General features: G+C 39.3%; 4 protein-coding genes across 6 annotated transcripts in view; 2 read left to right on the forward strand and 2 right to left on the reverse strand.

Moving 5' to 3' along the window:
* The window catches only part of FRY (FRY microtubule binding protein), a gene marked incomplete at both ends in the record, with an annotated part of 292,951 nt that extends 259,452 nt beyond the window's left edge, over nt 1-33,499 (forward strand). Inside the window, 5 exons of one of the 2 annotated variants that reach the window (XM_080719965.1) lie at nt 2,363-2,446; nt 8,546-8,563; nt 10,293-10,403; nt 32,215-32,417; nt 33,241-33,499. In XM_080719965.1, the coding sequence (XP_080576091.1) occupies nt 2,363-2,446; nt 8,546-8,563; nt 10,293-10,403; nt 32,215-32,417; nt 33,241-33,499 (675 nt within the window). The remainder of the gene's footprint in view (nt 1-2,362; nt 2,447-8,545; nt 8,564-10,292; nt 10,404-32,214; nt 32,418-33,240) is intronic. The other variant, XM_080719966.1, reaches the window with a different exon arrangement.
* A 10,600-nt stretch (nt 33,500-44,099) lies between these two features.
* On the reverse strand, nt 44,100-51,192 carry ZAR1L (zygote arrest 1 like; the record flags this gene model as incomplete). Its single annotated transcript, XM_080690165.1, is given in 5 exon segments — nt 44,100-44,243; nt 47,549-47,623; nt 49,832-49,924; nt 50,428-51,099; nt 51,103-51,192. Coding segments are annotated over 5 exon segments (1,074 nt in total).
* A 4,655-nt stretch (nt 51,193-55,847) lies between these two features.
* On the forward strand, nt 55,848-121,616 carry BRCA2 (BRCA2 DNA repair associated; the record flags this gene model as incomplete). The annotated part of the gene is made up of 26 exons (XM_080689437.1): nt 55,848-55,914; nt 59,488-59,715; nt 65,008-65,116; nt 65,574-65,623; nt 65,917-65,957; nt 66,365-66,476; nt 69,172-69,218; nt 70,110-70,221; nt 71,257-72,363; nt 74,648-79,630; nt 82,657-82,752; nt 83,379-83,445; nt 94,068-94,504; nt 96,345-96,526; nt 98,861-99,048; nt 103,576-103,746; nt 104,211-104,565; nt 105,496-105,651; nt 105,724-105,868; nt 108,119-108,240; nt 110,952-111,150; nt 111,405-111,568; nt 111,667-111,805; nt 116,933-117,177; nt 118,892-119,038; nt 121,035-121,616. The coding sequence occupies 26 exons, from the start codon at nt 55,848-55,850 to the stop codon at nt 121,614-121,616; spliced, it is 10,251 nt and encodes a 3,416-aa protein (XP_080545563.1).
* Nucleotides 121,617-126,707: 5,091 nt separating this feature from the next.
* The window catches only part of N4BP2L1 (NEDD4 binding protein 2 like 1), a gene marked incomplete at both ends in the record, with an annotated part of 28,641 nt that continues 17,634 nt past the window's right edge, over nt 126,708-137,714 (reverse strand). Inside the window, 4 exons of one of the 2 annotated variants that reach the window (XM_080689106.1) lie at nt 126,708-126,966; nt 128,530-128,606; nt 131,302-131,390; nt 131,693-131,820. In XM_080689106.1, coding sequence (XP_080545232.1) covers nt 126,708-126,966; nt 128,530-128,606; nt 131,302-131,390; nt 131,693-131,820 — 553 coding nt within the window. Of the gene's footprint in view, nt 126,967-128,429; nt 128,481-128,529; nt 128,607-131,301; nt 131,391-131,692; nt 131,821-137,714 lie in introns of those variants that run through there. The other variant, XM_080689107.1, reaches the window with a different exon arrangement.

Consider the following 137,714-nt stretch of genomic DNA (forward strand, 5'->3'; position numbering starts at 1 on the left):
CAAGCGTGAGCCACTACATCTGGCTCTACTATCTATTGATATCTATGTTTCCCATTAATTTGTCAGGCACTCCAGAAAGATGAATTATTTTTTGAATTTTTATTTTTTTATTTTTTTATAAGTGGAACATATTGAAAATGGTGTACATTTAGATTGTGCTTTGTGCCCTTCCTTCCCCCATTTCCCTTCCCCCTCCCAATAAAGAGCGTCCAGGTTAATCATGTTATATTTATACTATTACAAATATTTGTATGTAGCTCCTCCATTGAACAACCTCAGCTTTCTTCCTCTCCTATCTCTCCATTCAAGCTTTGCTGAGATTTCCCCTCCATCATCTGGAGTCCCTCTGGTATTACCACTACTCCCTAGCTTGAGCATATTAGAGAAAACATATGTCCCTTCTGATGAATTTTGAAGTTGGGTGAACTTGGGTTCAAATCCTAGCTCAGTTACTTACATTCTCTCATATTCATCCTCTGTAAGCCATTGATGGTAATAACTAACTTGCAGACTTGTAAGGAGATGAGAATGATGGTAGTCCTAACAGCTATCTTTTCCTGGGTTCTTTCTATGTGACTCATGTTCTGCTAACAGTTAAACACTCAATAGTTACAACTGCGCTACAGGAGTCACTATTATCATCATTCCACAGGCAGCAGAAGAAGGGTACTGAAACACAGATCTGTGAGATTCAAAGGTTGATGTTCTTAAGAACAACATATTTCCCTGAAAATAGAAAAATATATTTGAACTACCCAGCATACTGCCACCTACACAGAAGTTCCCTAAGTACTTACTGAGTTTGTTTATGGTTGTTATTGATCTTCTCTCCTGACCTGTCCAAGGGCAAGAGTTCTGATGTTCCACAACAACCATTCTGTCTTCCATTTCTGTGGCTCTTGTCGTTATTTTCTAGCTTCTCAGTCATTAGCAATACTTGAACTCTGGTTTGTGAACCATACTAACCTATTGATACTAGGTGTGAATTTCACTACTCATTATTTTCTACCCAAAGGTTTCTCTAAACATCTGTGTGATTTACTATCCCAGGTGCATAAGAATGGCAGATTTTCAAAATAACTATTGCTGCAATAGCCTTTCTCAAAGCGCTCTAAAGAAGCCACCATATCATAGCAGCCATAGGCGTGCCACGAGTCAGATCATGATAACTAGAATCATGTAGCCTGCTAGGAAGTAAGTGTTGATCCTAATCTCAATCCTATGAGATTTCTAACCATATATGTATACATTTTCTTTTTTTTCTTTCTTTTTTTTTTTTGTGGTACTGGGGTTCCTGGAAGCCCTTCTACCTCCGGGCTACACTCCCAGACCTATTTTTTATATTTTATTTGGAAACAGGATCTCCTAAGCTGGCGCAGCTGGCTTTGAACCTGCGCGATCCTCCTGTCTCAGCCTCCCAAGCACAAGCCTGCGCCACCATGCCCGGCTATGTATACATTTTCATTTGCATGTAAATTAGAAATGTTCTGGCAAACCCATTCCCCAGGGTGATACCACAATGTTGAAATATTTTTATTTTTATTTTTTTGTGTGGGTCTGGGGATGGAACCCAGGGGCATTCAACCTCTGAGCTACACCCTTTGCTCTATTTTTTATTCTTTATTTTGAAACAGGGTCTCATTAAGTTGTGGAGAGCCTCACTAAGTAGCTGAGGCTGTCCGTGAACTGCGATCCTCCGGTCTCAGCTTCCCAAATGCTGGGATTAATTTTTTTTTTTTTTTTTTTTTTTTTTTTTTTTTTGGTGGTACTGGGGATGGAACCCAGGGGCCTTCTAACTCCGGGCTACACTCCCAGACCTATTTTATATTTTATTTGGAAACAGGGTCTCTTAAGCCAGCTGAGGCTGGCTTCAAACCTGCGCGATCCTCCTGTCAGCCTCCCAAATGCGGGGATTACAAGCGTGTGCCACCACACCCAGCTGGGATTAAATATTTTTAAATAGACATCAGTAAACCAATAGATATTTATGTGTGTGTGTGTGTGTGTGTGTGTGTGTGTGTGTGTGTGTGTGTGTTAATGGAGATTTAATACAGAGACATTCCATCTCTGAGATATACCCTCAGCCCTATTTTATTTTGAAACAGGGTCTCACTAAGTTGCAGAGGACCTCCCTAACTTGCTGTTATTGTAAGTGTATACAAACACACCCAGCAAGACATTTTAATTTTAGTTAATATTTAGCACCCAAAAAAATGGTCCTTTCCTAAAAGTCATTATAGCAAAATCCTTCTTTTACTATTATTAGAAGCATGATAATAACTTTTTTCCTGACAGAATTCATCTTTTAAATGTTCTCAGGACATCTCTGGATTTACCTATGTCTGTCTTTTTCCAACAACAGTGGCTTGCAAATTGTAAGGCAACATTTGCAGGAGGATCAAGAGATGGAGTAATCACCTGTCAACCAGGGGACTCGGAAGAAAAGGTAATAAAAGCCTATTAGAATGTACCTCTCTGTGGTCTGACATCATACGTTGGTATTCATCTACCTAAGATGCATGAAACCTGAGAAAGGAAGAGGCGGAATGAATCGTCTCAGACATCCCATGAAAGCAAGAGTGAGACAGAATGACATCAAGCCATGCATGAGTGTGTGTTGATGGAATTTAGGGTTTTTTCCTTTTTGGAAAAGTAGAGGTATAAAAATGAACTATTTTCTTAACACTACCTAACCATACTAACCATTTCCTAATCAGTTCTTAATTCAGAATATAAAACCAAATTCTATTAGTTTTTCACTCAATCACTTATTTCCTTCAATGAAGGAAGTTTTGGTATGCGTGTGGTACTGGAGATAGAACCCAGCGGCATTCTACCTCTGAGCTACACCCCCCAGCCCTATTTTTTATTCTTTATTTTTTAAAATAGGGTCTCACAATGCCGGGCGTGGTGGCGCACGCTTATAATCCCTGTGCTTGGGAGGCAGAGATAGGAGGATCACACAGGTTTGAAACCAGCCGTGCTGGCTTAAAAGACCCTGTTTCCAAATAAAAATATTTAAAAAAAATAGGTCTGGGAGCATAGCCTGGAGGTAGAAGGGCTTCCAGGAACCCCAGTACCACAAAAAAAAAAAAAGGGTCTCACTGAGTTGAAAAAGGCCTCACTAAGTAGTGAGGCTGTCCTCCAACTGCAATCCTCCTGTCTCAGCCTCCTAAATGCTAGGATTATAAGCAGGTGCCACCACATCTGGCAATGAAGGAAGTTTCTAATGACTTTTCACCAATCACTCTAAAACAGATCATCTCATTTAGAACAATTTTAAGGACACACCTGATACCACCTGGTTGGTAAATGTATGATGTATTGTAAATAAATTGGACACAGAGTTTAAAAGAATTAAAATTACTCATTCTGGAGTTGGGCATGGTGGTACATACTTGTAATCCCAGTACTTGGGAGCTGACACAGGAGGATCATGGGTTTGCAGCCAGCCTCAGCTACTTATGTTCTCCACAACTTACTGAGACCCTGTTTCCAAATAAAAAATAAACTAAGTCTGGGAGTATAGCCTGGAGGTAGAAGGCCCTTAGGTTCTATCCCCAGTACCACAAAAATAAAATTATTTTCAACCAAATACCAATGATTTCATTGCAATTTGGTTCTCCCCTCAACAAATTTCATGAAGACTAGAGATTGAACAAGCAAACACAGAGCCGAGAAATATCTAGAGAGGTATTGAAGTTATGTTTATTATCTCACTTTATTGTTTTGCTGTAAGTCATATGATCCTCTCCGGATCCAGGAGACACTAGTTCATCCTATACTGAGAAAACCCAAATTTGATCTAAGTCTCCCTCACTGGTTAAGTGATAGACAGAACTGTAGTCTGGCACAAAGTCTGGAAACATGGGGAAATACACAAAATAGTTTGTATTATGTTATTGAAATAAGCATTTAATGATGTTACATAAGTTTCTCATAAAGGGATATATAATAAAATGTGCGGCTCAAAATCACAATGAACTCAAACATTTCTACCAGTCCTTACGTATAACGTCCTGCCTCAAATGATTTGTTCCTCTGATTTTCACTGGATAACCTATGGTATTAGAAGATCCCCGAAGTATTCTATTTTTTAAAGTACTACCTTGGTTTCAGACTTTGTGAGCACCCAAGCCTTCTGACTGCAGCTCAGTCCTCCCCCTCCTATACTCAGCTGTTCAAATTCAGTCCAGAAATCAGTTAACAGATTAAGATTTACAATTAGCACAAACCTAACGTAACTTATAGTTTCTATAGTACTTCACAAAAACAGTTATAAAAACATCTACCTTTAATTATCAAATCCTATTCTTCTGTAATTAAATCTCAATAAGGAAAGTGCATTAATACATTACAGATTTTTTTTTTTTTTAGAAACAAGGGTTGAAACAAATCTGTTATTTGTTCATAACTTCCTGGTTAACCCTAGAGCTAACTGGAAATTTTAGTTAAATTGTCCTGTTTCCCAAGCGTTCTAATTTTTAAATGATTTCCACTTGTGGGTATAGATTGCTTCCGTTAAGCTGTCTTACTTTGTCTGCTTATTCCTTATTTGTCCCCCTTGGTTCTTTATCTTCCTTGAATAAAGATTTCTCCTGTTTTCACTTATTCTTCCTACTCCTTTCCTCCTTCCCCACCTGTCTTTGTTTCTACAGTCATACAGGGCTTAACAGTGGGCTGTGTTCTGTGAAATACATGCTAGGTCATCTCATCATTACAGTAATGTTTACTTACACAAATTAAGAAGGCTACATCACTGGTGATACAGTATTATGGAACCACTAACATGTAGTCTTTTGTGGACTGAAATGCAATTATGTAGCACATGGCTATATATATTTTTTAAAGCAAACCTGACTGGTAAATGATTTAGGCTTCTTTGTAATAATGATACTGATTCTCCTAGGATACTGCACAGCATACACTAAACAGGCCCTAACACAGGGAAGGTGATTTACATGTGTCTCACAAGATAAGTTCCACTCATTCATAGATGCTGCCTTACCAGCGTTTTCTCATCCTGTTAGCATTGCACAAGGAGAAAAAGTCTTTTCACAACCTAAAACCAGCACTTTTAAGGGCTTTGGTTTCTCTAGACCTTGCCATCTCTTGTGAAACTCATTCAGGAATGGCTACTTCGAGGTGGTTTAAGTTAACACAAGCGTAAGTCAGGAAGCCAAGTCTCCTGACAGCTCTAGGTTCTTCAGGCAGTGGCTTAGTCTTGGCCCCGTGACTAATTAACCAGCTCATCTCCCCAGTTCTGCAAAGGTGGCCCCAGGTAAGCTGGAGATATTCCCACTTCTTTTGTTATACATTGTTTTAGTTGATATATTCATAATGAAAAGACATTTCTGAACAGTACTGGGACATCTGACCCTGGAATCAAGGATAATTATTTACATTTAGCCCTACTACATTCTTTTTTTTTTTTTTGGTGGTGGTACTGGGGTTCCTGGAAGCCCTTCTACCTCCGGGCTACACTCCCAGACCTATTTTTGCATTTTTATTTGGAAACAGGGTCTCCTAAGCCAGCGCGCGGGGCTAGCTTCGAACCTGCGCGATCCTCCTGTCTCTGCCTCCCAAACGCGGGGATTACAAGCGTGCGCCACCACTCCCAGCCAGCCCTACTACATTCTATCTTATTATATTCAGATCATTCCAACTATTAATGTCTTTCTGGACACTAACCTCAATTATGTGTTTGTCTTTACATGAGTTGAGCAAGACTTTTTTCTAGTTTAGCTGTTAAGTTATTAAACTTCATCCTTCAGATATAATAAGTCATTTATCTTTCCAAGCTTTTTTTTTTCTTTCTTTTTTGCAGTGCTGGGAATTGAACCCAGAGGCATTCTACTTCTGAGTTATACCCCCACCCTATTTTTTGTTCTTTATTTTGAAATAGGGTCTCACTAAGTTGCAGAGAGCCTCCCTAAGTAGCTGAGGCTGGCCACGAACCTTCGATCCTCCGGTCTCAACCTCCCAAGTACTTGGTTACAAACATGTGCCACTACACTCAGCTTCCAAGCTTTCTTTCCTTTTCTTTTTTCTTTTTAACTTTTTATTGTACCAAGAATTGAACCCAGGGTCATTCTACCTCTGTGCTACACCCCCCCGCCCTATTTTTTATTCCGTATTTCAAAACAGGGTCTCAGCCAGGCAAGGTGGTACACGCCTATAATCCTAGTACTTGGGAGGCTGAGACAGGAGGATTGCACATTTGGGACCAGCCACAGGAACTTAGTGAGGCCCTGTTTCAAAACAAAAAAAAATATAATAGGGCTGGGGATATAGCTCAGAGGTAGAATGCCCCTGAGTCCAATCCCCACTGCCAGGAAGGAAGAAAGGGAGGGAGGGAGGGAAGGAGAAAAAGAAAAAGGGTCTTTCTGAGGCTAGCCTCGAACATGGGATCTCCTATCTCACCTAGCTTTCTTTCTAAGCTTTGAAAGATATTCATGACCAAGGTCAAAAAAAATTACTCAACAAACATGACAGTTGCCAATGTGCCGAATGCCAGTGTTATTAGCGAGTAAGGATGAGTGTACGTTGTTTCTACCAGTTTAGGAGATTAGATGCATATATGTTTACTGAGCAGCAAGGCCCTTCATTAGCCTAGGTTATCTCCTACCTGGAATCTAAATTTTATCCCACTTAGTTTAAACTCATGAATTTCAGATGTTAAATATGACAAAAATAACAGCCAGTATAATACACTGTCATCCTTCAGCCATGTCAAAAGTTCTTATATTTTTACTGACCAGTTATAAGCATATAACACATCAGGGGGCAGAAAACAGATCTGGCTATGCTGTGGTTAGCAAGAATTCAATTATAATGGGCTTCTCGGTTGTTCATGATGAGTTCTTCACAGCTTGGCTCCCTGATCTTTTTTTCTTCCTTTTGAGAAAACATACCTCTAAATCTAATTTTATAAATCAAGCCATTATCAGGCAAGCAGGAACATAACTTGAAGGAAATCCTCCAAGTAAAACAACGACATTCCTACCACATAGTCAAAACTACCTTAGGTCACTGGAACACGGATACATTTATAATGACTTCTAAAGGGATTATTTTTAAAACCTAGATATGGGAAAACATTAACACAGAGAGAAAAAAAATATTTTAATGTTTTCTAATGAAATAGCCCCTTAGAAAATTTTCACTAGTTTTTTGGAATTATAGTATAAATGAGGTCCCAGCCTGTGGTCCAGGAAAGGATTCTGAGATAATAAATACCAAGGAAGTTTGAACTAGTCTTCCTAAAAAGGAGTTTAGGAAGCAGTCTGGTGTTCATCAGAGTTGGCCGTCTCCCAAGAAACATGCCGTTTTGTGCCCCGAGAGCAGAGTGGGAGGGACTCATGGGCTCTGACATGCCTCAGCGCCAAGCAGAAGGCTCGGGGTTCCACTTGCTTTTCTGAGCAGAGGAGATTTTATGTTAACTGGTTTGCTGATCTCTCTGGATGACAACCTTGTTTCAAATAAACAGTAAAAAGATGCCATGGAAGACCATGTCGTTTTTTGAGCCCTAGCTTCAATCCACACTGCTGAAAAGAAAATTCCATAGCAAAGTGTTCACTTGCTAGTGTGTATGCTAATCATTTCAGTCAGTTTATGTTTTCCAAAAATTCTTCACAGTGAAAATTCTGCGTATATTGGGACTTTAAGACTAGCTCTGTTACGGCTGATTTTTTTTTAATTCAGAACTATATATTTGTCCTGTAATTAGTAATGACGCAAATTGATGTTTTAAACATATTTTGCCAAGTTGTGGTTATTTCTTCCCAAATCCCCACACTTTCATTAAACCAATTCTATGATTATAACTTGATGTCATTTAAAAAATGGTAGCTTTTAGTTAAACATGGTCCAGTTACAAACATGTTATTTTAAGCTAACAATCATTCTAGATTACTTTTAGAAATTATCTACTGGAACATATAAAAATGCAAGAAAATTTACTTAGATCTCAGGTTTAGTCCTTTGAAATGAAAATATCTAATAGTCTTATAAAACAGTTCTGAGGAAGATAATCTTAAGAAAAATGGCACTTGAATTGTTATAGTCAGTGTTGACCATATAGTATTGGTTAGTAGATATGAAATTGGATGTACTAGAGACTCCACCTTAATTAACAAAAAGCAATACTATAATTTAGCGCTATAGTTCTTCAGATTACTTAGCTGTCCTCCAGTTTTTACTCTGTTCACATATTATTCACTAAAATCTGCAAACAGTAAAAGTTTGTACTTCTGGTCTCCAAGCCTTACTTGACAAAGTCTAAACCAACTAATCAGGAACCTAAAAGATTAAAAATCACAGTTTTCTCAGTGACACGTTTCCTATTAGAGCTTGTTTTTAACCGGAGCGCTGTGCATGTGAAACGGGTACAACATTGGCAGCCAATTATCAGGTTGGGGCCAGCATTGCTAATACTGCTGACGGTGCTGCTCTTGGAAGAGGGCCGTGCTTTCTGTTGCATGCATACACTGACCCTGTACTTTCTTTCCTTTCCTTTGTTTCCTGTGCCATGCTTGCTGTGTAGCAAATGGAATCTCTTGCAGTAAGTTAACTTTCTTTCATACTCTATGTCCATTTAGGCATGGACCCATAACAAACCTTATTTTTACTGTTACTATTATATCTCTTAGCATGTTTACCCTTTTTTATTTTATTTTATTTTATTTGGTATATTGAGATATGGCAGTTTTGTCTGGGCTGCTTTTGCCCCAAAGTAGAAACCTACATCGCTATGAACTCTCATTCTATCTATAAATTATTTTGTTAACTACCTAATTTGGCACTTAGGTAAAGTCAGAGTTTTCATAGCTAGGTTTCATCCTAAATTGTGACAGTAACATTGTTTTTAAACAATATTTTTTATTTATTTGCAAGTCCCTGGTAGTTATCTCTTATATCTAATTTTTAAAGTTTTCCATAAAGAAAAGCTTAATACCCATAAAATAAAACATTTCATTAAAAATAATCCAGTTTAGGTTAATTAGTGAACTTCTGTGAACCTAGCTGGTTCAGTGTAATTTAAACAGAATTGTTTTTCCTCTAGAAGCAGGGAAGGGGTTAGAAGAGAAGAAAGGAAGCTTCATTCTGCATAGTTCTAGCATAAACTTTAGTGATTTTTAAAAATCAGGATCAAAAGTCTGTTTGTTCATAATACCAACAGAATATTCTTCCTAAAACCTAAATGTAAATTCTTGAAATTTCTCTCCTTAAACTACCTTAGGAGAAAATGTTTAAGTCACCTCAAAACTTTCAATTTTGAGCTGATTTCTTTATAGCCCATTAGTAAAAGAAATCCCTATTCGTCCTTCTTTAACCCCATTTGAAAATTGAAAGGTGAACTGTTTAAACTTCATATTTAGCCCACTTTCCCTGGCGAATGCTGAGCCACAAAATCTTATCTAGTGAGGGCCGTTCTCCTTTCACAAAATCTCACTCACTACCAAGGAGCTCACCCACTCTTCAAATATAGCAGGCAAAGGGTAAATGATAACATCTCAAGGAGTAGTATGATCATTGGTTTGAGGATCATTTGTGATTTCTTTTCATCATAGTAAACATAATGAAAACATCTTAAATTCCTGAGCAATCTATGAGGCTCTAGGGCCATTTTGTATGACTGCTTTTTAATGTTCTTTACATGGAAAGTTTTAGATGTTTTCATCAAAAGCCTTTCTAAAAGCCTCTTCTATACTAATTCAACATTTATTGAGCAATGAATAGAAGCCTATCAGTAACATGATACAGTACCCTGGACAACTGTGGCTTGTGTTTATACAGACTTTGGGATAAATGGCCACACCCTAAATGGCAGCCAGAACTATCACACCAATTAAGCTCTCAAGCATCTACACAATTTATAAACTTAATACCTACAACTATTTAATGTTTTGCTTTTGAACTATAATTCTAATAAAAAAGAAACTTTATTCTTAAATTTATAGCTTATAAAAATTAACACAACCACTCAGCTATAACTTTTAGGTATTCAGTTGGCAAATATAGTAGCAGTGTTGGTGGTTCATGCCATCCCTTCATTGGTGCTAGCCCTCTCTAGTTAGTCCTCTTCCATTATATAGAATATAATATTCTGTATTTTACTGTGAATTCCTCAGTGATGTTTATTGACTGGAGTTTGCTCTTTTGCTTTATTTGGAATGACAACAGCTAGTTACATTTCCATAATGAAAAATGTTTGTCTCCACTGCGATTTCACTAGTTATACAAGAATGTTCTTTAATAACTATTTCTTCCCATGCACATTCTCTCTTTAGCAACTGGAACTGTGTCAGAGGTTATATAAGCTACACTTCCAGCTGCTGTTGCTTTTTCAGTCCTACTGTAAGCTCATCGGCCAGGTGCATGAAGTGAGTTCCATGCCAGAGGTGAGTCCTCACGCTTCTCAACCCATGTCTTGCCCTGAAAATCACTTTGGTTTTTGGTCTCTGCCCCCTCTACCCTGCTTATAACTGTCCATGAAATTTTATTCCCATGTAGTTATTTTGCTTAAGCACAAGTTGGAAATAAATGCCATCTATTTATTTCTGTTCTCATTTTAAAAGGTTTGCCAGAGCAGAGCCAGGACTGAGGTGAGAAAAGTAAGGTATCCCCAAATTGAGGGGCGAGTGTCTTCCTACATGAGACTACCCTAGGTGCCTCATTTGAATCACCCTCATCCTGGCTCTGGGAATCCTTTGAAAAGATTCCTCATGTTGTGGTTTTACTTCTTTACATTTAGCCTTTCATATTTGCCCTTACCTCTATGTAAGAAGGAAATGTCTATGTGATATGATTGGTTTTCCTATTTCCCTGTCCTGCTAAGAGTCAGGATGCTTTAATATTTTTAAGAGTAAACAGCAAAATAATTTAAGTATGCTACTTCCAAGGGAGCCAAAATTTTCTTAGGGATTAAAGCGAAGTACTGGTGGTGGGCACTGGATATCATAGAAACACAGAGGATGGAGACTTGCAGTTGGCCTAGAAACCAGAAAGGCTGAATTTGAAAGTTTTCCAGAGGTAGTCACACTTGAGTAGGATCTTAAAGATGAGGTAGAGTTAGAGTTGAAGTTCAGTAAGAGCAAAAGTGTGAGCGTAAGCATGGTGGTAAGAGAGAAAAAGAGAATACAAGCAGTTTCGTGTTGCTAGACTATAAAATGCAAGCAAAAGAAGAAAAAAATAAACAGTGGAAGAGAAGGAAGGGTGAGATGGTGGGAGATGCCTCACCCAGGAGTATTTTAGAAGAATCTTTACCATGTGGAGGGTGAGTTTGATGGCTTATAGACCAGAGGCGTGAAGACCAGGATGCTGAAACAATACAGTCAAGGGACAAGAGTTTGAACTGGGGCAGATATGCTAGGCATGGAAAGGTGAGAGATGTTTAGGAAGGATCAGTGAAACTGACAGGAGTCATGAGAGAGAGGACAGAGCTGAAGACGATACTCAGGTTCTATCTCAGATGAGCCAGGTGCCTGATGGTGCCACCGCTGAGACAGGAATATAAAAGCATGGAGGCAGCTGTCCATCCAGGCAGGCAGCCTTTTTCTGCCTGCTAGACGAGGACCAGATTTAACAATGACAGCTGACCAGTGGTTAGATATGAGTACCCAAGGTGGGGGGGCAGGAAGGAGAACCAGACTGAAGAAGCAAATGTGGTCATCATGAATAAACCAGGGTCCATGAAACCATCCCACTGAGAGCAGCAGATAAGAACTTTCTGTCTAACAAAGGGACAGAGGATGACAGCCACTTTACCATAGTTATGACTCAGTTTGGAAAAAGCCCTAACTTTTAAGTATACTTTCAAATGCCAATTTCAAGGAGGCATCAGTCAGAATTGTATAAGCTCTTCACAAACCTGTCTTCATCAAATTATAAGTTTTCAAAAAACAGTGGATACCTATTACTTGCCACATGGTAAAAATAACGTTCTAGGCAAGCATTAATAGGATCCTTGGGCCAACTTAGCTCAAGGAACAGAGGATACGCAAATGCAACTTGCACCAAATTTTCCATATTAAACACCAAAGGGAACAAAATGGGCTAGTGCGTGTTCCTGCCACACACACACAGAACACACCTACAACTAGAGGTGCCTAGTACTTGTTCCTGCCACACACACACAAGGACCAAAGCAGTGAACAACAGCTACATTCAGAGTGACTAAAGGAGAGCCCCAGAGTATAGTAAGGAAGGGGCAGCAACTAGAGAGAACAGAAACTCAGGAGGGCCGGGTGTGGTGGCGTACGCTAGTAATCCCAGCATTCGGGAGGCTGAGACTGGAGGATCACCGTTAACGGACAGCCTCAGCTACTTAGTGAAGCCTTCCGCAACTTGGGTGAGACCCTGTTTCAAAATAAAGAATAAAAAATAGGGCCAGGCGTGTAGCTCGGAGGTCAAATGCCTCTGGGTTACATCCCCAGAACCACACACACACACACACACACACAAAAAAAAAAAAAAAAAAAAAACCTCAGGAGGGCCTCTGCCATCATCTCCCCCTCCCCCCATTGAGATCAGCTCAGAACCAGAAGGGAATTCTCCCTATGAGGAACAGGTAACCAAGAGGCTCCCAGCAGCCTCCATAACTGCTACAGATACACAGTCTTGGCTACTGGAGACTCCTGTGGCTGTACTGAGCCCAGGTCCTTGAGCCCAGGTTAGGGAATGGCCGAGTTCACACGGCTGCAGTACTCAGAAGCCTGTACCCCCACACACACACATACACCCCATTCTGTGACCCAACTTGGTAATGCACCGCACCCTCTGAAACCTGAGCCCCTCTGGAGCGAGTCCTGCTTTGGAGACCTGTAGTCACATCATCTGTCCACCCCAGAAGTATGCCATAGTTGTACCACACTCATACACCATAGTACCTCATTCCTCAGCGAAGCTGCCTGGGAGGCTTTCCATCTCCCCATCCACTCTGTCCTGTGCCTGGCTACCCAGAGCCTAGGCCAGTGGATCAGCCATCATCCCAGCATCCAGGCCTACACATGCCTTACCCTCAGGGACCCAGGCATTCTGGGCCACTGAAGGGCCCACACCAGAGCTGGCAGAACAGCTGTGACTCCTTCAGCACCAGAACCAGCCATATCTCTTGGTTCCAGGGATGAGTTTGACAGGGGGTTGAGGGGGCAGCCATGATGCTTAGTCCCAAGCCCACAGAGTACCCTGCCCCTTAGAGAGCAGGCACTTCAGCCCAGTGGGCAAGCCATGCCCCAGCCAGCCAAGCAGCCATGTCCCTCAGCATCTGACCCGACCTGGCACATTGGCCCCAGGGAACCAGAACTCTAATCTAAGGGAGCAGCCACAACCCTGGTTCACAAACCCATGTGGTGCCCAAACACCAAAGAAAACATAGCTTTGGATAACTGTGTCACCCTGCCCCCTGTGCTGAATAGGCATAGAGTTCAACGTTCCTGGTTCTGGACTATCCCTCCAGAGGCTGTCCCTCCCCATCTCCCTGGGGAGTGAAGCTAGCATTGCACTATCCCCTTCTTCCCCACCATGTCCCACCATTCCGGGTGCTTGCTGCCACTGCACCTAGCCTAGGAGAGCCTGGGCCACTACTGTATCCCACCACTCTGAGGTCCAGAGTAACCACTGTGTGGTACCCACTCTGGAATTGCCATCTTTCCTAGAATCATGCCAGTACTGTGCCCTGGCCCTGAGGATCAGAGTTATAAAAACGTTACTGTCTCTGGATCTGAACCACAAGGGAATGCCTCAGAGGATCCACCCATGCCTAAGAAAATAAACCTGTATCCATAACACAAGTGCCATTGTAGTTCAAGACACGCCCCCCAAGACCGCCAGGACTACCAACACTCCCAGCACTTGTATTCTGGAACACAGCACGACTGTGACTGTTGTGGCTTATGTCAGACCCCACACCAAGAAGAATCTCCTCATCTAAGATTCTCCAATGCACAGAAAATGGAAATAGGAGGCTTTCTTAAAGCCATTGCTACCAAGAACCTAACAATCCACTTTGCCACCACTACTGCTACAAATTCCTGTCATCTAAGCCACTGAGACAGCACAGTCATCACTGACACTGAATATGCTGGGGGAAAAAAAAAATAACAGAGACTAAGTCACTCTACCCACCCAGAACCAGAGCCAGTGCACAGCAACTGGGACCCATTTGCAGGTAACCAGCTTTCCCTGTGAAAGTCTATAAACTGGAAGAAGGGAGCCATCCTTAATATTTGAGAGGCTGAAACAGTAAGATTGTAGGTTCAGAGCCAGCCTCAGCAACTTAACTGGCTCTCAGCAACTTAGCAAGACCCTGTTTCCAATAAAAAATAAAATAAGGCTGGAGGAGTAGCTCAGAGGTAATTAATGCCCCCGGGATCAATCTTTAGCACACACACAAACACACACATGCACACACACACACAACTGGAGGCAACTGTTCCAGAAGCAGAATTATAAACAAAGACATCAAAAACAAGAAAAAGCAAGGAAACATAACACCACCAAAGGGACAAAATATCTTTCTAACAACTGACACCAAAGAAATAGCATTTAGGAATTCCTTTTTAGGCATTCAAAGTAATCATCTTAAGCAAACTCAGTAAGCTATAAGATAATGTAGACAGAAAATCCAGTAAAATCAGAAAAACGATTCATGGTCTCAATAAGAAATTCAACGTGTGTGTGTGTGTGTGTGTGTGTGTGTGTGTGTGTGTGTCTGTCTGTCTGTCTGTCTGTCTTGTCTGTACTGGGAAATTGAACCTAGAGGCATTCTACCTCCAAGCTATGCCCCCAGCCTGATTTTACTTTTTTATTTGGAAGCAGTGTCTCACTAGATTTCTGAGAGCTTCACTACATTGCTGAGGCTGGTTTTGAACCTGTAATCCTTCTATCTCAGCTGCCCAAGTACTGGGATTATAAGTACGCATCATCATGCCCAGCTCAGAGATGAATACATAAAAACAAATCAAACAAATCAAGCAAGCCTCAAAGCTAAAGAATAAATAATTTTGAGCTTCAACAGCAAACTAGAACAAACAGAAGAATGTCTGAACTTGAAAACAAATTTTTTTTTTTTACGGGTCTGGGGATGGAACTCAGGGGCAATCAACCTCCAAGCTACAACCCCTGCCCTATTTTTTATTCTTTATTTTGAAACCAGGTCTCACTGAGTTGCAGAGGGCCTCACTAAGTAGCTGAGGCTGTCCGCGAACCGCGATCCTCCGGTCAGCCTCCCAAATGCTGGGATTACAAGCGTGTGCCACCACGCCCGGCTTGAAAACAAATCTTTTGAAATAACCCAACAAATGGTGAGAGAGGGAATGAAAAAAGAGTGAAGAAAACCTACAGGACATATGTGGTACCACAAGGCAAGCATAACTGCATCATGGGAGTTCCAGGGGCAAAGGGATGGAGAAAGGCACAAAACACTTATTTAATGAAATACTTGTGGAGATTTTCCCAATTGAGAGATGAATATCCAGATCCATGAAACTGAAAAGTTCCAAATAGATTTAGTGCAAAAAAGATCCTCGCATTATAATCAAAATATCAAAAGTCAAAGAGAAAAAAAAGCTGGGCGTGGTGGTGTACACTTGTAATCCCAGCATTTGGGAGGCTGAGACAGGAAGGACCACAGGTTCGCGGCCAGCCTCAGATACTTAGTGAGGCCCTCTGCAACTCAGGGAGACCCTGTTTCAAAATAAAGAATGAAAATAGGGCTGGGGATGTAGCTCAAAGGTAGAATGCCCCTGGGTTCCGTCCCCAGTACCGAAAAAAAAAAAAAAGAAAAAAATTTAAACAACAAAAGAAAAGCTTACATTACATATACAGAACTCTCCATTCAACTCTCAGGAGAAAACAGGATTATTTAAAGTGTTGAAAGGAAAAAGACTGCCAACAAAAATACTATATAAAATAAAACTGTACTTCAGAAATAAAGACTTTCTCAAATAAAAAAGTGCTAAAGAAATTAATCACCATTAGATCAGCCTTACAGGATACTAAGGGAGTACTTCAGACATTGGGAAAGGATGATAACTACTATCACGAAAACATGAAAGTATAAATTCACTGTCAAAGGCAAATTCAAAGTAAAATTCAGAATACTACATTACTTTAATATTGGTATGAAATCTCTCCATCTTGAATTTGAAAGTTAAAGTCAAATAGACAAAAGTAGCTAAAGCTATAAGTTGCTGAGAGGTATGTAATATAAACACATTTGGATGTGACAACAAAAATATAAGGAGGAATAAAAGTCTTGAGCCCTTGGCGTATTTGCGGGGAAGCACTGCAGTACTGGGAACTGAAGCTGGGGCCTTGCACGCTGGGCCAGCACTCAACCACTGAGCTACATCCCTAGCCCTTCCAGCATGTATATGTGACAAAAGCTATCAGCTTAACAGTCTATTGTAAATGTTTTATATAAAAACTATGGTAATCACAAAGCAAAAATTCATAGCAGATACACAAACAAGAAAGAGAAAGAAATCAACTTAGTGCTACATAAAATGACTAAACCATAAAAGTAGACAATAAACAAAGGAACAAAAAAGCTACAAAACAACCAAATGAAAAGAGTCCTTAACTATCAATAAACACTTACTATAAATGGTTTAAATTCTCTAGTCAAAACACATGGAGTGAGCCAGGTGTGGTAGCGCATGCTTGTAATTGAAGCACTTGGGAGGCTAAGACAGGAAGGATCTCAGGTTCATTAGCCAGCCTTAACTACTTAGTGAGGCCTTCACAACTTAGTAAGATCCTATTTCAAAATAAAGAATAAAAAAAAAATAGGGGCCAGGGATATTTCTCAGAGGTAGAATGCCCCTGGATTCAATCCCCAGCACACAGAGAGAGAAAGAGGAGAGAGGAGAGAGGAGAGAAGATGGGGGGGGGGGGGGCGGGTAGGGAAGAGAGAAGAGAGCGAGCACGTGCGCCAAGGAATGTAGCTCAGTGATGGAGTGACTGCCTAGAATGTACTAGATTCTGAATTTGATCTCCAGCACCACAAAGCAAACAAAACAGAGTGGCTTAATAGATTAAAAACAAGATCCAACTATGTTGCCTACAACAGACCTATTTTAGGTTTAAAGACACACATAGGCTGAAAATGAATTATACAATAACATATTCATGCAAATAATAAACAACAGTAGAGGTGGTTTTAAAAAAAGACTTCAAGTCAAAAACTGTTAGAGATAAATATATTCCTTACTTAATGATAGGAGCTCAATTCATCAAAAAGGAACTATAATAATTATAAATATAGATATGCCCAACATCAGAGCAAATATATATATACATATATATATATAGTAAATATTAATAGACATGAAGAAACAAATAGCAACACAGTAATAGTGAGGGACTTCCATACCTCACTGTCAACAATAGATATATCAACCATACAGAAAAGTAACAAGGAAATATTGGACTTAAACTGCACTTTAGACCAAATGTACCTAACAAGTGTATGCAGAACTTTCCAGCCAACAGCAACAGAATATACACGTTATTTCTATCACTCGAAGAACAATCCTCAAAATAGATCATGTCATAAAACAGGTCTTTACTAAGTCAAGAAGACTGAAATAATATCTAGTATTATTCCAAGTGCTGTGGTATGAAATGAAAAATGTATTAATGAAGAGAAAAACAATTTTTTTTTTTTTTTGCTCCAAGATACAACCCTAGCTCTTTCTATTTTTATTTTCAAGTAGGTTCTCACTGGGCTGCTGAGTCTTGCTACATTGCTGAAGCCATCCTCCAACTGGCCATCCTTTCTCAGCCTCCCAGGTACTGGGATTTCAGAACCCAGTTTAAAAATACCTTGAGATAAATAACAACAGAAACACAATATATCATGAGGGAAGTTTATAGGAAAAAAAAACCTACATTAAAAGAGAAAAACCCGCCGGGCGTAGTGGCATATACTTATAATCCCAGAATTTGGGAGGTGGAGACCTGAGGATCACCGTTCACATACAGCTTCTGCTACTTAGCTGAGGCTCTTCGCAACTCGGTGAAACCCTGTTTAAAAAAATAAAAAAGAAGCCAAGCGTGGTGGTGCATGCTTGTAATCCCAGCATCTGGGAGGCTGAGACCAGAAGATCACAGTTCATGGAAAGCCTCAGCTACTTAGGTCCTCCGCAACTTAGTGAGATCCTATTTCAAAATAAAGAATAAAAAATAGGGCTAGGGGTATAGCTCAGAGGTCAAATGTCCCTGCGTTCCATCCCCAGACCCACAAAATAATAAAATAAAAATAAAAAATGAATAAAATAAAAATAAAAAATAGGACCAGAGTAGAATGCTTCTGGGTTCCATCCCCAGTACCACAAAAAAAAAAAAAAAAAAAAGAAAAGAAAAAAAGAAAAAGAAAAAGAAAACTCCAAGCCCGGCGTAGTGGTGCACACCAGTAATCTCAGTACTTGGGAGGCTGTGATAGGAGGATCATAGGTTTTAAGCCAACTTCAACAATGTACTAAGGCCATTAACAACTTAGGCCCTGTTTCAAAATAAGATAAGGTTGAGTTATAGTACAGAGGTAGAATGTCCCTGGGTTCAATTCCCATACCAAAAAAAAAAAAAAAAAAAAAATCCAGCGGGTCATGGTAGTGTACGCCTGTAATCCACATATTTGAGAGGCCAAGACAGGACCTTAGCAATTTAGCGAGGCCCTCTGCATTTTAGTGAGACTCTTTAAAAAAAAAAGAAAAAAATAGGTCTGAGGGTATACTCAGAAGTAGAATGCCCCTGGGTTCAATCCAAGAAAGAAAGGAAGAAGTGAGGGAAGGAAGGAAGGGAGGTAGGTAGGTCTATCTAGGTGTGATGATACATGCCTATAATCCCAGCTCTTGGAAGTCTGAGATAGTAGGATCTAAGTACAGCCTACTCATGGAAGCCCCATTTCAAAAACAAAAAGTAAAAAAGGGATAAGGATGTAGCACAGAGGTATAAGGCAACAATTCCCAATACCACACAAGCAAAAAAAAAAATCCCAAACTGGGTGTGGTGGCACATGCTCATAATCCCGGTACTTGGAAGACTGAGACAAGAGGAAGTAGATTCAAGGATAGATTTAGCAAGTAGTGAGACTGTGTTTCCAAATAAAAATAAAATGAAGCTGGGGTGTAGCTTGGAGGTTGAATTCTGCTGGGTTCAATCCCCAGTACCACCAAAAAATAAAAAATAAAAAAACCAAATAAATATACCATGTATAAAAAAAAATACATGAAAGCCAGGCATGGTGGCGCATACTTGTAATCCCAGCATTCAGGAGGCTGAGACAAGAGGATCATGGTTTGTGGACAGCCTCGGTTACTTAGTGAGGCTCTCAGCAACTTAGGGAGACCTTTTCTCAAAATAAAGAATAAAAATAGGGCAGAGGGTGTAGCCTGGAGGTTGAATGTCCCTGGGTTCCATCCCAGACCCGCAAAAAAAAAAAAAAAAAAAAAAAAAAAAAAAACTAAACCCAAAGCTAGCAGAAGGAAAAAATTATATCAGAGGGGAAATGACATAAAGAACAGAAAAAGCATATAAAAATTAATAAAACTAAGAATTCTTTGAAAAAGCAAGAAAAATTTTTAAAAAAAACCACTAGCTACACTAAGAACCAGGAAGATTCAAGTAAACAAAATCATAAATGAAAGCGGTGCCATATGTGGTGGCACACCTGCAGTCTCAGTACCTGGGAGCCCAAGACAGGAGGATCACAGAAAACCTGATTCAAAATAAAAAATAAAAGAGGGCTAATGTATAGGTCGGAGGTAAAATGTCCCCAGTTCAGTCACCAGTACCAAAAAATGGGGCAGGGGGCTGGGAAGTAGCTCAGTGCTTGCTGAACATGTTCAATGCCCTGAGTTTAATCCCCAGTACTACAGGAATGAATGAATGAATGAATGAATGATTGAATGAATGAATGAATGAATAGAAGATATATTGCAATAGATGTCTCAGAAATAAAAAGGATCATAAAGAAGCCAGCATAGTGGCACATCCTTATGAATCTCAGTGTAGTACATGGGATGCTGAGATAGGAGGAGCACAGGTTTGAGGACAGCCTCAGCAAGTACTGAGACTCTCATCAACCTAGTGAAATCCTGTCTCAAAATAAAAAATAAAATAGGGCTGGTAGAATGCCCTGGGATTCAATCCCCAGTACCACACACACCAAAATGAACCATAAAGGACTATTATGCATGATTATATGCCAACAAATTGAATAACCTAGAGGAAAGACAAATTCCTACAAAACATAACCTATCAAGATGGACTCAGGAAAAAGTAGAAAGCTTGGAACAGACCAATAACAATGAAGTAATTAAAAACCATCGAACAAAGGAAAGCATAGGACCATCAGGCTTCATGGCTATTCAAAGAAAAATTATGACCAACACTCTTAAACCCATTAAAAAAAAAAAAAAGAGGGTGAAGACTTTCAAACACATTTTTTTCCTGTGTGTGTGATACTGAGGATTGAACCCAGAGGCATTCTACCTTCAAGCTACACTCACAACCCTATTTCATTTCTCATTTTTTGTTTGTTTGTCTTGTTTCTCAGTAATAGGGATTAAACCCAGGGGCATTCTACCTCGAGCTACACGCCCAGCCCAATTTTTTATTCTGTATTTTGAAACAGGATCTCACTAAGTTGGGGAGGGCCTCACTAAGTAGCTGAGGCTGGACTGAACCTGAGATCCTCCTGTCTCAGCCTCCAAACACACTGGGATTACAAGTGTGGGCAACCACACCCAGCTTTATTTCTTATTTGGAAACAGGGTCTTGTTGAGGCTGTTCTCAAATCTGCTATCTTCCTATATCAGCCTCCTAAGTACTGGGATTACAGGCATTACAGGCTTGTGACACCACATCCAACTTCCAAACACATTTTGTGTGTGTTTGTGTGGTACTAGATATGGAAACCAGATGCCATCTACCTCCAAGATACCCCCTCCCGCCCTTTTTTTTTTTTTTTGGTGGTGGTACTGGGGTTCCTGGAAGCCCTTCTACCTCTGGGCTACACTCCCAGACCTATTTTCACATTTTCAGTTTGGAAACAGGGTCTCCTAAGCCAACACGCACGGCTGGCTTCGAACCTGCGCGATCCTCCTGTCTCTGCCTCCCAAGCGCAGGGATTACAAGCGTGCACCACCACGCCCAGCTATTTTTCTTTATTTTGAAACAGGGTTTCACTGAGTTGAAAAGGGCCTCACTAAGTAGCTAAAGCTGGCTACATACCCAGATCCTCCTGTCTCAGCCTCCCAAATGCTGGGATTAAAAGCATGCATCATCATGCCCAGCCAAACACATCACACTGATAGCTAAATCAAAGACACTACAAGAAAATAAAACTACATGCCAATATCTGTGATGAAAGTTTATGAAAAAATTATTAAGCCAGGCGTGGTGGTACACACTTATAATCCTAGCATTCAGGAGGTAGAGACCAGAGGATCACAGTTCGCAGGCAGCCTCAGCTACTTAGCAAAGCCCTTGGCAACATGGTGAGACCCTGTTTCAAAAAATAAAAAAAAGACTAAAAAATAGGGCTGGGGTATAGCTCAGAGGTACGATGCCCCTGGGTTCCATCCCCAGTACCACAAAAAAAGAAAAAAAAATTCTCAATAAAATATTAGCAACCAGATTCATCAGCACATCAAAAAGATTAAACATCATGACTAAGTAGGATTTATTTCTGGCATTCAACCCTGGTTGAACATATGCAAATCAATCAATGAGATACATCACATCAACAAAATGAGAGATTTAATTTTTTATTCTTTTATTTTTGAAACAGGGTCTCACTGAGCTGCAAAAGGCCTCACTAAGTAGCTGAGGATGTCTACGAAACGCAATCCTTAGGTCTCAGCCTCCCGAATGCTGGGATTACAAGCGTATGCCACCACACCCAGCTGGAATGAGAGGATAAAAAAAAAACATGATCATTTCAATCAGAGTTCAGCATCCATGCAGTATGGTGGCACATACCTGTAATCCCAGTACTTTGAAGGCTCACACAGGAAGATCACAGGTTTGCAGCCAAACTCAGCAACTTAGTAAGGCCCTCCCAATTTAATGAGACCTTGTTTCAAAATAAAGAATAAAATAGGGCTGGGGCTGTAGCTCAGAGGAAAACTGCCCTTGGGTTTAATCTCCAGTAAAACACACACACACACACACACACACACACACACACACACACACATCTTCACGTGTTTCATTGAAAATAAATAAATACATACATACATACATACATACATACATACATACATACTGGAGATTAAGTCCAGGGCTTTCTATGTTAGAACTATACCCACCTGCCCTTTTTTTTTTTTTTTTTTTTTTCATTTTGAAACAGGGTCTCGCTAAGTTGTGGAGGTTCTTACTAAGTTGCTGAGGCTGGCCTGAAGCTTGCAATCCTTCTGTTTCAGCCTGGCAAGTACTAGGATTACAGGCCTGTGCCACCACAGTTGACTGATAAAAATTCTTTTAGCAGTTGGGTATAGAAATTTTTTTCCTCAAAATAATAAAGGCTATTTACAAGAAACCAACAACTAACATATATGAAGAACACATTGGTGAACAACTAAAAGTTTTCCCCCTAAGATCCAGTTCAGGGCAGGGTGCCCACACTTGCCACGTCCATTCAGCATAGTACAGGAACTAAGAGCAAGAACGGTTAGACAATAAAAAGAAAAGAAGGTATCCAGACCTGAAAGGAAGTAAATTATCTCCTTTTGCAAATGACATGATCCTATGTATTAGTTCTAGCAGGTGTTTTATTTTTGATCATGTGGAAGACTAGGAGTTTTCTATAAAACACCTGCTAGACCTATTATTCAGCAGAGTTGCAGGCTAGGAAATCAACAAAAATTGGTATCATTTCTATAAATAAAAATGACCTGTCTGAAAAATCAAGAAAGCAGTAACACTTATGATAGCATCAAATACGCAGTCATTTAGCCGGGCACAGTGGAACAAACCTATAATCCCAGCTACTCAGGAGACTGAGGGAGGAAGATTTCAAGTGAGAGGCCAAGCTGTGCAGCATTGAGAGAACCTATCTCAAAAATAAAAAGTGCCAAAATATAGCTCATTGGTAAAAGGTCCCTGGATTTAGCCTCAAATACCATATACACACAAATATCTATTTCTCTATATAAATACATATGTATAAACAAATGTAACTGTGAGGTAATAATTTTATACACTGAAAACTAAAAAAGTTGAAAGTGATTTAAGATGACACAAAAAATGCTCATTGGTAAAAGGTCCCTGGATTTAGCCTCCAAATACCATATACACACAAATATCTATTTCTCTATATAAATACATATGTATAAACAAATGTAACTGTGAGGTAATAATTTTATACACTGAAAACTAAAAAAGTTGAAAGTGATTTAAGATGACACAAAAAATGGAAGGATACCGTGTTCATGGATGAAAAGAATTAGTATTGTTAAAATGTCTATCCTGCCCAAGCACTTTTTAGAGTTTATTTAATCCTTATCAAAATTCTAATGGAATTCTTAATAGAAAGAGAAAAAAGCAATCTTCAGATTTGTATGGAACCACAAAACAACTGGATAGACCAAGTAATACTTAGAAAGAGTTGGAAAAATCATACTTCTTGATATATAATTATATTACAAAGCTATAGTAATCAAAACAGTATAGTACTAACAAAAACAACAGGAACCAATCAAACAGAATAGGATGCTTAGAAAAACTCCAAACATACTTCCAAAATATAGTTTGGAAAAAATCCAAACTATATTTTTATTTTTTTTTATTTTCTTATTTATTTAATTTTGGTGGTACTGGGGATGGAACCCAGGGGCCTTCTACCTCCGGGCTACACTCCCAAGACCTATTTTTTTACATTTTATTTGGAAACCGTCTCTTGTGCGATCCTCCTGTCTCCACCTCCCAAGCGTGGTGATTACAAGCATGCACCACCACGGCCCAGCTATAGGACTATATTTTTAAAAAGCAGCTTCTGTACAATAAGAGAAGCAGTCAACAAAATGAAAAGGCAGCCAGCCTATGAACTGAGAAGATTCAGACACGTATTGATAAGGAATTGATTAAAAAAAAATACATAAAGAATTCTTACAACTCAATAGCAGAAAACCAAACAACCCAATAGCAAAATGGCCAAAGGACCTGAACAGACATTTCTCCAAACACGACATAAACAAATACAGCTGGATGTGGTATCCCACACCTGTAATTCCAATATTTGCTAGGTGACACAGGAGTATCACAGTTTCAAGACCAGCCTCAGCAACTTAAAGAGACCCTCAACATCCTAGTGAGACCCTATTTTAAACCAAAAAATTAAAAGGGCTAGGGATGTAACTCAGAAATAGACTATCTCAGCTGGACGCGGTGGCAAAACTTTTAATTTCAGCACTTGGGAGGCTGAGACCAGAGGATCGCGGTTCGTGGCCAGCCTCGGCTACTTAGTGAGGCCCTCTGCAACTTAGTGAGACCCTTCTTCAAAAATAAAGAATAAAAAAAGGGCAGGGGATGTAGCCTCAGCTACTTAGTGAGACCCTATTTCAAAATAAAAAGAATAAAAAATAGGACTGGGGGGTGTAGTTCAGAGGTAGAATGGCCCTGGGTTTCATCCCCAGTACTGCAAAAAAAATTTTAATAAATAAATAAATAAATAAAATAGGGCTGGGGATATCTCTCAGGGGTAGAATGCCCCCAGGGTTCAATTCCCAGTTAAAAAAAGTAAATGTACTGAGTTCAATCCCCAGTACTAGGAAAATAAAATAATAAACAACAGGTATATGAAGAGGAGCACAACTCTAATCATAAGGGAAATACAAATATAAACCATGTCACCTCATTACCCATAAGGATGGAGATTATTCAAAAATAATATAACAAATGTTGACAAGTGTGCAGAGAAAAAAACGCTAGGACACTGTTGGCGGGTATGTCTATTAGTACAACCATTATTAGAAAACAGTATAGCTGGGCATGGTGGCGCATGCTTGTAATCCCCTTGCTTGGGAGGCGGAGACAGGAGGATCATGCTGGTTCGGAGCCAGTCTCCCTGACTTAAGAGACCCTGTTTAAAAAAAAAAATTATATATATATATAATTTATATATATATATATATATATATATATATATATATATATAAAATAGGTCTGGGAGTGTAGCCCGGAGGTAGAAGGGCTACCAGGAACACCAGTACCACCAAAAAAAAAAAAGGAAAGAAAGAAAGAAAGAAAGAAAAAAAGAAAGAAAGAAAGAAAGAAAGAAAGAAAGAAAGAAAGAAAGAAAGAAAGAAAACAGTATGGAAATTTCTAAAAAAATTAAAAATGGAATGACCAGTCCTACTCAGCAGTCCCTGCTCTAGGTATATACCCAAAGGAAATGAAATCATCACCTCAGGAAGACCTCTGCCCTCCCATGTTCAGTCACAATAGCTAAAGATACCAAAACAGCCTAAATGTCTTTTGATGGATGAATGGATAAAGAAAATGTGATAAACACACACAATATTAGCCTTGAAAAGAAGGTCCTTTCATTTGCATGGATGAATGAGGAGAACTTATGCTAAGTGAAATAAGCCAGCCGCGTGTGGTGGGGCAGGCTTGTAATCCCCGCGCTTGGGAGGCTGAGGCAGGAGGATCACACGGGTTCAAAGCCAGCCTCAGCTACTTAGTGAGGCTTTCAGCAACTCAGTGAGACCCTGTTTCCAAATAAAATATAAAAAAGGACTGGGAGTATAGCCCGGAGGTAGAAAGCTTCTGAGTTCCACCCCCAGTACCACCAAAAAAAAAAAAAAGACCCTGTTGCCAAATAAAAAAATATAAAATAGGTCTGGGAGTATAGCCCAGAGGTAGAAGGGTTTCCAGGAACCGCAGTACCACAAAAAAAAAAAAAAACCAGACCAAAAAAAATTGCATTATATCTTACTTACATGCAGATTTATGTACATGTACATATATTTTTAAGAGGCTTAGATACAGAGAATAGTGGTTGCTATAGGCAGAGCAGGGAGAAAGGAAATGAGGAACTATAGGTCAAAGGATATAAAAGAGCAGACACACAGGATGAACAAGTCTAGAGATCTAATGTTCAACATGAGCACTGAAGTTAAAGTTACAGGAGGGATTTTTAAGTAAGATTTTAGGTGTTATTGTCACAAAATAGTAACCATGAGATGATAGATGTTAATCTGCTTCACTAATTATCTGTGTATCCTAGGATGTCATTTTGTAACCCTCATATATTCATTACAAAATTTACCTTTTAAAAAGCAATTGGAGAGCCAGGCATGGTATCCAAGGTATCCATGGTATTCCAAGGCCTGGAATCCCAGTACTTGTGAGGCTAAGACGGGAGGATCACAGGTTCAAAGTCAGCCTCAGAAACTTAGTGAGACCCTGTTTCTAAATTAAAAAAAAAAAAAAATAGGGCTGGAGGTATAGCTCAGTGGTAAGATGTCCCTGGGTTCCACCCCTAGTGCCACAAAAAAAAAAAAAAAAAAAATTGGAGTGGCTAAGGGTGTAACTCAGGGGTAGAGTGCTTGCCTCACATGGGCAAGGCCTGGGGTCTAGTCCCCAGCACTACAGAAGAAAAAGCAACTGGAGTTTCACTTTCCAGTAGTAAATATATATAATTTAATGAATTCAAATGAAAATTAAGTTTTAAATATTACAAAAGAACTTAAAATTTGTCTAGGTTTAAAATACTTGAGGAGCATGTGGCACACGCTTGTAATCCCCGTGCTTAGGAGGCAGAGACAGGAGGATCGCGCAGGTTCGAAGCCAGCCGTGCGCGCTGGCTTAGGAGACCCTGTTTCCAAATAAAAATGTAAAAATAGGTCTGGGAGTATAGCCCGGAGGTAGAAGGGCTTCCAGGAACCCCAGTACCACCAAAAAAAAAAAAAAAAAAAAAAAATACTTGAGGAGAAATTTACTTGCACAGCTGGCTCAAGCCATCCTCCTGCCTCAGCCTCCTGAGTAGCTAGACTACATGTGCACACCAGTATGCCCATCTTGATGCCAATAATCTTGAAAGAAAATATCATTTACTTCTCACATCACTATGCCAAACTGTACTCAGAATCCTATATGTGTTATTCCACTTAATCTGTAAAATGACCCTGTGAGTGGGTAATATCTTCAGTCTCACAAGTGTGAAAACTGAAGTACATAAAAGTCTACTAACTTACTTGTATTCCCATACTCTATGTATTAGTCAGCTTTTTATTATTAAACAAAATAATGGAAGCAGGCTACTTTAGAGACAGAACAGATTTATTTAACTCAACTTTGAGAGCTGGAATTCCAAAAACATGGCACAGGTTCTGGCAGAATTACATCATGATGGGAAGAGTATGTATTCTCTCCTTTTCCTTATAAATCCAAGACTCAATCATGGAGTCTCTACCCTAATCACCTCCCAAGGCCTCACCTCTAGACACCATAGTCAGATTAAGTCTCCACCCTTTTGATGGCATTAATGTTAGACCTTGGGGATTAAACTCCCAATAGGTTTAGTGTTAGCATTCCACTCTAACCCTCATTCACTCCTGAGACCCACGTCCTTCTCACATATAACAGTCATTCCATCCAAATACTTCTAAAGTCTTAACTCATTTCAGCAAGAATTCAAAAGTCCAAAAGCTCATCTGAGACTCAAGGAAGAAACTTCCTGCAATTGTGAGCCTGTAAAATCAAAACAAATTCCAACTTCTGAAATACAATGGTGGGACAGGCACAGGGTAAACCTTCCCATTCCGAAAGGGAAGAGCAGGCCAGTGGGAAGGAGCCATCAGCCCAAAGCAAGACCAGAACCCAAAAGGTGAAAAACATGAAATCCCAAAGCTCCAAGTTTGGCCTCCTGGCCGCTCTGGGGCAAGGGCTGGGCCCCACGGCCTTGGGCAGCCTCACTCCTGGAGGCCTTCCCAGACTCTGCGTACTTTATTTCTCATGGGTTAGAGTCTCTCTCTGCTGCTCTCCCAGGCTGGCATCGCACACCAGTAGCTCTGCAGTTCTGGGGTCTCGGTGGCTGTCCTACCCCTGCAAATCCACTGGGCATTGCAGGCATTGCCGTGGCGGGAACTCTCCTCAGCAGCTCCAGCCCCACCTTTCTGTTCGGCATTGCCCTGAAGGAGGCACTTGGCAGTGGCTTCACCCCAGTGGTGGGTCTCTGCCGAGCTGCCCTGCTGTTTGTAGACATCCTTTGAAATCCAGGGGGAAGCCTCCTTGCTTCCGGGGCTCTGTGGGTACCTGCCAGCAGGGCTGCTTTCTGAGGCTGTGAGCTGACGTTTGCAGCTTCCGGCAGCTTGCGTGGCACTCTACTTGCAGATTTCCTAGGAAGGGGCTTCACGTTGCCAGTACCTCCACCTTCCTTGGGTTTCCACTGTCGATTCATCTCCAGAGCTCAGCTAGGCACCATCCCATCAGGCACTTTCCTTAGGGGCTCTGACACCAAGGCAAACTTCTGCCTGGTGCCCCAGTTTTTCCTTTGGAATCTTGATGGAAACCAACAGTTCCCATTTTGCCCACTTGCAAAACCAGTATTAGGAGGAGGGTGCAAAGATTTGCTGCCCAAATAAACTGCATTTGGGCACCTTAGAGCCCTGGCTGCAGCCTCAGGGTGCTCTGAGGGCAGGCCCAAATCCTCAGGGGACCCTGAGGCTCTTTTCTGAGATAATTTGGCCCTGAAAGGTTTCTGGGATGCCCTCCAGGCATGCTTCCTGTGGTCTCGATACAAAGCATTTGGTTTCTCTTCTGCTCTAAAGGCTTCAGCCAGCAGCTGCTGGGCAGAGCTATCCTTGGTTGCACCCCTACATGCTTTTCTGCTCCTTTGGCAGCCCAGCTGCAGATTTTCCAAATCTTCCTTCTCTGCTTCCCTTTTCACCATAAGTTCTGCCTTCAAACATTCCTTTGGACTCTCATTTGACTGTAAGCAGTTAAAAGTAGCCATGCAGCAGCCTGAATGCTCTCCTGTTTTGAAATCTCCTTTGCCAGATAGCTCAGGCCAGCACTTTTAAGTTCAACCTTCCACAAAGACTCGGGACAAGGACACAATGAAGCCAGATTCTTTGCCACAAGGTAACAAGGATGGTCTGTACTCCAGTTCCCAAGAGAAGTCATATTTCCATCTGAAACCTCCACAGCAAGGACTTCCCCGTCCTTAGAGCATCCCAGGCCTTCTCTAGCCTGCTCCTCCAGACTCCTCCAACCTCCTCCAGTTAACCAGTTCCAAAGTCTCCTCCACATCTTCAGGGATATAATAGTAAGAGTCCCTCCCAGTACCAATTCTTTTTACAAAGAGAAAATGTTAGCTCACAGTTTTGAAGGCTTGAAGTCCAAACAGCATGGCCCAGGTTCTGGCTACATCACTTTACTGCGGGGGAGCGTGTGTGTATCTATGGGAGTGCCTCAGAAAGTCACCAGATTTAAACATGAAAGTCCCACCCTAAAGACCTAATCTTTACACTTCTAAAGACCCCACCTGAGCTGGGTGTGGCTGAGATGGGAGGATCCTGGTTCCCAGACAACCTCAGCTACTTAGTGAGGCCCTTTGCAACTTAGTGAGACCTGTTTCAAAATAAAGAATAAGCTGGGTGTGGTGGTACACTCCTATAATCCCAGTACTTGGGAGGCTGAGCCGGGAGAATTGCAGGTTCCAGGACAGCCTCTGCAAGTAGTAAAACTCATCAAACTAGTGAGACCCTGTTTCCAAATAAGAAACAAAAAATCTGGCTGGGGAGCTGGGCGTGATGGTGCACACACTTGTAATCTCAGCATTTGAGAGGTTGAGACAGGAGGATCATGGTTTGGCGGAGAGCCTCAGCTGCTTAGATCCTTTGCAACTCAGTGAGACCCTGTTTCAAAATAAAGAATATAAAGTAGGGCTAGGAGTGTAGCTCCGAGGTAGAATGCCCCTGGGTTCCATCCCCAGTACTACAAAAACAAACAAACAAACAGGGCTAGGGGGCTAGGGGTGTAGCTCAAAGGTAGAATGCCTCTGAGTTCGATCTCCAGTACTACAATAAATAAACAAACAAATAAATAAATAAATAAGGCTGAGGGTGTAGCTCAAAGGAGGAATGCCCCTTGGTTCCATCCCTAGTACCGCAAAAAATAAAAATAAAGACCCCACCTCTAGATATCATAGTCAGATGAAATTTCCACCCTCTTAATATCATTAACATAAGAATTTGGGGATTAAATTCCTGCTAGGTTCAGGAGGACAAATCATATTAAAAGCTATTAAAAGCATAGCCCTAAACTGGGTGTGGGCATGGTGGCTTACTCCTATAATTCCAGTACTTGGGAGGCTGAGACTAGAGGATTGCAAGCTTTGAGGTGAGACTCAGCAATTTACCAAGACCCTGTTTCAAAATAAAATATAAGCTGGACATGGTGGCCCATTCCTGTAATCCTAGTACTTGGGAAGCAGAGACAGTAGGATCACAGGTTTGTGGCCAGCCTCAGCAACTTAGCAAGGCCCTCTGCAACTTAGACTGTTTCAGAATAAAAAATAAAATTGGGATAGGGATGTAACTCAGAGGCAGAATGCCCCTGGGTTCAATCCTCAGTATCACAAATACATACATACATACATACATACATTAATGGGCTGGGTTTGTGGCTTGGAAGTAGAACACATCTGGGTTCAATCCTCATATATATAGCATAGCATTGCTGGGCATGGTGGCGCATACTTGTAATCCCAGTACTTGGGAGGCTGAGACAGGAGGATCACGGTTCATGTCCAACCTCAGCTACTTAGTGAGGCCCTCCAAAACTTAGTGAGACCTGTTTCAAAATAAAGAATAAAAAGTAGGGCTGGGGGTGTAGCTCGGAGGTAGAATGCCCCTGGGTTCAGTCCCCACTACCACAAAAAATAAACAAACTTTATCAGAGGTATGTATTTATAAGAAAAAACTTAGTATATGTAAGGCTCAGTGCTATCCAAGGTTTCAGGCATCCAGTGTGTGTATATGTGGAGGTAGAGGGAGGAGTCTTAGAAAACATCCCTCTGGGACTTCAGTTAAATGGGGAGAGAGACTAGTAGAAGGGGATTAAGGGTGAGAAGTAGCAGTGGGGGTGGTGGTAAAGGAAGACTGAGGAAGGGAACAGTTCAAACAATGTTGTATTCGTATATGAAGGTATCACTACCAATCTCACTAACCTCAAGGGGAGAGAGGAGAGGGGAGTAGATTGAGATATGGAGGGAAATACTCCAAGTAACGTGTGCATGTACGAATGGTATCACTTTGAATTTCACTATGACGTGTAATTATAATGCATCAATAAAAGTATAAAAAGGAAAAAAAAACAAGAAAAGAAGCCAAGTGTGGTGGCATATGCCTGTAAATCCCAGTACTTGGGAGGCTGAGACAGGAGGATTGTAGGTTATAGACCAGTCTTAGCAATTTACTGAGACCCTTTTTTTTTTTTTTTTTTTTGGTGGTACTGGGGTTCCTGGAAACCCTTCTACCTCCGGGCTACACTCCCAGACCTATTTTATTTTATTTTTTTTAATTTGGAAACAAGGTCTCTTAAGCCAGCGAGGCTGGCTCGAACCTGCGCAATCCTCCCCACCTCCCCTGCGCAATCCTCCCCACCTCCCAAATGCAGGGATTACACGCGTGCGCCACCACGCCCGGCTGAGACCCTATTTTTTTTTTTATGGTACTGGGGTTCCTGGAAGCCTTTCTACCTCAGGGCTACACTCCCAGACCTATTTTATATTTTTATTTGGAAACAGGGTCTCTTAAGCCAGCGAGGCTGGTTTCAACCCTGCGCGATCCTCATGTCTCTGCCTCCCAAGCACGGGTGGGGATTACAAGCGTGCGCCACCATGCCCAGCATGAGACCCTATTTTAAAATAAAAAACAAAATAGGGCTGGGGATCTAGCTCAAGAGATAAACTACCCCTAAATTTAATTGCTAATACCTAGCAACAACAACAACAACAAAAACCCAAAAAGTTTACTTTTTTATATAAGAAAAGCATCCTAGAGGTTGATACAGAAAGTTACTCAATGCTTACAACCCTCTTATCCTTTACACATACTGTGTAGTACAGTGTCATCTGCCAAGATATTAAGCTTGTGCTTAACCATACCCACATGATCAGATTTCTTTCATTTGGGATGTAAAATACAGCCTGCACCTAGATACAGTGGCTTTTTTTTTTTCTTTTCATAATAACAGCTGCTGAACATGTCCAGGGAACTGAGTGATCTGAAAAGAAACCTGAAGGAGGCCACAGCAGCCATCGCCGCAGACCCCCTCTACATAGAGGGAGCGTGGTCCGAGCCCACCTTCACGTCCACGGAAGCAGCCATCCAGTCCATGCTGGAGTGCCTGAAGAACAACGAACTTGGCAAAGCTTTGCGGCAAATCAGGGAATGCAGGTCACTCTACTGTTTCTTTTAGAGATGCACACCTGACGACTTTCTCATGAGTGGGGATAAGCTCACCACAGAAATAATGTCTGTGCATTCTACTGCCCTTCTCAGATCTTCACTTGCAATGCCAGATACCTGGCTTCCAGACCTTACCCATATTGGTGTTTGTTTTCGTCATTCGTTAGCCCTAAAATGTGGAAGCACTTAAGCGTATACCCCTATGTAATTTAAAACAAATATCTGCTGGGCGCGGTGGCGCACGCTTGTTATCCCAGCATTCGGGGGGCTGAGACTGGAGGATCGCGGTTCGCAGACAGCCTCAGCTACTTAGTGAGGCCCTCCGCAGCCTAGAATAAAAAATAAGGCTGGGGGGTGTAGCTCAGAGGCAGAATGCTCCTGAGTTGCATCCCTAGACCCGCAAAAAAATAAATTATAAATAAATAAATAAATAAATAAATAAATAAATAAAACAAATATCTGAGTACACTTGGAGGGTCTTTTCAACCTATATTTTTATATTAATATTGGAATGAGAATGCTGTATAACAAATGAGATTGATGTTTTAAGAGTATCAGATTCCGTTCTAATATTTTTATACTTCTGATATTTTTATCAAAAACAATTAACATCCAACATTCAAAAACTAATTAAAACGATATTTGCCCAACCCTGAATTTACTAAAACCCACAAAATTTTGTATACTTTAGCTTTTTTCAATAAAGCTTTTTTTTTTAACAAGTAATATTCTTACACTAACAAAGCCTCAGAACTTCCCAACTTTGTAATCAATAATGCCTCTAATCTGTGCTGTTCTCTCTTGACTGCAGAAGTCTGTGGCCCAATGACATCTTTGGAAGCAGTTCTGACGATGAGGTGCAAACACTACTGAATATTTATTTCCGTCACCAGACTCTGGGACAGACGGGTACTTATGCACTGGTGGGGTCTAACCAGAGCCTGACCGAAATCTGCACCAAACTGATGGAGCTGAACATGGAGATCCGGGACATGATCCACAGAACCCAGAGTTACCGTGTCCTCACTGCTTTTCTCCCAGACTCCAGCGTTTCTGGCACTAGTCTCTGACAGGAGCCTCCCGTCCCCCAGGGTTTCCAAGCTGGCGGTGCTGCCATGCTGGGGCGACGTCCTTCAGTGTCTTCTCAGCCTTCGCAAGGCTTGGACAGACTGTTCTCCCTCTTGTTACCTGTAGGACTCTTTCTAAAGAGGATGGCAGAACTTCCAATGTGTAGCAATACTCTAAGAACCAAGGGAACATAGGACCTACTGCAACAGATCCCAGCGTCCTGCAGCGTGGCACACGTGTGTTATCCTGTGACAGCAAACAACTCATGACTGAAGAAGTGACTTCCATTGCATACCAAAGCTGAAGACATGGAACAATACCTTCCTTTCTAGGAGAAGTTTTAGATTGGCAAAAGTGCAATGTTTTCTTTACTAGAAAAAAAATTATATTCTAAAACTTGTACATCCGTGCCCTTTATTTTTCCTTGTGTGTGTGTGTGTGTGTGTGTGTGTGTGTGTGTGTGTGTGTGTGTAGGCTGAGAAAAAGACAGGCAGAATGAAGCTGGCCAGTGAACATTTTTAAGATGGTCAAAAGCTGACAGCCTGTGCATTTGAAAAGGGAATTGTAAATGGACTAAATTTTAATGTACACTGTTATTTGAATACAAATGCAATTACTGTATCTAAAAGGAGCTGCTATGGAGTACCATTCTTATGTTACTAGGCTACTGTTTCTGAAGGCCCTGGATCTCTTTGCTCCAAAAAATGATCCAGACAGACCCTTTTTAAGGATCTTGGCTGCTTTTTACTAGAAGGTTGCTTTTATGAACATATTTATACTACAGAAGGATAAGTGTTAATTTTAATTAACTTTGCCATTTTTTAGAGAAAAGTTATTCACATTATAAATTCCAAGTCTTTTCACCTGTCACGCATGCACATTTTAATATCCACTTGGATATCTAGAAGTAGAATCATAAAGTAAAATATGAGTTGTCACTCTGTTTCCTAAGAATGTCATATTTTATTTGTAATATATGTGTAAACGGCCACACTTAAGTTTTCTCCTTAAACTCAATGCTGTCAAGTTTTAGATGTGTGCATGTGAATCTGTTGCACATCAAAAACATATTCAAAGTTTATCTATGTAACTTATTCACTTTGTAAATACATTTAAAGTTTTTGTGATGTAATCTTGATTGATATTCTGTTCAGAACTTTCTTTAGACTAAAAAAAGACAAAATACATGTTGAACTTGGATTTTATTTCTGATTAATGAAAGTGTTTGCCTTTGACACACATTTATAGTTTTGCATGTGGGTACATGTGTAGTATACGAATGGCTTGTTGGGGTTGTGCAGTACATGGCCCTTGGAGCCAGAGGTAAATATAATTGGAAGTGGGTACCCCCAAAAAGGAATGTCACCTTCAACCAGTTCTCTCTGTAATCAACTGAAGAGAAAAATCAGGAAAGAAGGAGGGGCCTAGTTGTCCATAACCTATCACTAGGTTGACATCCTTAAAATTTTGAAAAAAGACTTTATAACAAGCAGGAAAAAGTAGTAGAACTTCTCATGCTATCACTGACACCTCTCTGTTCTTCACCCCACTAGAAAAACAAGGATACAGAGGCACAAAACAATCGAATTTGTACTGTCTTCCTACTCATATTTTACTTGTACAAATATACCTGGCTTGGCTAATATACAACTACTGAATTATTAGTGGTAAGGAGGGAGTCTGACCCAAGTTTAATGTTGTTGTTATCACAGATAACAACTGCTAATGTATTTTAAGAACTTTTCAGATTGTTGTAAACATATTCATTTGATAAGTTATTTTTTTAGCTCAAAGATGATTTGCTGTGATTTGTAGAAAACAAATGATCATGATCACTCTGAAAATACCTCATAAAATACAGGTTTCTGTGGGTGACAATAGCCACCTCTCAGAGTTTTGTTTAAAGCCACACAATAAAGGACTAGTCATGACTGAGTTTATACCATTCCCTCTTATCCAGCAAAGAACCACCATGATGGTTTACTCTTTTGGGGGGAGTGGGGTACTGGTGATTGAACCCAGGGGCATGCTACCTCTGAGATATGCCCTTAGACTTTTTTATGTTTTATTTTGAAACAGGGTCTCATAAAATTTCTGAGACTAGCCTCAAACCTGTGATTCTCCTGTTTTAGCCTCCAAGGTTACAGCTGTACATCACTGTGCCTGGCTGGTTTACTCATTAAAAAAAAAAGAATGTCAGCAGTTTATTGTAACATGGGACATTAGACTCTAGTCATACAAAGTAGAGACGCTTGTAATTTTACTTTAAAAAAAGAAATTTGTTAATGTGAATGAGTTTTTCTGCTTTTCCTCTATTGCTTTGTTGCCTCTCCCTTGAGTAGAAGTGGGAAAATTTGTGTAGGAAAGGAGCCCAGCTGAGCCCAGCAATAACTCAGATCTTCTTGGCTATCATGCCACGCCTACAACATGCATTTTCATTTTATTCCCCAAGGCTACAAAGAGGTTGAAGTACCTAACAGATGTTTCAGTATTAAGATTATTATTAATAATTGGGAGAGGGAAGATACCCAACAGATGTTTCAGTAATAAAAAAGCAAAAAACCTCCATGGTCTAGAGTCAAAACATATTTTTCATCCATTTGCATATAAAGCAATCAAGATAGGCTTTAACTTTGACATAACTTGATTAAAATTATAGTCTCCAAACATGGTGTTTTTGAAAGCGCACCATACAGTTTAGAGGCATGTGAATGCTCTACTTCTCTACCACAGGTGAGAAAGTGAAGACACTGTTGAAGTAGCTGTGATGTAAAGATGCTTGTAACTGTCAGCATTACACAGATGTAGAGAGTCAGGTTTTAATGCTCCTGGTGTCAAGTCTTAACAAACCTTTTCAGTGAATTACACAACTCTAGAAAGAATGCACCATTGCTTACATCCATATCTTACACATGCTTCTAGATATCTGCCTACATGACATAAAATTAGTGTCCCCAGATGAATTTTATGGTATGTTAATTATCTCAATAAAGCTCGTTTTTAAAGTTTTCAATGCATCTTCTTGGGATCAATTCATATTTGAATACATATCAGAGGCTGAGGTGTTTTCTTCACTCGGCAAATGTGTAGCTTGCTCACGCTAAGTCGAGTACTAACATAGGGAGATAGCAGTAATGAAACTGATGTGGTCCCTCTTTTTTTTTTTTTTTCTTTCTTTGCAGTACTAGAGATTGAACCCAGGGGCATTCTACCTCTGACCTGTACCCCACCCCCACCCCATTTTGTATTCTTTATTTTGAAACAGGGTTTAAGTTGCAGAGAGCTTAAGTAGCTGAGGCTGGCTATGAACTTGCAATCCTCCTGTCTCAGCCTCCCAAATACTGGGCTTACAAGTGAGTGTCACCATGCCTAGCTGTGGTCCCTCTTCTGAGTTTATGCTCTTCAGAGGTGGGGAGATGCTTGGCTATCTTATCAGATGGTGATAGGGGTCATGAAAAATGACAAAGCCAGGACAGAAAGGAACCAGAGCACAGTGCTATTTTGGGAAGGCTGCCAGAGAAGGCCCTTCAAGAAGGCAAAGCTATGCATAAATGAGGCTCCCTCCAACAAGAACATTTTGGGAAAATGGTGTTGCAGCAGGGAAAAACAAGTACAAAGATCCCATGGCAAGAGCAGGATCTTGTGTTGAAAGAAGTCAGCAGTCCAAGTGAAATGAGTGAAGAATGTTCAGAGAGGCAGAGGGCACTGTGAACCACAGGAAGGACACGGCCCCTTACTAGGCAAGATGGGAGGCTGTTAGATGTTTGGAGGCAGAGCAGTGACATGTGTGTGTTACTGGGGGAAGAACCCAGGGGCTTTTTTTTTTTTTTTTACCTCCAGGCTATACTCACAGACCTATTGTATACTTTATATGGAAAGAGGGTCTAAGTTGCCAAGAGCCTAAGTAGCTGAGGCTGGCTTCGAACCTGTGCGATCATGCTGTCTCTGCCTCCCAAACGCTGGGATTACAAGCATGTGCCACCACGCCCAGCACCAGTGACATATTTTGATCTATGATTTATAATGATCACTTTGCTTGGGATAATAAAGTCTAGAGTTGGTGGTAGTTACACATTATTAAGTATATATAATGCCACTAAATTACACACTTTAAAATTGTAAATTTCGCCGGGCGTGATGGCGCACGCTTGTAATCCCCGCACTTGGGAGGCAGAGACAGGAGGATTGCACAGGTTCAAAGCCAGCCGTGCTGGCGTAAGAGACCCTGTTTCCAAAAATAAAATAGGTCTGGGAGTATAGCCTGGAGATAGAAGGGCTTCCAGGAACCCCAGTACCACCAAAAAAAAAAAAAAAAAGTAAATTTCATATTTATTTGAAGGAGTACTGAGGATTGAACCCAGGGGCATTCTACATCCAAATTATACCTCTAGTCCTTTTTATTTTTTATATTGAAACAGCATCTTGTGAGGTTACTGAGAGTCTTGCTAATGTAACAGTTTAGGATGTTACTGTGGGTTCTTGTTCTTAGCTAGTTTAGAAAAAATAGCCAGAACTGCATGGCTACAAGCTTAAGCAAAGTTTGATAATTACAAGTAGAAAGTGGAGACAGAGCAATCAAAGTACTAGGTCAGAGGGATCCAGTTGAGTGCCTTGAAATTAAGACACTAAAGTCTTTAAACACATAACTTCTTTTTAATAAGAATTCTTTATTTTCTTTTTCTTTTTCTGCTTAGCCAAAAGTCCTATTTTCCCACCAAAAGCAGGTGTAGGCCTGCCAGTTATCTCTGCTGTGGAAGACTTTCTGTTAACCTTCTTTGTTCATCCTCACAGGGACAGACAGGTCTGACATCACTGATCAAAATGTGTTACTTGGTTAGCAAGGTCAGGGGGCTACATGGTAGAAGCCTGCTTTGTCTTTAGCTTTATTAAGTTTAAAGCATATACTGTCCACATGTGTTCTTGGTGAGTTCTCAGTTTTTCCTTAACTCTGTCTGCTAGAAGTTACTTCTGTTGAAAACTTGATTTATAATAAAAGAAAGACACAAGAATATAATCTTTTATTTATTTATTTTTGGTGGTACTGGGGTTCCTGGAAGCCCTTCTACCTCAGGGCTACACTTCCAGACCTATTTTATATTTTTATTTGGAAACAGGGTCTCTTAAGCCAGTGAGGCTGGCTTCGAACCTGCACGATCCTCCTATCTTCGCCTCTTAAGCGCGGGGATTACAAGCGTGCGCCACCATGCCCAGCAAGAATATAATCTTTTCGCTTGTAATCACCACGCTTGGGAGGCAGAGACAGGAGGATTGCGCAGGTTTGAAGCCAGCCGCGCGCGCTGGCTTAGGAGACCCTGTTTCCAAATATAAAATGTAAAAATAGGTCTGGGAGTGTAGCCCGGAGGTAGAAGGGCTTCCAGGAACCCCAGTACCACCAAAAAAAAAAAAAAAAAAAGAATATAATCTTTTAAAGTATAGAGGTTGGCTCTATCGCTTAATTGGCTAAAGCATCTGTCTCGTAAAGTATAGAGGTTTAGGGCTATATCTACTTTGTGTTATTAGTAATTAATATTGGGTTAATATAGCTTGCTTTTTCATCTTTTAACTTTAGTCTAAACTATTGTGAGAGTCTATATAATTCTTTTTCTAAGTGTAAGTGTCAGTGATTTAACATTCAGTGTTCAGGCAGGCTAAAAAGCCAACTTTTAGCTGACCAAGGTCAACCTTGGCTTCAGCTCTTGGCTGACAGTTTAGAGATGGAGAAAAGTATTTTTACTATTCTGCCTAAATATTAAAGCTCATTCTTATTAGCAATTAATACTTCTCATATTAGCAATCAATAGATTCAATCCCCATCAACTATATTGCTGAGGTTGGTCTCAGACCTATAATTTTCGTATCTCCTAAGACTCCCAAGTACTGACTGGTATAGCCACCATGCCTGGCTCATGTTATATATTTTGCCACAAAAACATATGTATACATTCATATATATACATATATTGTGTATACAAACATGTATGTGTGTGTGTGTATGTATGTACTGGGGATTTGTGTGTGTGTGTGTGTATGTGTGGGTCTGGGGATGGAATCCAGGGGCATTCGACCTCAGAGTTACAACCCCTGCCCTAAAGCCAGGCATGGTGGCATTACAAGCCGGCTTTAGGGCAGGGCTTGTAATCCCTGCGCTTGGGAGGCTGAAACAGGAGGATGGGGCAGGTTCGAAGCCAGCCTCAGCTACTTAGTGAGACCCTGTTTCCAAATAAAATATAAAATAGGTCTGGGAGTATAGCCCGGAAGTAGAAAGCCTCTGGGTTCCACCCCCAATACTACCAAAAAAAAAAAAAAAAAACCTGCCCTATTTTTTATTTTTTTTATTTTGAGACAGGTTCTCACTAAGTTGTGGAGGGCCTTACTACGTAGCTGAGGCTGTCCACGAACTGTGATCCTCCGGTCTCAGCCTCCCAAATGCTGGGATTGCAAGCATGCGCCACCACACCCAGCTTAATTTTTTATTCATTTTGAAACAGGTTCTAAGTTGCAGAGGGCTCACTAAGTAGCTAATGCTAGTCTCAAACCCAAGATCCTCCTGTCTTAGCCTCCCAAGTACTGGGATTACAAGTATTCACTACCAGGTCCAGCCTAAAAAATAATTTATTCATATGTAGTACCAAGGGCACTCTATCTCCAAGCTAGACCCATAGCCCATTTTATTTTTGTTTTGAAATAGGGTCTTACTAGGTTGTCCAGTGCCCCACTACATTGCTGAGGCTAGTCTCAAACCTGTGATCTTCAAGTACTGATATTACAAATGTGTGCCACCACACGGGGCTGGTTCAAGTGATTCTAATCCACTTATAAAACAGACACCTGCTTTCCTGGTCCTCAAACTTAAGAATCACCCCAAGGTGGTTGCCAAAAGTGCAGAGTCCCTCAGGTTGACCCCTCTAGAGACCAATTTGGTAAATCCAGAGCAGGGTTTCCCAAATTGGCATTTTGTGTGTGAGTCTGGGGATGGAACCCAGGGACATTCAATGTCCGAGCTACATCCTTTGCCCTTTTTTTATTCTTTACTTTTGAAACAAGTTCTATGTTGCAGAGAGCCTCACTTAGTAGCTGAGGCTATCCTCTAGTCAGCCTCCCGAATGCTGGGATTACAAGCGTGTACCACCATGCCCAGCCAAACTGGCACTTTAATCACTTTGAAAGACACTGAGGTGGAAGAAACTGATTACACAGCAAGCTACTGTCTTCTCCAGCAGGCCCCGAGTTATTTTCCACATCGGATGTTCTGCTATGATTCTTCCCCAACCTGTCCCTGGTGTTTTGTCTGTTTCATATTCGAGGTCACAGGAAGTGCGTGGCCAGAATCCAGTGCTTTGCACAGGCTAGGTTTCCTGGCAGATGCTTCCTTCTCTGTCACCATCTCCTCTTTGCCCAGATCCTGCTTTTAACAGCAAATTCGTATTCTGATATTGTATGCTGACTTTAGAGTCCAAGAACTGAAGCCATCAGCCATGGCTGTGAAATTCCAGGGAAAGCAGGAGGAAATTCTTCTTTGCTTCCTCCACTATTTTTTAATGTTTCTCTCCTTACTTCTATTTCAAACAACCCAGAGACTTTAAAATGCATGCCACCAGGCTGTTCTAGACATCCTCCGCTCAACACCAGCACTACTGTCCACCACAAAGTTTTTTTGTTTGTTTGGTACTGGGTTGAAATCCAGGGGCATTGAGCTCCACCTCCGGCCCTATTTTATTATCTTATTTTGAAACAGGTTCTAAATTGTGGAGGTCCTCATTAAGTAGCTGGGGCTGGCCAAGAATTTGCAATCCTCCTGTCTTGGCCTCCCAAGTACTGGGATTACAAGCATGTGTCAGCATGCCTGGCTAGGAGGCTTATTAAAAAATAAAAAAAGTCCCCAATTCTAATAATTTTCCTGCCATGGTGAATAACCTGTGGACCTCACCTGTCCTCACTCATGAAACCCTATGCCTATTTAGACATTTGCAAGAGATGCCTTCCCCTTCTCTCCTGCTCAGCTGGCTAAACGCCAAGCCTGGTTCAACCTAAGAGCTCCCCTTTCACACCTGAACCATAAGGCTGAGGTGGAGAATGCCATCAAGGCTGCTGGCAGCTCCAGCAAACATCAAATGGTCCCTAATTTCTAAATGAGCTAACACTATTGGACAACCTTAAAAACACAGTTATAGCTCCCTGATCATGTTAATTTTGCTATATCTGAGAATCATTTCACACATGATCCTCCTGCCTTAGCTTCCCACCCAGTAAGCAATTCTCATACTTATCACCAAAAGTATAAAATTGTCTATGTAGCCCTGTGCTCTAAGCATTCCATGCTTTTACAATAAAGGAGTGTCACTGCTTCCCCCAAGACCTACTCACTCCGCGCAGATCTGGGACCCCTCTTTCCAGGCTGTGCTCCTGCCTGCATCCCCCCTCCCTGCTGTGCCACCAACTTCTCTGGACTGGATGAGTCCCATCAACATGCCCACATCCTCAGCACCTCCCCTTCCTCCAAATGGCCTTCAGCAGTTTCTCTGCTTTCTAACAGCAAAAGTATTACTTGTATTCACTTTCTCAGCTTTAACTTGGCGTCTATTTCCACCATTCCACTGAAACTTCTCTTTTCAGTATCAGCAGTCGCCTCCACATTACTAAATCCAACCCCCAAGTTTGTCTGCTGTGTGATTTAACTCAATTGACTCCCGCTTTCTTGAAACACTGTTTATCTTCACTTTCATCACACCATTCTCTTCTGTGCTTCTTGACACATTTATTTATGTATATACTTTTCATATACTTTTATTGGTGCATTATAGTCTCACATTATGTAAATCATAGCAACAGTGACATCCACGTACATAGAGCATTTGGTGGGCTTTCCCAGCTTCCTCTCCACTCCCTCCCTCCCCACACAGGATATTGAGATTGGCTTTGGTATTCTCACATGTACATAATGTCAATGGAAGCTGAGCCGAGAGTGGTGGTGCATGCTTGTAATCCCAGCATTTGGGAGGCCAAGACAGGAAGAATATGGTTCGCAGCCAGTCTCAGCTACTGAGTGAGGCTCTCAGCAATTTAGTGAGACCCTGTTTCCAAATAAAGTATAAAATAGGTCTGGGAGTATAGCCCGGAGATGGAAAAGCCCCTGGGTTCCATACCCAGTACCACAAAAAAAAAAAAAAAAAAAAAAATCAAAACAACACGATCCCTCTGTGAGCTATGGTAGCACATGCCTATAATCCCAGTATTTAGGAGGCTAAGACAGAAAGACCACAGGTTTGAGACCAGCCTGGGCAGCAGGGAGAGGCCTTGTCCCAAAATAATAAAAAGGAATGAGGGAGTAGTTCAGTGGGTAAACTCACTACCACTGGGTTTGATCACCAGCGCGCGCACACACACACACACACACACACACACACGGAAAAATAAAATAAAAACCTGTGACCCAAGCCTGTTTTCTGCTCCACAGGAGCCTCAGGGAGGCCCCTGCCCTAGAACATGCTATGTAGGAGTCACATCCCCTCAGGGCCTTTGCTCTTCTTGTGTCACACCATCTCCTCCAGGCTCCCTCATCCTGCAGGTCTTAGTTCTCTGGTCACCTCTTCCCAGCCACTCAACAAGGTGTATTCTATCATTGTGTCATATTTTCTTCATACCACTTATCACCATCTGGATTTGAGAGAAAATATAAATCCAGTAGGAAGCACAGAACAAGACCTACTCTACTTGGGTTCAAATCCTGGCTCTACCCCATGACCTCTCTGTGCCTTCATCGCCACCTATGAAAAAGGTATAATAACTTCTATTTTTGGGGGGTACTGCAGATTGAATCCAGAGGTGTTTTACCTGAGCCACACCCTAGCACTATTTTTAAATTTTGAGCCAGGCGTGGTGGCGCACGCTTGTAATCCCCGCGCTTGGGAGGCAGAGATAGGAGGATCGCACAGGTTCGAAGCCAGCTCCGCGCTGGCTTAGGAGATCCTGTTTCCAAATTAAAATATAAAAATAGGTCTGGGAGTGTAGCCTGGAGGTAGAAGGGCTTCCAGGAACCCCAGTACCACCAAAAAAAAAAAAAAAAATTGAAATAATCTCGCTAAGTTGCTGAGGGCTTTGCTAAATTGCTGAGGCTAGTCTGAACCTGCAATCCTCTTATCTTAGCCTCTCAAGTACTGTGATTACAGGCATGAACCACCACCCTCAGCTCATATTCCCACTTAATATGATGCTGTGATGAGTTATAACCCTGCCAGGTACACTATAATGATTGATATTTGGGAGCAAAGACCTTACCCGCTTGATTATCTCTACATTCTCAGTGCTTAAAACACTCAGATTATAAATTTGTCAAGTAAATAACTATTTTTCCCTTTTCACTGTTCCCTTAACTGACAATCTCTACCATTTCCCAGTATTATGTTTATGTTTTTACCCTAGGATCACCAATTAATATGTCTCAATGGTCTATTTCATATGCATTTATTCTATTCACATTATATAATTGTTAAACAAGCTACAAAAAATACAAAAGCCTCGTCAATTTTTCAAATGCCAAGTCAGAGCCAAGTTGCAGAAAAGATAGTACCATGAGTTATAAGAGTTCACAAGCCACACTGCCTGTCATATGATGGATTTAAAGCTGTAAATATTGCCACAGGAGAATTTCTTGTCTTTGCAACGACCACACAGTTCCTGTCGATGAGGCCTCCTTAGATCAATGTGTCTTTTCTTTTGAGGACAGGAACAACGAGACTTTGAACAGGTCTTTAGAAAAGAAGGAATGGTTTGGTCACTAAATGATCAGTGTTTTACGTGTAACCCCCAAATCAAAATACTTTCCCCTACTACCCTAATCTTTCTTAAAAGGACAGAAAGAACTACTATCAATCGAAATTTTCAATACTCAGCAAAAATCTCAAAAATAAAACCAAAACCAGGCATGGTGGCACATATCTGTAATCTCAGCAACTGAGAGGCTGAGACAGAGGGATTACAGATTGGAGACCAGATTGGAAACTTCAGCAATATAGCAAGACAGTAAAAATAATAAAAAATAAAAATAAAAAATAGGACTAGGGCTATAGCTCAGAGAGAATGTCCTAGGTTCAATTCCCAGTGTACAAAAAAAAAAAATTCCAGACAAAATAGAATTGATCACCTTCAGACCTGTACTACAGAATATATTAAAATGTGTTCTCAATTTGTAATAGCCAAAATATGGAACCAACCCAGGTCTCCATCAACAGATGAATGGATTGCAAAAAATGGAGAACACACAATGGAATTCTACTCAGCCATAAAAAAGAACAAAATCATATCATTTGCAAGAAGATGGAAAGTCCTGTGTAAAATTATGAATATGGCATGGTTACCCTGGACAATCATTGGTGGGAGGGGGGAAGGGAAAACAGGGGCGGGGTGGGAGAGGGCACCAAGTATAATTTAAATGTATACCACTTTTGTTCGATAAAGAAAAAAACTAAAAAAATAAAATGTGTTCTACAAGTGAAATAAAAGTGATCTGAAGCCAGGCATGGTGGTGCACACTTGTAATCCCAGTGCTTGGAAGGCTGAGACAGGAGGATCGCACAGGGTCGAAGCCAGCCTCAGCTACTTAGTGAGGCTCTCAGCAACTTAGTGAGACCCTGTTTTCAAATAAAATATAAAATAAGTCTGGGACTGTAGCCTAGAAGTAGAAGGCCCCTGGGTTCCATCCCTAGTACCAAAAAGAAAAAAAAAGTTATCTGAGATATAAAAATATACCAAAGGATCCAGGGACAACTGAAAGGATAGATATATTGTTAGTTAATGAATACTGATCTTATAAAATATCTCAAATTTTTAAATATGGTTAAAATTACAGCATAGCAGCACACAGACTAGGATGAAGTGATATGGGATTAGTCTACTAGTCATTGCATTGTTAGAAGAGGTATTTAGATTTTAAGTCAAGAGGTCATGCTGTAATCTCAATGGCAACCACCAGAAGAACATTAAAGAATAACTACCAAGATAACCCATTAGAAAGTGGAATTAAAGTCGGTGTGGTGGCGCACGCTTGTAATCCCAGCATTCAGGAGGCTGAGACTGGTGGATCATAGGTTTGTGGACAGCCTCAGCTACTTAGTGAGGCCCTGTTTCAAAATAAAAAGAATAAAAAATAGGGCAGGGGGTGTAGCTCAGAGGTCGAATGCCCCTGGATTCCATCCTCAGACCCGCAAAAAAAAAAAAAAGAATTAAAAATCAACTCAAGTGATCATAGGTATAGATAAATAGGTATAGATGTATATATCTTGCTATATATATAATATACAATATAATATATATATATATATATATATATAGTGTGTGTGTGTGTGTGTGTGTGTGTGTGTGTGTGTGTGTGTGGTGGTACTGGGGTTCCTGGAAGCCCTCTACCTCCGGGCTACACTCCTAGACCTATTTTTTTATACTTTTTTATTTTTGGAAACAGGGTCTCTTAAGCCAGCACAGCTGGCTTCGAACCTGCGCGATCCTCCCGTCTCCGCCTCCCAAGCATTGGGGATTACAAGTGTGCGCCACCACGCCCGGTGTTAGTAAGAAATATATTTAAGGCCAATTTTGTGTGCGTGTGTGTGTGTGTGTGTGTGTGTGTGCGTGTGTGTGTGTGTGTGTGTGTGTGTGTGCACGCGCGCACACACATACGTGGTATTGGAAATTGAACCCAGAAGCATTCTAAATTTAAGCTACACCCCCAGCCCTATTTTATTTCTATTTTGAAACAGGGTCTCACTAGGTAAATGAGAGTCTACTTACTGAGACTATCCTTAAACCTATGCTCCTCCTGTCTCAGCCTCCCAAGTATTGGGATTTCAAGAAAGAGCAACCACACCCACCTTAAACCCAATGTAATAAGAATTTCAGACTAGAAAATCTGAGAAGTCATTTATAAACTAATTTTATAAATCATTTATTTTAAATTATAGTGAAGAATTACAAGCAAAAACTATCGAGTTTAAAAAGTTTGAGCTTGCCGGGTGTGGTGGTGCACACTTGTAATGCCCGCGCTTGAGAGACGGAGACAGGAGGATCGCGCAGGTTAAGAGACCCTGTTTCCAAATTAAAAATATGTGTGTGTGTGTGTGTGTGTGTGTGTGTGTGTGTGTGTGTGTGTGTGTCTGGGAGTGTAGCCTGGAGGTAGAAGGGTTTCCAGGAATCCCAGTGCAACCAAAAAAGTTTGAGCTGGGTATACAGCTCAGTAGTAGAGTACTTGCTTGGCATGAACAAAGCCCTGAGTTTTACCCATACCACCATAAACAAAAAAATTTCTTTGTCTGTAATCCCAGTACTTGAGAGGCTGAGATAGGAGGATCATAGGTTCTGGGACAGCCTCAGCAATGTAGTAAGACTCTCAGCAGCCTAGTGATATCCTGTTTCAAAATAAATAAAAAGGGCTATACCACCAAAACAAACAAAAACTTTTCCTGCTTACAAAAATTATATCATAGTTTTCTGAAAAGCTTAGAGACAGGTTTCTTTTTGGTTGTTTTAGATTACCCCCCCACACACACAAACTAAAAAGGACTTAATAGGAAGTCAAGATCTCATCTAATTTTGTGACTTTCTAGACATTGGAAGACACCATGGAATCCAATCACAGACCTAACACTAACACTCTGGACTTCAGCAAGTTATCTCATCTTATTGAATTTAACTTTCTGATCTACAAAATGGGAGTAACACCTATTACAAAGGTTAAATTAAAGAAAACAATGTTTCCAAAACACTTATCCCAAAGTTTATCACATAGTAAAGCTTATTACATTCAATGATTATATTCAACAACACACAGGCTCTCAGGAAAAACATACACCTTACATAAACATGCTGCATAAGGCAACTTACTAGTGAGTCTTCCCTATCCTTCTCTTCAAAACAGCAAATTAAAATGCCCAATCATACAATTTCAAAACTATAAAAACCTAACATGCTTATGCCAACATCCAATTCTATCAAACCCTAACACTGTCATACAGGCTTCATGTTGATTAGAATATTATAAACACAATGAAAGTGTTCCATGTGCTTACCTGACATTGGATGGCTTCTACTTTATACGGGTTAAAACTCTTCTGGCATTTGCAACAGAGTTGTTTGAAATAAACCTAAAAATAAATTGGTATTTTTAATACAAGCTGATACATGTATATATCTTCTAAACTTCAAGTTCCTGATTTAAGTAATTAATTTCCTTACCTGTATTTTGCTGTTATCCAACCTCTACCCTTGAGTTTTTAGTTTTTAGTTGTTATTTATGTGGTACTGGGGACTGAACCAAGAAGGGCTTCTACCTCTGAGCTTCATCCCCAGTTTTTTTTTTTTTTTTAACAAAATCTCCCTAAGTTACTGAGGGCCTTACTAAATTGCAGAGAATGACCTTAAACCTGCAATCCTCCTGTCTCGGCCTCCCAAGTTCTAGGATTACAGGCATGCATCATCACACTCAGCAACCCTTGAGGTACTAAGCTCTACTAGTGCTATCAGTTACCCATTCGTAGTCTATGAACCTGATTTTCCTTATTTGTAAAATTAGGATAATACTGTTTTTTCTGTAGCTCTAACACCCAGTAAAGTACACAAAGAACCATAACGGGTATTCAATAATGAAAAGTAGCTCTGATTATGGTTTTATTCACTGTATGGGTCAAACTCCGTCCTTTTGTCCTACACTAATCTCCCTGACACGTCATCTTTTCCAGTATTTCCCTACTTGAACTTTAAATCATTTGTGGTTACCCATTAGCGCCATGTGCTTTCTGGGCTTCGTGCATTTTCCTGTGCGTTTTCTCCCTGCTTTACTTGGTAAATTCTTCCTTATTTGTCCTTTTAGGTTCTTTTGGACATCATAACACTGTTCCTCAGACAGGTTAACCATCCCCCTCCTGTGTAATTTCTGTGCCATCTCTTTGCTATGGGTGTTACTATATGTGTATCACCAAATTTAAGGGTGAGTTCTCTGTCTTGTTCTTTGTATCCTAGCGCCTTGGAATATCTGAGGTAAATCCATCCTTTTGTTTTTCCTTTTGGAATGAGAAAGGAAGTGATTTTAACTTAGTTTTAAATCTATTCCCCTCCTGAGTCTAGTTCAGTACTAGTCTGAAAGTCTTCATTCACATCATAACACTCTTCTTTGCCCTCTCCCTTCACAGTCTTTCAGCCAGATGGCTGTATCTGAACATTCAACACAAACTCAAAAGCTTTTAGAAGTTAACAAAATAGGCCAGGAGCAGTGGTGCATGCCTATAATTCCAGGTCTTCAGGAGGCTGAAGCAGTAGGCTCACAAGTTCTAGGTCAGCCTGGGCAACTTAATGAGAAACCGTCTCAAAAAAAAGAAGGTCTGGGGATGTAGTTCAGCTGATGCCCTTGGTTCAATCCTCAGTACCACAAAAAGTAACAAATAAATAGGGCTGGAGATGCAGCTCAGAGGTAGAACACCCTGGGTTCAATCCTAGTATGAAGGAAGGAAAGATGGAAGGGAAGGAGGGAGGAAGAAGGGAGACAGATGTTAATGAAACAGTATCTATGTAGACTCTACAAAATGAAATACACAGGCCAAGCAAGAGGCAGAAGCAGCACAGCTGTAGCCTACTGTTCTCATTCTGAAGTGAAGGTCCATGATGACTGGTGTAGTTGCTCATGAGGATCTTGGAATGCGGAACTAAATGTGAAGTCTTTATCTTAATATGTGTCAATTAACTCAAATAGGGAGACACAGTTGGTCTTTGCCTAACTTAACTTTTACAAGTCATTTCTCTTATCGCGCCACCTTGTGGAAAAACAGTAGAAATTTTCTCAGGCTAAGGGCCACACCTGTTCAAAATACACCAACTAGAAAACAGAGTCCCAGTGTAGATAGAGCAAGAGTTCATTACCAAACCACATACAACACCAGAATGTGGGTCAAACTGAGGTGGAGTGGGGCGAGGCAGTGCACAACTAGAATCCGAATCCCAGTACTTGGGAGGCCTAGACAGGAGAATGGAAGGTTCAAAGCCAGTCTCAGCAACTGAGTGAGACCCTATTTCAAAATACAAAGTAAAAAGGACTGGAGATGTAGCTTAGAGGTAGAAGGCTTCTGCGTTCAATCCTCAGTACCAAAAAGTAAATAGAGAAAGAAAACCAGGGTGGGTGAACTGACCAATTCAGTGTGGTTGAAACAATCCCTGAGCACTTGGCACATGCCTGGCACTGCTGAGGCCAAGGTGAACGAGACAGGGTGGTGATGGTCATGCTCCAAAGAAAACCTTCCCTCCACTAAAAACCTAATGTGCCCACCCCATTTTCCTCTTACATCCCATTCACTTTCACGAACCTTATTAGTTCCAGGAATGCACCACACGTAAGCACTCTCCCATCTGGTCTTACACTCTTTACAGTGAAAGTAGCCATATTTTGGTTCCAAAAACTGAAAATAAAAGGGAGAGAGATCTCTTATTATCTGGGGGTGTCCACAGGTTTTTCCTGATTGCTTGATGTAAGGAATAGAAATTAACCTCACTTATATCTGCTTTCAGTTCTGTAATTTAGTTTCTCGTCTCTCTTCAGGATTTCTCTGGGGTTCCTGCAGCTGCTCATACTTTCCCAATGCCTTTCCTCAATGCCACCAGCACAATCTCCCAAAACAAAACCTGACTTCCTATTTCACAGACTGGCAGCTCCTTATCTCATTTCCTAACTGCAACGGTCCCCAGACTTTTGGTTTTCAGAGACTTAATAGGCTTGGTGGGAGTCCTGTTTTACCAAAAAAGAACTTGCATAACTTATAATTCATGGACAATAGGTTTTTTTCAGAACGCCCTCATCAAATAAATAGAGGAAGTGAGAGAAGACTTTGCTCTTACTGCCCCAGACATGGTGAGAGAACAGAGAGGGCTGAGGAGGACTCGAAAGAGGGAAGGGCAAGTCCACCTGAAAGCTGGCCTTCCAGAGCAGATGGGTAGTGTCTCTCTGTACCTGTTTGCTCTTCCTTTCCAGAGGAGCTGCGGCATCTTCATCCCTCAACTCCTCAGATTGCTGTAGCTCCTCCTGCCTGCCATGCTCTGATTTTGGCGTGGATGGCAGCTGTGGGCTGGCCTCTGAAGGACCTGAGAGTGCCTCGTTTTTCCCATCCTCCCCATTCTTCTGCAGCTGGATCAAGCCCTTGTGGCTGGCCACTGGTGAACAGCCTCCCCAGGCTGCGGTAGGTTCCCTGTGGCCAGTGCTGTTCCAGGCGGAGCAGCTGCGCAGGGTTCGAGGCCCCAGCGAGCACTGCACAGACTTGTCCACCCGCGGGCTCACCTGCACACCCACATCCCTGGTGTTGGCCTTGCACAGCCGCACGCTCAGGTTGGGGTTCATCTGGGCTAGAATGGCCTTAAGCTGTGCCCTTTTATAAGCGTTCACACAGTAGTCAGGGGCATTTGCCGGCACCAGCAGCCCTGGCCTGGCCAAGAAAGTAGGGGGACCCACGTTTTGCCTCCAGTCAGGCTGTTGGTGCCCCAAGAGTTCAGGCTGGCCCAAAGTCAGTGTGTTTCCATAGCCCTGGTGTAAGCCATAGGGGAGGCGGAAAAAGCGCTCCATCTGCTCACCAGGGGCGCAGGCTCAAATTCTCCCGGCCTCCCTCTGCCTTCCACCTTCTTCCGCCCCTTCTTTCTCCTGACCAAGTGGGTTCAGGTTCATCTCTGGCCTCTCCATTTATTTCAGAATCTAACAGAAGCTGCTGCCTATTACCCAAATTAAAGGAGGGAAGACCTACCTGCCTTCACAAACCCAATTGCCAATTCATTCCTAGTTGGTGTTCTCTACCCTCTTCAATTTGCCATTCCTGAACCTTTTTTTAAAGCTGTTTTTCATTTCTGACTTGTTCACACACATGCTTTAATGAGCAACTTCATTCATTTATTCCTCTAGTGGCCATTTTATAGATCCCTTGTGCACTACTGGTGGGAATGTAAATTAGTACAGCCACTATGGAAAAAAATATGGAGGTTCCTTTAAAATTTAAAATAGAACTACCTTGTGATCCAGAAATCCTACTGCTTTAGTATATGCCCAAAGCAAATTAAATCAATATCTTAGAGATATTTGTACCCAAGTTAATTGCAGAATTGTTCAAGCTATAGAAACCACCTAAGTGTCCATTGACAGATGACTAGAGAAATTGTCATACATATATACATACATATATATATATATATATATATATATATATATATATCACAAACCTTAAAAAAAAAGTAGGAGGGCAACAACATGGATGAATCTGGAGGACAATCTACTAATTGAAATAAACCAGGTAAAGCCAGGCTGACACAGGAGAATCATAGGTTTGCAGCCAGTCTCAGCTACTTAGTGTGGCCCTCTGCAATTTAGTTAGACTTTGTTTCAAAATAAGAATAAAAAATAAAGCTGGGGCTGTAGCTCAGGAGTAGAAAGCCCCTAGGTTCAATCCCCAGTCACACACACACACACAAAAAAAAAAAAAAAGAAAGAAAAAGAAAAAGAAAGAAATAAAATAAAAACCAGGCAAAAAGAAAAAATACTGCATCATCTCACTTATAACTGGAACCCAAAAAAGTCAAATGCATAGTTACCAGGGATAGGGATGTTGAAAGATGTTGGCCATAAAAAGTTGCAGTTATGTTTAATGACTAAGTCTAGATATCAAATGTACAGCATGATGATTATAGTAGATAATACTGTGTTGTATTCTGGAAATTTGCTAAGAGTAATTTTCAGGTGCTCCGACTACACATATAAAAAAAAACTATGGTCAGGCATGGTGGTGCACCATTATAATCCCAGTACTTGGGAGGCTGAGACAGGAAGATTGCAGGTTCTCAGCCAGCCTCAGTTACTTAGTGAGGCCCTCTGCAACTTAGTGAGACCCTGTTTCAAAATAAAGAATAAATTTATAATCTCAGCATTTGGGAGGCTGAGACAGGAGGATTGCAATTCGTGGACAGCCTCAGCTACTTCGTGAGACGATTTGCAACTAAATGAGACCCTGTTTCAAAATAAAGAATAAACAATTGGGCTGGGGGGTATAACTCAAAGGTAGAATGGCCCTGGGTTCCATACTCAGTGCTCCCCAAAACATAAAGAATAAAATATTGGGCTAGGGGGTGTAGCTTGAAGGTAGAATGCCCTGTGTTCAATCCACAGTACCACACACACGAAAAAAAAAGGAAAGAACCATGTAAGAAGATGGTTGTACTAATTGCATGACTTGCAGTAATCATCAACTATTTATATGTGTTTCAATACATAATATTGTATACATTATGTACAATTTTTGTAAAAAATAATTTTAAGCAAGGAGTGGAGGCCCATACTCATAATCTTAGTACTTGGGAGGCTGAGACAGGAGGATCCCAGGTCCTCACAAATTGCTGAAGCTGGTCATGAACTTGCAATGTCCCTTTCTCAGCCTCCCAAATACAGGGATTACAAGTTACAGGAGGACAGCCAGCCTCAGCAATTTGTGAGGCCCTCTGCAACTTAGTTTCCAAATAAAGACTAAAATAGGACTGGGAGTATATCTCAGAGGTAGAATGCCCCTGGCTTCCATCCCCAGTACCACAAAAAATAAAAATAAAAATGCTTTTAAATATAAAGCATATAGTGACCTGAATCCAAGTAGTAAATTATCGAGCAACTAACTGCACTATAAGAACATAGAAGGTAGATTATCTTAGATCTAATGAATGTAAAGTCTCTAGTACCAAGGGCAAAGAACATAGTTATAGAGGGGTATAATGAGAGAAAATATATGTCAAATGGTGGTGTGACATGCCAAGGGTTCTCATTAGTCTCTGCCAGTGAGACACCCCTTTCCATAAAAAGAGGAGGAAAAGTAAGTTGTTCTGATTTGTAGGGTAAATGCAGACTTCATTGCAAAGTAGTTAAATAAATATAGCCAAATGGATGTGGATTTCAGACCTGAGTCATGCTAACAAGAATTACTTGATTCAGCTTCTCTATATGACAAGATCAACCAATTTATAGAGTTAGTGTAAGATTAAATGTGTTATTGCTTGTAAACACAAAAACAGAATGCTGAACTCATAAGTGGTAAGCCGGATGTGGTAGCACACTCCTGTAGTCCCAGTACTGGGAAGCCTGAGACAGGAGGATCACAGGTTTATGGCCAGCCTCAGAAACCTAGAGAGGCCTTCCACAAATTAGTGAAGACTTGTTTGAAAAATAAAAAATAAAATAGGGATAGCCGGGCATGGTGGCACATGCTTGTAATACCTGTATTTGGGAGGCTGAGAAGGGGCCATTGCAAGTTCATGACCAGCTTCAGCAATTTTGTGAGGCCCTCTGCAACTTAGTGAGACTACTTCAAAATAAAGAATAAAAAATAGGACTGGGGGTATAGTTCCGAGGTAGAATGCCCCTGGGCTCAATCTCCAGTACCGTAACAAATACATGAAATAAAATAGGGTCAGGGGTATAGCTCAGAGGTAGTGCACCCTGGGTTCAAATCCCAGTACCACAAAATAAAAATCGGGCTAAAATATCTAAATAACCAAGTAGAGCTCAACATTTTTCTAATCCAAGGATGCCTCTGTTTATTACTTGAATACCTTCTGGAAGCAGCAAGGCCCTTGAGCAGCTCTTATCTGAATTCAGTTGAAGACTTTTTAGGCATAAAAACAAACACAAATTCAGCTTTCTACTATACCCTGAGAATTCAGTGGTGGCAGGTTACTGTCTTCCAGGTCTGTTTTGGGGGATGACAGGCACAAAACAGGATGATCTGTATCTTAATGTGAACGGTTCTATCAAAATCTGCAGAGGGGAGTACCTAATACTGTAGGAATGCTCTCAGGTGTGTTTCATAATTTTGCAAGCGAAGGCCCTTACTCGAAGCTTTTGAACAGCTGCTACCTAAGAGCAGCATGCCTGCTGAATTATCCTCCCTCTTCAAATATCTGCCCCTTCCACTACCACGCAGGCAGGGAGTCACACACAATTATAAGCCACTCTGAGTTTTCTAAAACCGGCCTACTTTAGCTAGACGCAGAGGCAGACGCCTGTAATCCCAGTACTTGGGAGGGTGAGACAAGAGGATCATAGGTTCAAGACCAGCCTCAGAACTTAGTAAAACTTGCAGCAACCTAGACTGTTTCAAAGTAAAAAGGGCTGAGAGTGTAGTTCCGAGGTAGAGTACCCGGGTTCGATACCCAAAAGGGAACACTGCTCAGAGGGCAGAATAAATGGCTTTTAAAAGTCCCACCCAGGTCGTATCCCGAGGGCGACCAAGCTGGAGCGGGAGGAAGGGGAGAGGGGACGTGAGTGGAGGGCGGCTTGTGACTCCAGAGGAGAAAGCACGCACTCCAGCTTCCCGCCAACCGGACGGTGTAACCAGGAACTCTCGTAGGCCCGCCCGAGGAGCCGCAGCAGCCGTCGCCGCGGCCTGACTTCCGGGTGGCGCGCACGTCGCGCGGCGCGTCCTGACGTCACGACGTCACGTGGCCAGGGCGCGCTTTTGGCGCGAGCGTCCGAAGCCGGGCGGCGGAGGCGGCGCTGCTGTAGCTGCTCTGTGGCTCTTGTCTGCCGCGTAGGGCGCGGCGGGAAGAAATCTGAGGGGTCCGGTTTGTGATCTGGGTGCGGGGCGCCTTTTGTCGGCCTACTCCCTCCCGGAGACGTCTGCACCGCTCGAGCGGGTCAGTGGAGTCGGGTGAAGATGGGCGTGTCTTCGGCGGTCCCCGCAGTCCCGGTGGCGGGAGAGTGCCTCCCAGGTCTCGGCGGGAGCAGCGGGCCGATGTCTCTGCCGACCTCCCTCTTCCTGCCAGAGGGGGAAAGACTTTCTCCCCTAGGAAAATTTCCGCAAAACACTTTTGAGCCCCGTCCCTTCCTTGGGACTTTCTTTCCCAACGCGAATCCGCGCCTCGGGGCCGCGCCAGCCTCTCGGATTTGCCCCCTAGCGCTCCCAGGTGTCACGATCTGAAATGTCTCCTGGGCACACCGGATCTGTCTTACACTACTAGAGCTAGATGCCAAAGATAATACTGATTGGGAATTATCAAATGGTGTTTGAACTGTTCTATGCGTAAAGTTAGGCAATGTTAAAAGGTCTGTTCTCGAGTCGCGCTAGCCACTTTTCAAATGTTTGATGCGGCGAGTTGGTTACCGGATTGGACAGCACAATTATATAATATTCCCATCTTCACTGTAAGTTCTGTGAAGAGTCACAAAAGTTGATACTAAGAGTGTATAATTTTAGGCAAGCTCGACGGCACTTCTGATTTTTATCTGAGACACTTAGCAAGGAATGCATCCGTTCGAAGTGTATTTTGGTCTCTTGCAGGCTTACCAAGCATTGGAGTATTGTGGAGAAAATGTCTATTGGATCCACAGAGAGGCCAACTTTTTTTGAAATTTTTAAGACGCGATGCAGCACAGCAGGTATTGGTGGGTTTTTATAAAACTTGATAAATTACATTGAGAAAATGTTTTCAGAAAAAAAAGTAAAGATAAATGTTTACTAAAAAGAATCCGGTACTTTCCAGTTTTCTGTATACTATGAAATGTTTGTTTGAAGCATTGATAATGACACTTTGTGGCATTGCTAGTACTCCTTACACACTAAAATGATTTAAGAAACCGGGCCTGGTGGTGTACGATTGTAATCCCAGCATTTGAGAGGCTGAGACAGAAGGATCGCGGTTTGTAGACAGCCTCAGCTACTACTTAGTGAGGCCCTGTGCAACTCAGTGAGACCCTGTTTCAAAATAAAGAATAAAAAATAGGGCTAAGGGTGTAGCTTGGAGGTAGAATGCCCCTGGGTTCCATCCCCGGAACAGCCAAAAAAAAAAAAAAAAGATTAAGAAAACCCAAAGAGCTTATCATGTTAGAAATTAAAGCTAAGGAAGGGTTTAAGACTATTAATTCACTTAATAAAAATAATCACATCCCATCTCTTACCATAAACCATTTTTATGAAAATAACTTTTCCAAAACAAAGGAGAAGTGTGGGTTGTACAATTTGGCAGTTTGCCTTAGTGTTTATTTTAATGCAAGATATCTGTAATCTTGTATTTATATGTACATATAATGCTGCAGTTGTTTTGGTAAAGGATATGAAGAATGTCCAACCTCATGTAGCCAGGTAGTTGGAAAAAGGAGAATTTTAATGGTTTTCAATTACTTGTGGGTATTTTTCTTTCTTTTCTTTTTTTTTTTTCTTCAGGTCTGAGGATGGAACCCAGGGGCATTCGACCCCCCAAGCTACATCCCCTGCCCTATTTTTTATTCTTTATTTTGAAACAGAGTCTCACTAAGTTGTGGAGAACCTCACTAAGTAGCTGAGGCTGTCCATGAGTCCCAATCCTCCCGTCTCAACCTCTCAAATGCTGGGATTATAAGCATGTGCTACTATGCCAGGCTGTATTTTTCTTTCTTATACTTTGGATAGATATTTCAGATATCTAATAGCTAATTCAAAAGATCTTTCCATGTTGTAAAATTGTTGCCATGATTACTTAGAACACTGTGGTATTCTGAATTAGATTTTGATACATTGTATTAAACATTATGAAAATAATCATATTTATATAACCCAGCATGCTTGTAATTCCAGTACCTGGGAGAATGAAACAGGAAGATCCTAGGTTTGCAGCCAGCCTCAGCAACTTGTGAGACCCTCTGCAACTTAGTGAGACACTGTTTCAAAATAAAGAGGGCTGAAGGGTGCAGCTCAGTAGAATGCCTCTGGATTCAATCCCCAGTACCACACACACACACACACACACACACACACACACAAATCAGTATCAGCACTAATCAGAAATGTCTTTTAAGATTGGGAAGTCATTGTGAGCCACTGCAGATTCTAATTTTTATTTGAAAGCTCACATTTGTCATTGGTAACAAACTCTTATTTTCCTTGCAATGACAAGCTTTCTTCCTTCATTTCTGAGAAAATGTCTAGCAAACTTACCAAGTTGGAATAATTTATTTTGTCTCTCAGTCCTTTCAAGTAAAAAGGATTTTTCATGAAAACAGCTCTTGTTTATTAGCTCACAATTCATTAGGAGTGCTTTTCCTTTCCAGACAACTGTTATACTTCAGTATGGAGAAGTGCTTTGTATATGCCCCCACCTTTTCTCAAGAAATATTAAAACTATATGCTAAAAGACTTCATAAAATTCATTTTCACTGCTTCATTGGGATTTTTTTTTTTTTTTTTGGTGGTACTCAGTGGCCAGTTTCAGCAATTTATGAGACCCTCTGCAACTTAGTGAGATCCTGTTTTAAAATAAAGAGGGTTGTGGGGGTACAGCTCAGTAGAATGCCTCTGGATTCAATCCCCAGTACCGCAAAAAAAAAAAAAAAAAAAAAAAAAATCATCAGCAGCAGCAGCAGCAGTATCAGCACTAACCAGAAACGTCTTTTAAGATTGGGAAGCGCAGAGATTACAAGTGTGCGCCACCACATCCGGCTCATTAGGACATTATTAAGTTAAAATATCTTTTTCTTAAGAAATTAAGCAGGGTGTGGTGGTGCACACTTGTAATTCCAGTACTTGGGAGGCTGAGACAGGAGGATCACGCAGATTCAAAGCTAGCCTCAGCTACTTAGTGAGACCCTGTTTCCAAATATAAAATAGGTCTGGGAGTATAACCCAGAGGTAGAAGGCCCCTGGGTTTCATCCCTAGTACCACACACACACACAAAAAAAAACACCTGGCTATGGTGGCATATGCTTGTAGTCCCAGCATTTGGGAGGCTGAGACAGGAAGATTCCTGTTTGCAGACAGCCTCACCTACTTAGTGAGGCCTTTGTAACTTAGTGAGACCTTGTTTCAAAATAAAGAATAAAAAAAATAGGGATGGGGATGTAGTTCAGAGGTAGAATGGCCCCTGCGTTCCACCCCCAGTAATGCAAAAAAAATTAAATTTTTGGTATTGGGATTGAACCCAGGGGTATTCTACCTTGCACTATACACTCTATCCCTTTTTATTTATTTATTTTGAAAATATTGAAACATGACCTCACTAACTTGCTGAGGCTGGCCTCAAACATGCAATTTTTCGTCTCAGCCTCCCAAGTACTGGGATTATAGGCATGTGCCACCATGGCCAGCTAAGTTATTTTTTCTATTCTTTACAGTAGTAAGAAATACAGTGACTACAGTACAGTTTGGTGTTACTGCCTTAAATCATGCAAATACACCAGCAGTTTTACCCACCATTATCTTTACACCATAGGTACAGAGGTCAACATCATGAAAAAGGCAAATGATGCTATAATATTGCTAACAATACTTTTGACCTACTGAGCCTCCTAAAAGAGTCTTAACTGCTGTGGTATAGGACGAATAGATCCTAAGAGAAGGGTCATAGAAGAAAAACCTCTCCCCCCCCCCCTTTTTTTTTTCTGGTGGTATTGGGGGTGGAACCCAGGAGCTTTCTATCTCTGGGATATACTCCCAAACCTATTTTATATTTTATCTGGAAACAGGGTCTCACTAAGTTGCTGAGAGCCTCACTAAGTAGCTGAGGCTAGCTTCAAACCTGTGTGGTCCTCCTGTCTCAGCCTCCCAAGTGCGGGGATTACAAGTGTGCACCACCACACCTGGCCCCCCTTCACTTTTTTTGAGAGTGTATTTCTTATATCCACAGATCTGCTGCATATACTTATGTAGTCTTCATAATTACTTGAATTATATCTGTGGAATGCATTCTTACTCTGAATGGTTTTCTAATCTGAATTCTGAATTAGCATAGAAAAATAAAAATTAAATTAAAAATAAAAAGCTAATATAGCTAAGTGCTATCTCATAATTTTAGTGAATTCATTATACTTTACTGCAGATTCCTGAGTGAACGGGTTAGTCTTGCTTAGGTAGTATGCCTTAGCAAAAGCAATCTACAATAAATTTCAAGTGTCCTTTTCTTTATTATGACCTTTACAGGGTCATGAGTTTTTCTGTGTTGTTGATTAAAACTAAGGTGGGCTTTTTAATTTTCTTAAAGATTTAGGACCAGTAAGCCTTAATTGGTTTGAAGAACTTTCTTCAGAAGCTCCACCCTATACTTCTGAACTTGCAGAAGAATCTGAATATAAAATCCACAGTTATGAACCAAACCTATTTAAAACACCACAAAGGAAACCCTCTTATCATCAATTGGCTTCAACTCCAATAATATTCAAAGAACAAGGTCAAACTCTTCCACTTTACCAATCTCCTTTAAAAGAATTGGGTAAGTATAGATTAGACTTGGGCAAATAGTATAATGTTGTGGAATGAGGGGGAAACAAATATGTGTTAAAATGTGTTCAGGCAAATATGTGTTAAAATTTTAGCTCCATTATTAACTGTGTTTTACAAATCAGTCTCTCAGGCCTCACTTTCCTTACCTGAAAAATGGACATGATAAAAATAATACCTGATAGGTTTGAATGAAAGAAATTATTTAGGTTCTTAATAAATGTTACATTTCTTCCCTCCTTTGATTAGTATATCCTGAGAACTGAGATTTGTGATTTGTCTTTCAAATTGGAAAAAAAAAACAACCCTAGGACTTGGTTAATTAAACTGAACTATTTTTTGCAGATTATAGCAGGACAGAGATTATTTCTATCAATTTGTTATAAATAACTTTTGATTCATATTATTCTTCCTGGCCTAGGTACTACATGTTTCCAAGCAGTTATCTGCTTGAGTATTACTCTGTAGTAAGGGGAACAAATGGTACACAGAAGTATAGTGTAAGGTTGAATGTGGTACATGTCAAAAGAAAAATATGAAAAAGTAGAGTAAGAAGAAGACAAGGTAAGAAGGTCAAAGAGGAGGTATTTAATTGTTCAGGTAATGAAGGCAAGTGCTTGATTTAGTACAATAGTACAAATAGTCCTGGAGAAAGGCTCTCTGACTTTATCCATATTGTTTCTTCTGCCCATAGTCTGTGTTTTCTCTGACTTATATCCTCATCTTTTGGGTCTTGGCCTACTTATCTCTGTTTTTGAGAAACACTCCCTGTCTGCCCTCACTGCTTCTAGTGAAGGAGCCATGTATAAGCAATTACAGAGTGATAAAGACTTTGAAAGAGAGAAGTTCATGTCACTAAGAACTAAGTATACATAGGGAGCAAGGGTAATAAGCAAAACTTTTCTTATATTTCATTGGATATCAAATGGTACAAATAGTATTAATTATTTGTAGAATGAATATTAATCTCATATTAGAAAGCCTAATAATCTGGCAGCAGTCTTTGAAGATACATTTTTTTTTAGTTTATTTATTTATTTATTTATTTATTTATTTATTTATTTATTTATTTTTGTGGTACTGGGGTTCTACCTCCGGGCTACACTCCCAGACCTATTTTTACATTTTTATTTGGAAACGGTCTCCTAAGCCAGCGCACGCGGCTGGCTTCGAACCTGCGCGATCCTCCTGTCTCCGCCTCCCAAGCGCGGGGATTACAAGCGTGCGCCACCACGCCCGGCTGAAGATATTTTTTTTAAAAAATGTGGTGCCTTGACCATCAGACTCTACTGGAGTGCTAATCAAAAGGGTAGATTCTAGGCCCTACTCTGAATCTTTTGAAGTAGACTCTCCGGGAATGATGTCCTTTTAAATTACCTGAGTGTTCCTTACGGAAACGGAAGACAAGGTAAGAAGGTCAGAGAGGAGGTGTATAATTGTTCAGGTAATGAAGGTAAATGCTTGATTTAGTACAATAGTCTCCTCTTATCCCCATGGTCACACTTTCTTTGGTTTTAGTTGCAATGTGATGAAGTCTTGTGTCATCCTCTCTGGGATATGAGTCATCACTTTGTCATTATAGCCACACTGTATAGGTTACCCCCTCATTAGTCAAGTAGTAGCTGTGTGTCACCAAATTGTGCTGTAGTGATGCTTGAGTTACATAGTAGCCTAGTGCAACATCATAGTACTTAGGTCATTTCTCCTTACTTCTTAATGCCATTATACCATCTCACATCATCACAAGAAAGATAATATAGTACAGTAAAATATTTTAAAGGAGAGAGACCACATTCATGTAACTTATTACAGTTATATTGTTTTATCACTGTTATATTGTTTTGTTTCACTTATTATGTTATTAATCTTTTACTATGCCTAACTTATAAATGGAACTTTATCCTAGGTGTATATGTGTAAGAAAAACATAATATATATAGGGCTTTATACTATCCAAGGTTTCAGGCATCCACTAGGGATCTTGGAATGTAACCCCAAAGATAAGAGGGAGGAGCTACTATAATAGCAGTAAAAGTAGATATAGAAGGTACAAACTATAGGATCCCATGGCAGCCTAGATATGAAGGAATCAAAGGAATAAATGATAGGATAGAGCATGACTAAGTTAAAAATGTAGTGGCACCATGCGTAGAAATTGGAAAAAAAGTAATCTTGGGAAGGATAGGTTGAAAGGATGAAATTGAATTTTGGACTGTAGTTTGAGGCAGTAATAGGATGTTAAGGTAGAGATGTTTTATAGTTTTGGGGGAATACAAAGCTGAAACTAGGGGAAAATACAAACAAGAGACAGTTACCACATCTGGTGAGAAAATTAATAATTACAGTGAGGTATAGAGTAGAGTTTTAGGGAATAGTCAACAGATGAAATATAGAAGATGACAATGAAAAAAGGCATATTGTCCATTCAACAAGTATTCAGTGCTTACCTGCGCCTAGCAGTTTACTAGGCATTAGCAATACAAACATGAATGAGATGTCTTTTACTTCCATGTAGTTGATTTTGTCAGGGAGAAAAGCATAAATATACTGTATGATAGTGCATGTACAAAGTGGTGTGTAAAGTGAATAGCCATCTGTCTAGCATGCTCAGGAAAAGCTCCATAAAAATAGTTTTTGCTGATCTATTCAATCTGTGAATCGGTGTTGTGGTTTTTTTTTCTTCAATTTTTATTTGTAGTACTGTGAATTGAACACGGGCATTCTAGCTCAGAGCCACACTTTTTGTTTTTTTATTTTGAGACAGTGTCCCACTAAGTTGCTGAGGCTGGCCTCGAATCTGCAATCTTCCTTTTTCAGCCTCTCAAGTACTGGAATTATGTGCACTACCACATACAGCAACTATTTTTAAAAGTTTTTTTTGCTGGATGTGGTGGTGCACGCTTGTAATCCCAGCATTTGGGAGGCTGAGATGGAAGGATCATGGTTTGCAGGCAGCCTCAGCTACTTAGGCCCTTTGCACCTCAGTGAGACTCTGTTTAAAAAATAAAAGAAGGGCCGGGCATGGTGGCGCACGCTTGTAATCCCCGCGCTTGGGAGGCAGAGACAGGAGGATCGTGCAGGTTCGAAGCCAGCTGCGCGCGCTGGCTTAGGAGACCCTGTTTCCAAATAAAAAGTATAAAAATAGGTCTGGGAGTGTAGCCCGGAGGTAGAAGGGCTTCCAGGAACCCCAGTACCACCAAAATATATATATAAAATAATAAAATAATAAAAAATAGGACTGGGGGTGTAGCTCAGAGGTAGAATGCCCCTGGGTTCCATCCCCAGTACCACACACAAAAAAGTATTTTTTCTCCCTAAGAGTTAGAAGTGTCTTAGGTGCCAAATTTGAAGTCAGTAGCAACCAGTAGAACTATATGAATACTTCATGCCCTGAAGAGCCAAGTATTATATACTCTATTCCATTATAGAAAAATAAGAATATTCAAAAACTGTAAATTGGATTTGATATTGATAGAGCTGCCGATAGCTTTACACCCTGTCTGAGCATTGTTTTCTTAGTGAGTAGATGTGTTCAGTATTGTGTATTGCTCTCTACAACTTACTTTCTGTATTTAGTTATAATTTATTCAGTTAGTATTACACAGTGGCCATGACATTATCAGGCATTTTGTAGTTGCTAAGGGTACAGTGATAAATAAGATATACTCTCTAAGGCAAGGAGCTTATAGCATTATGAAGAAAACAGGAGCAACAGCATACAGTAAACTCTCTGGGAGACATAGGAGTTGGCATGCACTTAATCTTGCTATGGACTATAGAAGTTTTGTGAAGAAGGTAGTTTCTAAATGGAAGCCTGAAAAAGGCTGTTTTAGGTCAAGAGGAAAAGAATGAACATCTTGTATGAAATCCTATAGGTTAAAAAGAGCATTCATTTAAGATATACAAATGGTTGGATACAACTAAAAAGTTAAATATGGTAAAATATCATTATAAAAATTAAGTCAGATTGGGCCAGGGTATAGATAGCTGAGTGATAGAGTACATGTTTAATTTGTTTAAGGCTCTGGTTTCAGTGTCTGGCACTAAAAACTATAAAAGACAAAAGAAAAAAAATCTAATCTTGAAGGCCTTGTTATTACAAAGTTTTGTTTCAGACTTTGAACTTGATCTTGAAAGGCTTTTAACAGAATAAGAGTGATATCAAATTTGATACCTGGGTAGGTTTTCAGTTAATGTCTTTTCCTTACTCTTACTGTCCATTGATATCAAAGTAATGTGTATAACTTAACAGTAGAAAATATCATGTTCTAATTTTTTTTTTTTTTTTTTTGGTGGTACTGGGGTTCCTGGAAGCCCTTCTACCTCCGGGCTACACTCCCAGACCTATTTTATATTTTTGAAACAGGGTCTCTTAAGCCAGCACAGCTGGCTTCGAACCTGCGCGATCCTCCTGTCTCCGCCTCCCAAGCGCAGGGATTACAAGCGTGCGCCACCACGCCCGGCATGTTCTAATTTTTTTTAACATTTATTCTTTCCTTCTTTCTTCCTTCTCTCTCTTTCTTTCTTTCTTTCTTTCTTTCTTTCTTTCTTTCTTTCTCTGTACTGGGGATGGAACCCAGGTGCATTCTACGTCCAAGCCGCACCCCCAACCCTATTTTTTATCTTTTATTTGAAACAGGGTCTTACTGAGTTGCAGAGGGTCTCATTAAGTAGCTAAGGCTGGCCGAGCACCTGCAGTCCTCCGGTCTCAGCCTAACAAATGCTGGGATTACAAGCATGCACCACCATGCCCGGCCTTCATGTTTTAATTTTTATCTCATTTCTGTATTATCTCACTTTTGTACATTTAAAAAATTCCTCTGGGCCAGGCATGGTGACACAGTTTTGTAATCCCAGTGAGTGCTTTAGGAGGCTGAGTCAGGAGGATCACGGGTTGGAGTACAGACTCAGTAAGTAGTAAGACTCTCAGCAATGTAGCAAGACCTTGTTTCTAAACAAAAAATAAAAGGACTGAGGATATTGCTCAGAAATAGAATGTCCCTGGCTTGTCTCCAATACTAAAAAAAAAAAAAAAAAAAAAAAAAAAAAATTCCTCTATTCTTAGAGATTGAAGCTAAATCTTAAATTGGATCACCAAAGAGTCCTTTGCATATTATACCCATAATATAATTGTTGAGTTGAGAAGACATCTTTTATTGGAGGGAACCCGATGTAGGTATTCTTCTTTCCCATACAGATGACTTTTTGTGTTAAGTACTTCCAGAAAATGAAAATTCAAAATTCAAAGCATTATGTGTCTTCATAGATTATTGTACTTTTTCAGGAAAGGATATTGCCAGTAGCGAACATAAAAGCTGTCACAGAGTGAAGGCTAAAGTGAACCAAGCAAATGATGTTACCAGTCCACCTCTAAATTCTTGTCTTAGTGAAAGGTATGGTGGGGCTATTACATTAAAATATTTAAGTATAACATTTTTCTGCATACATTTGCTTAATGGAAACATCTAATTTTTATCTAGTTTTTTGCACATTCTGACTTTCTAACAAAAATATTAATTATAAAAAGCATTAGTTCCTTGAAATATACACTATATTACTTGTGAATTTTGAATATTTGAAAGAAATATGATGCTATTATAGATTTATTTTACATGATTAAATTCAGATTGCACAGTTTCTAGCAGCTGAAATTTATGAGTATCTTATACATTCCTTTTAATGGGCATTTTAAATCTTAGTAGTTACTAAATTCTGTTTTTAAAGTAACAAAATATTAAAAATTACTATAATTTCAATAATTGATATGACTGAGAGTCTTTAAAATAGATTGTTTTATCTCTTGATATTTTTGTTATTTTTTAATAATATGAGGGATTTGTTTTGTTTTAGTCCTCTTGTTCTACGATGTACACATGTAACACCAAAAAGAGAAAAACCAGGTATGGTTAAAACAAAGCTTTTTATTTTCAAATCATAGAAGTTAATAAATGTAATTTAATAGTCACCCATGGTGGTGCACACCCATAATCCTAGTACTTGGTAGGCTGAAACAAGAGGATTGTTAAATTTGAAGCCAGCCTCAGCAACTTAGGATCTCACCAATTTAGCAAGAAATATGAAAAGTAAGAGGGCTGGGGGTGTAGCTTGGAGGTAAAATATCCCTGGATTCAATCCCTAACACCACTCACACAAAAAAATACAATTTAATAATTTTCTCTTTTATCACCTCCAGTGGTATGTGGAAGTTTATTTCATACACCAAAGCTTATAAAGGTAAATATTCTGCTTGGTTTATTTTTATAATATATTTATTGAAAATTTGACAATTGCCGGGCGTGGTGGCGCACGCTTGTAATCCCCGCGCTTGGGAGGCGGAGACAGGAGGATCGCACAGGTTCGAAGCCAGCTGTGCTGGCTTAAGAGACCCTGTTTCAAAAATATAAAATAGGTCTGGGAGTGTAGCCCGGAGGAAGGAGGGCTTCCAGGAACCCCAGTACCACCAAAAAAAAAAAAAAAAAAAGAAAATTTGACAATTATAACCTTGGCCCTGAGATTTACAGATCTGTACCAGTATACTGCCTCATATAGGCATTCAGTAAATAATTGAAAAAAGTATGAATGAAAAATATTCTTAATCCCCAGCATGTTTCTATGAACTAAACTGTTGTCTTTCTCTGTAGGGTCATACACCAAAACGTATTTCTGAAAGTCTAGGAGCTGAGGTGGATTCTGATATGTCTTGGTCAAGTTCTTTAGCTACACCACCAACCCTTAGTTCTACTGTGCTCATAGGTAATATGAAAGACTAGCAAATAAAAGAAAATGTAGATAAGACTGTCATCTCTAATGTTTCTTTTAAGAAAAAAACGTGAGAAGATATATATAAATTCCAGTAGATAATACTGTCTTTCAATAAGTGTGTTGATAATTCAGAATAATTTTTTCTATTTGGTTGTGGAGTAAATCACAAATGAAGTGGTATTCTGTAGGAGTCGAGCACTGTGTCAATCTGTAATAGCTTTATGAATGCTCATTTATCTATACATATAAGCAAATATTGGGTATAATTGTGAATATTTTGCAAATAATTTTGATATTTGGGGCATTAAGACAGCATTAAATAAACTTTGCTCCCTCTACTTAAATCTGTTCAACTGTTTGCCCATGGTACTGAATTGAGGTCTTAAATTTTAGGCTTATAATTGTACAATTAGCCAGGCGTGGTGATGCACACTTGTAATCCCAGCATTTGGGAGGCTAAGACCAGAGGATCACTGTTTGCTGCCAGTCTCAGCTACTTAGTGAGGCCCTCTGCAACTTAGTGAGACCTGGTTTCAAAATAAAGAATAAAAAATAGGACAGGAGATTTACTTCGGAGGTTGAATGCCCCTGGATTTTATCCCCAGACTTGCAGAAATAATAGCAATTGTACAACTATGTGATTATCAAAATGTTTTCTTTATCTGTCTGTTGGACTCTACTAAACTCTTCAAGTTCACCATCGTTTCTTGACACTATGTTAAGTAGTTGGTATTCAATAAATATTTAAGCAAGTAACTATATTTTTAAATATTGAACTAAGCTGGGCTGGTGGCTCACACTTGTAATCTCAGTATTTGGGAGGCTGAGACAGGAGAACAGCAGTTCACAGCCAGCCTCGGCTACTTAGTGAGGCCCTTTGAAATAGGGCTGGGGGTATAGCTCAGAGGTAGAATGCCTCTGGGTTCCATCCCTAGTACCGCAATAAATAAATATTGCTCGAGTACCCTTTAGACATTTAGTATGTTGAATAAATAACATTTATTTATAAAGTGAATTATTATAAAGTGAATGAATTAATAATTGCACTTACCAGAAACTAAAAATATTTTTTATTTTAAAGTAACTTAGAAATTTCCAGATAGCTAAATGTATTTCCGAAAGTATTCGAGTAGCTAGCTAATACCAACTTAATAACTTGAGAGGCTGTGACCATTTTTAATTTTATAAGATTAAACATAAGTTTAAAGAAATGTCTCTGAATGTGGTATGAACACAGTTTGAACACATCTAAAACACATCTCAGTTCCTAGGCAAGGCATAAAAAATAGATAATAGTGGAAAAAATAGTAAATATTTACCAACACTTATTTTTAGAAGATATTGGGTTAGATTATTATTTCTCAAATTGCAAAGCATGACGGATTAATAGTTCTGAAATTAAGTTTTAGAGTCACATACTTTTTTCTTTTTTCTTTGGTACTGGGGATTTAATACAGGGACATTCTACCTGCAAGCTATACCTCCAGCCTTTTTTTATTTTATGTTTTGAAATAGGGTCTCACTAAGTTTCTGAGGGTATTTATAAGTTGCTAAGGCTGGCCTTAAACCTGTGATCCTCCCAAGTACTGGAATTACAGGCACACACCACTGCACCCAGCTCACTCACTTGCTCACTCTTTCTTTCTTCCTTTTTTTTTTTTCTCTTTTTTATACTGGGGATTGAATCTGGGGGGCACTCTACCTCCCAGCTATACCTCCAGCCCTGTTTCACTTTTTTTTTTGAAACAGGGTCTTGCTAGGTTGATGAGAGCCTCACTACTTGCTGACACTGACCTCAAACCTGTGATCCTCCTATCTCAGCCTCCCCAAATAAGGGATTATAGGAACCAAGCCTGGCTTTATTTTTAATGAAATAAAAAGAATATAAAGATATACATAGTTACAGTTATCAAAGTTAGTGAGTGAAAATAGAGTACATCTGTAAGTTTTAGGTAAAGAATAATTTTTAGTAAATTATTCCATGGAACATAATACTGATACTCAAAAATTATTCATTGTTTTATGAGAGATCTAATGATTTATCTGGCTTCCTTACATATCATAGAGCTTTTTTAAAATAACTCTTACATATGTATGTGCATACATATATACAAATATATGTATATATGATTGTACATGTATATATGTGTGTGTGCATACACATATACATTACTGTTGTACTCAGAGCATGAGTTTATACCCGTACCAGATTTGGGGGTTGGTTTGTTTATTCCAGCAAAATAACATTTCATTTCCATTCCTCTTTAGCTGAGAGTGATTTTACATGTTGCTTATATGAAATTATAAAACTATTGTAATACTAAGAAGTATATAGCATACAGTATACCTTTAGTCTGTGTTATTGTCTAAATAAGTACCGAAGTCTCCAAGCTTTAGCTTTTAAGTCATGACCTCAGAGCTTCATCTGATTTTCTAAGTTACTATAGGGTTAGTGTTACTATAAAATCGGAATCACCAAATCATAGATTAACACTTTGTGAGTGGTATTAAGGTCATGTGTATGGCTAATTAATTATGCTTATTGACCTTTCTAATTATATACTTAGATCAATTAATTTTGTTTTAAATGTGTCACTTAAATAATATAAGTTGTTTTTGCTTTTTGACAAAAATATATAAGCTTTTGATTAATACAGGATATATAAATTGAATTTTCATTTTGCAGTCAGAGATGAGGAATCATCTGAAACTGTATTTCCTAATAATACTGCTGTAAGTAAATATATCAAAGTGATTATACTGTTGAAATTGCTTATAATTTTAGATGGTTTGATAAATTATTTGTCCTGCATTTTTGTTCTCTAAAATACAATTTAGTCAAGTGTAATGACACTCACTTGTAATCTCAGTACTTGGGAGGCTAAGACAGGAAAATTACAGGCTTGAGGCCTGCCTCAGCTACTTAGGCCCTACAACTTATTCAGTCCTTGTTTCCAAGTAAAGAATAGGGGTGGGGATGTAGCTCGGAGGTAGAATGTCCCTGGGTTCAATCCCTAGTACCATAAAAACTAAAATAAAATATAATTTATTTAAGTCTTTGAAAAAAAAAGTCTCATGTCAGGTGTGGTTGCACAATCTTGTAATCCCAGCATTCAGGAAATAAAGACTGGAGGATCGTGGTTTGTGGACAGCCTCAGCTACTTAGCAAGGCCCTTCACAACTCAGTGAGACCCTGTTTAAAAATAAAAAGAGTAAAGCTGGGCGTGGTGGCGCACACTTGTAATCCCCGCGCTTGGGAGGCAGAGACAGGAGGATCGCGCAGGTTCGAAGCCAGCCGCACTGGCTTAAGAGACCCTGTTTCCAAATAAAAATATAAAATAGGTCTGGGAGTGTAGCCCGGAGGTAGAAGGGTTTCCAGGAACCCCAGTACCACAAAAAATAAAAAATAAAATAAATAAATAAAAAGTAAAAATGGGGCTGGGAGTGTAGCTCGGAAGTACAGTGTCCCTGAGTTCCATCCCCAGTACCAGAAAAAAAAATTTTTTTTTCTAAACCTGATCCAATACATAATTTCTTTGACTTTCTACAGCTCTGTTGTCTAAGAATAATTTGTATGCATGTGTGTGTGTATTGACATAAGTTAAAAAAAAAAAACTTTTTTAGGTTTTGAAAAACTATTTTTCTAACCAGGATGAAAATCTGAGGAAAAATGATAGATTTATCCCATCTGTGACAGACATTGGAAACAAAAATCGAAGAGAAGCCAACAGTCATGGTAAATCTTTCCTTTTATTTGAACTAAATAGTTTAAATTGACATCATTGCTCTTCTTTTCTTAAAGAGAAAACATATTACATTTTCTTTCCTGACTTCTAAATGAAGTTAAAGTAATGAAGGCAAACTAACTTGATTTAAAAGACAGTATTTAGCCGGGCGTGGTAGCACACGCTTTTAATCCCAGAATTTGGGAGGCTGAGAGAGGAGAATCATGGTTCGTGGACAGCCTCAACTACTTAGGCTCTCTGTAACTTAGTGAGACCCTGTTTCAAAAAATAAAGAATAAAAATAGGGAAGGGGCTGTAGCTCAGAGATCTAATGCCCCTGGGTTCCATCCCCAGACACTCAAATAAATAAATAAATTAATTAATTAATTTAATTAAATAAAAAATAAAAGACAGTATTTAAACATCATTCTAAAATGGTACTGCTCAATATGTTGTAACACGAAAACAAAACTATTACAAAGTTTTTAGAGAAAAAAGATTTATAATTAACAAGCTATAAAGTTCTTTTTAAATCACTGGGTAAATATGATAGAATTATACCAGAAGCTACATAGTCAGGTTATTGGAAAATTGTGTTTTTATTAGTATGTGTATATGTCTATATAAATGTGCAAGATTGGATATCTGTGAGTGGGTTTAAAATCTAAAGGAAGTTATATATATATAAAAATCAGATTTTATTCTCAGTTATAGCACCACAAAATGGATTTGTAGTTTCTATATGATAGTTTGTAGACTATTAAGTTGAATATACAGTAATTTTAAAGGTGATCTTTAATTGTGTAGAGCTAACAAAAAAAAGATTATTAGGGATTGACATATGGATAAGAGGCTTTGGGTACATTGGCATCAGGTATTACCAGAAGAATATAGAAAGGGAGATTTGCCATCAAAAAGCTAGCACTCGGAATAACTCTTTAAATTCTGAGATATTTAATATATACTATTTCTGAGAAAGGCTGCGAGAATAATAATTTATATGGTATTTTATAAAATGTTAATAATGTTTTTTTTAATATTAACAGGATTTGAAAAAATGTTAAAGAATTCATTTGATAAAGTAAATAGCTGCAAAGACCACTTTGGAAATTCAGTGCCAAATGACCTAGAGGAGGAAGTACAAGAAACAGTTGCAGATATTTCTGAAGGAGATAGCTTTTCATTACATTTTTCTAAATGTAAAACAGGAAATATACAAAAAGTAAGGATGGTGAAGACTAGGAAAAAATTTTTTTATGAAACAAGAACTGATGAATTCAATGAAGAAGCTAAAAAACAAATGGAAAAAAATAATCATTCATTTGCATCTGAAATGGAACCAAATGATAATGATCCTTTAGGTTCAAATATAATAAATCAGAAGTCCTTTGGCAGTGGAAATAACACAGTCTCCAAGGAAGTTGGACCATCTTCAGGCTGTGAATGGTCCCAGCTAACCCTCTCGGATCTAAATGGAACCCAATTGGAGAAAATACCTCTACAATGTCTTTCTTCTTGTGACCAAAATAATTCAAAAAAAGACTTAATAGATATCGAGAAAGAATGTACCAACTGTATTACTTCAGAGAATTCTTTGCCCCGTGTTTCTAGTCTGCCTAAATCAGAAAAGGTACACAAGGAAACAGTGGTAGATAAGAGAGTTGAAGGACAGCATCCTGAATCTCAAGAAGACTCCATTCGTGCAGTACAGCAGGCAATACCTGGGACTTCCTCAGTAGCTTCTCCATTTCAGGGTATCAAAAAATCAATATTCAGGATCAAAGAACCATCCAAAAAAATTTTCAGTACAGTTTTCTCAGATAAAGTGACTGATCTAAACTTTAAAGAAGGAACTGAAATATCTGATAATAGGTTGAAAATACATGATATTTGCTCACAGAAAGATTCTTTATGTCCAAATTCAGTTGATAATGGAAACTGGCCAGCCACTATCACACATACTTCTGTAACTTTGAAGAATACAGGTTTGATATCTACTTTGAAAAAGAAAACAAAAAAGTTTATTTATGCTGTAAATGATGAAACAACTTGTCAAGGAAAAAAAATGCATAAAGACCAAAAATCAGAACCAACTAACCGTTCATCCCAATTTGAAGATAATGCACCACTTTCATTTAAAAGTGCTGATTCAGGTACTTTTTTTTTTTTAATAATGCATATGATTTCATGGATGTGGTAAATTATCTTATTTGAATATGTGAATTTATTCTAAAGAACATACCTCCTGCTTTCTACCCTGTAGTATTTTATATCTCGATATCTTATAGCCAATCTCAGGCAGTATCTGTATACGTTATTGTTGAAGGCTGTTGACTACCAATGTTCAAGATCATTTCATTCAAACCCTATTATGTCAGTTTGCATAGTCTATGTATAATGATCACTTTTCTGCTAATTTTTTTTGAGACAATCTCACTATGTTGCCAGACTGGACTCAAACTTTTGGGTTCAAGTGATGCTTCTATCTCAGCCTTAGTAGCTGGACCTACAGACTTGCACCACTGCACCCTACTCTGTAACTCTTGAGATAGCTTTTGATTCATAAACATTAAGGACTTGGCTAATTAGTTCCTGCTTTAATTTTTAAAGTGTTATATGCAAATTAGAGAACTTTGTAAATATGTGGTGCTATTTATATATTTTCTTTAAAATAGAAAGTTAATTGTGTAGCTAAGTTTAATGTAAACAAGACCTAAAATAACAATTTCTGTCATTGTTTCATAGTTATTAGCATTTCTCTGGGCCTCCAGAGTATGAACAGTGAAACTCATTTTTTGTATTAATAGCAGTTCACTTAGCAGTAACTAAAGTACATGAAAATGACTTTAAGCTGGGTGAGGTGGCACAAGCCTGTAATCCCAGTACTTGGGAGGCTGAGAAGGAAGATCACAAGTTTGAGACCAACCTTACCAATTTAGAAGAACCTGTTTAAAAAAAAAAAATTTAGGACTGGGTACTGTAACTCAAGAGATACAATGCCCCTGGGTTCAATCCCCGGTACCACAAAAAAATAGAATACATGTGTTTTAAAGGGAAGCACAGTGCCACACACTATAGTCCTAGCTAGCTAAGAGGCTGGGGCAAGAGGATTTGCTTGAGCCCAGTTGTTTGAGGCCACATGCACAGCATAGTGAGATCCTATCTCAAAAAGGGGGTTGAGGGGAAGGATGACTTTTTTCTCCTTATGAGAAAATGTTAATGGGCGGTATTAGCTCAGTTAATAGGATTTGTGGTATTGGAGGGCCGAGAAACCATTTAAGGTTTAGGTTAAATTTCCAGAAAAAAGTGTTTCATTCTATAAGTTTCAGACTAAAAGCTAATTAAGTAGTTAATATATAGTAGTAGTTATTGATTAAATGAAATTAAGAATTTTGAGTGTGTGTGTGTGTGTGTGTGTGTATGTATGTATGTATGTGTTACTGGGAATTGAACCCAGGGGCATTCTACTTCAGAGCTCCACAACCAGCCCTATTTTGTTTATTATTGTTATTATTGTTACTATTATTCATGGTACTGTGGATTTAACCTATTTAAATTTTATTTTGAAATAGACTTACTTAGTAATTGAGGCTGGCCACAAACCAAAGATCTTCTGTCTCAACTACCCATATGCTGGTATTATAAGTGTACACCATCACACCCAGCTAAGAATTTTGACTTAATAGAAAATTCAAAGCAGAGAGGAGATTAAGCAGAACAGTTGAACTCATTTGCCTTTGTAGTTGAAATTAGGTTATCTTTCAAGGCATTCAAAAGGACATGGTTACTTTTCTAATTCTGCCTTGGCTTAAATGTTTTCTACTACACCAATACTAACAAGAATTTTTTCCAATAAAATTAAAATTTTCTTTGGGAGCCAGGCATGGTAGCGCACACTTGTAATACCCGCATTCAGGAGGCTGAGACTGGAGGATTGCAGTTCGTGGACAGCCTCAGCTACTTAGTGAGGCCCTCTGCAACTTAGTGAGACCCTGTTTCAAAAATAATAAAAAATAGGGCAGGGGGTATAGCTCGAAGGTCGAAAATTTGAGTAGTATTTATGATATTTAGTTATTGGTTGAATTGATACATATTATCTTAAAAATATTTAAATTCTATTTTTCTTCAGACAGTATAATAACTTCAGAGAGAATTTAGGAGACTGAGACAGGAAAATAGCAGATTTGAGGCCAGCTTCAGCAATTTAGCAAGAATCTGTTTCAAAATAAATAAAATAGGGCTTGGGGTGTACCTCAGAGGTCAAATGCCCCTGGGTTCTATCCCTAGTCCCACAAAAAAATTATATATATATATATATATATGTATATATGTGTATATGTATATATATATGTATATATGTATATATATCTTTTAAATCTGACATTTAATTTTTGCTTTTCATGTGATTCTTGTTTGTTAGACACATTTTTAACTTAGTAAAAATATTTAGTGATATTATTGATAGTACTTTAATTTTATTGTGTCACTTTGTATTCTTGTGTTTAGGTTTATTGACATCTTCTGCTACGAGAAAGTGCTTACAGAATGATGCTGAAGAACCAACTGTGTCTTTAACCAACTCTTCTGGGACAATTCTGAGGAAATATTCCAATGATGAAAGTAGTTATGTTGATGTGGTAATACCTCAGGATCTAAATGATAAAGAAACAAAAATTAATAAAGAAAAACTGCAGTCATTTATTACCCCCAAAACAGATTTTCTATCATGCCTGAAGGAACAACAGTGTGAAGATGATCCAAAATGCCCCAAAGTTTCAGATATTAAAGAAAAGGTCTTTGTTGCAGCGTGCTACCCTACAGTACCACATTCAGAAGTGGCATGTAGCAGTATTCACTTTCAATCACAGAAAAGCCTTTTAGATGACCGTGATAATACTGATACTATTATGTTGACACCTAGCTCCAAGAATCCTCTATCAAACCCAGTAGAGACTTTTAGAAGAAAAGAATCAAACAAAATATCAGAGAAACTAAAATGTAAGAGTTGTAAAGTTGATACTGAGCTAACCAAAAATATTCCTGTGGATAAATGCCAAGAAATATGTGTTTTAAATGAAAAGTCTAAAAAAGCTGAGCTTTTACCATCTGAAAAATACAAAACAGAAGCATTACCTTCAGTGAAGTCTCAATTTAACCAAAGAGACCAAGAAGAAACTACCTTAATTTCCGAAATGACTGTGAACTCAAATTCTGAAGATCTTTTCCTAGACAATGAGAATAATTGTGTCTTTCAAATAACTAAGGAAATGAATCATCCCATTTTAGAAAATGCTAAGGAACTTCATGAAGCAGACCCCAGTTGTTTTAAAGAACCCATTCCCAGGAACTTCACTATGGTGGTAGGTACAGATATGGATGACAAACAAGCAGCCCAAGTGTTGATTACAGAAGGTATTGACTCATCAAATATAGTCCATGGTCTTGCAGAGAACAGAAATAGCATAAAACATCATCTGAAAATAACTTCAGATCAATATTTAAAACCAGACACCTCCTTGGATATGAAATCAGACAGAAATAACGACTATATGGACAGATGTCCAGAGCTCTTGGATTCAGTTTCACATCATAGTTTTGGAGGTGCCTTCAGAACAGCTTCCAATAAAGAAATAAAACTCTCTGAACATAACATTGAGAAAAGCAAAATGCTCTTCAAAGATATTGAAGAACAGTACCCTAAGAGTTTAGCTAGTATTGAAATTGTGAATACCTTATCATTAGATGATCAAAAGAAACTAAGCAAACCTCATATTTTTGATTCACAGTCAGTTAATTCTGTGTCTGCATATGTCCAGAATAGTACATTTGTTTCTTATTTTGTAAGTAATCTCACAGCCTCTCAGATGTTATCTTTAAAGCAAGATTTTAATTCAGACGATAACTTAACACCTAGCCAAAAGGCAGAAATCACAGAACTTTCTACTATATTAGAAGAATCAGGAAGTCAGTTTGAATTTACACAGTTCAGAAAACCAACGCACACAATAGAGAATAATAAGCTTAAAGTGCCTGGAAACCAGAAGATTGTCCTAAATACCACTTCTGAGGAAAGGAAAGATGTTGATGTTCATCTCACAATTGATGCCTCATCTGTTGGTCAGATAGATAACAGCAAGAAACTGGAAGGTGCAGTTGGAGTTAAACAAAAGTTTACTTGTTTGTTGAAAAACAACTGTAATAATTCTTTTGATAATTCAGATGAAAATGAAGTGGAGTATAGAGGCTTTTATTCTGCTCATGGCACAAAACTGAATGTTTCTAGTGAAGCTCTGCAAAAAGCTATGAAGATATTCAGTGACATTGAGAATAATAGTGAAGAGCCTTCAGCAGAAGTAGATCCAAGAAGTTTCTCAAGTAAATATCATGATTCTAGAGTCTCAACATTTAAAATAGAATATCAAAGCAATGATAAAAATTTAAATGAGAAAAGTAATGTATGCCAACTAATACTACAAAATAATACCCAAAGGACTACTCACATTTTAGTGGAAGAAAATACTGAAAATTATATGAGAAATACAGAGAATGATACTAGTGACAGTAGAAGTACTTGTAAATTAGAAGAATCTGATGGCAGCAATTCAAGTAAAAATGATACAGCTTCTGTTCATAAAGATGAAAATAACTTGCCATGTACTGATCAGGACAATAATACATATCTTAAATTGTCCACCCAGTTTGTGAAGGAGAGAAGCATACAAGTTAAAGACAATTTGTCAGATTTAACTTGTTTGGAAGTTGTGAAAGCTGAAGAAACATGTCATATTGACTCTCCAAATAAAGAACATTTAACTGAAAGTAAGATGGAGCAGAATATAAAAGATTTTGGTCATTTTGAGATATCCTTTCAAACTGCAAGTGGGAAAAATATCCAAGTTTCCAAAGAGTCATTAAGTAAAGTTGTAAATTTTTTTGATCAAATACCAGAAGAATATAATAACTTTTCAGATTCTTTCAATTCTAAGTTATATTCTTGTGTAAATAAGAACAAAATGAACATTTCAAGTCATGGGGAAATAGACATGGATAAAAACAAAATATTGGAAGAAAATATCCCAGTTATTACTGGAAGTCAATTACTAACTCCCCAACAACCAACTAATTATCAAGTAGAAAATGTCAAAGAACCTAACCTATTGGGTTTTCATACTGCTAGTGGGAAAAAAGTGAAAATTGCAAAGGAATCTTTGGACAAAGTGAGAAATCTTTTCGATGAAATAAAGCATGATATTAGTAAAGTCACTGATTTTAGTCATCAAAGGGCAGAGACCCAAAAGGACAAAGAAGACTATAAAGGGTTTGAATTAGCAAGAAAAACAACTAAGATAACAGCTGTCCCAAAGTATGAAGAAATGCAGAATTCTGTTGACAATAATGAGAAAAACTTTGTTTATAATGAGACCCAGGTGCTACCCAGCCTAAAGCATAATTTCTGTGGACAAACCAAAGATCTCAAAACAAATAAAATTTCTTTAAAAGATAAAGTACATGAAAATGTAGGAAAAGAAAAAGCAAACATTTCTACAACTTGTACAAATCAGTCTCCTCATATAGCATTTGGAGATTCGGCTTTAGCATTTTACACAGGAAATGGTAGAAAAATTTCTGTGAATCAGGCTTCACTATTTGAAGCAAAAAAATGGCTTAGAGAAGGAGAATTGGATGATCAACAAGAAAAATATACTGCCAGGGTTGTATGTAGAAAGCAATACCCTTCAAATGAAAGTAGTTCAAACATTATAATTGAAAGTGACAAAATTCATCTCTCTGAAAAGCAAGACTCCACTTACTTAAATAACAGTTGTGCATCTAACAGCTATTCGTACCATTCTGGCGTTTGTCATTCTGATGATGGTGATTCAGGCTATCTCTCAAAAAATAATATTGATTCAGGTATTGAGCCAGTCATGAAGAAAATTGAAGACCAAGAAAACACTAGTTTTTCTGAAATAGTATCTAATATAAAAGAAATAAGCACAAACCCACAAATGATAAATGAAGATATGTATGTACAGAAACTTGTGACTAACTCTTTACCATGCGAAAGTAAAAAGATAGATGTTAATGTGGCCATAGTTGATTCAAAAAAATTTGAGATAGAACCACTTGCATTCAGTACAGCCAGTGGTAAGACTGTCTGTGTTTCACATGATCTAATAAAACAAGTGAAAGAGAGATACACAGAAAACTACAATAAGATAAATCAGCAAAACGCTGAGAATATGTCAGGTACCTGCCAAAGAAAAATTGTGACAGATATTAATGAAGCATTGAATAATTCATATGATGTTCTTTTTCCTGACTTGCTAGATAATAAAGGATGTATGCATTCTCATACTGTTTTTGCTGATATTCAAAATGAAGAAATTTTACAACATAACCAAAATGTTTCTGGTTTGGAGGAAGCTTCTGAAATATCACCTTGTCATGTTAATTTGAAAGTTTCAGATGGATGTAAATTTAACATGAGGGAACGTCCCAAGTCAGTCTCTCCTACAAACACTTGTGGAATTTTTAGTACAGCAAGTGGAAAGTCTGTGCAAGTTTCAGATGTCTCATTACAAAAAGCAAGACAGGTGTTTTCTGAAGTAGATGATAATGCCAAGCAACTCTTTTCCAAAATATCATTCAAAGAACATTCAGACCAGTTCACAGTAGAAAATAATGCTATGGTACATATCCCCCAAAATGTCCGGTCACCAAAAAAAATTTTTACGTGTAATGGCAATTCATCTGCTTTCTCGGGATTTAGTACAGCAAGTGGTAAACAGGTTGCAATTTCAGAAAGTGCATTAGAAAAAGTCAAGGGGATATTAGATGAATTTGATTTAATCAGAATGGAGCCTGATCTTCAACATTTGCCTACATCTAGACAAGATATTTCAAAAATGCCTCCTTGCATCAAAAAGAGAGCCCTGGAACACACTCTTAACTCTAAAATGGAAAAAGCCTACAATAATGAATTTAAATTATCAAATAACTATAACATTGAAAGCAGTCCTTCAGAAGCTAATCACTCTATTAAAGTTCCTTCATATTTCTCTTGTAAGCAAGACAAACAACAGCTGGTATTAGGAACCCAGGTATCACCTGTTGAGAACGCTCTTTTTGGAAAAGAAACTTTACCTAAAGACATAGAAATTGGCAATACTGAAGCCTTTTCTAATGTTTCGATGCAAACAAATGAAGTTTGTTCTACTTACCTCAAAGATTCAAAAAACTATTTTGAAACAGAAGCAGTCGAGATTGCTAAAGCTTTTATGGAAGATGGTGAGCTGACAGATTGTGAACCACCAAGACGTGTTAAACGCTCTCTTTTTACATGCCAAAAAAATGAGCAAATGGTTTTGTTAAATTCAAGAACTAGAAAAAGAAGAGGACATGCTCTTGTTTCAGTTGGTAAGTGTTTTTACCTTTTGTTTTATCAATCAGTGTTCAGTCCCTAATAGTCTTCCTATGCTAGATTATTGATTGGAGTGTTCCGTTATTTTTTTCAAGTTCAGTATTATTTTTCCAGGTTTGTATGTCTAGTTTGGCAGTGTGCTTTGACTCTTGATACCTCTAAGTCTGTATACAAAGCAGTTATGTTTTCAGGGTCTCATGAAATATCCTTAGAGATGTGGGAGGGGGGTACTGGGGCTGGAACCCAGGTACATTCTACCTCTGAGCTATAGCCCCAGCCCTATTTTTTATTTTTTATTTTTAAAACAGGGTCCCACTAAGTTGCAAAAGGCCTCACTAAGTAGCCAAGGCTGTCCTGAAACCGCCTGATCCTCCTGTCTTGTCTCTCAAATACTGGGATTACAAGCGTGCACCACCATGCCTGGCTTTCTTTAGAGATTATTAACATAGTTATATTTGAAAAATTATGATTTAAAGTTTGGGTATTCTAGAAAGTTGATGTTCCTGTCTTATAACAAAGCCTGCATGACTTTCTTCATGTAGATAGTAGAGATTCATATTCTGACTTTTTATTTAAAGGTTGGTTTCTAATTAAACCACTTACTTAAATTAATTTTTTAGCTTCTCTGAGCCTCAATTTCCATATCTACAAAATGCAACTAATAACTCTCACAGGGTAATTTTAAATATAAAATAATGTACCTAAAGCACTTTAGCATTAAACCTGACAGCAGGAAAAGAGCATTCATTAGGTGTTGGCTTGCTTCCTTTTTTCTATCTAGGAAATAGTCTAAAAATAGTTACTGTTAGGAAATAGTATCTTGATATTAATACTATTGGATTATATTCTAAATTTCTCTTTTAAAATATCTAAAAAACAGTTCAGAGGTATGAGATTTTTTTGTGTACACATCCCGTAGACTTTCTTAAATGTTACCCAAGTCACATTTGGTACAGAGTTTAATTAATATATGCACATAGGAAGTCTATAATACTTACCTTAAAGTATTTGCTCTTTTAGTACAGAATTCAAAAGTGCATATACATAAAGATATTCATAATTTTATGGAAAAGTAAAGGATGATCCATTCTGTTCCATGTGTATACTGAAGTGTGTTGGGCTGCCTAGAAAAAGGTCAGACTTCTAAACATTCTCAACAGCATTTCTATTTAATTTTCCTCACTTTTACTCTTCATCAGCTTCTGATTATTTTAATAGTGTGGGTCTTTGTCAAAGAGTTAAATAATTTTATAATGGTCTAACTCTTGATGAATGCTCATGTGAACATTTTTACTTAAATTCTACAAATTCATTCCCTGTAATAAGTAAATCATCAAAAAAGCCAAATACTTGTTAACATGTATCTCAGCATGACATAGAATTACATACCTTGAGTTATGTTTCATCTTAGCTTCTACGTGCATTCTACCACTGAACAACATTCCTAGCCCAGAAATTTTAAATAGGAAGTGTTTCTATTACTAGGGGCTAAGGATGTAACTAAGTAGTAAAGCACCTTGCATGAAACTCAGGAATCAATCCCCAGAATCACCAAAAAAAAAAAAAAAGAAAGAAAGAATAAGAAAAATTCAAACACAAACCAGGCATGGTGGTACACACTTGTAACCCCAGTCCTTGGAAGGCTGAGACAGAAGGATTGAAGGTTTGAAGCTAGCTTTAACAACTTAGGCTCCCAACATCTTAGTGAGACCTTGTTTCTTTTTCTTTTCTCTTCTTTTTTTTTTTTTTTTTTTTCTTTTCAGTACTGGATATGGCACCCAGGGGCATTCTGCCTCTGAGCTACACCTGAGCCTTATTTTTTATTCTTTATTTTGAAACAGGGTCTCACTGAGTTGCAAAGGACCTCATTAAGTAGCTGAGGCTGGCTGCGAACCACAATCCTCCTGTCTTAGCCTCCCAAATGCTGGGATTACAAGTGTGTGCTACCACGCCTGACTGTGAGACCTTGTTTCTAAATAAAAAAATAAAAATATGACTGGATTGTAGTGGAAGTAGAATGCCCCTGGGTTCAATCTCCAGCACCACAAAAAAAAAAAAGAAAAGAAAAGAAAAATGCAGAAGTATTTCTAAGATTTTAATTTGGTAGTTTTAAAAATTAGTTTTCAAGCTGGGCGTGGTGGTGCACACTTGTAATCCCAGTACTTGAGAGGCTGAGACAAGAGGATCACGATTTGCAGACAGCCTCAGCTACTTAGTGAGATCTTGTTTAAAAATAAAGAATAAAAAAATAGGGCTGGGGGTGTAGCTCAGAGGTAGAATGCTCCTGGGTTCCATCTCTAGTACTGCAAAAAAATAAATAAATAAATAAAAATCTATTCTCTTAATTTATGGATCTATATAATAAATTTATCCTAACTCATATAGTCTGTTAAATAGTGGGATATTTCATTTGTTTCCTTTTGTGTGTGGTACTAGGGATTGAACCCAGGAACACTCTATCCCAGCTTTTTTTTTTTTTTTTTTTCTTTTTCTTTTTTGAGACAGGGTCTTGCTAAGTTGCAGAGGCTGGCCTCAAACTTGTGATTCTCTTACCTCAGTCTCCTGAGTTACTGGGATTACACATATTCTCCACCAGATCTAGCCAAATAATGATGTTTCTTAAATGTCCAAAAAGTATTAGAGCCAGGAATGGTGGCACACACCTGTAATCCCAGTATGTGGGGGGCTGAGACAAGAGGATCTCAGGTTAAACAACAGCCTGAGTCAGCAACCAGCAAGACCCTAAGAAACAAAATAATGTAGGGCTGGAATATAGCGTGGAGTTAGAATGCTCCCGGATTCAATCTCTAGTACCACAAAAAAACCCAGAAAGTATTAGAAATTAAATTGTTAGCAAAATATAAATTTTTCAAAGTAGAATGCTACTTAAGTTATAATATGTATTTTTTGTTTAACATAGTATAATAATACTTTTGTTTTTTAAAAATGGATTACAGGCTTATAAAAAACAAAATTGATATAATAATTTACTTTACAGACATGTTTGAACATTTTTTTTTAGGAGAGCCCCCAATCAAAAGAAGCTTGTTAAATGAATTTGACAGAATAATAGACAATCAAGAAAAATCCTTAAAGCCTTCAAAATGTACTCCAGATGGTAAAATTTGCTTTTTATTTATATCTTGTCCCCCTCTGTAGATTTATGTTAGCTTTCTCAGTTATTTTTGGTACATGTATTGGAAGAGACTTTACAGTATAATTTAGTTTAATTGAACTGTTTATATTTTGTTTTATTTGTTAAGTGGACTTTTTCATAATAGTGCCTATAATTGGAAAGTATGAAATGATTATAAAATAACCAGGATTTTGATCACTACCATTTCATAAAATTAGGCTTTCCTAAATCCATGATAACATTTATGAACATTTTGTGTGTGTGTGTGGGGGGGGGGTTACTGGGGATTGAACCCAGGGCCATTTTGCCTCTAAGCTACACCTGCAGCCCTCTTTATTTTTTTGTTTTGGAACAGGGTTTCTCTAGGTGACTGAGAGTCTACTACATTGCTAAGGATGGCCTCAAACCTACAATCCTCTGTCTTAGCCTTCCAAGTACTGGGATTATAGTTGTGTGCCACTCTGTCCAGTTTGCACTGAAAGTTTTAAAGTCTATAATTGTCTTCAAATTTTTGTGTGAATATTTATATTAACAGATGTAATAAACAAATAGAAAATAAAAATCCCCTATTATATATTTTCATTAATGGATAATGTAATTTTTTCTAGGCATAATAAATGACAGAAGATTGTTTACCCGTCATATTTCTTTAGAGCCAATTACATGTGGACCTTGGTAAGATATGTTTAATTTTTTAATTCTTTTTTTTACTTTTTATTGGTACATTGTAGTCATACATGTTAATGGAGTACAAGATGGTGGAGGTAGACATGCATACATCACCCAATTAGCCCTTACCCAATTCTCTCCCCCTCCCTCCTTTCCGTGTTTGGATTAGCAGTTGACTTTGAAATCTTGGTTAATATACATCATGAACATTAGAGAATTTCCCTCTTCCCACCTCTCATTACCTCAGTTAGGTAGACTTTTTTGCTCATCGATAATATCTCCTTTTTGGTCTAGAGTTCCTCCTATAACCCATTTTCTCCCTAGCTTCCACATATTAGGGAGAGCATTTGATTTCTTATTTTTTGTGACTGACTAATCTCACTTAGCAATAATGTAATTGTGCTTTTCTTTATGGCTGGGGAAAATTCCATTGTGTACATATCTCATAATTTTGTAATCCATTCATCTGTTGATGGACATCTTGGATGGTTCCACAGTTTGGCAACTGTGAATTGTACAGCTATGAACATAGATACACAGCATTTGTTTGATAGTTTGGTTTCTATTCTTTTGGGTAGATACCCAGAACTGGTGTGCTGGATCATATGGTAAGTTCATTCGCATTCTTCTGAGGATCTTCCATATTATTTTCAAAAGTGGTTACACTAATTTGCAGTCCCACCAACAGTGTAATAGAGTTCCCACTTCTCCACATCCTCACCAGCATTTGTTGCTGTTTGTGTTTTGAATGTTAGCCATTCTAGTTGGAGTTAAGTGAAATATCAGGGTAGTTTTGATTTGCATCTCTCTGATTGCTAATGATGTTGAGCATTTTTTCATTCATTTATTAGCCATTTGAATTTTTTCTTTCATGAAGTATCTATACTTCATACTTTTATACTTTATAGTATAAAAATGGGTTCACTTGCCCATTTTTTGATTGGGTTATTTGTTTTTTTACTGCTGAGTTTTTTGAGTTCTCTGTATATTCTAGATATTAGTTCTTTATCAGAGGAGTAGGTGGCAAAAATTTCTACCATTCTGTTGGCTCTTGGCTGATGTTCTTGATAGTTTCCTTTGCTGTACAAAAGCTCTTCAGTTTCATACAATCCCACATATTGATTTACCTTTTAGTTTGTTATGTCTTTGAGGTCTTGTTGAGAAAGTTTTTACCTGTGCCTTTGTGTTGCAGTGTTGGACCTATGCCTTCTTCAAGGAACCTCAATGTCTCTGGTTTAATTTCTAAGTCTTTGATTCATCTTGAATTGACTTGTGCAAGGTGAAAAAGTGGAATTTATTTCCATTTTTCTGCATATGGTTACCAATTTTGCCAACACCATTTGTTGAAATGGCTACCTTTTTTCCAGTGTATGTTTTTGGTCCCTTTGTCAAAAATCAATTGGCTGTAAGTGTGTGCATTTGTTTCTGAGTCTTCTATTCTGCTCCATTGGTCTATGTATCTGTTTTTGTTTTCTGTTCTTTGTTTGTTTGTTTGTTTGTTTGTTTGTTTTTGCCAGTATTATACTGTTTTTATTACAATGGCTTTGTAGTATAGTTTAAAGTCAGGTATTGTGATTCCTCCTGCGTGGTTTTTGTTGCTGAGAACTACTTTGGCTATTCTGGGTTTTTTGTTTTTCCGAATGAATTTAAAAACTGATTTTTCTATGTCTTTAAGGAATTACCTTGGTAATATAATGGGTATTGCATTGAATATGTAGATCACTTTTGGTAGTATGGCTACTTTGATGATAATCTGCCTATCCATGAACATGGAAGATCTTTCCATCTTCTAAGGTCTTCTTCAATTTCTTTTTTCAATGTTTTATAATTTTCTTTGTAGAGGTCTTTAGCCTCCTTAGTTAAGTTTATTCCTAAGTACTTTATTTTATTTTGGTGGGATATCCTGAGTAGAAGTGCTTTCTGGATTTCTTTCTCAGTGGATATATGGTTTGTCATACAGGAAAAGCTTCCAATTTTTTAAGATTGATTTTGTATCCATTGATTTTGATACCATTATGGTATCATAATGAATTTGTTGATCAGTTCTGTAAGCCTTGTTTGTTGGATCTTCTAAGTATAGTACCATGTCATCTGCAAATAGTGAAAGTTTGAGTTCCTCTTTTCCTATTTGTATTCCTTTGATTTCCTCTTCTTGCCTATTGCTCTGGATAGAGTCTCAAGTACTGTATTGAAAAACAGTGGTGATAATGGACATCCTGTCTTGTTTCAGTTTTTAGGGGGAATTCTCAAAGCTTTTCCCCATTTAATAGGATGTTGGAGCTGGGTGTGGTGGCGCACGCTTGTAATCCCAGCATTTGGGAGGCTGAGATAGGAGGATCATGGTTCAAGGACAGCCTCAGCTACCTAGTGAGGCCCTTTGCAACTCAGTGAGACCCTGTTTCAAAATAAAGAGTAAAAAATAGGGTTGAGGGTGTAGCTCAGAGGTAGAATGCCCCTGGATTCCATCCTCAGTACCGCAAAAAAAAATAAGATGTTGGCTGTAGGCCTATTGTAGATTGCCTTTATGATGTTGAGGTATGTTCCTTCTATTCTGTTTCTCTGCAATGCTTTAAGCATAAATGGATGTTGATTTTGTCAAATGCTTTTTCAGGCTCTATTGAAATGTTCATGTGATTTTTGTCTTTGGTTCTGTTTATATGATGAATTACATGGATTGATTTTCATATGTTGAACTAGCCCTGCATCCCTGGGATGAACCCTACTTGGTCATGGTTTATCATTTTCTTGATGTGATTTTGAATGCATGTTGCTAGTAATTTGTTTAGCAGTTTTGCATCCAAGTTCATGAAAGATAAAGGCCTGCAGTTTTCCTTCCTTAAATTAACTTTATTTGTTTTTTGGTATTAATGTGATATTGGCTTCATAAAATGTATTTGGGCTACCGGGCATGGTGACACATGCTTGTAATCCCAGCGCTTGGGAGGCTGAGACAGGAGGATTGCACAGGTTTGAAGCCAGCCTTAGCTCCTTAGGCCCTCAGCAACTTAGTGAGACCCTGTTTCCAAAATAAAAGTATATAGGTCTGGGAGTGTAGCCCAGAAATAGAAGGGTGTTGTGTTCCACCCTCAGTACCACACACACACACACACACACACACACACACAAAAAAAAAAAAAATAGGGCAGCAGGTATAGCTCAGAGGTCTAATGCCCCTGGGTTACATCCCCTAATTCACAAAAATAAATAAATAAATAAATAATAAAATGTATTTGGGAGAGCCCCTTTTTTCTATTTCACAAAATAGATTGAGGAATATCGGGATTAGCTCTTCTGTAAAGGTTTTGTAAAATTCACTTGGGAAGCCATTTGGTCCTGGGCTTTTCTTTGATGGTAGGCTCTTTATTGCTGTTTCAATCTCTTTGATCTTATTGGTTGGTTTAAATTTTCTATATCTTCTTGACTCCATTTAGGAAGGTTGTATTTATAAATTCCTTCAGCTTCTGTTTTTCATGGAAGATTTTTATTTCCTCATCTAATTTGAGAGTTTTGCTGGATAGGAAATTTTTGGCTGGAAGTTGTTTTCTTTCAGAGTTTGAAATATGTTACTCTAGGTCCTTCTGGCTTTCATGACTTGGTTAGGGAAGTCTGAAGTGATTCTAATTGGTTTGCCTCTGAATGTCACTTGGTCTTTTGTTTTTGTTGCTTTTACGATTTTTTTCCTTGGCTTCTACATTGGTCAGTTTGATTATTATGTGGCATGGTGAACCTTTTCTCTGATCTTGTCTAAAGGGGGTTCTATAAGTTTCCTATACCTGTGTATTGACCTCTTATTCTATGTCTGGAAATTTTTCTGGTATTACTTCTTTGAAAAGATTGTTGATCCCTTTGGTTTCACCTTCTATTCCCTCTTCTATGCAAATTATTCTTAGGTTAGCTCTTTTAAAATGGGCCCATATTTCTTCAATGTCCAATTCATGTTGTCAAATTGTGTTTTCCAAGTGATCATCTTCTAGGAGCGAGTTTCTATTCTTCATGTGGTCTGATCAATTGTTTATAGTTTGAACTGATGCCTTCACTTCAATGATTACATCCTTTTATTTCTTTCAGACTCTAAATTCTTTTCAGAAGTCCTATATTATTTATACAGTTAGATTCCTCATGTGACCTGGAGATCTCTGCAATTCTATGTTGTTATGTTTTGGGATTATGGGAGCTTATTACTTCCTTGTTATTCCTACTTCTCATGACTTCAGAAGCTTGTAACTGTTTCTTTTGGCAGATTTCTCTCAGATTCTAGGTGTCATCTGGTATATCTAAGGGCAAGTTATGTTGTATTCAACAGTGAAGGTTGAGTGAGGAGAAAAGTGAAGTTGTAAATGCAGGAATACAGTAAAGCCATAGATAGAATCAAATAGACTGAGAGTATGAGTTTGGTAAGGTAGTATATAGTAGAGATTAAAGATAGCGAATATTTAGTAGTATTTTAGTAACCAATGTAGAGTTTTTAGTATAGTGATATGAAATGGATTTAATACAAGACGAAGAGAAGAGAGAAAAAAAAAGAAAAGTGATGGAGAGAAGAGAATAGGTATAGACGAGGGAAGAAGCTTGGGAGAAGGATTGGGAATAGAGCAATCAAACAAGTGTACACACACGAACACACACACACACACACACACACACACACACACACAAAATAAAGCAACCCTACAAATACATGAATATTCAGCTGACTGGGCCTCTGCAGTCTTTTTGTCTGCAGACATCAAGTGCCACCGGCAGCTTTCCTGCTGCAAGCCTGGTTCTGAGTCTATCTCATTCTATGCAGATGGCTGGTATCAGTGGGGCTGGATCTAGTGTTAAGTGTAGATCATCCTCCATGCTTTCCACAGATGTGGAGTCTCGGTCTCTCTCTGCCTCTGTAGATGGCAGGTGGCTCTGAGTTTAAACTCAATCTAAGTGTCTCTTTTCTGCACAGCTTAGGCTGGGCTGATCTAACTTCCCCCCATTCATCAAGATTGGGTGGTCTGTGGTAATCCCAGAAATCCTACTAGTTGGATCTAGTCTTAAGTGTAGTTCTTCCCCCACACTTTCTACTGATGCAGAGCCTGAGTTTGTCCGAGCCTCTGCTATGTCCAACAGCAGACTCCATCCCCACCTTTGCCAGTTGAACTGCAAAATCTCAGACCCAGGGAGTTTATGGAGGCTGCATGAGTTCCTAGGGACGCCGTTCTGGGCGGTCTCCCACAGGGACCACGCCCTCACTTACGGTGTTAATGAGTGCTGGTCTCCATCTCGGAAGGGCATGGTAAGCTTGTCTGCCAGTGCTGCAAGTTGTAGACTCTATCCCCACCTTCGCCGGGTTGAACTGCAAAGTCTCAAACCCAGGGAGTTTATGGAGGCTGCGTGAGTCCCTGGGGCACAACGCTGGGTGTTCTCCCATGGAACCACAGCTTCACCTACTGATAGGGATTGAGTGGTGTTGCTGAGCACTGGTCTGGATCTCTGGAGGGCGGAGTGAGCTCTGCTGTCACTGCTGCAAGTTGTAGCTGGTGTTTGTGCAGGAGGAGATGATGGCTTACAATTCCAATAATCTTTAGCTTACTTCAGGTCCTTGGTTGTTTTCCTGTTTCTCTCTGGAGTTGGGTGTAGTGAGGCAAGATGGCGCCTCTGTGGTGCCCACAGCCACGAGGCAGGCAGATTTATTTTCTGCTCTCTGATTGGTCTTTTAGCCTTTTTGTCCTGACACCTTTGTTCTTTTTAAAGTTGTGTTTTCTGGCATTTGTAAGAACACTGTTTTTAAAGCAACCAAGATCGAGTGTCAGCAGGACTGGTATATGCTGCTTCCCTTGGTCACCATCTTCCTGGAACTCCCTAATTCTTAAAATTCTAATACAATATAGGAAAATGTGGTTTTTTAAAAATTATCTAAGACTAATGGTAATATCAGTCAATCTTGTATTAAGACTACATCAGTATTTTGATAGTATTTTTATAGTGGTGTTTATATTGTTATTTCATTTTTTAGTTTCATGGCAGTTTAGCAGATTAGACAAATACACCAGATCTCAATTTTACAATGTACTGAGATTGAGAAGGATTAAGAAAATATTTAAAATCAATTAACAAAAGATGGCAGATATTGAAAATATCCTTTCTAGCCGGGCGTGGTGGCACACGATTGTAATCCCCACGCTTGGGAGGCTGAGACAGGAGGATCATGCAGGTTTGAAGCCAGCCTCAGCTGGCTTAAGAGACCCTGTCTCCAAATAAAATATAAAATAGGTCTGAGAGTATAGCCCAGAGGTAGAGGGCCCCTGGGTTCCATCCCCAGTACCACAAAAAAAAAAAAAAAAATCCTTTCATCTCTCCTTCCACTCTAAACCCCACTAAAATTGCCAAGAAAATTTTCTTAACATGATTCCCAAGGACACTGGTTAAAAGAAACAAAAATTTGGAAGCCAAAAACATGAATGACTTATCAATCCTACAAAAGCTAAAACCTGACATCAGAGCAAGTAGGGAACCTACCCGTTCCCCTGAAGAATTTGAGGAAAGCTCAAAGTGGCAGCAACATGTACTTCTCATGCTAAGGCAGAAAATAGGAGCTGGGCATGGTGGCACACCCCTGTAATCCCAGTACTTGAGAGGCCAAGACAGTAGGATCACAGGTTCCAGACCAGACTCAGCATCATTGAGAAATTCTCAGCAACCTAGTGAGACCCTGTTTCAGAAAGGCTGGGAATGTAGCTCAAATATAGAATATTTGTGAATTCAGTCACCAGTATGAAAGAAGGGCAGGTATTTATCACTCTGCCTCAGAAAACCCAAAGCTTATTTTATTTATTTATTTATTTATTTATTTATTTATTTGTGTGGTGCTGGGGGTGGAACCCAGAGGCTTTTCTACCTCCGGGCTATACTCCCAGACCTATTTTATACTTTATTTGGAAAAAGGGTCTCACTAAGTTGCTGAGAGCCTCACTCAGTAGCCGAGGCTGGCTTTGAACCTGTGCAATCCTCCTGTCCCAGCCTACCAAGGGCTATGATTACAGGCAGGCGCCACCATGCCTAGCAACCCAGTTATTTTATGGAGCAGATGAATTGGAATTCTAATTTAGAGAGGGTTGAGGCAAAGAGAGACTGACTATATACAGTTGAGGAAAGGGTACTAGAAACAGAAATTAACTAAAATTCTGTATATCCAACAGTGAGGCTCCTAGCTTTCCCACATTTGGCTCCCAAATGCTGGCAGTAGACTAGAAGATTTGTGGGAATGTGGGGGAGGACATTACCATCCCAATAAAAAAGATCTGAAAATAGTGCAAATTAAGAGTACTCAAATGAAACGGCTTAGGCAATCATCATGGTGAAGGCAACAATTGACAACCCCTGTCAGGACATGGGACTCAGTCAGCTATTTAGTGCTTCTCTTTAAAATGAGAACAGAAATAATGAAGGGTTATTGGGAATATGATGACACCAGTAAATTAACTCAGTAGAAGGAGCAGATGATAAAAGAAAAGTACCCAGAATGTAGGTCAAAAAAAAGAAAAAAGGATCAAAAAAGGTTTGGGAAAATATCTAGGAAGTCCTTTGGGTCTAGCATCTGAAAGTAGAGCTTATGAAAGAAGGAACAAAGAGAAAGAAATTTGTTAATGAATTTAAGATAGATATAGTACTGAAGACATGCATTTTCTTGACTTAAAAGGCCTATTTGGAAGCTGGGCGTGGTGGCGCACGCTTGTAATCCCCGTGCTTTGGAGGCAGAGGCAGGAGGATCGTGCAGGTTCGAAGCCAGCCACACTGGCTTAAGAGACCCTATTTCCAAAATTTAAAAAAAAAAAAAGTATAAAATAGGTCTGTAGCCCAGAGGTAGAAGGGCTTCCAGGAACCCCAGTACCACACACACACAAAAAAAAGGACTATTGGATGAGCACATAAATAAATAGTACCCATATTAAGGTATAGTCTTGTGAAACTTTAGAACAGTAGGGGTAAAGAATTACCTTAAGTTTTTCAAAAGGGAAAAAAAAATCAGGCTTCAAAAAAGTTTCAAGAGTCATCATAGTGGCCAGTTATAGTGGCACACACCTGTAATCCCTTTACTTGGCAGACTGAGACAGAAGGATCACAGGTTCAAAGATAGCTTCAGCAACTTAGCAAGACTCTCAGAAACTTGGCAAGATCCTATTTCAACAAAAAAATAAAATAGGGCTAGGAGTGCTCAAAAGCAGAATACCCATGTTTGATCCCCAGTAAAAAGAGCCATAGTAGTATGAATTCTTTTATCATCAATGATAGAAGATTATAGATTTTATAATGTATAAGAAAATGCCTTCAAAATTCTGAGAGAAAATTATTTTCACCCTAGAATCCTATCACTGACCAAAATACCAGTTGAAGAGTGAAGGTAGACAGGCTGGGGGAAGTGCTAGTATATGTGAGGCCCTGGATTTGATCCTTAGCACTGCATAAAACAAATGTGTTAAGGATGGACTTTTCAAGTACAAAATAGCAAAAGATTTATCCTCCATGCACTTTCCCAGGAAACTACCCAAAACAAGTGCATAAATGAGAAGAAAGATGTAGAGTTCAGTGTAGAGGCAGGAATCTCACAGGATGGTATTAAAGGGAGATCCCAGAATCACAGAAGAGATGCTAAGCCTAGAGAAGCAGTCGGGCTACTTTGGAGCAAAATAATACAGAGGGCCTCAGAAAAGTTTGCCTACATGGTAAAAGTAAAGCAGTACTTAAGTGACTTTTGTTTTTGAGATGGGGTCTCACTAAATTACCCAGGCTGGCCTTAAACTAAGGATATATCTTCCTGCTTTAACCTTTCAAGTAGCTGGGATCATAAGAGTATGCAAGCATGCCAAGCTAAAAAATACATTTTTTCTTTTCTGTTTGTGGTGCTAGGGATCAAACTCAGGGCCCCATATATACTAGCATGGATTCAACCACTGCAGTATTTCCTACGTCTGTGTAATTTGATGTTTAAGAACCTTCTTGGCCATGCTTGTCATCCCAGTACTTGGGAGGCTGAGACCGAAGGATTGCAGGTTTGGGGTCAGCTTCAGCTAGTGAAGTCCTCTGCAACTTAGTGAGACCTTATTTCATAATAAAGAATAAAATATAAGGTTGAGGCTGTACACCTTGAAGGTAGAATGCCCCTAGGTTCAATCACCAGTACCGCAAAAAAAAAAAAAAAAAGAAAGAACCTTCTTGGAAGGGTGGGTGCAGTGAAGCACACTATAATCCTATTTCTTGGGAGTCTAAAATAGGAAGACCGCAGGTTTGAGGCTAGTCTCAGCAATAGCGAGGCCCTAGTTCAAGAAATTTAAAAAAGCTGAGAGCTTAGCCCAGGGCAGAATGCCCCTAGGTTTGAATTCCAGTAAAAAATTTATAATACATGTATTTGAAAGAGTAGTTCTCTGATTTCTGATTTCAGTTCCTTTGGAAAGATACCCAGGAGTGATATAGCTGTATTATATGGTAGATTCATTCCCAGTTTTCTGAGGAATTGCCACACTGGTCACCATAACAGTTGAACTAATTTGCAATCCCAACAACAATGTAGAAAAGTTTCATTTTCCCCACATTTTTGCCAACATTTGTTTTTTGACTTCTTGATGATTGCCATTTTGATTGGGGCGAGAATCTCAGTAGTTTTGATTTGTATCTCCCTGATTGCTAATGATGTTAAGCATTTTTTTCATGTATTATATGCATATCCATATTTATAGCAGCACAACTAACAATAGCCAAATTATGGAACCAACCTAGGTATCCATTAACAGATGAATGGATTACAAAATTATGGGAAATACACACAATGGGAATTCTACTTGGCAATAAAGAAATTATGTCATTTGCAGGAAAATGGAAGGACCTAGAGAACATTATATTAAGTGAGATTAGCCAGTCACAGAAAGTGAATGATCATATATTTTCTCTAATAAGCAGAAGCTAGGGAGTAATTGGAATACCAGAGGGACTCCAGAGGAGAAATCTCAGTGGAGCCAGGGAGATGGTCTGGGAGAAGCGGAGGGGAAATGAGGATCAATGAAGGAAATACTACCATTGGCTTTTTTTACATATGTGAAAATACCAGTGTCAGTCTTAGTACCTTGTACAGGGAAGGGGGAACAGGAAGGGGATGGGGGGGGGCAACAAGCACTGTGTGCATGTATGCCACTGTCAATATGATTTACATTAGGATATGAAGCTATAATGCACCAATAAAAGTATATTTTAAAAAAGAGTAAGGCTCCTGAGGAGACTGAGGTACTAGATGGGGTCAGGAGTTATGGTGAAGGTCGAAGCCATAGAGGATAGGCAGGCAGTCCTCTGGTAAAGAGGTAAGAAAGGAGTACTGTGGTGGAACCTGAGCGAACACGCTGAGAAGGTCCTTCCTTCACAGGCTCTCTTCTCTCCTATGATGCAGGTTGTAAAATCAAAGTCTGGGAATAAGTGTGAGAAATAATCGTAACCATGAAAAACATGGCACTGCTTTGGAAAGGCAGCCATGATGAACCCAAAACGGTTAGCAGAAGAGAACTGCTGTGTAGTACTTGAGGGTCTGCACAAATGGCATATTCAAAAATATTTGTATGTGCACACTTATGGCAAAATAACCAGGCTCAAATCTTCTCTCCCCAATGTAGCACAACTAAGGAACAGCAAGAAATCCAGAATCCAAACTTTACTGAATCTGGTCAAGAATTTCTGTCTAAATCTCATCTTAAGGAGCACCTGACTTTGGAAAACTCTTCAGACCGTGTCCCAGTTTCAGTACAGCCATTTTATAAACTCCCTGCTACAAGAGATAAACAAATGATATGCACAATAAGCACAGGCAAATCGACCAAAGTTTTCGTCCCACCTTTCAAAACTAAATCACATTTTCGTGGAGATGAGCAATGTGTTAGCAAGTCTGTTAATTTGGAGGAAAACAAACAAAAACAAAAAGCCATGGATGAACATGGCCAAGATGATAGTGAAAATAATATCCATGACAGTGAGAGGCAGCATTCCAGCAGAAAGAGCTCCAGTCCGCCAGCAGCAGCTGTTGTTCTCACAAGCTGTGAGGAAGAGCCTTCAGGTACTGTGAGACAAGTCTGTGATCCATTTTTGCCTTTTGATTAGATATTTCTTTTTATTTTATTACATTGCGTCCTGAAGGATCTCCTCATTTTGTAGGGATTGATAATTTCAGAACCTATTTGTGTGTGTGTGTGGTCCTGGGGATTGAACTCGGGAGTGTTTTGCCTCTGAGCTACACCCCTAGCCCCTATTTCTCTATTTTATTTTTATTTTTTTTTTTGTGTGTGTGTGTGTGTGTGTGTGTGTGTGTGTGTGTGTGTGTGTGTGTGTGTTACTGGGAATGGAACCTAGGGGCCTTCTACCTCTAGGCTACACTCCCAGACCTATTTTATTTTATTTTTATTTTTTTCTCTTTTTGGTGGTACTGAGGGTGGAACCCAGAGGCTTTCTACCTCCAGGCTATACTCCCAGATCTATTTTAAACTTTATTTCAAAACAGGGTCTCACTAAGGTGCTGAGAGCCTCACTAAGTAGCTGAGGCTGGCTTCGAACCTGTGCGATCCTCCTGTCTCATCCTCCCAAGCACAGGGATTACAAGCATGCACCACCACACCCGGCTCCCAGACCTATTTTATATTTTATCTGGAAATAACAGGGTCTCACTAAGTTGCTAAGAGCCCCACTAAGTAGCTGAGGCTGGCTTCAAACCTGCACGATCCTCCTGTCACAGCCTCCCAAATGCTAAGATTACAAGCATGCGCCACCATGCCCAACTTTCCTATTTTATTTTTGAAACAGGGTCTCACTAAGTTGCTGAGGCTGGCTTATGATTTTCCTGTTTCAGCCTCCCAAGTACTGGGATTACAGGCATGTGCCACCACACCTGGCTTCAGAACCTTTCTATAAATCCAGAGATTAGGTTTAAATTCTTTTTTCTTTTTTCTTTTTTGGTATTGAGGATTGAACTCTGGGGCATTATACCCACACCCCATTTTGTGTGTGTGGTACTGGGGATTGAATCCAGAGACATTCTATCTCTGAGGTACACCCCCAGCCCTATTATTTTTTTGGAACAGGGTTTCACTAGGCTGCTGAGAGTCTCACTACTTACTGAGGCTATCCTCAAACCTGTGATACTCTTATCTCAGTCTCCTAAGTACTGGGATTACAGGGGTATGCCACCATGCCTGGCAACAACCCTTTTTTGAGACAGTATCTTGTTAGGCTGTTCTTAAACTTGTAATACTCCTTCTTCAGCTGCCCAAGTACTGTGATTATAGGTGTATGCCACAGTGCCTGGCTTAGGTTTGAATGATTCCAACGTGTGTGTGTTTTGTTTTGTTTTTTCAAAGATAACTGCTTGTCAACTCTTGTTAAAAAAAAAAAAAATCCGACATATAATTTCAGACTGCTATTAATGGAATGTATTCTGTGTGTGTGTGTGTGTGTGTGTGTAGCTAGGGATTGAACCCAGGGGCATTATACCCCCAGCCAAATTTTTTATTTTTATTTTTTTTAAATGGTCTCACTAAATTGCAGAGTCTCACTAAGTAGCTAAGGCTGGCCATGAACCTGGATCCTCTTGTCTCAGCCTCCCACATATTGGGATTACAGGACTGCAGCACCACACCCAGCTAATGGAGTATCTAATTTTCTTCCAAAATTGAGTAAAAGCAAATTCCAAATTGAATATAATTTTATATTCAATTATACAATTTTACAAGTAAAAAAAAATTTTAGTAGAAATTTTTTTAATCCCTGAAGATTTGAAAGTGATAGAGGCTCCTTTTTTCTCTGCATGTAAAATTAGAGTAAAATGATATGTGTACTTTTATAAAGCCAGAGTTACACATTATAAATTTACATCCATTTTATTTTTTGTTAATAATCTTTAACAGATTTAATTGTAAGCCTCCAGACTGCCAGAGATTCACAGGATATGCGAATTACAAAGAAACAAAGGCAGCGCATCTTGCCACAGCCAGGTAGTCTCTATCTGGCAAAAACCTCCACTTTGCCCCGAATCTCTTTGAAAGAAGCAGTAGGAGGCCAAATTCCCTCCATGTATTCTCCTAAGCAGGTACGCTTTTGTCTACAATATATTAATAACTTTTAGAACAACTTCTATTTTTTTTTTTTTCTGGTACCAGGGATGGAACCCAGGGCCATTCTACCTCCGAGCTATGCCCCCAACCCTATTTTTTTATTCTTTTTATTTTGAAACAGGGTGTCACTGAGTTGCAAAGGGCCTAAGTAGCTGAGGCTGTCCTCGAACTGCGATTCTCCTGTCTCAGCCTCCCAAATGCTGGGATTACAAGTGTGCACCACCACACCCAGCTTTATATTAATAGCTTTTATAGCAAAGGGTAACTATTTTATTAATGACTATCTGCAAATGGTTTGAAGAAATTAACAAATTCCTGCCAAAATAGATGAATAAAACCCTCCTGCTTCCTAATCAACCTGTGGCAGCCTCCCTCTCTGCCCCGCCTGCTTCATCCTTTCACTGTGATTTGTGCTCCAAATTGCTGGTTTTCCTTCTCCTTCAGATCTGATTTGTTTTGTAACTACGTTTTCTTTTTTTTCTTTCCTTTTTTTTTTTTTTTTTTTTTTTTTTTTTTTTTTTTTTAGGTAGCTCTGGGAATGGAACTCAGGGGCATTCAACTTCCAAGCTACACCCCCTGCCCTTTTTATTCTTTATTTTTAAACAGAGTCTCACTAAGTTGTGGAGGGCCTCACTTAAGTAGCTAAGGCTGTCCTCGAACCGCAATCCTCCGGTCTCAACCTCCTGAACGCTGGGATTACAAGCGTGCGCCACCACACCCGACTGTAACTAAATTTTCTTAACTAAGCATTAAACTAGTCACCTTGATTTTTAAGTGTGAATAACTGGTAGTTGTGAACCTTGTAAAAGCTATATTACTGAGATTTTTTTCTTTCTGATACTGAGAGTTTAGCCTAGGGGCATTCTACCTCCAAGCTATACCCCCAGCCCTTAATTTTTATTTTGAAACAGGGTCTTGCTAAATTTCTGAGGGCCTCACTAAGTTGCCAAGGCTGACCTCAAACCTATGAACCTCCTGTTTCAACCTCCCAAGTACTGGGATTATAGGTGTGCGCTGCTACACCCAGCTTGTTTACATTTAACAAGAGGATTCTGGATAAGCCACCCTTATCTGGGTAGAAGTGTTTGCAATGGAGAGGTGGAGATATCCTTGGCTAACATTTATTGAGACTTTTCTATGTATTAGGCACTTTTAGCATTTTACATGCATCAATTGTGTCTTTCTTAGTCCTCACAACAACCCTACAAAAAAAGCAACATTATTTTGTTATCATTTTGCAAATGAGAAAACTGAAGCATAGAGGGTTAGGTTAACTGCCCTCGTGTAGCCAGTAAGTGGAAGAGCCACTGTTCCAAAGCAAGGGTCTGACTCCAGAGTCAGCACTGCACAGAGGAAAAGGCACATTGGGTTAGGCACACTGGGGTAAAAGGAATCACCCCAAAAGTAGGCCAGGCCTGTGTAAAATACTTGTACTTTTCTCTCTTTTCTCACTTCTAAACTTTTGAACTTAAGAGATTTCATAAATTTTTTATCCCCACAGTGCCTTCCTGTGGCATATTTAGCAGGAGACATAAATATGGGGGGAGTGCAATAGACTTTTAAATATATATATCATTTATACAACATTAACATTTTTGCTTTCAGTAAAGAAGCTTTTGTTTTTGTCTTTTTGGGGGAAATGTATATGGTGCTAAGGATCGAACCCAGGGCCTTGTGCATGCTAAGCACATACTCTGCCACTGCACTGTACTTCCAGTCCAGATAAGTATCTTTATAGCGAATAGTTTGGGGGTTATTTATTTTGTGGTGCTGGGCATTGAACCCAGGGACATGTTTATCTCCAAGCTACATCCCCAGCCCTATTTTTTATTCTTTATTTTGAAGCAGGGTCTCACTAAGCTCTAGAGGACCTCACTAGCTGAGGCTGGCTGAGAACCTGCGATCCTCCTGTCTCAGCCTCCTAAGTACCGGGATTATAAGCGTGCACCACCACGCCCAGCTTAGTTTAGAATTTAAAAGAAAAGTTTGCCGGGCGTGGCGCACGCTTGTAATCCCCGCGCTTGGGAGGCGGAGACAGGAGGATCGCGCAGGTTCGAAGCCAGCCTGGCGTAAGAGACCCTGTTTCAAAAAAATATAAAAATAGGTCTGGGAGTGTAGCCCGGAGGTAGAAGGGCTTCCAGGAACCCCAGTACCACCAAAAAAAAAAAAAAAAAAAAAGAAAGAATTTAAAAGAAAAGTTCTTGGTAAATGCAGCTTGGGTTTGTCATTATTGTTTTTATTCTAGAAAATGTTTATATTGTTTGGCTGGTGCTTATTCTTTATTATATTTTCTTGTTTATTTTGTGCAGCTCTATGCATCTGGTGTTTCTAAACATTGCATAAAAATTAACAGCAAAAATGCAGAGTCTTTTCAGTTCCACACTCAGGATTATTTTAGTAAGGAAGATTTATGGGCTGGAAAGGGAATACAGCTGGCTGATGGAGGATGGCTTATACCTGCCAATGATGGGAATGCTGGAAAAGAAGAATTTTACAGGTAGCGTGCAGAACGAGACTGCGCCTTTATATACTCTGTCATCTCACCCTTCCTCACATTTGCCTTTGTCTTATCTTTCCTTCTGTCTCTTGAACTAAAGAGTTGGCTAAAAATCAAATTTTTGTACATTGAATCATTTTAAGTGCATTGTGGTTCAGTAGGCATTTGGTTAAAAATCCTTTCAACAGCAAATATAGTTTATCCTAAAATTTAATGAACTGGGTTTTTTTTAATTGACTATTTTCCTTATGTGTTTAAAAAAAGAAAAACTGATAAGAAAAGTTAAAGGGGTTTTTTGGGGTTTTTTTGTTTGTTTTTTGTTTTTTTTAGTGCTAAGGATTGAACTCAGGGCCTTTCTACCTCTGAGCTACACCACCAGCCTTTTTTTATTTTATTTTTAAATTTTGAAACAGGGTCTCACTAGGTTACTGAGGGCTTTGCTGTTGCTGAGCCTGGCCTCAAACCTGGGATCCTTCTGTCTCAACCTCCCAAATACTGAGATTATAGGTGGGCACCATCATGCCTGGCTGAAAAGTTAATTTGCCCTTATAGGAGGACCTCCACACATACACACACATTTATGTCATATTCTCTTTTGTTGTATATTATAATAAATAAAAATTTAAATGCTAAAAATTAAGGAAATGTTTAAATACCAGTACTACTAAATAACTAGAGTATCTTAGGGCTTTAAAACATCAGTAATTTAGGAACTGTATAATCATTTTTTTCTGTGTTTGTGACCCTGGGGATTGAACACCCCAAGCCATACTTTATTTTTATTTGGAAACAGGGTCTTCCTGGGTTCATGATAGTCTTACTACTTGTTGAGGCTGTCCTCGAATTCGCTATTCTGTCTCAGCCTCCCAAGTTCTGGTATTACAAGTGTGTGCCACCATACCTGGCTATAACCGCTGCTCTTTTTTTTTTTTTTTTTTTTTTTTTTTTAACCTAGGGACATTTTACCTCTGAGCTATCTCCCCAGCCATATTTTTTATTCTTTATTTTGAAATAGGGTCTCACTAAGTTGCGGATGGCCTCACTAAGTAGCTAAGGCTGGCTGTGAACCCTCAATTCTCCTATTTCAGCCTCCCAAGTACTGGGATTACAAGCATGTACCACCACAACCAGCTGTAGCCACTTCTGATTCTAATGTTTATACAAACATAACTTTAATTTTTTTTTGCGATCAGGATGCCTTCAGCACCCTTTTTTTTAGTTATTATTATTTTAAGCTGGGAGTGGTGACGCACACTTGTAATCCCAGCATTCAGGAGGCTGAGACAGGTGGATCACAGTTTATGGACAGCCTCAGCTATTTAGTGAGGCCCTTTGCAACTCAGTGAGACCCTATTTCAAAACAAAGAATAAAAAAGAGGTCTGGGGTATAGCTCAGAGGTACAATGCACCTAGGTTCCATCCCCCAGCCCTCTTTTTTTATTCTTTATTTTGAAACAGGGTCTCACTGAGTTGCAAAGGGCCTCACTAAATAGCTGAGGCTGTCCATTAACCGTGATCCTCCTGTCTCAACCACCTGAATGCTGGAATTACAAGTGTGTGCCACCATGCCTGGCTCCAGCACCCTTTTTAAAAATCTCTACATCTTTCTAAAATTAATAGTTTAGGAACAAAGCAAAACTTTTTTTCTGACGATTTTTTAACTTTTGGGGAGTATTTTGAAATAAAAATCCTATTACATCTCACATGTGTCTTAAGTAACATCTGTTATGAACTCTAGTAGGAAAGGTATAGTAAAGCAATTCTGTTATTTTTTTCTAAACAGACTGCATAATGTGCAGTGAGTGGTTACCTTGTAGTCAGGAGGCCAGGGTTCATGAAGTTCTGTTGGAGTGCTTATGAATTGTCTTTCAGTCATTCATTGAATGTTTTTTGAGCATTGACTACTACTATTCTAGGCACATAGCGTAACAAAGCAAAACAAAAAATTCCTCCCCTGATGAGCCTTATGTTCTATTGGGGTTGGAAGGCACAGAAAAAAATTAAAATATAGAAAGGCATATTTTTAGAAGCTGATAAGTACTTTGAAAATAGATAGAAAGGTAGTCAAGGAAGAGCTACAGTTTGTAAATAGAGTAAGTCGGGAAGGCTTTGCTAAGTCAGTGACTTTTAATTAATGGCCTGGAAGGTAGCAGAAGGAGTAAGCATAGGACTGTCAGGGGAAGTGTTGCGGGCTCTCAGTGGGGAATATGCTTTTGAGGTATTTGAAGAACAAGAAGTGGGTTAGTGTAGCTGGAATGGAGTGGGGAGGAGAGTCGCTATGGGCCAGGTAGAAAAGGAGGACCTCAGACTGTCACGAGTACATTGGGTTTTATTCTTTAACTAGCAGTTTTTACTCTCAGTAACAAGGTTTAAAGCAGAGGGTGATGTAATCTGACTGACTTTTGGAGAAACAACTGGCTACTTGGGATTGCCCTGTGAGTATGGGCAAGTATGGGAGCTGAGAGAGAATGCAGGAAGCCAGTGCAGTAATCCAGCTGCAAGTTGTTTGCTGGGACCAGGGAGGTAGCAGTTGGTGAGAAAGATTTGGGATCTGGGTGTATCTCAAAGGTGGCACCATTGGGTTTTGCACGAGGATGGGTGTGGAGTACAAGAGGAGGAAGAGTGGCTCTAAAGAACCTAGCCTCAGGAGCTGGAAGGTAAAGTTACTGTTAACCCTACCAGAATTGAGAAGAACAAGGTGAAAGGGAAGTTCAGAGTTCAGCTTTGAATATTTGAAGTATGAGATATGATATAAACATCCAGGTGGAGATGGTATGTCTGCAGTAGGATATGCAAATCTGGAGTTCACAGATGTAGTATATGCCAAAGAAATTTGTTCGAGAGTTGTTAGTATATAGATGGAACTTAATGCCATGAAAAAGAGACAGGAACAGAGTGACCAGTTAGCAGTGAATGCAGAAGAGTACAGTGTGCTGCCTGCCAGGGGAAGGTGGCATTTCAAGGATTAGAGAATGGCCAGCTGAGATAGTCGCTGCTGGTAGGTCACGTCAGATCAGGTCTGAGAATTGGCTGCTGCATTTAGCACAGTACAGAGGGCATTTCTAACCTTAATAAGAATTGCTGTACTAAAACTAAATACTTACCTCAACTCATACTAACCTTTAAAAAATGCAGTTTAAAGGGCAATTTCAGAAGAGGATCAGGAATGCCAGAGAAAAGGCAGAGGAATAGAATCAAAGAGTGTTAGTTTAGGCTTGTGTGTTTTAAGGCAGAAAAAAAAAGACTTTTTATGTTGATATTATAGGCAAGTAGAGAAGGAAAACATTAATGATGCATGTTGGTGCGTGTGTTTGCCATCAGAAAGCTAAAATTCAAGTTAATCATCTTGCATAAAGAGAAGAGGTTTGCTCACAGGCTCAGTTCTAGAGGTTCTAGTCCAGGACTGGCTGGCCCCATTGCTTTAGAGCCTGTGGCAAGGAAGCACATGACAAAGCAGAATTGCACTTCAGACTGCCAGGATGCAAGGGAGGAAGAGAAAGGGGCCAGGGTCTGGCTCCCCTTCAAGGACATGCCCCCAAGGACCCGAAAACCTCCTGGTAAGGAATTAAGTTTCAACATGAATTTTTGGAGGAGCAGGAAAAGGGTCAGTACCTGGAGGAGGAAGTAGAATCCAAAGGTGTCAGTTTGGGCTTCTTTTTGTATTTGAAGGTAGCAGAAGAAACCTTTTCTTAGCTGCGGTATACCACCCAGTACAGAGGAGGACCCTAGTGCTGCAGGAGAGGAGGCATTTCCTGGATGAGTGGCCTTGATTCAGCAGCAGAGGGTGGGAGCTAGTGCCCAGATGGCTCCAGAAGGTGAAGCAGAAGACTGCAGGTTCTGAAGGGGGCTTATGGAAGTCTCTTCTGATTCCTCTGTTGTCTTAGTGCTGAGGGTAAGAATGAGAAAGAAGGAGGAATTAGAGATTAGAGAAGAAAAAGAACGAAACTATCAAGGAAATGTGAGGGAAGGTCATTCTCAGGTGTGATTTTAAAACCATTCTCTAGTAAGAAAAAAAATCTAAACTGTAATTATTTTAAATTAACAATCTTCATTTTCCAGAAAGAACTCTGAGTCAAAAGTCATTGTACTGACTGTTTTGATAAGTAGAGTTTTTATTAGTATGTTGCTTTGATGAATGTTAAATAAATTTCTAAAATTATATGGTTTATAGTTCATATGTTTACTCATAAAAACTCACTGAATAGCCGGGCGTGGTGGCGCACGCTTGTAATCCCCGCGCTTGGGAGGCAGAGACAGGAGGATCGCGCAGGTTTGAAGCCAGCCGCGCCAGCCGCGCGCGTTGGCTTAGGAGACCCTGTTTCCAAATAAAAATGTAAAAATAGGTCTGGGAGTGTAGCCCGGAGATAGAAGGGCTTCCAGGAACCCCAGTACCACAAAAAAAAAAAAAAAAAACCTCATTGAATAATCTTGAACAAGCACAAGATAGTTTTTTGTACAAAGAAAGGCTGTTGTTGGATTTAATATCTTCCAATGTGTTTTTTATTATATTGTTGTATATTTGTTCAGGGCTCTGTGTGATACCCCAGGTGTGGATCCAAAACTTATTTCTAGAATTTGGGTCTATAATCACTACAGATGGATTATATGGAAATTGGCAGCTATGGAATTTGCTTTTCCTAAGGAATTTGCTAATAGATGCCTAAACCCAGAAAGAGTGCTTCTTCAACTCAAATACAGGCAAGTTTAAAGGACTACATTTAGTAATTATATACTGGGACATGGTTTAGGATCTGCAGTCTGACTCCATGTCAAAGATGGTGCATGGGCCTGTTCCCATCCCAACGCTGCTGTCGGTGTTGTGGGGAGCTGTTCTCTGGCCACCTCTCAGCCCCACCTAAGAGATCACACGTTTCTATACTTCCTGTTTCTCTCTTTCCACATCCCCTCTTCAGCTTAGCATGTAAAGATGTGAATTACTAATTCAATTCATTGTTTGGATATTGCTAATAAAGCATTTTTACATTTTTATTTTTCACTATTCATATTTTAATAATATAAAACAATGTATTTCTAGCTTAAAATCTTTACATTTTTTCAGCATTTCTTTGATAAATTGATTTTATTTTTAATTATTCAGTAAGTGTTTACAGTTAATTCTAGAGGCACAATTCCTAAAATAGACATTTTCTTTTTATATTTAGATATGATATAGAAATTGATAGAAGCAGAAGATCAGCTTTAAAAAAGATCATGGAAAGGGATGATACAGCTGCAAAAACACTTGTTCTCTGTGTTTCTGACATCATTTCATCGAGTACAAATATAGCTGAAACTTCTAGCAATAAAACTAATAGTGCAGATAGCAAGAAAGTGGCTATTATCGAACTTACAGATGGTTGGTATGCTATCAAGGCCCAGTTAGACCCTCCCCTCTCAACTCTCCTAAAGAGCAGGAGACTGACTATGGGTCAGAAGATCGTTATCCACGGAGCAGAACTGGTGGGCTCTCCTGATGCCTGCACGCCTCTTGAAGCCCCAGAATCTCTTATGTTAAAGGTAAATTAATCTAATGCACACTCTGGGTAAGAATCTGTCACCGGAGAGGTTTTAATTTACTTGTGTCAGTAAGAGTGCTATACTTTTGAAAATGTACTGATAATCTTGATTATCTGTCAGAAGCAAATTATTCCGATACTCTGTAGTGTTCGGAGAAGAACCAGAAATACTTTTTGAGTTAAATACATTTCTAGTTAAAGAGCAAAAATAAACTTGCACTATAATTGTTTCTGGGTACCCATATTCCTTACTGCCATCGTATCTTCGTATCTTTGCTTCTACCCTAATTACTTAATCCATTCCCTATTGCATTGTGATCAGAGAGTTCAATTTTAGTGGCACTCAATCTAAGAATGTCCTTCATTGAGTTTTAGAAAATTTTCTCATAATCGTTCTTTTATAAGTTTTTTTTTTTTCTGGAACTCCCACTCTTTTCTCCTGTTTTCTATTTCCTTGTCTTCCCCTCCCCCTCTTTCTAGTACATGCTGTGGGATGGGGGGGGTACTTGGGATGGAATCCAGGGCCATTCTTCCTCCAAGCTACACCCCCAGCCCTATTTTTTATTCTTTGAGACAGGGTCTGAGTTTCAAAGGGCCTCACTAAGTAGCTGAGGCTGGCCACAAACCCAGATCCTCCTGTCTCAGCCTCCCAAGTATTGGGATTACAAGCGTGCACTACCATGTCTGGCTATGAGAATTATATTGAGAACACTTTCATTTTTGTACAGATTTTCTACTTTTTACAAATTTTCATGAGACATTTCAAAGTGCCTATTTTTAAAGCCTCCCTAAAAATGTAAGAATTCTGAAACAGAACTGAACATGCATTTAACTTCTAAACTGATTTATTTATTAATTTTTCTAAAGAATTCTGAAACAGAACTGAACGTGCATTTAACTTCTAAACTGATTTATTTATTAATTTTTCTAGATTTCAGCTAACAGCACCCGGCCTGCTTGCTGGTACACCAAGCTGGGGTTCCGTCCTGACCCTAGACCTTTCCCTCTGCCCTTGTCAACGCTGTTCAGTGACGGAGGAAACGTGGGTTGTGCTGATGTCATTGTTCAAAGAGTGTACCCAGTACAGGTGAGCTATTTTCTTGAAACTTACTGTATTTATTTTTTTGAAACAAATAATCTGAATGTTCCTTCTCTACAGTGGATGGAGAAGACATCATCTGGACTGTATGTATTTCGCAGTGAAAGAGAAGAAGAAAAGGAAGCAGCAAAGTATGCAGAGGCCCAACAAAAGAAACTAGAAGCCTTATTTACCAAAATTCAAGCAGAATTTGAAGAGCGTGAAGGTAAAGGGAACTCTCTGTTACAAAGTGTTATTTTTCATGGGAGAACAAAGTTTTGGAAACCTTTCGGGGGGGTTGGGAACGTTTTACCTCTGAGCTACACCCCAGCCCTGTTTATTTTATTTATTTATTTATTACTTATTATACGATACTGGGGATGGAACCCAGGGGCACTCTACCTCCGAGCTACACCCCAGCCCTTTTTTTATTTATTATTTTGAAACAGGGTCTCACTGAGTTGCAAAGGGCCTCACTAGTAACTGAGGCTATCCTTGAACCATGATCCTCCTGTCTCAGCCTCCCAAATGCTGGGATTACAAGCATCTGCCACCACACCTGGTTTTATTTTTTATTTTGTAGCAGGATCTCACTAAGTTGCTGAGGGCTTTGCTAAGTTATTCGAACCTATGATTCTCCTGTCTCAGCCTCCCAATTTCTGTGATTATAAGCATGTACCTGTAAACCCAGGGGCATTGTACCTCTGAGCCACACCCTTAGCCTTATTTTATTTTATTTTATTACTTTGAAATGGGATCTCACAAGCTGGGCAAGGTGGCACACACTTGTAATTCCAGTACTTGGGAGGCTGACTGACCTACTGAAACCCTGTTTTCAAATAAGACATAAGATTGGGATGGAGATGTAGCTTGAAGGTAAAATACTTTGGGCTTAATCCCCAATACAAAAGAAAAAAAAGAAATGGGATCTCATTTAGTTGCTGAGGCTAGCCTTAAACCTGCAATCATCTTGTCTCAACTTCCCAGGTACTGGAATTACAGGCCTGTGCCACCATGTCAGGGTAGAGACCTCTAATTTATTTATTTTGTGTGTGGCGGGGGTTGGGAGGTCTGGGAATAGAACCCAGAGGCATTCGACCTCCCTGCTCTGTTGTTGTTGTTGTTGTTGTTGTTGTTGTTGTTGCTGTTGTTCTTTATTTTGAAACAGGGTCTCACTAAGTTGCAGAGGGTCTCACTAAAGCTGAGGCTGTCTGCGAATGACAATCCTCCAGTCTCAGCCTTCCAAATGCTGGGATTACAAGCATGCACCCCCATGCCCAGCTTGGGACCTCTAATTTAATATTCATAGTTAAGTAAATTGTCTTTGAGTAATAATTACATTGTTTTCCTAATTCTGAGTCTGGATTTTTAAAAAAAATATTATTACAAAGATAAACATAGAATTTTATATAAAAATTAATACAGCAGGGCATGGTGGCACACACTTGTAGTCCCAGCATTCAGGAGGCTGAGACCTGAGGATCGTGGTTCATGGACAGCCCCAGCTGCTTAGTGAGGGCATTTGCAAATCAGTGAGACCCTATTTCAAAATTAAAAAAAAAAAAAATAGGGCTAGGGATGGAACCCAGTACTGCAAAAAAAAAAAAATAAAATAAAACATTATTACACGGATAAACATGGAATTGACCTTGAATTATCACTGCTTCTATTCAATATAAATTTCATTTTATTTATTTATTGTTGTGCTGGGGATTGAGCCCAGGGGCATTCTGCCACTGAGCTAAACTCCCTGCCCTTTAGAACATTTTTTTCTATTTTGAGACAGGGTTTCACTGAGTTGCTGATGCTAGCCTCAAACTAGTGATCTTCCTGTCTCAGTCTCCCAGGAACTGGTGTTACAGGTGTGGGCCGCCACTCCTGCCTAACGCTGAACTTTTAGACACTGAGAATTATCTTGGACAATGAAAGATGATATGTCCTCAGCAATTTTCACTACCTTTAAGCAAACTCCCTCTTAAGCTTCAGGACTAAAGTATCTAGAGGATCATTTTTTTGGTATTAGGAAAAGAAGAGCAACCAGAGGAAAGGTGTGAGGTTATTTTTTACCCTAAACCATTTCTCTTCTTCCTCAGTATATAACTTTATATGTTTGTCATTGGCTTTATCAAGGATGAGGACTTGCTACTTGTGTGACACCATTTAATAATAAGAATCATAGGAGTTTTATGTTTAAACTACATACTTTTTTGTTGTTGTTTCGATGTTGGAGATTGAACCCAGGGGCATTCTACTCTGAGCTACATCTCCTACTCTTTTTATTTTAGGGTATCACTAGGTTGCTGAGAGTCGCCCTAAACTGTGGAGGCTGGCCTTGACTGTCATCATAGGTTTACGTCACCAGGCTCGTCTTGGGTTTTTTATCTCCTTTTTTCAGGTGCTTTTGTGCTTTCTCCTCAAGTTTTCATTGTTCTTAAATTTTTGGTTTAGCTAATTAGTGATGCTTTTTTTCTCCTAGAAAACACAACAAAACAGCGTATGCCATCCCGTGCACTGACAAGGCAGCAAGTCCGTGCTCTGCAGGACGGCGCAGAGCTTTATGAAGCAGTGAAGAATGCGCCAGACCCAGAGTACCTTGAGGTGAGCAAGGAAGAAGCCGAGGGAACCTTGGTCCTCATCCTGGGAGCTGGCGGCTCCTTGGCCTTGTAGGAAGCAGAACATGGAAGTGCTGCACCTTTCAAAAGGAATGAGTTTCTGGTGTCCTGGGTGGTGTGCCAAACCAGCATGGGGTATGTATGTATGTGTGTGTGTGTTCCTGGGGATCGAACCCAAGGGCATTCTACCTCTGAGCTATATCCCCAGCACTTTTTTTTTTTTTTTTTTTTTTGAAGCAGGGTCCCACTAATTTGCTGAAGGCCTCATTAAGTAGCTGAGGCTGGCCTCGAACCTGCAGTCCTCCTGTCTCAGCCTCCCAAGAACTGGGATTACAGTTGTGCGCCACCACGCCTGGTTTTGGTTCTTGATAGAGGATAGAAAGTTAATGGATTTCATATTAGGTAAAAAATGATTCATAATGTAGACAAAGGTTGTTTATTTTTAAGATAAAACAAGTATTTTCAAATAATTTTTTTTATTTTCATGTTCTCCACTTTCTCAAGTCCTACTTACGTTTTTTCTTAAATTTCTACCTTAAGAGTATTAGGGTAGGAAACTTTCAAAAGCATTAAACTGTTTAGAAATAGCCCAGGCTTTAAAATCATAACTTTACCATTTATTAGCTAAGGAAATCGGGAATAAAACAGCTAGAAAATGGGCATAAAATATGTTGTGTTAGGATCAAACTAGATACTATTTTTAAAAGTTGTATATGAATATTGGTTACCCTTTTTTTTTTTTTCCAGTTTTGGGAATAAAACCCAGGAGCATTCTACCTGCAAGCTATACTCCCAGCCCTTTTTTTTTTTTTTTTTTTTCATTTTGAAACAGGATCTCACTGAGTTGCAAAAGGCCTCACTAAGTAGCTGAGGCTGTTCTTGAACCGTGATCCTCCTGTCTCAGCTTCCTAAATGCTGGGATTATAAGCATACACCACCATGCCTGGCTTATTGGTTGCTATTTTTAAACATCACTTCATGTAGTAAGATTAGCTACTTCCTAAATTAAAATTAGACATCTTGATGTCTTAAATAATTATTGCAAATTCTAGGATAACTTTGCTTGATAGGGAGGAGGAAGGATATTTTAAAGAAATTCCTTGTTGTTTATTGATTAATTTCACTTACTTGATGATTTAGTTCTTGTGACTATAGTCTTAACTATAACCGATATTCCACCAGTTGTGTGAGCAGTGATGTTCTGAATAGAACTCCCTCGTGTCTCATATGTACAGCTTGGGCTCTTGTGGGAAGTGAGTCTGTTTTAAAGCCTGGGGATGCTTGTTGCAAGCCTCCAAGTTTAGACTGTGTTGAAGTTTGTGCATTCTTTGAGTCATCAAGATGCATGGAACTTAACAGAATAACCATTAGTATGGTCTCCTTTTATAGAATATGCTGATAGTCTGAGGAGGAAATGAAAGGGGCAGGATGAGAGCTGGCAGTATAAGTTCAGCCATTCTGTAGCTGGACAAGTGACTTGCCTCTTAGGGTCTCATTCCACCTTCTGTCAAGTGAAAACAAAAGTAGGTTATCTCTAAGGCTCTAAATATATGACTCTGACACTGAGATTTGAATTAGATACAATTAACATTTAATTCTTGAAGGAGAAGACAGCCTTCTTCTAAATTGCCTTGTAAAGAATTTTTTTGTGCTGACAATCTTGAATGTCATAGGCCCTTATGAAATTGCAGGTTAAAAAAATAAACAAAACACCACAATTAGGAGACCTTTATATAGTGCAGTGATTTTATAATCTCACTTTACAGAATTTATTAGAATATTAAGATGAGCTAGGTGTGGTGGCACACACTTGTAATCCCAGCATTTGGGAGGATGAGACCGGAAGATCATGGTTCATGGACAGCCTCAGCTACTTAGTGAGGTCCTCCACAACTTAGTGAGACCCTGTTTCAAAATAAAGAATAAAAAATAGGCAGAGGGTATAGCTTGGAGGTAGAATGCCCCTGGGTTCCATCCCCAGTACCACCAAAGGAAAAAAAAAAGATATTAAGATGTGTAAGGCAGCTTCAATGTAGTATGTTACATATCTAGACTCCATTTCACATTTTATTAAATTTTGTGTTTATTTATTGTGTAGTACTAGATAATTTTTATAAGAGAAATAGAAATTTGCTGTAGTGGAAAAGAAATATCAAGGCAAAAATAAAAATGCTTGTAATAAATGTCTGTTTTAAATTATATCTACTATTCCAAAAAGTTAATAAAATTATACTACAGAGCTACAAATGAAGTTTCTAGAGCCAACCTCTTTTTGTATCACCTGTGCAAGTTCTTTACTTTCTCTGTGTCTCAGTTTCATCAACTGTACAGGAAACAATAGCAGCTACATTATAGTCTCTTTTTGAAGATTCAATGAATTAGTGTATTTACCACACATAGGTCCATTTCTCAAATATAATTTGTATTCATGTTAGCCATTTATAATATAGGTGGGGGTGATTGTGTTTAGAGTACATTTATAATTGGAGAATTGGTTTTGCCCTAGGAAAATTCATCACAAGGATTAATAAACTGTTTGAGATCCCTGAAGATACTATGTGATAAACTGAGCCCATTAATCCTTCCTTTCAAAATGAACTCAAATGTGTTGTATTTTTATCCTTTTTAAGCAATCCAGTCACATCAGGCGGGACTTTGTTTTGTTTGCTTTTGTTTCAATATTTTAAATGGTCACAGGGTTATTTCAGTGAAGAGCAGTTGAAAGCCTTGAATAATCACAGACAGAAGCTGAATGATAAGAAACAAGCCCAGATCCAGTTGGAATTCAGGAAGGCATTGGAATCTGCTGAACAAGAGGAGCAAGGCTTATCAAGGGCTGTCACAACTGTGTGGAAGTTGCGTATCGTAAGCCACAAGAAAAAAGAGAAAGATTCAGGTTAGTATGCAGATTTTTTGTTTTTATCAGTTAAGTTTAAAAAATGACTAGATTAATAAAATGATTAGAAATGCTAAATAAAGTGTAGTTAGTGTTTATCAGGGAACAGAGTGAGCTGTCAGCACCCATAAAGTATAATAGCAATCTTCAATTCTTATTGCAATTCTTATTTCCATTATTTCAGTTCTTATTATAAGTGATAATTTTAATGTTATCAGTTCTTCCCACTGTGCTGTCTTCATCTTTCTCTACAGTTATATTGAGTGTCTGGCGTCCATCATCAGACTTATATTCCCTGTTAACAGAAGGAAAGAGATACAGAATCTATCATCTTGCAACATCAAAATCTAAAAGTAAATCTGAAAAAGCGAACATACAATTAGCAGCAACTAAAAAAACTCAGTACCAACAGCTACCGGTACAAAGCTTTCATTATAATTTTTTAGTTTTGATGAATGTGTATTACTTTATAGAATCTCAACATACTGAACGTTTGTCTTGTTTTGCTTTCTGTAGGCTTCGGATGAAATCGTATCTCAGGTTTATCATCCAAGGGAGCCCCTTCACTTCAGCAGACTTTTAGATCCTGACTTTGAGCCTCCTTATTCTGAAGTGGACCTAGTAGGATTTGTAGTTTCTGTTGTGAAAAAGATGGGTAATTGTAGCCTTTTATTAAACTATTAGAAATTGATTTCCAAAAGCCAGGCATGGTGGCACATGATTGTAATCCCAGCATTTGGGAGGCTGAGTCAGGAGGATCACAGGTTCACAAACAGCCTCAGCTACTTAGTGAGGCCCTTTGCAACTCACTGAGACCCTGTTTCAAAATAAAGAATTAGAAATAGGGCTTGGGGTGTAGCTCAGAGGTAGAATGTCCCTGGGTTCGATTCCCACTAATGAAAAAGAAAAAAGAAATTGATTTCCTAATGATCAGTTGGAATTACCAGGCAGCAGAAGTACTAACTAATGATGTCAAAGTAAGTCTCTTTTAATTCTGATTGTTAATTAAAAGCAATTCTGCATTATTTTAAGGTAATGGCTTATATCCCATTCTGTGCTACATTTTTTATTTCGTTTTGTTTCTTAGGGACTGCATGAGGTACCTTCTACCTCTGAGGTACAGGTGCAGCCTTATTTTAACTTTTATTTTGAAACAGCCTCACTAAGTTGCTGAGGCTATCCTCAAACCGGCAGTCATCCTGTCTCAGCCTCCCCAAGTACTAGGGATTCTGGATGTGTACCACCACACCTACCTTGTGCTACTTGTTTTTTATTTTTTGTATCACATTAATAATAACTATCAAATAATCATAATCTAGGGGTTTTTTGTTTGTTTTGGGGGTATTTTTGTTTTTTTGTTTTTGTTTTTGCAATACTGAGGATGGAACCCTCAGTAATAATAGGGCTGGGATGTAACTCAGCAGTAGAATGCCCCTGGGTTCAATCCCTAGTACCTCTGAGCTACATCCCCAGCCCTATTTTTAACTCTTTATTTTGAAACAGAGTCTCACTGAGTTGCAAAGGGCCTAAGTAGCTGAGGCTGGCCCTGAAACTGTCAGCCTCCCAAATGCTGGGATTACAAGCGTGCGCCACTATGCCTAGCATAATCTAGGTTTTATAAATTATCAGAATATAGGTTTTCAAAATTGTTCCTAATGATACTCTGGATTTTCATGCTCTCTTTTCTTTCTTTCTTTCTTTTTTTTTTTTTTTTTACTAATTTGAATCATTTCTTTCTTTGGGTAAAGTTAGCTAAGGCTTTATCAATCTTGTTTATCTTTTTAAAAAACCCAGTTTTTGTTTTATTGATTCTTTGTATTGTTTGGGGTGGTTGTTTGTTTTTGTTACCAGGGAGTAACCTGAGAAGCTACACCCCCAGCCCATTTTATTTTAAATTTTGAAACAGGGTATCACTAAATTGCTGAGGCTGGCCTTGAACCTGCAATCCACAGGTGTGTCTCATTTTGTTTGTTTGATTGTATTGATGGGTTATTTTAATTACTTCCTGCCTTTTACTAGCGTTGGGGTTAGTTTATTCCTCTTTGTCTAGGGCCTTGGGATGCATCATTGGTATATTTGGAATCTTTGTAGGTTTTTTATGTGAGTTCTCAATACTATAAAGCTTCCTCTTAAAATCACCTTCATATTTTCACAGTGATTTTGGTAAATTGTATCTCTAATACCATTTAATTCTAGGATTTTTTAAATTCCTCCCCCTAATTTCTTTTGTGGTCCAATTCTCATTCAAAAGTGTATTGTTAACTGGGTGGGTGCCACACTCATGTAATCTCTGTACTTGGGAGGCTGAGACAGTTGATGCCAGCCTCAGCAATTTAGTGACACCCTGTTTCAAAATAAGTAATAATAGGGCTGGGATGTAACTCAGAAGTAGAATGCCCCTGGGTTCAATCCCTAGTTCCTCATACACAAAAAATTATATTGTTCAGTCTCCAAGTATTTATGTAGTTCCTCTGGATCTTCTTGCTGTTGATTTCTATTTTCAGTCCATTGTGATCTTGCTTTGTGGCTTAGAATATGGTTTGTTTTGGAGAAAGGTCAATGAGAAACTGAACAGAAAATTATTTCAGCTATCATTGGATGAAATATCCTATAAATGTCTATTGGGTTCATTTGATTTATTGTACTATTTAGGTCTGAAATGTCTAGTAATCCTTTGTCTGTATGACCTGAGGTTGACAGAAGTATGTTGAATTCTCCTAGTATTATTGTATTGGGGTTTATCTGAATCTTAATGTCAAAAAGTGTTTGTCTAATGTAAATGGATACAGATTCAATGCATTCCCTATCAGAATACCACTGCCATTCTTTGCAGATCTAGAAAAAATGATCCTAAAATGCATGTGAAGAACAAAAAGACCCTGAATAGCCAAAGCAATTCTGAGCTGTAAGATTCATACAGGAGGGATCCACCATACCTCATTCAAATTATACTACAGAGCTGTAGTAACAAATCAGCATGACACTGGCATAAAAATAGACTAATAGGCCAGTGGAACAGAAGATAAAAGGCAAATTTGCATGCATCGGTAAGAGTGCCAAAAATAAGTGTTGGAAAAAAGACAGCCTTTTCAGAAAAAGGTGTTGGGAAATCTGGATATCCTTGAATAGAAGAATAAAACCAGACCCATATCTCTCACCCTGCAAAAAAAAAAGTCAACTTAAAATGAATTAAAGATCTAGAAATTAGACTAGAAACTTTGAAAATGCTAGAAAAGCTGGGCGTGGTGGCACATGCTTGTAATCCCTGTGCTTGGGAGGCAGAGACAGAAACATCGCACAGGTTCGAAGCCAGCCGGGCTGGCTTAAGAGATCCTGTTTCCAAATAAAAAATATAAAAAATAGGCCTGGGAGTGTAGCCCAGAGGTAGAAGGGCTTCCAGGAACCCCAGTACCATAAAAAGAAAAACGAAAAGAAAAAAAAGAAAATGCTAGAAGAAACATAGGACCAACTCTCCAGCATATAAACATGGTCAGAGACTTTTGTTTAAGCAAGATTCCCTAAAGCTCAAGAAATAAATGTGATGGCATCAAATTTAAAAACTTCTGCACACCAAACAAAAGAGTGTGAAGAGAGTATACAGAATGAGAGAAAATTTTTGCCAGCTACTGGTCTAATAGAAGTCTTTCATATATATATATATATGCATATATATGCTTTTGTATATATATATATAAATGGTTTTGTGTGTATATATATAAATGGTTTTGTGTGTATATATATATGTTTTTGTATATATACATATATATATATATGTATATGTATAGAACTCAAAAATTTGAACACCTAAAAAACCCAATCAAAATGGTCAGTTGAACTGCATAGACAGTTCTCAAAAGAAGAAATACAAATGACTAACAAAAAAATGCTCAACATTATTTGTAATCAGGGAAATGCAAGTCTACACTGAGATTCTATCTAACTCCAGTTAGAAGACAGTCATCAAGAATACAAAAAACAATAAATGTTGCCAAGGATGTGGGGAAATAGAAACTCTGTATGTGTTGGGGTTGGGGGGCGGGTGCTGGGCTTGAACCCAGGAGTAGTCTACCTCCAGACTATACCTTCAGCCATTTTTTAGTTTTACTTTGAAACAGGGTCTTGTTAAATTGCTCAGGGTCTGACTAAACTGCTGAGGCTGGACTTGAACTTGTGATCCTCTTTCCAGCCTCCCAAGTCCTGGGATTGCAGGTGTGCACCACCATACCTGACAGGAACTCTTGATACACTATTGGTAGGATTGTAAATTAGTACAGCCACTACAGAGATCAGTATGGATGTTCAGTATGAGGTCATTTGATGGTTCTAATTCCTAGTCTTTTTAGGAATGTCCATAGAATGGGGCTTGGGGTCAAGAGAATGTTTTTTCAAATGAAAGTATTAATACCATAAAGAGACAATGTGGTGGAAAAAGTCTAATATAGGGGATAAAAATCGATACTGGAAGAAAAAGGGGGATACTTGTAGAGCACTGTTCTCAGTGCAGCCGCTGTGCAGTGAGAATGACCTTAGCCAGCAGCAGAGACAGGCAAAAGGTAGAGGCACAAATGGAAGAGTTGCCGTAGAAGGGGACACGTGGCTGACCTCTGGTTGCTTCTGTTTCCTTGCTGATATAGGGAGCAGAGTTATCAGCTGAGAGTCAGAAAGGAGGAAAAAGTAGTGACTGTTTGAAAAGAAAGAAAAGCTGTGAAGACATCATCTAAGAAAGTGGCAGGGTGACGGGACTAGGTACATGATCCGTGCCCGCCCATGCCCACTGGCAGCTGATGTTCATGAAAGTAAAGGGGAAGGACTATGATCCTGTGAGATTTTTTTCCAGTCTTGTGTAGCTGTCATGCTGTGGGCATGATGTTGCAGAATGGGACTTGACCCATTATTGGCAGTAAAGTTTTGAGTAAACCTTAATAAAGACATTATTAAACCTTATTACTAAAGGGTTGTCCTTTAGCTTCGTGAATAATACAAAACAAGAGAGGCAGAGTCTTAAGAGGATTTTAATAGTTGACCTTGGACTTTCAGCACAGTACAGAGCAAAGGAGACATTAGAGGAATGTGGAACAGTGAATGGGAGGTTAGAAAAATGGATTATAAGTCCCAGTGGGGCTAAAAGATTGTTTGAACTAGGGTCCTAGAGGGAGCCAGCTGGAAAGATCAAAGGAGGTGGTTTAATAACAAGATACTTTAGATTCTGGAGATCACAGTGTTGGAAATAACAAAGTCTCAGGTATGTCCATTGGTTGAGCTACTTTTGCAAAATGGAGGACACAATCATTGAAGAAGAAAACGGTTCCAGGAGCCCAGGGTTTTGAAAGGATCATGTGTGGATATTGAAATCGCCAAGAAATACTGCTGAAAGTGACAGTGACAGGGATGAGTTAAAACCTTCAGAAAGTGCAATTCTATTCCCTTCAAATCTGATCATCTTGGAAATTCTTGGTCTTATCTAAGTTCAGTTATTTTTACTTGTTTTTACCATTAGCATAGATTTAAATGCTGTACTAAATAAATAGGCATTTTTGTTTGTTTTAATGGGACTAGGGATTGTACCTAGGGGCATTCTACCTCTGGACTACAGCCTCAGCCTTATTTTTATTTTGAAACAGGGTCTCACTAAGTTTAGGGCCTTACAAATTGCTGAGACTGGCGGCAAACCTGCAATCCTCCTGTCTCAGCTTCCCAACTACTGAGATTTTAAGTGGTGCCACCACACTTGGCTTACATTTTTTAAATTATCTAATGATGACCCTTTTTTTATTCATTTTAGGTCTAGCTCCTTTGGTCTATTTGGCAGATGAATGCCATAATTTATTGGCAATAAAGTTTTGGGTAGATCTTAATGAAGACATTGTTAAACCTCATATGTTAATTGCTGCAAGCAACCTCCAGTGGCGACCAGAATCCAAACCAGGAATTCCGACTGTATTTGCTGGAGAGTTTTCAGTGTTTTCTGCCAGTCCAAAAGAGGGTCACTTTCAACAGCGATTAAATGAAATGAAAAACACTGTTGAGGTATGATTGCTTTCATCATAAGTGTGTGTTTTGGTGTTTTCCTATTTTGACCATCCAACATCAAGGAGAAATGGCTTTTATGAAAACTAAATAGTTGGGATAGCATGCAACATAAGGTTTCGCCATGTATTGGTTGTCCATGGACCTGAGGAGATAAGGGGATGGGGATGACAGCTCCCAAGGAGAAAAGAATGACTTCAAGAAAATCAAGTTAAGAAAGATCGTAAGAAAGGTGTCCAGAGATGCAGACCACAGAGGCAAACTGGAGATTAGAAACAGCTCGAGTTATCTACAGTCCACAACACTAACAGTAGGGTTAGTTAAAAATATGTCACCTATAAGTTTACATGTAAATTAGTTATTCAGGATCTTGCTTTGATTTGAATGAATCCCAAATAGGAAACACTTCAATTATTTCAGTGTATGTACTTGATGTAGCTGATGTTTATTGAGAGCTTGCTATGTGGGGGCTTTGTTCTAACCTGCCTCATTTAATTCTCTTCAAAACCCTGTGAGGTAGAAAACTGTTCTTCCATTTTATTAGTGAGAAGCAAGTTATATGGCTTATGCCAGGTCATGTGCCAAGCTGGTAGGACCAGAGTTCATACTTAGACCACCTGAATGGCAGAACTCAAACTCTTAACTACTCTGCAGTGCTGCTGCCCTGTAAGACTGGGTTTTACAAATCAATAACTAGAGAGGGATCCATGAAAAATAAGCCTCATATTTCTGTACTTTAATATATGAAGTGTGCGTTGTTCAAAATTTATGTAAATGCGATTACATTTTTTTTTTGGTGGTGGTGGTACTGGGGTTCCTGGAAACCCTTCTACCTCTGGGCTACATTCCCAGACCTATATATATTTTATATATTGTTTTTATTAGGAAACAGGGTCTCTTAAGCCTGAGAGGATGGTGAACCTGCGCCATCCTCCTGTCTCTGCCTCCCAAGCGTGGGGATTACAAGCGTGTGCCACCACACCTGGCGAGATTACATTTTTAAAACATTGGAGTAGCTAGCGGATAAAGACTATTTGTGTTAATATTTTACCAAAAGAATACACAAAGGGAAAAATAACACTGATTTATGTAGTTTTCTAAACTGTGAGTAGGAGTTGCATTCTTTATTTTTCTCCCATACAGGATACTTACTATTCACATCTCAGGTTTTTAAAGTTCTCTGTGGTAATCTCATGTCTTAAGTTAGGCCACGTGTGGTTGCTGGTGCTTGACCAGCTGTGACTCCTCCAACACCAGGTCCACATAGCTTGACCTGTACGTTCTTTCACTTCTTGCTTGGGACACATTGCAGCAAATGAGGAAGTTCCACTTGTACCACTCTAAGGAGTACTTAAGGGAGAGATGTAATGGTCCCCAGCTAGTAGGTAATAGAGCTGGAGCATGAGCCCCATCCTTCAACTGCAAGCCCAGTGCAGTTGCCTTGCTGACTGCATCAGATGGGTGGAAAGATCTGCAACTTACTTTCACACACACTCTTTCTCCCTCCCCTTTTCTTCTGTCTCTCTCCTCTTCCCCTTCAAATATTGATGTTGGTTTGCAATTTTGTATTGACATGCTTGAGAGTATCTATCAAATTGGAAATGCCTCATTCTTCTGGTCTGCTTTTTTTTTCTAATGTTGAAGGAAATGATTCCTGAAAACATAAGCGTCAGTTTGCAGCTTACAAAACAACTTTTTCAATTTGTTTTCTTAGAATGCTGAAATGTTTTGTAATGATGCAGAGAAGAAACTTATGCATCTACTTAATGCAAATGATACCAAGTGGTCCACCCCAACTAAAAATTACACATCAGAGCCATACTCTGTTAAAACAGTTCTTGGTACAGGAAGTAAGTTTCTGGTAAGTCATGTAAATGTAAGAAATGTTATATATGGAGGCAGTGATTATTTTGGTGTATATCCAGCAAATATGGTAAAATTTAATTAAACGTAATTAGAAAGAACATGTAGGTGATATAGGTATAGACTATCTGAAAACTGTATTGTGTTTATTATAGCAAGAATATAAAACTCTTTGAGGATAAACTAAAAGGCCTTTCATTTTTACCATTTCAAGTACATTTTATCCTTTACTTTGAAATATGTGGTTAAGGAGCTCTTTTTTTTTTTGCCTTTTTTTGCTAGAAGAGCTATTCCATATCATTAGATCATTAGGGTTGTTCCTTTTTTTTTTTTTTTTTTTTTTTTTTTGCGGGTCTGGGGATGGAACCCAGGGGCATTCGACCTCCGAGCTACACCCCCTGCCCTACTTTTTATTCTTTATTTTGAAACTGGGTCTCACTGAGTTGCAGTGTAGCTGAGGCTGTCCACAAACTGTGATCCTCCGGTCTCAGCCTCCTGAATGCTGGGGTTACAAGCATGTGCCACCACACCCGGCTAGAGGGTTGTTTCTAAACTCAGTTTAACTGATTAAATCACAGTAGATGCAAATCGAATTAAAATATATTTCTGTTTTGTTTTAAAAACAAGGTCTCACTGGGTTGCTGAAAGTCTCACTAAACTGCCAGGTCTGGACTTGAACCTGTGATCTCCTGTCTCTGTCTCCCAAGTACTTAAAATTTTTTTTTTTTTTTTTTTGCTGGGCATGGTGGCACACGCTTATTATCCCACTGCTTGGGAGGCAGAGACAGGAGGTTTGCACAGGTTGGAAGCCAGCCTCAGCTACTTAGTGAGGCTCTCAGCAACTTAGTGAGACCCTGTTTCCAAATAAAATATAAAATAGGTCTGGGATTATAGCCCAGAGGTAGAAAAGCCCCCAGTACCACACACACCAAAAATTCTTTTTTAATTATATAAAATAGCTTATTTACATAATTTGTGTCTATAGAACATAGCAGCTTTCACAAGAAAATTTATAAATGATATATTATGTTTTTATCATAGACTTCTTTAGACAAGATAGTAAACATAGTCACTTCTATTTAAAATAATATGGTGGTAAACAGTGAATATCAATATGTTTATCTGTGCCTCAGTCATTCACAATAATTAGGTTTTGAGATTATCATGTTAGCCACTTGCTATGACATAGGATGCAGGAGAATTAAAATCTTTAATATTGGCTAAATAGCTAACACATACTCAGTGCAGCTGTATTATCTCATTTAATGCTAACAACCCTATATAATGTAATAAAAGTTATTGCTACAGATGAGGAGAGTGGTGTGGAGAGGTTAAACAGTTACCTATAGCCACAGCACTAGAAAAGTAAATATTAGGACCCAAGCAGCAAGTGGGTTTTTGTTTTGTTTTGTTTTTTGCATGTATTCTCAAGATGACTTTGTTTACCCTATTAATGATAAAAAGATTAAAACATTAAGTGGTGACTATTTTTTGTTGTTGTTGTTCTTTACTGTTACTATTCACCTTCCTTTGTCTCTCTCTCTCTCTCTCTTTTTTTTTTTCCCCATGTAGAACGGGGATGGAACCCAGGGGCATTCTTCCTCCAGCTATAACCCCCAGCCCTATCTTTTATCCTTTACTTTGAAACAGTGTTTCACTAAGTTGTGGAGGGCCTCACTAAATAGCTGAGGCTGGTTGTGAAACTGCCTTCCTCCTGTCTCTGCCTCCCAAGCACAGGGATTACAAGTGTGTGCCACCACGCCCACACTTGTTTTGTCATTTTTAATATCTTCTTATATAAGAATTATTTTTTCCAGAATAGTAATTTAATAGTAACTTCTAAAATAGTAATATGAATATTTTAGGTCATCTAACTATTACTAAATGGATGAGTGAGAATGTGTGTGGTATTTGTATATTTTTAATGAGAAGTTAATTTGGTTTTAAACATTAGTACATAATTAAAGTTGGCTGCTTCTTAATGTGTTTCGTAGATGTCTTCTCCTAATATTGAAGTAAATTATCAGAGTCCTTCATCACTTTGTACACCAAAAGGGAAGTCTTTGCCCACACCCATATCAGCCCAAATGACTTCAAAATCTTGTTATAAAGAGGAGAAAGACACTTATGATCCAAAGAGCTGCAAAAAGAGAAGAGCTATGGATTTCTTGAGCCGGCTGCCTTTGCCACCACCCGTCAGTCCCATTTGTGCATTTGTTTCTCCAGCTGCGCAGAAGGCATTCCAGCCGCCACGGAGTTGTGGCGCCAAGCACGAAACACCTTTGAAGAAGAAAGAATCGTATTCTCCTCTGAGGACGCCACCTGAAACATTCAGTGAAATTTCTCTTCTGGAAGGTGATTCAATAGCTGATGAGGAACTTGCACTGATCAGTACCCAAGCCCTTAACTCTGGGTCAGCGGTGGAAAATCAGCCTCCGTCTATCCATGAACCCACCAGGGCGGCCCCCGCCAGTGCACAGGGTGATCTCAGACAGAAAAGGTGTTACAGTGCGCAGGACACAAGTACAATAAAAAATGTATCTAAGAGGTTACAAAGGCCACAAAAACAAGAATGACAGTGAATTAGCTATTGGCTCATCTTTTCCAGTTTGTAAGGTATATAAAATTTCAAACTGTATCGATATCTGCTTAACAAGAGAAGACAAGATGGCATCAGACTTACCTTAGTGTATGTGTGTCTGCTTGACTCTTTTGATATACTTTTATTTCAGTTGTCTACTGTAAAACGAACTGTATATTAATAAAAATCTCATTTAAGTCTTTATGATTGGATTTGATTGTTAAGTATTATTTTCAACGAAATAAACATACCCTTTTCCCTTTTCTTTTAGATTGTATCATTGTATAATTGAAACAAGATTTCTAAGTATACTTAGTTTAGTTCCTATTTTAGGAGGTTTTTTTTTTGTGTGTGTGTGTGGTACTGGGGGTGGAACCCAGGGGCTTTCCTACCTCTGGGCTATACTCCCAGATCTATTTTTTTATATTTTATTTGGAAACAGGGTCTCACTAAATTGCTGAAGCTGGCTTCGGACCTATGCGATCCTCCTGTCTCAGCCTCCCAAACACTGGGATTACAAGTGTGCGCCACCACGTCCGGTTAGGAGGGTTTTTTTTAAGATGGTAACTCATGAAATAGTTTTCTTTAATGCATGTGTTGGTTCTTAGTTTCAAAGTCAGGATGAGTAAAGATTTTGCAGTGGGGTTTTCTTTTGACCGATTAACTCTTCATCCTTCAGATAGTATGACTACAAGAAAAGTAGAATCCTCAAGGTAACTCCTTTGTATGGCTCCAGTATGGTCTCTGAAACCAAAGTACTTCAGTTAAAAACCCAGATGCTTTAAGTCAGAAGCAGACTTCATAGAGTAGTTATTTCTTTTTTTTTTTTTTTTTTTAAGCCAGGTCTCAGTTGCAGAGGGCCTCACTAAGTAGCTGAGGCTGTCCGCGAACCACGATCCTCTGGGTCTCAGCCTCCCGAATTCTGGGATTACAAGCATGCGCCACCACACCCGGCAGTTAGTTATTTAACAAATAACCTTTTCACAACAGTTATCCAGACAGTACCATCAGAAATGCTGTGCTCTCTGACTCAGCACCGGTGCTACCTGCTGATCCTCAGCACTGCACAAGCCATGCTTCCCGTGGACCCACCACCAAGCAGACGGCAAGGTGAGCCTGGGGTGACACGCTCAGTTGTTACTTTCTAGTGTTTGACAGAGAAAGGGAGTAAAACAGATCTAACGAGGAGCTAAGAGCATGAAGTTCTTAATATATCTTAAGTATGTATGTTTTCAAATCTAATTTAAAACATATTTCAAAACCAAGAATAAAGCCTTTTAAAAGTCAGTGCCACAGCTGGGCAGGGTGGCACATGCCTTTAATCTCAGCACCTGGAAGGTTGATACAGGAGGATCACAGATTTGAGGCCAGTACACAGTAAGTTAGCAAGGTCCTGTTCAATCCCCAGTGCCAAGAAAAAACTAACATCGATTTCCTTTCTTAACTATGATTTATGTATTTTCTCCTCTCCATAAAGCATTAATATATAGTAGTCTATTCTGCTATATTTTTTTGTTGTTGATACTGGGTATTGAACTCAGAGCACTCTTAACCTCCAAGTTACATCCCAGCCCTTTTTATTTTTTTATTTCGAAACAAGGTCTTGGTAGGTTGCTGAGAGTCTCAGTTCTGAGACTGGCCTTGAACTGATCCTCCTGTCTCAGCCTCCTAAATACTGAGATTATAGATATGCACCACCACACTCAGCTTAAATGTTCTGCTAGTTTTATTAATACAGTTAAGTTTTGTCTTCACATCCCCATGATCCACTTTAGAACAAGAGTCTCACAAGAACAGGGAGAATTGTAAGTATTTTACCTTTTCTTTTTTGAATCCTAGGAAAAGTGCTATTATCTCCATTTTTATTCTCATTCAAACCACCTGTCATAGAAATAACCTAATACTCTCATCTTTATAAATTATTGATAGGTTATATAAAAAATACAAAGCTTGAATATATTTGTACATGATATATATATATATATATATATATATATATACTTTACCCTGAAAGTGACAATTTAATGATTACAGTCAACAGGGTACACTGCATCATAAAGAATAAGTGATAAAAGCAATTTGTGTTGTTTATTCAACAATAAGTTAATGAAAGCCTGTTGTGTGCAGAGCACTTACCAGCTCTATGAATAATGCAAAAAGTCTTTTGTTGGGTGTTCATAGGATTATATAAATCAGGAGCCACTGAAAGGGAAAAAAATAACTTCTAGATGAATTTAGTAGCATTTAATCAGTTACTTTTCTGCTTCAAATCCAAGTATTTCAGGGGTCAGCCAGGAAAAGAGACAGCCAGACGCGGTGGTGCACACTTGTAATCCCAGCATTTGGGAGGCTGAGACAGGAGGACGGTGGTTCAAGGGCAGCCTCAGCTATTTAGGCCCTTTGCAACTCAGACCCCGTTTCAAAATAAAGAAGAAAAAAGAGGACTGGAGGTGTAGCTCAGAGGTAGAATGCCCCTGGTGGGTTCCATCCCCAATGTTCGCCCAAAAAAGAGACATAGGAGGGCCGGGAACTATCAGAGCCCAGAGCCACTTCCCCACAGTCCAGGTGAAGTAAAAACCCTAGGCTGAGAGCCATCCATATCAGAGGACCTGAATCTGACTCTTTTTATATTTATTTATTTTGTGGTACTGGAGATTGAACCCATAGGCATTCTACCTTTGAGCTATATCCCCAACCCAATTTTATTTCTTAGGGGAAACAGGGTCTTTCTAGGTTGATAAGAGTTTCACTACTTGAAGAGGCTGTCCTTGAATCTGCAATCTCCTGTCTCAGCCTCCCAATTCTGGGTTTACAGGTGTGTGCCACCACGCCTAGCTCTTGAATCTGGATCTTTTTTGTTTCTTTGTTTCGGTGGTATTGGGGTTCCTGGAAGCCCTTCTACCTACAGGCTACACTCCCATACCTATTTTATACTTTTTTTAAATTTGGAAACAGGGTTTTTTTTTTTTTTTTTTTTTTTTTTTTTGGTGGTACTGGGGATGGAACCCAGGAGCCTTCTACCTCTGGGCTACTCCCAGACCTATTTTATATTTTTATTTGGAAACAAGGTCTCTTAAGCCAGCAAGACTGGCTTCAAACCTGCGTGATCCTCCTGTCTCCGCCTCCCAAGCGCCTGGATTACAAGCGTGCGCCACCACGCCCGGCTTGAATCTGAATCTTTTGACTGCTTCCCTACTAACCTAGATGAGTCCAGCCACCCACATCGAGCAGGTTCCACAATAACCATATTAACTAAGATAGCCAGGGTCATAGGACCTGGGAAGTAGGAGTCTGTGAAGTACATTACTATCATTACAGGATTATTGTGTACCATGCTTAAGTACATAGAATTTAGCAAAACTTAGATTCATATTCATGCAGATTTACTCTGGCAGCTGAGCTTTGTTAACCAGAGGAGATACCAATTTTATAATGCTAATGAGGAGCCAGCGTGGTGGTGCACACTTATGATCCCAGTGTTTGGGAGGCTGAGACAGGAGGATCGCACAGGTTCAAAGCCAGCCTCAGCTACTGAATGAGGCTCTCAGCAATTTAGTGAGACCCTGTTTCCAAATAAAGTATAAAATAGGTCTGAGAAGATAAGTAAATAAAAATAAATAAAATGCTAATGAAGAAAAATGACATACGTTGTTCTGTCTTCAAGATGCTAAATAGATTCAGCACTATTAGTTAATAGAATGTTAAAGTAAAATCTAAATGTTCACAGATTTATATAAGAAAAAAATAAGGTTGCTTTTGTGTTTACTTTTATGCCTTCTATGTATTAAAGAAGATTATAAATAAGTTTATGATATGGAAAAACTGGTTATTACATGGTTGAATTCCTTGGGATTTTAGGCAAATTTTTATTGTTGAACCAAAATATTCAATGACAAATCCATATAAATGCAATACCATATGCAATTTTAATAACCATAAAAGCACCATTATATAAGACACTTAAAATAATATTTCACAGAACATTAGAAAGAAGCTGTTGTCCAACAATAAATAGTTCATACAACCTACATGGTCTTGTCTATCATGGTCTCACACCAAATTCATCTGATTGCAACCTGTTTGGATTTAATTTGGATTCAACAAACTCAGTATCAGTAGAAGAGGGACGTTCCAGAGTTGTGGTAAAAACTTTATTGTCTTAAATACTGCCACATAAAATGTCAAAGCCTCATCTCAGTGGCTTTTACATGCCCTTGTGTGATCTGCATCTGGGCTGCTTAATTCACTGCACTCTCAAACATTTGGGCGCCAGCTAATTGCATGTTTATAGATATAATTTTAGAAATCACTCGGTTATTCCTCTTAAAAATTGGTGTTTTATGAAAGCAAGTTTACTTTATTTACACTATTAGACAATAGCCAAAAGTTAGATTTCGTCCTGTGGAATAAAGTAAAACAAAAGATGTGACTAAACAATGGCACTGGTTTCCTCAGCAGCTTGTGTGACTATTGAGGATGTGACGGATATTTTTAACAGTGATACATCACTAAAATTAAGGCTGACCAACGTGTCCTCTTTGAGGGACAATATTCCCTTTCTAGTATGTCAGTTTTAAAGGAAAACAGTACCAGTAGAGTCACACATCTCACTTTTTTAAGAGAGTATCAAAGTAACCATGGCACTAAAACATTTCCTGCCTCTTGCTTTTCCCCCACCTTTTCAACTTCCCTGGTGGAGATGAATTTCTTGAAAAAAATAAATGGATTATTTCAAAGAAAGTGGTACTGAAGCTTATATATAATAAAACACTCTGTTTTCAGTTATGAGCCTATGTAACTGGTTGCTTATGTTCTTGAGTCTGTTCTTGGCTTCAATTTCCAATTCTTTCCCTAAAGAAAGAGACTGTAATCAATCTGCAGAATTCCCAGCCTCAGACCATGGGTGTAGATGCACTTTTAACAAATGCTCGTTGAAGATCATGAATATAATGACCTCTGCTCAGAAACTTTTGGCTTTGACTATTTACACTGGAATTAAAGCTCTGACTAAAACTGAACAAAGAATAAATACCAAAAATTGAAGTAAAAACTTATTTAGGAAAATTCTGGGTTATAAGATAGGCCTCTAATAGCCATGGTGACAACCACCCCTTCTGCTAAAGGAGCTCTCGTTTACGAAGCTGCCATGCACCCTCCGGCTTGGAAACTCTGCGTAGTTATTCCAGTATCCTGCACCATTGGAAGGCGATGCATTATTCCTGTCCTGGTTTCTGCTCATTCTGCTTGGTTTTTCTGCATGAAGTACACTGTGAAAGGTAACATTGTGTTCATACCGTTCTTTCATTCGGTGTATTTTTTCTCTTGGGACTCCGTGAATGTTACGTCTATATGGGGAAAAATGCAAACATTAGTTTAGAAAGAGTACTTGTGTTTTACAAGTACTGCACTGCGTAGCTATTGCATTCTATCCTAAGGACATAACAGGCAGAACATACGACATCTTCCAGTGTTCCTACCCTGCACACCCCCAGGCTAGCTTGACAAATGTTTCCTTTTTTGCTAATCTCATGTGCTTCAAGACATGAAAGAACACCATGAGATTTTTTAAATCATATTTGCCCATTAGTGACATGTATATATCATCAATTCAGGTCACTCAATCCCACATGCTGCTAAGAGATACTTACTAAAATGACCTTAAATTCTGGTGGACACAAGAACCAACTAGCGATATAGTTAGAAATGTAATTACCAAAACTTCAAACTACAGAATGGAGTGAGTCCATGAACTAGGGGTTTTTGTTTATTTTTTGTTTTTTGGTTGTGTGTGTGTGTGTGTGTGTGTGTGTGTGTGTGTGTGTGTGTGTGTGTGACTGGGGATTGAACCCAGGTACATTCTATCTCCAAGCTACACCCCCAGCTCTGTTTTTGTTTTGAAACGGTCTCACTAGGTTCATGAGAGTCTCACTGCTTTCTTTCTGAGGCTGTCCTCAAACCTGCAATCCTCCTGCCTGCCTCAACTTCCGAAGTACTGAGATGACAGGCATGCGCCACCAAGCCCTGCTTCATAAACTATGGCTTAACAACCACCCAAGTCCTGATGGGGGTGAGCCACAGACCCACTCTGGAAACACTATCTGCTTGTAACCCAAAGATAAACTGGTCTGACTCCTAAAAAGTAAATTCTGAGCTCACTGGTTACTTTAAATCATATTGAAGCTGGGCGTGGTAGCGCACGCTTGTAATCCCAGCCCTTGGGAGGCTGAGACAGGAGGATCGCACAGGTTCAAAGCCAGCCTCAGCTACTTAGTGAGGCTCTCAGCTACTCAGTGAGACCCTGTTTCCAAATAAATTATAAATAGGTCTGGGAGTATAGCCCGGAGTAGAAAAGCCCCTGGGTTCCACCCCCCCAGTACCACACACACACACACACACACACACACACACACACACACACAAATCATTATATTGACATCAGATAACACAGTCAATATCAGAACTCATGCATTCAAAATCAAATTAGTATTATTTGGACATTTATTGCTACATAAATTAAAAGCAGCATCTAAACCATAAGTGAGCCACATACTGTTCAACATCTAAAGATCTTTACGAAATGCAAAAACACCATCAACAAGGGCAGTCCCATGCAGAGGAAAGTGCTTTTAAATGTCCATTAATGAAGAAACAATTTAGCCAAATGTTAAATGTGTCCTTTTAAAGGACCAAGTCCAAGCCAAGATTTAGCATGTAGCGTTATATTAGAAAACTGTCCCGAAACTAAAGTCTTTACATTAATAATTTCAAAATTATCAATTTCTAAAAATTACCATTTCTGGCCTGAAAACTACCAGTCCATTTCCAGCCTGAAAAGATTCTTTTGTTCGGTCTGAAATACCTGAAAATGGCAGGATACATAATGAGGAGCTAGAAAAACAAAGAAGTACCTTGCTAACTCTCGAACGTTGAATTTCCAGCGAGTGTCAGGTTCTCGGAATATAACTTCATAGTTATTTTCAAGTGCCTGATTTTTCAAAAGTACATAAAACATTGAAGACATAGTATGTATGTTTGGGAATGTTTATGTTGCCATTTAACATTTACTACAAATCTTTCTTTTCTAAAAATTCCTTTTGTTTCACCAATATAACCTATTGTCTTAATTTACCTTAATGCAATTGGATCATTCCCATACTCAGTCATTCAGATTATATTATGGTTTCCAATGATAAGTTCTGATCAATTTTATCTTGTATGTAGGAACTGAACACCTTTAAAAATAGATCACTGGGGAAGGGAGAATAGGGAGGGGTGGAGGGAAAGCCCAGCAAGTGCTGTGCGCATGTGTGTCACTGTCACTGCGAGCTAACGACATTATAATGGGACACTATAATGCACCAATAAAAGTACTTAAAAATAGATCACTGAATTACTTCAAAATGTCCCAAACAGCCAGGCAAGGTGGCGCACGCTTGTAATCCCAGCATTGGGAGGCTGAGACAGGAGGATTGCAGTTCGTGGACAGCCTCAGCTACTACTTAGTGAGGCCCTTTACAACTCAGTGAGACTCTTTCAAAATAAAGAATAAAAAGTATGGCTGGGGATGTAGCTCGAAGGTAGAATGCCCTTGGGTTCCATCCCTAGTACCGAAAAAAAAAAATGTCCCAAACAGCCGGACGTGGTGGTACACATTTGTAATCCCAGCATTTGGGAGGCAGAGACCTGAGGATTCAGCAGGCAGAGATCAGAGGATAGCTCAGGGGTACAATGCCCCCGGTACTGCAAAAAAAAAAAAAAAAAGTCCCAAACACAGGTATGAAAAATGACTTCCATGAATTCTCAGAGACACTTAAGTGGTTATTGTATATTTACTTCTGTCCAATGCCTGGTCCTGTCCCTCATGCCATGGTTTAGAAGGTTCCACTGAAACATAGCTTATGAAATGAAAGTGACTTCCACAGGTTTTACATAATCTTCCCTCCAAAGGCAGCTCTCCCCGCTATGCAGCGCAGTTTGGCCCCATGCACTGCGCCCATTTCCTTAACTTTAGAAAACTACTAAAGTGCCCAGAGAAATAGCCAAATATTCTTTGCATTCCTAAGCTGAATACTACTTTATCTTAAACTGAATCTTTCTGTTATCGGCATTATTTATTGCATTATAAAATACAGAATGAAAAGAACTAAGTAAAAAAAAAATTCCTCCTAAACAGAGAGGATGAATAAAGTCTGGTGTATGATTACACAGAATGGTGATTAAAGTTAATATTATATGAACCAAAATAGCTAGAAAAGAGGATTTTGAATGTTTTCATCACAAATGATAAATGATAAATGTTCTGAGTTGCTCATTACATGTTATATGCATGTACTGAAACATCGCACTATGTTCCATAGATAAGTACAATTATTTGTTAATTCATAAATTTAAAAAAGCCTCCTCTTCAGTCTTTAGAGGGGAACCTCTAATTAGGAAGACTTCAGTGTCACACATTGGAAACATCCCATTTCTGAGGCTAGTTAATGGATGTGGGCAGCTGAAAATGAAAAGGAAATGCCTTCCAGAAGCCAGCTGCACGTGAGCCCTCGCTCTCGGCTCTGACTTGTGACTGAGTTTGTCGGACTTATCACGGCCCTGTTCATTTCTCAGCCAAGTGACCTCTCCATCTTCCATGAATGGAAGTAACTACTTTGAGGTTCATTGCTTCTTACATTCACCCAACCCCCAAGTCTGGGCTTAAATAGGACTGATGACAGTCTCCTTAGGGGGGAGCACGCCTGAAGGTATGCTATTTTGACCAAAATGTAAATAGACTGCTAGCAGCCCAGCGTGGGAAACACTCGGAGTTCTTGTAGTATGTGTGCTACAAGAAGACTAAGCAGCCGCTTCCTGCCCCGCCCTGTGTGTGTGGACCTTCCCTCCTTTTTATGTCCAGCAGGGAATAAAAACTTATTGGCCTAAGAGATAAAATATATCTGAAAATAATCATAATAGAGATCTTAGTTATATGTATGTTTGTATTTGTATTCTGCCTTAGGGTTAACATATTAATCCTAAATCTTTTTTTTTTTTTTTTTTTTTTTTTTTTGGTGGTACTGGGGTTCCCGGAAACCCTTCTACCTCCGGGCTACACTCCCAGACCTATTTTATATTTTTATTTTGGAAACAGGGTCTCTTAAGCCAGCGCGGCTGGCTTTGAACCTGCACAATCCTCCTGTCTCCGCCTCCCAAGTGCGGGGATTACAAGTGTGCACCACCACACCCAGCTCTAAATCCGTTTTAAAGGGGGAAAATGAATCTGTTACCCTGGGGACTTCAGTGATACACAGAGCTGAAAACCCAGCTCGCCAAAGACAGAGCTGTGTTACTGTCACTCTAACTCTGCTAGCGTGCCATAGTCTGATATTTCTCTGCAAACTTCAATGGATGCCCCTCTGTGTGGAAAATAACCAAGACTGAAAAGCTGTCAATTTCAGACAAAGGACTATTTACCAAGGGCTATTAAAAATGTACCCTGAGGTGAGATTAGCATCTCAGCAAATTTCAGCCATCAAATAGCAAGAGAAACATTCAAATCAAACTTCTTTACCTGTTCCCTGCAAGAACTATTGTTAGTAAATATGAAATCACGAAAGATCAGAAAAAGAAGAAAGAACAAATGTTTCAACTTTCTCACAAAATGTTGGTAACTGAAAATTCAGAATGATTCTTCTTCCTACCATGACTGCATAGGGCTTCATTTCCCAGGCGTGGAGGTTGGTATTATCAATAATAATGGGGGATATGCCATTCCTCATTGCTTTTCTTGCTGCAACACAATGTTACATAACAGTGAACAACAGGCAACAATCAGAAAAGGGAGCGTGTGATCCACACTTTGTCATCCTCGCTAAGGCACGTCCTCATCACACAACTTGGGCCACCTAGATCGGAACCCATTACAGTAGTTTTGCTTTTCCTAGAATCTAAAGAGTCTGCTCTGTCATTCTGCATGGGCGGAAATGGCAAAACTTCTGGTTAAACTCCTTCCATAAAACTTATTCATTGTGAAGCAGCTACAGGCTATGTGTGCAACAGGGTTTCCCAGGAGTTTGGAAAGGGATTCATCACCTCTTTTCTGGTTCCATTCATGGGCTTCCTCCAGGAAATCAGGATTGAACTCATAGGCACCGTCTTCCCTGAAGAAATAATCATCCGTGCTGAAAATCAGGGCCCTGGGAAAGTCATGTTGCAATTGTCTGGAAAGTGGAGAAATGAAAGAAGGATTTTTATTACAAGCACAGTCACAGTAAAAACAATTTCCTTCCATCTCTAAGGTTTAGCAGCTTATAATTCTGAAGCCACCAGGTTTTTGGGTTGAACTTCAATTTAAGAAGAGAAATGCTTATCTCTGGAAGGCACATTCACTAACAGGTGGCAGGAGAGGGCAAGAGGCTCTGTGCGCCACCCACCCTTGGAGCTAAGAGGCTGCTGCTCACCGCCCTGCCTTGCGCAGCACCCAGGACCCACTCAAGATGAAGCCGAGGTGAAGGCGAGGGTGTGGTGACTGCCTTCCTTGCTGGATGCCAGTCCCCACAGCCCGGCCTCTCCAAGGGACTGGCATCTTCAGGACACCTGCCTCTCCCCATGTCTCTGCCCTTCTCTCTAGACTCTCACCTGTCCAACTCCCATTTTCTTAGAGATCTGTTCCTTGCAAAGACCCAGCTGAGAAACTAGCTCTTGCAGAAGTATGAAATGGAGATAAAAGTGATCTGTGTGTGACATTTACATTTCAACAATGACCTAAACCAAATGAAGACCACAAGAGAAGGACAGAGGTGAAGCCCTGTTCCCCAGGCTTTGCTCATCTCTACCACTGGGAACTAAATATAAAAATGCTGCAGAAAAAGAAAAAACTGCCATGTAGCACCTCCTTTAAAGCAACAAAACACAATAAAAGAGGTGTGTTGGGTTCTATCCAAAGTAACTTCAAAGAGGTGTTTCCATTTTAAATATTTGGGCAATTTTTCCCTCCTGCAAAATGCAGATATGCCCAGTAATACTGGAAGGCCGCCAGATTCCTCTGGCAAATAGAAAAGATATGGCCACATGGCCAAACTCAGACTAGGAAGATATTACAAGTTAGAGAACAAAAGGGTAGAGAGTACAGAAAAAGTAGAGCTATTCATCTCTTTTGATTGTAGTTGTTCTCTATTGAGAATTATTAGGTCTCTTCCTCTTCCTCCTCCTCTGTTGTTGCTGCTTCTTTTGCTTTTATCTTTGTTAGAATTATCTTAATCCAGAGAGAACACAGAGCCTCAGATGAGTGGACACCCATGTTGCTCTTCCAGAGCCAGTTCAATTCTTGACTTAAGTCAGGTGACCTCTTCTCTCTAAGCTTGTTATCTTAACTGTAAACACAGATAACCATCCACCTATTAAAAGCTTTTGGTAAGAGTGTGGGAAAACATGTTGTAAAGGGTAATGTACTTGTCAAATGTAAAGAACTAGTATTTTGTTAGTAATAATAACACTGGGGCCAAATTTATGAACCAGAATTTTACCCACCATAATAATAAAATAAACCAGAGTGCATATGTAAAGTATTGGGTATTGCAGTGGATGAGAGAGATAAAAGATGAAAATAATGCAAATGCCTCAATTTTCCAGAGAGTAAGTACACATTCCAGAAATAGTAAACAACTGAACAACTCCACTAGAATTCTTCAGAAAGCATGTAGAGAGATGGAGAAGAAATCCCAAACCAAATACATGGCCTTCCGTACTGAGCCATGGGGGTACACAGGGAAAATCCAACTGGACATAGTATTTTGATTTAAACAGCAATCTGATGGACAAGCTCTTTTGATAGATAGTCTGTGGGGAAAGATAGATCCTAAGATAATATATTTTAACACCAAAAGTTAAATTAGCCAACTTATTAGGTGTATACTGAGCACTTAACATGTGCCATGTGCTGAGAGTCAGAAACAAAGTAGCTGTTTTTGAGAATGCCTGGCCCAGCCTAGAAGCCAAGCTCCCCGCTGCCACCATGGCACATGATGGCTAGTTTTGGCCACAAGACACCGAGCCAGGAGTGCAAGTTCTGAAGAGGAAGGCATGTGGGCTCTGACTCGGGCCCCTCAGGGTTGGAGAAATTCTCTACCTCTGGGAGGATTTGAGAGCCAGATGTTAAGAGAAGGAAGGCAAGCTTCAGTGCCTGAAGAGCATTGTTCTGGGGCAGGGGAGACAGGAACCAAGACGCTGAGGGTTAGAGTGGCAAGTCACATCTGAAGCCTTGGTCTCAATTCTCAGTGCCACCAATGCAAAGTACAATTTGGCAAGCTGGAAAAAGTCCAGAGAACAGTGACCAGGTAAATAAAAGGTCCATGAACCACGGAAACCACGTTAGAGGAGCAAAGATCATCAGAGAAATGTCAAGTATTTAAGGTGAAAACAGATGATAAAAGTGTTTGCTGGTCGTTATCTCCAGGTGCAGGGGAGTCTGTTGAGCTTGTTTTCGGCTGAGCAGTTCGGGCCGGCTCATCTGTATCTGTGCAGTCCTGCTGGGCCTGCCTGGACTCACTCTGGCGCTTCAGCAGCATGTCAGCAGAGGGGACCCCGGAGGCCGAGACACCTGGTGCTGGCTGTCGCGGGCTTTCCTTCACAAAGCTGCTCATCCTGGAGGCGCTGAGCAGCCTTGACAGGCGGCCCAGGAAGAGCGCAGGAGCAGGCCCTGCTAGCTAGGCCCCCACCACAGCAAGTCACTCCCTGGCCTGCACGGGAGGGGTGGAGGTCACATCCGCCTCGAAACCAAAGGGCAAGCAAAGAAATGTGGCAATCTGCAACCACAGATACAGAAAGTGACATCAAAGAAGAGGGAAGTCCAGAGAAGACAAGACAAAGCAGATGCCCTTAGCTTCCGCAAGGACTGCCTGTTTGACTTTAATGATACTTAAACCAAAATTTTCAAATCACAAGGCCAAACCTTAACCTCCTATCCCAACAGTTATTATAAAAGCACCTTAGAAAGAAATCCAGAATAACACTTAGATGTATTGTCATATCTACTTGTGAGTGCTGTAAATTTTTAATTATTTTCCTCAGTATTATGTAGTCTAAATAATAACAGGAATATTCAAAATTGAAATAATAGTGTAAAATGTATTTCCCTGATCTTGTGTGTACCAAGCAACTGGTTCCAAGATATATATTTCTTTTCCATCTTAGATCTGATAGCCCTTCAAAACCTAGATTATTCATTTCCCCCATTAAATCTACCACTCACTGATTTTTTTGTAGAGTTGAATTTTTCTTTTTTTCTTTAACTTCTCCGGTTTACCTCATTATGGTTTCTACTAATAACTGGGAGTTAGTACTCGCTAATGTTTACTTTAAAAAGACTTTAAAGCCGGGCGTGGTGGCGCACGCTTGTAATCCCAGCATTTGGGAGGCTGAGACCAGAGGATCGCGGTTCTCGGACAGCCTCAGCTACTTAGTGAGGCCCTCCGCAACTTAGTGACACCCTGTTTCAAAAATAAAGAATAAAAAATAGGGCAGAGGGCGTAGCTCGGAGGTCGAATGCCCCTGGGTTCCATCCCCAAACCCGCAAAAAAAAAAAAAAGACTTTAAGACCACCAGGCATGCACACTTGTAATCCCTACACTTGGGAGGCAGAGACAGGAGGATCCCGCAGATTTGAAGAACCTCGCTTGTTTAACAGACATTGTTTCCAAATAAAATTATAAAAAATAGGTCTAGGAGTGTAGCCTGGAGAAGGGTTTCCTGGAACCCCAGTACCACACACACACACACACACACACACACAAAGTCTTTAAGAAACTGGGTGTGGGAGCACACACCAGTAACCTCAGTACTTTGGAGGCTGAGACAGGAGGATCACAGGTTTGTGGCCAGCTTCAGCAACGTAGTGAGACCCTGTTTGAAAATAAAATGATGAAATTGGGTTGGGCGTGGTGGCGCACACTTGTAATCCCCGTGCTTGGGAGACGGAGACAGGAGGATCGTGCAGGTTCAAAGCCAGCCATGCTGGCTTAAAAGACCCTGTTTCCAAATAAAAATATAAAATAGGTCTGGGAGTGTAGCCTGGAGATAGAAGGGTTCCATCCCTAGTACCACCAAAAATAAAATAAATAAATAATAATAAATAAATAAATAAATAAATAATGAAATTGGGCTGGGGTGTATCCCAGAGGAAGAACACCCCTTGGGTTTAATCCCCAGTAACACACACACACACACACACACACACACACACACACACACACACACAGACTTTAAGAAATAAGTGTGTCCAAATCACATTTTGTTTTATTTTAATCCTATACCTTTCTAGAAAACAAAAGACATAAATCCACCTTTTTTTTTTTTTTTGCAGCACCAGGGATGGAACCTAGAAACATTCTACTCTCGAGCAACACTGCCAGCTCTATTTTTTATTCTTTATTTTGAAACAGGGTCTCACTGAGTTGCAAGGGGCCTCACTAAGTAGCTGAGGCTGTCCATGAACTGCGGTCCTCCTGTCTCAGCCTCCCAAATGCTGGGATTACAAGCATGCGCCACCACACCCGGCTTATAAATCCACTTTTTATTGCAAAAATTCACCTTAGAATAAGAGTTAACTTCTTCAGAACCAATATGGTGCAAGAGCACCTTGTCCTCGTTTTCTAAAATTTGTCGGACTGTGGATTCCACAGTGGTCCTAACAGGCAGGGAAAGTGTGAGTGGTTTTTACCTTCCTAGCCCTAGTAAATTTTCTTTCATTTATTCACTTAGATCTATATAATGTTTGTGAATGACATCCCTTTGAAGCCTTGTTTATCTTGACCTAAATGTTAAAGGAGCTCCAACAGCCATAGTAGCATCTGGAAAGTTCAGGACAATAAAAGTTCTACTAGCTAAATACAGAACTGACCAAAAAGACAATCCTGAGATTCTCAACTTAAGTGGAAGCAATAAATACCATTCCATCAGCTTCAGAAGTCATGAGGATATTGCCCCAGCACTAGCTTGCTTTATGATGGTCAGGAGCCTCATGCATTATGGAAATTGAGAGAAAAATAAGAGGGAAAAAATAGACAATTACTTCCAAATAACCTTTACCTCTCCCACTTCCCCCCAATTCACTTCAAATCACTACTATGAGAAAAACTCAGGTACTAATCTGCATTTCATAATGTATCGGCTTTTGTTAGTTAATGAGAGACCCGTAGAGATATTTCAATATCCATCCGTTCACCCAGTCACCGACGCGCTCAGCGGGGGTCCAGCGTGACCATCCGACATCACTGTGGAGTTTTCAGACGTGTGAAAGCAGACACGGGCTGAGGTCGTCAGTCCCCATCCTCCCACCCGGCTTCAGCAGCGGCCGCCACATGTCGGTCTTGTTTCAGCACTTCATACTTCTCTCCTCCAGCCTCCCATCAGTGCTTAAGTCTCCCTGGCTGCTCATTAACATTTTCCTACATTTTTCCACCACTGGTCGGTTTGAATCAGAAGCTACACAAAATATTGCACGTTCTTTTGGGTCTCACGTACAGAGGAATATATTTCAATATATCTTTTTATTTCACCTCTTGTTATTACATAAAAACAGAGACATTATTTTTGTCTCATCCATTCTATAGCTTTCTATCTTTTTAGTTTCTACCTGAACTATCCTATCCATAACCTTTCAATTAGGAAATGTTGAAACCTATAGCAAATGAGTTAAAAAAAATACAATGAACAAAGTTTACCCTCTGACTATAGTCAACAAATATCAACATTTTGTCTCATTTATAGCTCTCACATACATTTTTTTGTGTGTGTGTGGTACTGGGGTGGAACCCAGAGGCTTCCTACCTCCAGACTATACTCCAGACCTATTTTATACTTTATTTGGAAACAGGGTCTCACTAAGTTGCTGAGAGCCTCGCTAAGTAGCTGAGGCTGGCTTCGCACCTGTGCGGGGATTACAAGCTGCACCACCACGCTCAGCTTCACATACATATTTTTGATGATCCATATGAAGATAAGTTGCAGACCTCATGATACTTTATTCCTAAATTCCTTGCCAGGTGTCTCCTAAGAATAAGAATATTCTACATAACCACAAAACCATTATCATATCTAATAAATTAACTTTTCTTCA

The sequence above is a fragment of the Muscardinus avellanarius genome, assembly GCF_963383645.1.
Source record: "Muscardinus avellanarius genome assembly, chromosome: 2".
In the NCBI taxonomy this organism is placed as follows: domain Eukaryota; kingdom Metazoa; phylum Chordata; class Mammalia; order Rodentia; family Gliridae; genus Muscardinus; species Muscardinus avellanarius.